The sequence below is a fragment of the Lagenorhynchus albirostris genome, chromosome 17, assembly GCF_949774975.1.
Source record: "Lagenorhynchus albirostris chromosome 17, mLagAlb1.1, whole genome shotgun sequence".
In the NCBI taxonomy this organism is placed as follows: Eukaryota; Metazoa; Chordata; class Mammalia; order Artiodactyla; family Delphinidae; genus Lagenorhynchus; species Lagenorhynchus albirostris.
In genome coordinates, this window is record NC_083111.1 from 2,348,019 (window position 1) to 2,492,197 (window position 144,179).

The window sequence follows — 144,179 nt, forward strand, 5'->3', positions numbered from 1 at the left end:
CAGACTTCAAAATGCAATTAAAAGATAAAAAAACTCTTTGATTAGAAATAAATAAAATATAAAAATGTCACGTTTATTTTACATATACTGTACAAAAAGAACCCAAAAGAGTGCAATGAAGAAATAAAAGGAAAGCATATGAAAATAAATAAGATCTAATATTTGACTGCATTGCTTTTCATCCAAAGAGTCTATCATAGTTTTTCTTTCCTTTTCACGTTAGCTGGGGGGGGGGAAAATTAGTGCAATGTTGCAATTGTAGATGCAGTACGGCGCCTGCCTGCCTTAGCGGCCGGGGGCCCTCCAGATCCGTACACGCGGCTGCCGGTGGAGAGTCCGCGGCCCGTGGCGCTGTGCTCCTACACGTGGATGCCCTTCACCGCCTGCTTGATGCTCTCCAGCAGAGCCTTGCATTCTGGGGAATAGTCCCGCTCCAGATTGCTGTACATGTCTGTGAGCGTGTTGACGTACGCTTCAAAATTCTGCTCACTGATGGGCCCCTGAAGGAGGACAAAACACATGGCATCAGTCACGTGACCCAGGCTGCTGGGAAAAGGGGAGCAAGTCCACGGGGGGTACCGTGACTCTGGCATCAGGGAGGGACGCGGGAAGGCAGGCGGCTGCGCGCTCTTCACTCGGTTAATGGGGTGAGCGCGACTGCCCGTGTTTTGGGGTCAGTTTGGAGCCACACCAGGTGGAGGTCTCGCTGCTGGGCTGGGCCCTTCCCAGCTGCACCCTCCTCCCGAGAGGGGCTCTCGGCCTCCCTCACGTGCAGGTGCTCAGCATGGAGACCTCGTCTGCAGAAGGCGGGTGTGGGCCAGGCAGGAGGAGGGCTTTGCTCGCCCAGAAGCTTCCTCTGACAGCCCTGGGCCGGGGTTTCAGGGCTGTGAGGCTGGACAAGGTGTCACCAGCTGTCTGGTGGGAATTGTCCTCTTTCATCGTCAGACTCCTTTGTCCATTTCCGCCTTGAGGGTCCGAGCTAGGCTTTCCCCCTCTCTCTGTCTTTCCAGGTGGAATACGGAATTCACATCATCAGACTCCTTTGTCCATTTCCGCCTTGAGGGTCAGAGCTAGGCTTTCCTCTCTCTGTCTTTCCAGGTGGAATACGGGATTCACAGAGTCCGGTCTGTTCACCCCCTGCTCTTTGCTTGTGCGTGGGCACCTCCTGTCCCTAACGCGGCGGCTCAAACAGAGCAGCCCCTCGCAGCGTGGAAACTGCACGAGTGGAAGGAACGAGTGGCTGGGGAACTGCCGCTCCACCACTTCTTGGGCCTGCATTTCCCAGCTTTTCGGAAACGTGCCTTACTTACTGCACAAGAGGCGTGGAAGAAGGGACTTGTACAAGGTCTCAGTGCAAAGGAATAAAGGGTATTCCTGTGATTGCTGCTGCTGAAGAGCTCGGCTTTCTCAACGTGGAGCTGATTTCACTGTGCCCAGCCGAGCACTGACTCCACCAGCTGCCTGACGCGGCTCTCCGTTCCCTTGTCATTTCTGCCTTTGCCGTGTCACGAGTTTCTAGCTGGACGAGGACCCGGATGGCAGAGTGATAAAGGCCACCTCGCTTGTGCAGGCTTTGGAACCTCCATCAAGTTACGTAAGGCTCAGAGTCTCCAATCCCTCCCCCATAAGACGGGAGACCAGTGCTCGAAATAAATTGTGAACTTTTAGTGGGACCTGCCCCCACATCACCGCGAGAGTGCCTTGTATGTAACTATACAAAGTACAACTTATCTTGCACGGTAACTGTGACTTTTATGGTGCCACTGAAGAAAAAACTATTACAGAATACAAGTCTGAAGTATGAGAGAAATGTTAAGAAATAATATAACAAAACAAGAAATAATATAACACTAATATTCAATAATTACCTTACTACCGGCCATAAAGTAATCATTTATTTTCCTTTGGGTTCTTTTTTATTACATTATTGATTTTTTAAAAAAAATATTGTTTTCTTTTCTTATTGTCAGGAGACATATTTGGAATTGGTGAAGATGAGGGTTCCATGCTGGGAAGTTGGACAAATTGAAAGATTTCTTGCTTTCAGGAAAACCAATCCTATTTCTTTATTCAATTGCTGCTTTTTCAAACTCTTCTGTATATAAAACTTGCAGCTTTAGAAACCTTGTTCTAAACATGCCCGTACTGAGGAAAGGGAAAGCATTCAACAACGCAGCCCTCTTCCAAACGTTTATTATATTTATGAAAATGTAAAGAAAATCAATCTTCTATGAATTTTAAATAGTCGCAATGCCTCAAGCGTATGGTTAGGTTTTGGAAATAGGATTCCTTGCTCACTCTTGTGCTTTTTATTCTATATGAGGAGTACTTATATATATGAAGAACATACTTAGGTAAAGACGCAGACGTAGAGAACGGACTTGAGGACACGGGAAGGGGGAAGGGTAAGCTAGGACGAAGTGAGAGAGTGGCGTGGACATACATACACTACCAAATATAAAACAGATAGCTAGTGGGAAGCAGCCGCACAGCACAGGGAGATCAGCTCGGTGCTTTGTGACCGCCTAGAAGGGTGGGATAGGGAGGGTGGGAGGGAGATGCAAGAGGGAGGAGATATGGGGACATATGTATACGTATAATTGATTCACTTTGTTATACAAAAGAAACTAACACACCATCGTAAAGCAATTATACTCCAATAAAGATGTTAAAAAAAAAGAAAGCAAGGATGGGTCTCAGACTGTGTGAGCCACGTTAGCAAGCTTCCCATGTGGAAACAAATTTTGAGAGCGGGAACTCTGGCCTCCAATTTTCATTTTACATCATAAACCTAGTTTCAGATAAACCCTCATCATCTGTGAATGGCTCCTGCGGTATCAGAAGCCCTTGGTCGTGACATAGGGTCAACGTAAATATCCATCACGTTCCCAGGGATGAAGTGTGGGTGGCCCGTCCCCTCGGAGCCGACTTTCCGCCCAGCCCTGGGTGACGGCTCGCCAGCAAGGGGAGCCCTGGGACGGAGCCGCGCGGCCTCAGACTCACCATCTGCGGGAGTTGGATGTCGGCGAGGCTGGAGATGAGGGCTTGACTCAGGCCCGCCAGGTCCTTCAGCAGACTCTCGTTGCTCTGTTCTATCAGTTTGTTTTCCTCCTCTATCGTCTTTAAGTTGCTCTCCATAGACGTGATCTGAAACGGAAAGAACTTGGGAACGTGGGAAGCGGGGTTTGGAAGGGCGGGGCTTTATGGGGGTCCGGCGCTGATCAGGCCTATGGCCACCTGTCCTCAGAAAGCGGCAGCCCTGCCCGCCCCCCGCCCCCCCACCTTCGCTCTGAGGGCCGGAATCACAGCCCCAAGTGCGGCTCTTCAGCCCAGATTCTCCCACGGCTGCAGAGCCACACCTCCACGTGGCTGTAAGGCGGACTTCAAGGGCAAACCTTCACTATTTCCCCAAACCCGCTCCCTGCACAGCCCCCTCCTTCCCAGCTGATGGCAACTTGCTCGCTGCCCAGGCCTGGGAGGCGTCCCTGACAGCGCTTTGTCTCGCACTTCGTGTCCACTGGGCTCCCCCGTCAGAGGGCCCAGGACGGAGATGGTGCCCACCTGCACTGCTGCTCCCCAGGTGCAGCCGCCGTGGTGACTGTGACCCCTTCTCAGGGGCGGCCCTGCACCCGGCTGGGCACCGCCCAATCTCTTGCTGACCTGTCTTCACCCCACCTACCCACGCGGGTCTCTTCAAATGTCAGGCAGATCGTAGGTCAAATATAATCGTGTTAACCCTTGGCTCTAAACCCCGTAATGGTTCTGCGTTCATTCAGAATAAAAACCAACGTCTTAAAAAGGGCCTGGGAAGCCCTGTGTGTCCCCAGGGCCTCACCTCCTACAACCCCCAGGTCACTGACCTGAGGCCACACTCACTCTGCTATTTCTCAAAACGCTGGGCCTTCTCAAGGGTTAGGGGCTTGGCACTGGCTGTCCTACTGTTGGAAACACTCCCCCCCCCCCTTCCTGTTTGGCTAACGGCCTCAGCTCCTCGAGTCTGGTCACGTTTCCTCCTTCCTGTGGCTGAGCCCCGCTCTCCTCTCTGTATCGAACCCTGGCTGCTTCTCCCCATGCCCTGCCCTCGTGCGATGTAGTTTATCGCTTCTGATTTTTTTTGTTATTGTTTACCTCCCCTTCTAGACTGTAAGCTCCATGAGGGCAAGGCCTTTGCTTTCTTCACTAATGTTCTCAAGACAAGTTCTCATGATTGGGAAAACCACGCATGACGCTCTCTTTGTAGCTTAGATTGCTCTTAATGGAAGATTATGACACTGGTCACGCAGAAAGCTGCTTTTCAGATGGACTAAAAGCTTCTGTTTTAGGCCCCTGTGAGTGAAGACTTCTGAGAGTCAGTAACCTCAGTGGCCCAAACCCCACGTTTCAGGAAAGGAGAAAAGGGAGAAAGACACTTCAACTTAACTTTGTCTCATTCTTTTCCTTCTGATTTATTGCAATAGAGTTATTATGAGTGTTTTTAAAAATCCTGGACTCGAGAGTTCCCTGGTGGTCCAGTGGTTAGGACTCAGTGCTCTCATTGCTGGGGCCCGAGTTCGATCTCTGGTCGGGGAGCTAAGATCCCGCAAGCCTTGGGGCATGGCCAAAAAACAGACAGACAAAAAAAGACAAAAAACAAATCCTGGACTGAACTTTTAATTTCCTCGTGGGTAAATTTAATCAGGGGCTGGGGCAGACCCAGGAGAATGCAGAATTGAGAAACTGCTTGAATTTTCAATAAAGAATGTCAGGAAAATCTGGGAAAAGATCCATTTCTATCAAAGACTGACTCATTCAGAGGTGTTCTAGAAAAATTAAATTTAAAAAGTTGCATTGCTTTACTTGAATTTCCAATAAAACTAAGGCCTCCTATATCTTCTCGTGATGGTTTTCCTAAAGCACCACATACTCCAGAGGCTCTGCAGTTATAGGAAGATCGTCTTACTTGCTGATAAAGCCTTTGGTGCACCCAGGCTCACCCAGGTGAGCAGTTTGGCTACAGCTGCCAAACCAGTGACCGTCCAGCGTGATCCATGTATTCAAGCCTTCACAAGGATTGTGTACAGGAGACACACTCTGTGTGTTCATTGCAAAAGATCCGTATGTTTTTCTTAAAATTTATTTTATTTTATTTATTTTTCGCTGCGTTGGGTCTTTGTTGCTGCGTGTGGGCTTTCTCTAGTTGCAGCGAGCGGGGGCTACTCTTTGTTGCGGTGCGCGGGCTTCTCTTGTTGTGGAGCACGGGCTCTAGGCACACGGGCTCAGTAGTTGTGGCATGTGGGCTCAGTAGTTGTGGCGCACAGGCTCAGTAGTTGTGGCACACAGGCTTAGTTGCTCCACGGCATGTGGGATCTTCCCGGACCAGGGCTCGAACCCGTGTCCCCTGCTTTGGCAGGAGGACTCTTAACCACTGCACCACCAGGGAAGTCCGATAAGTTTGTTTTTTATCATAGGGTTTAATAGTTCAATGTGTTCCCTCCATTTAGGATTATGATTACCTAAAGATAACTCATTGCTCTCCTGCCTTCTCCTTTCCTCCATCCCTTCCCCCACTGCTTTTCCCTTCCTTCTTCCTTTTTTTTTTTTACCTGCGTCTGGAGTTTCATCATATCTGCTTCAATTTTAAGGTTGGACTCATTGAGTTCCTTTATTTCTTCATCCAAATGCCTAATTTCTTCATCACTCTCTATACCTGTAAAAAGTCAGACTCTTTTAGTTCAAACAGAAAATAAGAGACTGAGACAAATCTGAGCCCTTTTACACTGAGTTTGTGGTTTGCTAAGTGAAAATGAGATTTTAATTTATAACGTTGAATTTTTACCCATATTCAAGATTCTTAAAAAGTGGGTTCAAAGAGTTGCAGGATTTTCTTCCTTAGTAAGAAATGCCCCAGCGTTTAATGTAGGTCTGCTGTGTTCCAGGTCTGCTGCTGGACCCTGTGGGGCAGGTGTCATCACCCTTCCTTCCCCCCACAAAGGCCAGAGCTTCACAGAGGTTAAAGGAGGCCACGGTGACCCCCGACGGGGTCGCATCACCTGCCCCGGGGCCAAAGGAAGGGGCAGAGCCTGCCTGAGCTCCAAAGCCCGGGCGTTCTCTCTTGTGCGATGCTGCCAGGACAGGAAGACCTGGATGGTGCTGACTAACAACCAAACGTATGGGGTCTTACGAGCCATTATTAGAGGCAGAGGGGGGTCCTGGCAGGTGGGCTCGAGCCCAGGGACACACAGCTCGGCTTCTCCCCGGACCAGAATCAGAAGCAAATGCCGCCCGGGGAGAGTGTGGCTTTGGAGTTTGAATGCTGCCTGGCTCCTGTTCCTGAACTTGCGTCCCTTACTTCACGTCCTTGTGCTTCAGTAAAACGTTGTGAGAATTAACGCAATAAAACATAAAGTGCTGAACATACAACGGGTTCTCAATGCACGGGAGTTATTTTCCCATCATTCTTTTAGAGAAGGAATATGGATACATTTTAAAGATTTTAAAAAGCCGGGAAGAGGAGCTCGTGATCAGGATGCCAGAAGCAGGATTTAAGGTCATTTCAACAGTCCAGAATGATGACTCTAGACCAAGAGATAACAATTCAGCGGGATAAACGCGAATGCCAGCATTTAGATTTAGTGAGACCGATGCGTGAGCGGAGCCAGCAACCTGTGCGAAACAGCTCTAGGCTCTGGTACCTTCCTGGGTCGCTGCTCTAGAGCACAGTTCGTCACCTACTGAAGGTGGACCTCACATGCTCCACAGCCCAGCAACGCCGTGCCTAGGCACACACCTGAGACAAACCTACAGACAAACCTACAGACAAACCTACCACGTGTAAGGTGCACGTGGTATGTTCTTCACGGAAGCACAACCTGGAAACAAGCCACCCTTTTTAAGAGTCACACATGGATTTAAAAGATGGAGTGATGCTTTCAGAGAAATAAAGTAACAACAGGTCACAGTCCCCGGCTTGGTTCTCCCCATGTGCTAAAGACGCCATCAGATAAAATCCCCAAAGTAAAGTAATTGTTTTGCCTTTGTTTCCCAGATGCGTCAGGATGGTCTTCGAAGGAAACAACACACGCCTGAGATAATGCTGGTGAGAACTCAAGAAAAGTACTCAAGAATCAGAGGGACACAGGGGGATCCAATATAGACCTCAGCTCAGCCACTGTGTACATTAACTGTGGTTGGGGGTTGACACTAGGAAGGCATGTAGAGAAATAGAGATAGAGATGCTAAATTAAACCATGTGGATTCTCCACAAAAATACCATTCTGAGGGTAGAGCAGAATGTAAGGATTCAAACATAGGTGCCCCAAACTTGAAATTTGATAGAGGGCTTATACCAGGAGCACACACACACACACACACACACACACACACACACACACACACAAACGTGCAGGCTCATACAAAAAACTATCATTTTCAGGACTGAAGCACAAAAGTTCAGCCAGTGCACCCTAATTCATCAAAAGTCTCATTGCTTGGTTTTCTCTGCTGGAGATCCTTCTTAAAAAGTAAGGTAAACCTAAGACACGGACACCACTAAATTAATTAAATCAGCTTGACTTTTAAAACAATTAGCATCTGCAACACCACATTTACACTTTTATTTTATCACAGCAATTAAAATTCCAACTGAAAAATCAGTAGAGTTGGGGTGGGTTCTGCACGACTCCAAAATCTTAGATATTTTTCTGAGAACTAGAAGACAGAATTTTCTCTGAACTCTGTTCTCCGAAGACCTGAGCATAAATGGGAGCAGAAAGGCATTTTGTCCAGTAGCAAAAGAACATTACATACCTGTTTGTCGTGCTGTGTTTATATTCCTTTTTATGTATTAAAAAAAAAATTGTCCTGCTCTAGACTGATCTTTCAACCTACAAGTTTCTGGAAAAATAACACACCAGTCAACACGCACATCTGAAGGCGGCTAATTCCGAATTTGACTCTCTTTTCTTGTGACCTAAGTCATCTTCTCATGATACCACTTGTGTTCACAAGCCTGAGTATTCCCAGGAAACTTTATTCTTCAAGCACCCTTTGTCACATGTCGCCATGCTCTGCTAACTGCCCTAATCACATCACCTGTGAATCTGACCCCCAAGGGTGACAGGTGCAGCATGTTCCCCTCTCTCATCATCCCTATGAAAAATCAAATATGGAAATTTTACCCCCATAACATAATACTGCCAAACATTTTAAATTGATAGCTGAAAAAGAAGGTTTGTACCTTCTTTTTTTTCTCAAAGATGGCTAAAGTATTCCTTATTTGTATCTTTTATTTAAGTTTTGGATTTCACTTAAATCTCCACACATTTTGAAATAGCTCACCGAGCTCCACTCTCTGTGCTGTATGTCACTAGAGGCCACTAGAGGTCACAACAAGGTCACTAGGCTGTTCTCTGAAAACATCACACAGTATACAAATATACCTATTTCAGCATTTTAACATTGTCATCAGGAACTCTAGCCCCCATGACCTAATACATTCCAGCAAACAAGCCCCCTTCCTCACCTACAGGTGACCAACGAGTTCACACCAGGACTCTGGCCTGTCCTTTGAAATAGCTCTTGGTCCCTACAATGAAAGTGATGGAACTCTGATATATCAGATCCATTTCCAAACCAACTAGTCACCCCCATGTCACTTGCAATGAAGAAAAAAAAAAAAAGTAAGGAAAACAAGCCAAGAGATTGTTCTTTAGAGAAAGTTATAGTTTAGTTCAAATTTGAGGAAAGCTTCCTTCTTGCCTAGTCAAATAGCACTTCCCGCACGGAGGATGGTTTAGACACAGGACCCGCCGGAGACCAGGGTCCAGACCTCGGGGGTGGCCGCCCCGCCCTGCCCTCTTACCTCCAGATGCTTTGACCTTGATGGTCATTAGTTCCTCAGAGACCTTGCCCTTCTTGATGGCTTGTGCGTTGAGAGGACATCCAGATAAGCTGTGAAAAGAGAAATTATACCGATATGTGAAACACATATTACTTCTTACAAAAATTGAAATTTTGTACTCACTACTTCCTCTTTAATTCTTTGCCTGCCTACTCATTACATTACAATCTGCAGTCTCTGTGCAGAAAGTTAACAATATCTATTAAAACAAAAGCAAAAGGCCCTCAAATAAAGTGTTTTGTGTTTTTTTCTCAAATCAAAATACAAATAGCTACTGTTGATAATTATCACTGAATTAATTTTGTTAAAATGTTACTACTTTGCATTCATGTAAGGGCCTTTTTTTAGTAGTGGTTATTTTATTCACTGTAAATGTAAAACTGTATGTATACATTTTGCATAAGATTTGTCCCAGATTAGTCAAAAATGCCATGAATAATAAATCTAGTTCTTCCTGTCTTTATACACACTGTCATTTGATCTTTACAGAATGACTCAAATTGATACAAGCCCAAAATAATATCCCTCCCCCCCGCTTCATGGCAAATCCAGTTTGGGTAGGGGAAAGTTTCGAATTTATTCTTTAACTTGTAAACATCATTTTTCATTAAAGAATCTCTACCTGAAAGGAACAGAAAAGGCAGGGCTGTAGGTGTATTTAAGCAGCCTCACTGCCCAGGCAGTGCGCTGTCCGGCAGGTTCTCTATACGCTTTTCCTGGAGATCCACACCCTTCACACCTGCGTCCTTCCTATAATGTCATCTGTTTTGTTTAAATTACACCAAAATGATAATGACAACATTGAACGATACTTGTTTCCTGTAGCACATGATGAGATGATTTCGTTGCTCTATGCAGCCATTAATTCTTTTGTCATTTGGTTATATTTTTGGAGATACCATTTTTAAATAGAATTAAAAATGATAATTAGCCATTGAAAATATTTTTTCCCAGAGAAATTTGTTTACAGTTCATGCATGAAACAATCATTTTCCATCCAAAGATTGGAACACTTGGCAGAGTGAAAGGAGAATATTTCTGAAACAAAGCCCTTAATAAATGTTTGCAGAATGAATATTTTTTTTAAGAATTTAAAATTGTTCTATATTAAGATTTTATGAAATAAAACAATAATAGATATGTAATACTACATATAAAAAGAAGGCTCTGTGGGTTGCCAAGATTTGATAAATTATGAAATATTTTACACAGGAAAAGAAAATAATGGAAAAGCACAAACTGAACTTTGAACCTGACTTTTCTATTTTGGAAGCTGCTCACTAAAAAGAGTGGCCTTTATAAGCTACATTATCTTTTTTTTTTCCTGGAAAGTTTCTACAAGTCTGTCTTGTCTTCTGTCACATATTGTGTTCTGACAAATGGTTACAAACAGGAGTAATGGTTGGCTGGTAAACTGGATTTTAAAAGTCACCTGTGGGAGGTTTGTAACAAGATGGATGTTAATACCTCCCAAGAACTTCTGTCTCTCCCGTCAAGGGTCTGCACTGTTTAGACAACACAGGGTGAGCGTCCAGGGGGGACAGCCGTGTGGAATGCTGGTGAAACTCCACAACCACGTCCGTTAGAACCGAGTACAGTTAAGTGATGGGAGGGAGGCTTTGGTCTAAAAAATGCCACTGGATGTTTCGTACCTCCCAATGTGGTTATATCTTCCAGGATATAAAACAAACCCTAAATTTAAGAAAACTGGGGCAAGAAAATGTTTTTAATGTCCCTTTTCCTTTTGAGGATGCCACATCCTCCACAAGGCTCAGTCTTGCCGCTCAGGAAAACAGGGAGGTTGGCTGGGCGTCGCCTTTGGGGTTCAGGCTCCGTATCCTAAGGCAGGAGAAACATGCTTTATACGGCCTGGACCAAATTCACAATTCTATGAAGGAAGGGAAAGGCAATTTTTTTTTAAAAGATTTTTTAAAAATTGTTTTTTAAAATTTATTTACTTTTAAAATTTATTCATTTATATATATATATTTTGGCTGCATTGGGTCTTTGTTGCTGCACGCAGGCTTTCTCTAGTTGCAGCGAGTGGGGGCTACTCTTCGTTGCGGTGCGCAGGCTTCTCATTATGGTGGCTTCTCTTGTTGCGGAGCACGAGCTCTAGGCACGGGGGCTTCAGTAACTGTGGCTCACGGGCTCAGTAGTTGTGGCTCGCAGGCTCTAGAGTGCAGGCTCAGTAGTTGTGGCGCACGGGCTTTGTTGCTCCACGGCATGTGGGATCTTCCCGGACCAGGGCTGGAACCCGTGTCCCCTGCATTGGCAGGTGGAGTCTTAACCACTGCGCCACCAGGGAATCCACAGGGGAAGGCAATTTAAAACTATATCTTCATCTGCCCTGTTACAGTAAAACGGCAGGTGACAAATCTGTGTGGTGGACATCATTGTTTATAATATGTTAGTAAACCTCAATAAAATTACAGTTATGGTGTGGCACTAAACGAGTTCTATTAGTCACAGGACTTCTGGTTTTAAAGCTGCAGACATCCATAATGATGTGTATTTAACATAATACCATTTGTCTTCTCAGTTGCTATTCTTTCAAAGTGGAAGTCTGTAACATGAAGTCTTAAAGAAAGGTTTTAAAGTAATCAGTATGTAAACAAAATGCTGATGTAATGCACAGGTAATTGTTCTCAGCCATCCTCTAAGGTAAGTTTTGTAATTATTCCCATTTTGCTGAACCTTAAATGGGAAAAGTTACAGAACTTGCTTTAGAGGACGGCTGAGGAAAGTCTGCACGAGTGCCTCGTGGTCGGGAGGGTCCAGGAAACACCAGGGATGGGCTGGTACCCAGCTCGGGAGAGGGGCTCTGGGGCCCCGATGCTGTGAGCTGTGCAGGAGGGGGGCAATCCCTGAACTTCCCCGTGCTCTGATTCTTCTGTCAACTGAGGGTCACCGCAGTCCCTGTAGCTTACAGGGTTTGTAAGGGTTTAAAGGGATAAGGCACGTGAGGAACTTAGAACAGGCTGTCTGCTGGGACAGAGCAGCCTGGAATAGCAGTTGGCCCTTGGCAGTGACGGGAAAGAGAACAGAACAAGTCAGGACGTCAGGGTCGAGAACAGGACAGATAAAGGTGTATCGTAGGTCAGTACGTGTGATTCCAGCGTGTCATTCCTACTTTAATGAATTATTGCATAGCTACACATATATTCATATAATTGTACAAAAGGGAAAGGAAGTAGTCTGTGCTGAACACCTCCTATGTACCAGGCAATAAGCTAGGTATTTTATTATCTTATTTGTTCAAATCCTACACATAGTAAAGAAAAGCATTCCACCCCGAAGAGAAAACCCCAGGTTACATTTGGGCTCTTAAATCCTTTGAGTAGCAAGAGTGAAAAACAGTGAAATCTGAATTATTCATTTGTCTAAATTCTTAACTGTTTTTCTTCTCCTAGAACATAGTATCTCTGCATTAATACTGCAGCCCATATTTTTGAACTCATAATTTCCTTTTCTTATTATGAAATAAATAGTATGTACACAGATACATACAACGTGTACTTGCAGTTGAAAGAATACCCTTGAGGGGCATACCTTGAATTTACCTTCAAACACAGAACGCGCTTTGAAGGTTCACCTGCCCCGTAGCAACAGCTGTCCCCTGTCCCGCAGAGACAGCCAGTAACTCCAACTGCAGATGAAAGATCACCTAGCTTTTTAAAACGTGATTTTGCTACACGTTTTTTCACTCTGTGGGACAGAATCCCACCACACGCATCCCTCAGCACTCTGTCCCACTCAACACCTGCTCCAAGCCCGCCCGCCGTGCCTTTGCATCCACACGGAGCCGAGGCCTTGCAGGCGGAGCCACTCCCCTGCCCTGCGCTGCAGGGGCCAAGGTGGCGGGCAGGCGGTCCCCAGCCTGGCGCCGGGAAGCCGACCTCCTGGCACACGTCCGTCTCCATCTCCGGGTGCAGGAGAGCCTCTGGGACTGAGCCTGGACGCCTGGCGGCTGGACAGCAGGGCACCCTCACCAGCTCCCTTACATCTGAGGCATCAGCTTCCTGACATGGTTCTACCAATTCCTCTTCCACTTACAGCTCTGAGGGTCCCTGCAGCTCTACATCCTCACCAGGCCTGGTGTCATCATGTAAAACCACTCCAGGATTTTTCAAGAGAAATCTGTGTTCTAACTGAGGGATGCACTCGCCACAATCCAGCATTAATATTTCATTATCGATGTCAACATGGATATGACAGGGTCCATGGTGAGAAAGCACAGCTGCTGTGCAGCTACGAGGCTCACTTGACGTGTGACTGTCCTTCCTGGACGGGAAACGATGGTACAGACCCAGAAGAAAATAACGTGCACTGTTGTGAACGTGATCAGGCATCTGAGAACCATCAAAAACTAAACCACCTGAAGAGATCAGGTTTCCTCCATAAGCAGGTGTAGCTCTTGGAAAACTTCATCTCCTGACACCGTCGGTGTGCACCTCGAAAACGGAACCAGCTTTGCTCTGCCGGCATCCTGCCCATAAGCGGAGCTTCAGGACTCGCGAAGCTTTGTGAGATCCTAAATCTGTATCGTGCGCCATGGCCCCACGACCAGAGATGTGTGCAGTGAACCTTCCAGCCCCGCTCCTTAGTTTGTAGTTTGGCCGTGCCGCTTGGCCCGCGGGATCTTAGTTCCCTGACCAGGGATCGAAACTGCACCCTTGGCAGTGAAAGCGTGGAGTCTTAAGCACTGGACCGCCAGGGAATTCCGCTAGCTCCTCTCCTTGATGGAGAATATGGACAAAAGCCTGGTTTAAGATCAGTGCTCCTGACAAAGAGCCTGGTTGACATACGTGCCGCTCGATGATGAAGGAGCTGAGTCCTTGTGAAGCTAGAAAGAGTTTTCTAAATCTCTCGTGTCCTCCGTGTACTTAGTAATCGCTGTGTCCTTTTCTTTCTGGCCGCTGGGGATGACTCACAGCTTCCCAGCTGCAACGTAACTACCATTTGGCCTGAAATGGAGCCAGTTGGCGAGCAGAAGGGCATGACGTAAACACGTAAAGTGAACGTTCACGATCACACGACAGAAGTGAGGAGCTATCACCACTTAGAACTGAAGTGAACCACTGACAGAACCATTAAAAAAAGCAGCACAGGGCTCCCCTGGTGGCGCAGTGGTTGAGAGTCCGCCTGCCGATGCAGGGGACACGGGTTCGTGCCCCGGTCCGGGAAGATCCCACGTGCCGTGGAGCGGCTGGGCCCGTGAGCCATGGCCGCTGAGCCTGCATGTCCGGAGCCTGTGCTCTGCAACGGGAGAGGCCACAACAGGGAGAGGCCCGCATACCGCAAAAAAAAAAAAAAAAAAAAAAAAAAAAAAGCAGCACAAGCAATATTTTAGAATAAAAAAACCACAAGCACGGTTTCACAAGTGGTGGAAAATCGTGCAGTGAATTTCAGAAATAGAGAAAATAACAGTTTCCATCCTTCAAACTGGTCGAATATCTAACTGGCAAGACTCATTACTTGGACATCTAAGATGCTATGATTAATGACCTTGAGGGGGTCGCTCCCTCCCCCGGACAATCCAGGTGACAAACAATCACAGCAACCACACATTAAGAAGCAAAGCGGGGCTTCCCTGGTGGCGCAGTGGTTGGGAGTCCGCCTGCCGATGCAGGGGACGCGGGTTCGTGCCCCGGTCCAGGAAGATCCCACATGCTGCGGAGCGGCTGGGCCCGTGAGCCGTGGCCGCTGAGCCTGCGCATCGGGAGCCTGTGCTCTGCAACGGGAGAGGCCACGGCAGTGAGAGGCCTGCGTACCGCAAAAAAAAAAAAAAAAAAGAAGCAAAGCTTACCTCCTGTGGGTGACAAACACGTTGTTCACGTGGCCCAGCCCATTGCAGCCGGGCAGCGGGCAGTGGGGAAGTTCCTGTTTGTTCAGCTTCCAGGAGAGGGGGGCCCCATTGAGAGGGTTCTCCTTCTGTCTCTTGGCGGCCAGGGGACAGCCAGAAGCCGTGCGGTGGGATGTGTATTTACCTGATATGTGACCTTGGCCGTCACACCCGATCACAGGGCATCTGGAGAGACACAGACAGTCCTTAGCAGCTGGGAGAGACGAGATAAGCCAGGTGACTTACTGAGGCGAGGCACTGAGGCGAGCGATCGAGGAAGTGGTGGTGAGAGCAGACCACACAGGGGGCAAGTGGGGAAACGACAGCGTCTACCAGATGTCTTCCAACCAGGGAGACAGCAGTGCTGGCAGCAGGGATGGCCCTCAGGCTCCCAGCTAAGCAACCGTCATGCATTATCTCACGTGAGCCTCACTGCTCACCTGGTGGGCAGAGACGCTGTTACCCCACTTTAGAGGGGTGGAGAATGACTTCTAGAGCTCAGGGGACTTGCCACCCGTTTAGAAGGAGTGGAGTCAAGTGTGTGGCCACACTTCTCAGCTCCAGAAACAGCCAGGGAAGCCCTTGGTTACGGGTTACGTTGCCTCCAAACAAAGACCAAGGGTCTAACGTGTCAACTGGCTCTCCCTCATCACAGAGTCCCTGGCTCAGAGAACGGGAGTTCTGATTTCCAAATGTCTAAATATTGCACGTTGTCGAGCAAGCCTCTGTACATTTCTGCACCTGTATCTGCATCTGTCACCCAAGACCTGAAGCATGTTTCTCAGAGGAGGGAGTTCGCTTTAGATAAAATTGCGCTTAAGTTTCAGGGGAGGCCGCAGCCATGTGTGTCACACTAGGGCATGTCCACGAGGCTGCTTTCCTTTAAAACCGCTGGGCAAGGACCAAGTCCTGCTTTCCTTTGCACCATCGGAGACCCGTGTGAGCACCACTGGGGAGGGTGAGGTGCTCTGCAGCCTCCGAGCTCCCATGCTGCTCCCAGGGCCTCGTGATGAACAAGACACGCAGTTGCCTCCCAACCGAAGTCCCCCCGTTTGTCCCACAAGTGGCCTCTGCCCTGATGCCGCCGCCTCAGTTGTCACACTTACTTGAGTTCAGGGTCTTCTTTTTCTTCCTTCGTAGGGGTCACCTTGACACCACCTTTCCTGGCACGAGGGCAGCCGGACAGGCTGAAATACGGACCCAACAAAGAACAAAACAGAAGCATGTGATCTCACGGGCGCGGCTGCCACCGCTCTGATTTCCATCTCGGGCATGGGGTCAGTCTTACCTTCGGTGGGAGGCATAGTTTCCGGTCACGTGCCCCGAACCGTCACAGCCTGGAGTGGGACACCTGGAAGACACGAGAGCGGAGCTGGGGCCGCGTAGGAGTGGTAGGGGGTCACAACAAATCACACAGAGACAAGCAGTCAAACAGAATGAGCTGATTTGTGGGACTCTTTGCTTGTACAGAACTGGTTTTTGGCTAAGAATCCTTTTTTAAAAAAATAAATTTATTTTTAATTTATTTATTTTCGACTGTGTTGGATCTTCGTTGCTGCACGTGGGCTTTCTCTAGTTGTGGCGAGCGGGGTCTACTCTTTGTTGCGGTGCGCGGGCTTCTCATTGCAGTGGCTTCTCTTGTTGCGGAGCACGGGCTCTAGGTGCATGGGCTTCAGTAGCTGCGGCACGTGGGCTCAGTAGTTGTGGCTCGCGGGCTCTAGTGGGCAGGCTCAGTAGTTGTGGCACACAGGCTTAGTTGCTCCGCGGCATGTGGGATCTTCCCGGACCAGGGCTCGAACCCGTGTCCCCTGCATTGGCAGGCGGATTCTTAACCACTGCGCCACCACAGAAGCCCTAAGAATCCATTTTTAAAGGAAATATTAAGATGTGTTAACTACTGTCCAATGCTTGGAAGACACCGTATTCATTGTTACCCTCCATTCTTTTTTTCTTTCTTTTTAAGCCTTATATTTTTAATTGAAGTGTAGTTGATTTCCAGTGTTGTGTTAGTTTCAGGTGTATAGCAGAGTGATTCAGTTATATATATATGTATATACATATATATATATATATACACACATAAAATTTTTCCGATTCTTTTCCCTTATGGGTTATTACAAGTCTCGAGTATAGTTCCCTGTGCTACACAATAGGTCCCTGTTGTTAAATCTTATTTTGGAAGGAATCTGAAATTCAACCCACAACTTACTGCTGGGCTTCTGTCTACATCATGCAAAGTTCTTATCTTTTGCTTAAGAAAAAAGAGTTTCCAAATTGTTTCTGTGTGTAATTTATTTCCTTTGATTTGCTCCAACACCATGATAATCCCTTACATTCAGATGGACAGCAGTGGTGGATGGGACAACCGACACCTGGTGGATTAATGCACCTGCCAAAGAACCTAGGACATTTGCACCTGATCTGTTCTGCCTCAGGGTCCACCTGAAGAAGTCTTGTGGAAACTCTACCAATAACTCTGGCTAACAGTCAACCGTTAAATTCAGAGTCAGGGGAGTGAAGGTGGAAGGAGATTCCAATTTTACCTAGAATGCTAATTAGGAACAGGGTTTAAAATACACTTGAATGCAAAAATATACAGAGATTCTCACTCTTTTGTTGCCTTAAAAAATGCCAGATACTAACACAAATGTAGAGGTGGGCTTCCCTGGTGGCACAGTGGTTAGGAGTCTGCCTGCCAATGCAGGGGACACGGGTTCGATCCCTGGTCTGGGAAAATCCCACATGCCGTGGGGCAACTAAGCCCGTGTGCCACAACTACTGAGCCTGCGCTCTAGAGCCCGTGAGCCACAACTACTGAGGCGGCGAGCCACAACTACTGAGGCGGCGAGCCACAACTACTGAGTCTGCACTCTAGAGCCCATAAGCCACAACTACTAAGCCCGCACGCCACAACTACTGAAGGCTGCGCGCCTAGAGCCCGTGCTCTGCAATGAGAGGCCACCGCAATGAGAAGCCCACGCACCGCAACGAAGAGTAGCCCCCCGCTCGACGCAACTAGAGAAAGCTCACACGCAGCAACAAAGACCTAACACAGCCAAAAGTAAAAAAGTATAAATAAAACAAATAAATAAATTTATTAAAAAATAAAACGCAGAGGCTGTCGTAAAATGTTTGCTTTCCCGAAAGTTCTTGTAGACAAGGTCATTGTTATTATTTCACTTGTATGCCCACCTGGGTTCAGATTTCTACTCAAACAAGAGTTTGAGAAAGATAATAATCCAAAGAAGAATGTGAACATTATTGCTTTTCTTAAACTCTAACCCACTGAACTTTCACAGAAATTCTTCTATATTCAATCTTGAGGCGGAACATAGGGAGTGAATGCTTTTCTCGAAGGAAATATGCAATCTGCATATGTCTCCTCGAGCTAACCAGAGAACCCTGCAATGATTCTCTAATCAAACATTTAGAGATTTAATACATATTCTATACTGTAAGAAAGGCTCAGATGCTATTAATATTTTTAGTAAAATAGTGGTTTACTAGCACATTGCAATTCTGGAAAAGTCTATGCCAAAAAAACCTTGTTTTGAAATTCTCCCTGAATATCCAAACAAAAGGTCAATGAAATGTCCCCTTTTCTTTCTGTACAGAAAAAAACCACAAAGATGTTACTTATTAGGTGACTGTATAAAGCAGGTAAGTACTGAACATTGCTATAGAACCACTCAATCTACATGTTTTCAATGTATTATCAACATCTTCTTCTAGAAATAATGTTTAGAGAAAATACTTAGGAGAATTGATAGCTATTCTTAAGATACGGCAATATAGAAGTTCAGAGCAACTGAGTAAGACTGAGTGAGTATGCCTAGCCCTTCTCTCCTTTCAATCTGCTAATAAGTCTCCACTTCACGTCCTGCCATTTCAATCTAGAAAAATGGTAGCCAATAAAATGATTCCTAGAACCTACACTGACACAATCAATTGTACACTCACTTTGTATATTTTAGAGTTGTCTTTACTATTCAGGGTACTAAAATTCTGAATTTTTATATCTGTTTAATATCACATCTTGTTTCATAAACTTTTTCCAGATAATTTTTAGATAAATTTTAAACAAGTTAAAAAATGGAAATACTAGCAAAATATTAAAAAGATATATTCTCTGAAATTTTACCTCTAATTTAGACACCAAGTGTTAATTCTACTATTTACACAAATATTACTTTATCACTAGACTTAGTAACACTGGTTTTTCCTAAAATATTATGTGCAAATGCATTTTTCTAATTTTGATTAATGTTATTCTTCATCTTTTCTAAATGTATGCCTTATATTTTTAAAGGGTAAATAGTGGATTATAACTTTTTATTAGTCTACAAGTATTATAACAACACATGAAAATAACAAGTGAGAAGTTTGGGATAACAGAAGATAATAGTAGGAAAAATCAAATCAATCAACGAAAGTTAATATACGTGTGACTTTGAGATCCTGTAGACAAGGTGAAAATGAGCCAGAATTGTATGTCGCCCCCAAAAGCGAAAGGCTGTCGTATGATTCAAAATGCCCACAAGGTAAAGTACTGTGCAGTTTTCCTAAAGTCAGATGATGAAAATGCTGGCCGTACCCTCCTAGGTCTGATTAGTATACACGTTCTGAAGGTAACAGAGAAAAGGTGTCGTAGGTGTTCAACATCATTGCTTTTAACATTTTTTTTTTTTTTTCTGTACGCGGGCCTCTCACTGTTGTGGCCTCTCCCGTTGCGGAGCACAGGCTCCGGACGCGCAGGCTCAGTGGCCATGGCTCACGGGCCCAGCCGCTCCGCGGCATGTGGGATCTTCCCGGACCGGGGCTCGAACCTGCATTCCCTGCATCGGCAGGCGGACTCCCAACCGCTGTGCCACCAGGGAAGGCCAACACCATTGCTTTTAAAAACATTGTAAAATACAAACCTTCCAAGTCCAGCTAATTAACTAAACTAAATTCCAGCGATTTGGTTTTAGCTGTTTGAGCTTTTGGTGAGAGAGCTCGTGGTCGTAATTTACTCAGGTGCCGTCTGCCCCTGGTTAGGGCCACCCTGGCCGGACACTTACTTGAGTTCCTGAGAGTTGGCCGCCATGAGGGATTTCAGAGTCTTATCTGCCAAAGGACATCCAGAAACACTGAAGAGGGAGGAGAAAGCAAAAACAGAGACACACGCGCTGACACACGCAGGCCCGACTTGGGGGCAGCCTGCGCTGGTGAACACATGTTCGATCCACTGACGGGGTTTGGGACAAAGTCTGAACCCGGCTTTGCTGCTCTAGTGAGTCCGGGCTTTGGGCACCTTGACTACTTGTCACAGACTCTGGTTTGCTATTTACCAAACCAGGGGCTTTAGCCCAGCGAGACCCCCGGCTCCAGTGATGACTGACCCAGAGAACCCTCCCTCTGCATCCCGAGGGATGGTGCTCAGAAGTTAAGGCCCTGCCCAGAGGGACAGCGAATCCCATGGGTGACACAGGTGGGAGGAAGGGCCGAGCACAGCCTCTGCACTACTGTCCCTCCAACCCTTTACTGAACCCTCCCACAGCGTAAAAGGTCAGTTCAGGTCACTGCTGTCCTCCCTGGGTTTCACTTGAGCCCTAAAGCTAGACAAGACCCGAGCCTGACATGAACTCTAACTTTTGGCTGTAGCCTGGATCATAGGATCAGAAAACCGTTACTGACCAGGGAAGTACACTTTCTTTACAATATCAGTAAAAAGACTGAAGACTTAGCTTTATTTCTGAAAAACGAAACGAACCAAAACCCCAACTAACTCAGTCTCCAACTCCCGATCGAGATAATATCTTTCTAGAGAGGGTGAGGGTGAGTCCTTACGGAGGACAGATGCGGAACGCCTAAGTGAGAGGGCGGGGAGCTACCTGCGATGAGATGCATAGTTGCCCGTGACGTGCCCGCTCCCGTCGCATCCTGGCGTTGGACAGCTGGGTCAATAAAAACATAGAATCAGGGTCAGGTGCCTTCACGGATGCACTTGCTCTGACTGGGTATGAGGTAGCTTCTCTTTTCAAGACCAGTTAACACATATGGGACGTGAAGAAGCTAATGAACTAAAGATGTAGATTATATAAGGACCAGCGGACGAGACAAGAGGGAACTGCCATGATCCTGGGTTATTAGTTTCCAGGATCACATCAGCTCTCTGATTCAGACGATGGAGGACAGTGATGCTAAAATACGTGTCCTGGTAATGGATGTGAGTCAATCAACAGTCAGTGGTGTTCTATTTGTTTGAAAATATGAGTTATAAAACATAAATATTAAAAACCCATGCTTCACCATGATAGCAGCTCTTAGGTACCAATTACATCACAGATTTCAGAAAGAAATTTTTGTGACTTTTTTTAAAGAAAAAGATAACATAGTAACTTCATAAGCATGTTAGAAAACACCTGAAAAAGAAGATCTTTGAAAATACTACATATGGCTAAAATGTAAACTGACATTTTAGATGGGACAGTTGCCGATAGTACAGAAAATAGTTACGAAGTTTAGTTAATAAAGCTTGTGATCAGTTTCATCCGAAGTTTTGAACCCAGCAAAGACGATGAGGAATTAACCACCTAAGCGGTAGGCTCTCCGGGCTGCCTGCCCAGGACCGGAGTCTGTCCCGGGCACTTTATTTGTCTCAGAAGCCGGTCACGTTCTGCGCATCTTACGTGTGTTTTAAAAATAATGCAAGTGGATAGTTATCCTGAGCAGTTTTGCTGCCAGAGTTAACAGGTTCCTTGGTTTCGGAGCCCTTTATTTCCCTCTGACGCTGCTTGAAAGTTGCTGGTGTGAGGTAAGCAGATTGACCCCAGCCCACTCGGTGGTCTTTGTGTCAATAATCAGGGACATCAGCTACGTCACTCGTGCTTTCTGATGTTTTCGGCACCCTGCCTAACGTGAAGGCTCACCCACGCGTGGAGCGCAGACTCTGCCTCTTTAAAGGGGCATTTGGGGATAGATTGCTGACATCCAAGATTTCTGAAACGTCACCTTCTCAGTATTTTTTTTCCCTGTGAGCTACATTCCAGTCATTCTCAGGTACTCTAAGAAACTGTAAGAGTTAGAACGTCTTCATCTCTCAGAGAGATGCTTGATTTCCGCAGCTTGATCCGAGCTGAACCAGCCATGCAACACCAGAAAGGAAAATGCGGAAGCTACAAATATACGTAAACAAGTAAAGAAAAAAAAGAACAACGACCAACATCTGAGCTGGGTTATCTTGCAAGTGCCACTCACCCGCTAAACAGAGAAAAAATCTTTTCTGATAATTACACAGCTGGAATATTCAGAGCGCGAGAGATGGGTCACAGTGCCCTGCGAATTCCTACTTTGGAAATACATCGCCACCTGGTGTGCCAAAATAGCTTTGCATTTATTTTATTTTACTTTAAATTTTATTTCTATTTTTAAATTATGCCTATTAACACTGCCAGGAGAGGCAAAATGCCAATGATTTTTTAAACCAGACAGTTATAAATTACTTAGGAAGTATAATGATAAAGTGTGCACTTAAACAGTGGCTACTTTGTTTCAGCTTTGTGGTATAAAGAGGTCAAGGAATAAAGCCAAGATTGAAGGGGGCGAGGTAGTGGGAAAAGGTCCTGTTTTGGATCCTGACGGCTGGTTTAATTTACAGATCTTCAATGAGAAATCTTGTACAATAACATGTGCAGATTCCAGTTGGGGGATATATTCTGGGAAGATTGGCAAATGAGAGTATCACAACTTAGAGAAAGGAAACTAGCTAGTTCCCTCAGTAAGTGGTGCTCAAACTCTAAGCAAATTCATGTTGATCAATGACATCAAAAAGTCCTATTTTAGCGGAACAGTTTCTGGTAAGCAATTAAGGTGCATTTATCTCTTAGAAACATAAAACAAAGCATAATAAGGACAGGATGAAACTGTAAAGCAGTGAGACATTTACAGAACCAGTGTGTGACACAGGTGTGTAGAAGTACGTGGTACCCACCCAAGCGCTCCCCTGTTCCGAAATGAGCGGAAAACCACGAGGCCCCTAGAGAGTCAATTTCCTAGGAATTCATGATTATATTCCAAAAATTGTTCACCATCTTTTTGGAGCCCTTTCTCTTTGCACCCATGAGAAGTGCCCATTACAAAATGATCCCACTTTATTTTTCTGTCTAAAATGTGATGCAGGTTAATTATCAGTTCTTTACATTTCATTTAGCTTGGAACGACTGGAAATTTCCAAAATCTACCTTCAAAGGATAAACATTAGCCCTTTTGGAAGATATCTGAGATCATACACAGACACAAAACGCATACAAAGATTTTAGAAACTCGACTCGCAGGCCCATGGCAGCCTTGACGTGGCTGCGGAGGGCACTGTGCTTGGTGACGTGCAGCTCTGGTGCGTGGGCCCTACATCATCAGGAAACGTAAACCTCCTAAGAGAACATCATGCTCGAGGCAGCAATGTCTGCCCACGAAATCCTTAAGGAATGCAGCATAACCAATTATTTAAAAATCACTTGACCATAAAAAGAAATGAAATTGAGTCATTTGTAGTGAGGTGGATGGACCTAGCGGCTGTCAGACAGAGTGAGGTAAGTCATAAAGAGAAAAACAAATACCATATGCTAACACATATATGGAATCTAAAAAAAAAAAGGTCATGAAGAACCTAGGGGCAGGACAGGAATAAAGACGCAGACATAGAGAATGCACTTGAGGACACGGAGGGGGAAGGGGAAGCTGGGACGAAGTGAGAGAGTGGCATGGACGTATATACACTACCAAATGTAAAATAGATAGATAGTGGGAAGCAGCCGCATAGCACAGGGAGATCAGCTCGGTGCTTTGTGACCACCTAGAGGGGTGGGAGGGAGACGCAAGAGGGAGGGGATATGGGGATATATGTATACATATAGCTGATCCATTTTGTTACACAGCAGAAACTAACGCACCATTGTAAAGCAATTACACTCCAGTAAAGATGTTAAAAAAAAATCACTTGAGTGTGGACAGGACAGACTGATGCTGGACTGGGGTCTTCCGATCGACATCTTGTGTGTGCAGGGCCTGTGCAGCGTCTGAGGTGTGTCCCTGTCACCGGGGAAACGAGTGGCAGTGCAGTGGTACCAGGGGCCCGCGCGGGGATGTGGAAGAAGCAACCTCAGTGGCTGGAACAGGCTGCCCTCCTGGGAAAGGGGGCGGGAGCAGTGGGGCTGGGAAGGGGGGACCACAGCAGCCGGGAAGGCCTCTCGGATGGGTGACACGTGGGGGAAGAGCTGAGGGAGGGGAGGACGGCCCCGCAGAGATCGGTGAGCAGAGCATTCTACTCAGGACAGGGTGCTTAATCTATTGTATTAGAAAAACGTAAACGTACTTTTCTGCTGAGGGATTCAGAAGAGAGGGTACAGATGCCAGTGCCTAAGTGCAAGGGTCCCTCTTTGCTAGAAACTCTCATTAGCTGGCAGCTTTAACTGTATTGGGTGAGAATATACGTGAACGTTTAATCACTTTCCTGTGGAAAAGATTTTCTTGCATGTCACTCACTCCCGGCAACCACGCCCCCGGGACTACACTATCTGCTGAGGATATAAATGTCCCAAAGCCACGGTTCCCGCCTTGCCTTTGCCTGAAAGCCCCTCCCCTCCCTGTGCCCTCTCTCCCTCCCTCAACGTCCACCCTGATGTCTCCATGTCCCCCGCACTGTGGTGACCGGAAGACGAGGAGAAGGCGGTCAGGACGGCCTGTGTCCTGGCGATGGCCCGGGCGAACTCACACCTGTAAGCGAGCCGTGTGCGCCGCACTCTGACCTCCAACGGCCCCCGGCCAGAGATCTTCGGGGTGAAAAAGGAATAAGGGTGTGCGCGCTGGGCTCAGGCCACAGTCCTGGTTAACGTCCCTGCGTCATTTGGCGGCACGTCCCTCGCACCCCAGCTCTGCCCCCGCCCCCCGCTCCTGCCGCGCGTCCCCCCACTGGCTGGACTTGCTTATTCCCAAGGCCCGCTCTCCTGGGGTTTGCCCTGCCTTCTCTGCTTTAACCTCTTTGAACTTGCTGTGGCATCTGAGACCATCCAAGGCCCAGGTGGGAGTTTTCTGAGCTCTCAGCTCCCATGACCATCACTTGCCTCCCCCTTGGCCCCAGGTCTTTGCTCTTTGTGGGCTTCTTTTTCCCTGTCAGGTCCCAGCAGGATGCGTGCCCTCGGATTCTGGGCCGGGCACTCTGTCTGCTTCCTCTTATACATCTTCCCTGGAGGCCCCATCTCCCAGGCCGCAGCTCACGATCTCACGTCTGCATCTCTAGCCAACATTTCAGGTGATCTTCCTGATGCCAGACGGTCCCCACGCGCACCCGGCCCCTGAAGAATTCTGCACACTGCTCTTCCTAAGATACCCCAGCCCTAGTGCACTTTTCTGCCCAAACACCCTGTGGCTTGTTCACGGGAAACCTGGCCATCTTCTCAGGGCCCTCGCCCTGCTCTCTCTCTCTCTCTCCAGGTCACCTGGTCCTGGGGCTCAGCTTGGGCCCTTCTGCTCCGGACAGCCGGGCCTGTCTCAGAACCCACTGCAGCTCGACTAGTACTTCCTGCCCTGTCCTTTCAACTTCTGAGTCACGGAAGCCCTTGAGAATGTGACGAAAACCATGAGCCCCCTTCCCAAATAACACTCTGCAGTTAAGCTTTATGAGTCTGCAGACTCCCTGAAGCCCTGACTTAGATCCTCTGAGGCCAGTGGGTGTTAGATTAAGATCTGCTGATCAGAACATGAACATTTCTAATTGTTTTACATGTTTTGTTTTTCAGTCGATTAGACTTTTAATTCTCTTAGCATGAGATCACGTCAGGTACATTTTTTTCATAATCCTCTTAGTTCCGAGCACAGGTCTAGGTATATACAGAACATTGAACTACCAACGGGTTGAAATTGCCCTAAAACATCTGCAAAGTCAGCTCCATACGCCAAGGCGTTGTCTGTTACTCAAGGTTTTGAACTGGAGTCTCCGCTCTAGAACCACAGAGTAAGCCACTCCCGATGACTTACGTGATTAGCTCTTTCTTGAGATCTCTTGCGTGGAGCTTGGGTTTAGGGCTTGGTATGGAGGCCTCTCCAGGGAACTTCTTTTCCTCTAAATTTTCTAGAGAGCTCACTGGGTCTTTCTGAAAACAAAAATAATACAGAAGCACACAAGGCATTAGGAAACCCTGGGAAGACAACTGTATTTGAAGTCATTGGGGTCAAATTTGAGTTTTGGCTTAAAGACTTAGATGACATCCCTCATCGGATTTGTACACAAAATAAATAAGATAATGAGTATAAGGGTAGATCTGGACCGCTATGGACATCTATGCTCGGTGAAGAATGAGAAATTGTAACTCACGGGCACACTTTAGAAAGTTTGCATTTTGGCAAATATAACTACAGAGGTATTTCTTGAGCTATGTAAATAGGTTAATATTTTAATATATTTTAAGTTTTACAGCATAGCAAACATTTCGTAGAGAACATGGGAAGAGTTCTTTATGCACACAGCAGTCATTGGTAAAAGAAACACTGCAAAAAATGAATCACACATATTTTCAAACAGAGAAGGAAGAAGTAAATTTAGGCTAGGAGAATGTCCTTTCTTCTTTTTTTTTTTTTGTGGCGATACGCGGGCCTCTCACTGTTGCGGCCTCTCCCGTTGCGGACACAGGCTCCGGACGCGCAGGCTCAGCGGCCATGGCTCACAGGCCCAGCCGCTCTGCAGCATGTGGGATCTTCCCGGACAGGGACATGAAGCCATGTCCCCTGCATCGGCAGGTGGACTCTCAACCACTGCGCCACCAGGGAGCCCAGAATGTCCTTTCTGATAAGCAGACAATTAAGATTTAAATTGTTTGTTTAAATATGTAATCACCGAGTCCACAATATCTAGGCAACATTTAGTTTGATTTTTCTGGATAATTGCTTTTCGTCTCACATCACTTCCTGTTTCCCTTAAACTACCTCTTTTGCTAAGTTGGCATTTTGTAATGTTTTACTCATTGGATGGAATCTCTTGTTGGGTTATCACTAATTTTCATGGCCTTATTTTAAGCTTGGGACTGATCCTGATTTCATAAGGAAATCTCACTGATCCTTTCAAATCATTTATTTACCATCTGATATATTATCTTACAGAAAACTAATGACGGTTTTATTCAGTCACATAATTAGCTTACTTTTATCATTAAGTTTATATCCAGTAAATAGAATACGTTCTGGATTTAATATTAAAATCAGATTAACTAATATAAAAACACTGTCTCCTAAATCTCAAAAGTACTGATCCATTTAAGGTGAGAAAACAATTTTGAGTTATTCAAGATAAATCTCATTTAAATCAAATGAATATGAAATTGCAAGGGCAAATACAATTTTAATAATCCTGAGTCTACACCCCAAATCAGTGGAAAAACAAAATCCCTGGATTTTCCCAAACAAAGAAAAACTCTTAAGCCTTCATCTCAGTCATAAAGGCAAATGCAATCTCTTTCATTAATTACTTGGATAACAGTTCAATCAATTATTTTACATAGGACCACACAGTGGTAAATACGTTTCCACGACCTCAAGTAACATTATCTTCAGACCAAATTAATAAAACCTGGTTTGGTCTAGTTTCTTCTTTCATATTATTTTTAATACTGAGTATTCCATTTTATATTATTGATTAATGTTTGAAAATAGTAGCAGATACTAATACACCCCTGAAAAATAGAAATAGGTGTTCGATGATAGTTGTCTACTAAGGTAGAAGAGAAGGGCTATTTTAATGCTGCTTCCGTGGAATCTATAGAAAAGAAGTGAATTATGCGTATCCTTTTCACGTTTCACAGCGTTAATGCCTAAAGCGAAGCATTAGCACTACCTTCCGTCTCATGTGGAGCTACCTGGATTCAGCCCGGTGGTGTTTTCCACTATAATTTACAAACGACTTGGCCTTTTGAAAGTCGATACAAATGATAAACCCAATTTTGTCTCAGTGTGGAGCAGCTTTTGTTTTTCTGTTCAGATGCTGAATTTTTCACAAAAATGGCATAAAGTGAAAAAGAGCTAGTTTATTATTTTCTTTGTGATGAACGAGAGCAAAGTATCTCTAAGGAGGCATGTACAGATGAACACATAAAGGTCATTAGCTGTTGTTTGTTGAATCTGCACATTATGGAAGACAAGGGAATAAGGGATTTTGAAAGAAATGATCAACTATGAAAGTTTAACTTATTTGACTCAAATGCATTCAAAATTAATGCTTGCAGAATATATGGTATTTAACTTAGCACAGTAGCACGTGCTGATGTTTCAGTAGGATAATTTTGTTGGATATGACCTTTTAAATATTTTGTAACTTCTTTTAAAAACTATGGACTCTTGGGTATGTGATTGCATTATGAAATAGTTGTCTTTTTCCCTTTTTTTTTTTTGCTTAGCATTCTACCTCTAGAAGCTCGCAGAGAGCATAGGTATTAAAATACAGGTGACCGTCACTATAAGAATGCTTAATTTTGTTACAGAAGCATTGTATATTGGATAAACTCCTAAAAAGCATACCATAAAAATATGCCAACATCATTTGTCAGAATTTTTTCAACATTTAAAGTATCATTTTGAAAATAATAAATTTATATTGGGGAGACATAAAGAGAAAATGTGGCATACATATATGTGTGTGTTTAGAGAGTATATGGGTGCAATGAAATTCCTTTAATGTACAGACAGAAGTTTATATAGATTTCAGTAAAGACCAGAACATAATGGGAACATGAATAACAGATAATAGCATCTGGCACTTTTAACATGTGAAGCCCTGAAATCTTTGGAGAACTGACAGTTGAATGAAACTGACAGCCTAGTTATTTCTCAGCGCTTTCCTTTTGAGATAATTTGAGGTTTTTCCAGATTCAGGATTTTGTTTTTAGAGGGCATCTGGACAGGCTATTTCACTGAGAGAGACAGACAATATTTTCTGAAAATTACCACCAAAATGAGGCAACTGTTGTGCATATGAACTAGATAACAATGAATTGGAAATAATCGCCCAGTTTCTGGTCGTGGCAACGGGTGTGAGTCTCGTGTGGGATGTGCGGGGCTGGGGAGGTGAGAACAGTCCACGTTCACAGAGCACCGCTGGGGCCCCGAGCTGCGCCTCTGCGGAGCTCACGGGAAGGACAGCCAGGACCATCCGTCCCTGGTTTGTGTGGTCACGTGGAGTCACGTCCTGTAACCGGGCTCAGGGGCTCTGGTCCTGCCATCCTAAGAAGCACCGAAACCACTGTGGTCTCCAGCACACACCTGGCCAGGTACCACTGCTTCATCATTCGCTTTCTCCTTTCCTTCCTGCTTTTTCTCAATATTTCCTAGCTGTCTCCATTTCCCTGTGTACTTTTTTCTTTCCCTTTTCTCCATTTTCTCCCTCTCCCTTTTCTTCATTTTAGGGAAGCCCAGGCCCATTGCTTATTTTCTCTATGACCAAAGAACAACAACTTTACCCCGGCAAGCCTCAATTTTCTCCTCTAGAAACTTTGATAATAATCCTGCCTTTCAGAACTGTTAGGATAATGAGCTGCTGTTTATAAAGATCTTTAATCTTTATTCTTACTCAACATGGCCTCCCTCTGCTACCTTCCCAACGACGACATTGAATACAATCTACTTTTTCAAAATAATAACTATCGCGTATCACATTTTTCATTTAGGGATTCAGAACAAAATGTGAAAAATACTCTCTATTGGTAAATTACCTTGGCACGGATGAAAGCACAAAGAACAAGGCAGAGAAGCTGCCCCAGGAGTTACAGGGGTTCAGAAGCACCTTTGTGTGTGTCCCCGCGGGGACAGCGCCCCAGCAATGAACCACCCACGTTCAGACCGTGACAATAGGCGTTAGGCTGAAACCATATTTGTCAACTCAAACCTAGTGCAGGGCTTCCCTCGTGGCGCAGTGGTTGAGGGTCCGCCTGCCGATGCAGGGGACGCGGGTTCGTGCCCCGGTCCGGGATGATCCCACGTGCCGCGGAGCGGCTGGGCTCGTGAGCCATGGCCGTTGAGCCTGCGCGTCCGGAGCCTGTGCTCCGCAACGGGAGAGGCCACAACAGTGAGAGGCCCGCGTACCGCAAAAAAACCCAAAAAACAAAAACCCTAGTGCAAGCACTTGGACTCCAAGAACTCAGTTGATGTCTCCGAAGTCCTCTTTGCTGCTCTCAGTAACACTGAATTTCCACTTAGCTTGTCAGTTCCAGACGTCAGGATACTTAGGCTGCCATTTGCAGCAGAGAGTCTACACTGTCAGACCTGAAGGGGGCGAGCCATTCCGGAAGGAGCAGAAACCTAATCTGAACAAATCCTCTCCCCCACGATTTTGCTGGCGCGTTGCACACTGTCACAGGTCCGTCAGCCTTAGATAGGAACGTGCTCCAGCTGAATCCATGAAGCCGCCTGGATGAATCCACATGTTTTGATAAAGAGAGAATATTTGTCACGAGACTGAATTTTCTGGTGATCTGAGGGGTAAGTACATACAAGGAGGGCCCTGAGGTGCTCACTAGACCCCCGAGCAGCAGGAGTGTCCCGGAATACGAGGGTTACCCTGTAGACATCGCTGCACAAGCTTAAAACCGATGTCCAATGACACAAACACCCTGAAGGGAACAAGAACCCGCTATGCTTCGTTACTGGTCGGGACTGGACTGGACGCCTGACTGTGTGTGAGCAGAAAGGAGACTGCTTGTCAACGGCGCCTTGGCCTGTGTACAGCGGGCTCGCAGGGGTGAGGACAGAACGTCTAAGCCCCCTGCACGCAGCACCGAGACTCCCCAACACGGGGGGTTCCCTTCCAGCTGGATCGCCCAGGAACAGGGACGCGTGATGCTTATCCGGAAGGGACTGTCCTCCGTGCCACGTGCCTTTGACTGGACCTCTACCTCCAGGCCTCGTAATTGCCATTAGGTCCCCCTGTGGGGAGTGGAATAGGCCCGGTTGGCAATCGGGAGTCTCGTGGACCGGGGGCATCCCCCCTTTCGGAAGCTGATGTGCACAGACTGGACCGAATCAACAAACTTGCTCTCAGCCCACCACCCCCCCGCCTCCTGACTTCCATCTCAGACCCGCGTGCCGAGCGATCGCTAATGCGAATACCGGCAGATTTCTGGATTGCGTGATGACGTAAGTTAGGTGTAACTTCTGTGATTTTGCACAGCTGAAGCAGCCGGGGACGTGGAAGAGGGCAGAGATGCACACTCACCGGTTCACAGTCACCACCTGAGGCGAAGCAGCTTCTTACACATTGCAGGGTCAGTTTTATATTTATTAGAGTCAAATGTATATGATTTAAGAAACAGTTCTTCTAAAACAGTGTTATGATAGATTAAGACCATCCCTAAATACTTGGGTGAATATTTTTTAATAAATTTATTTATTTATTTTATTTTTGGCTGCGTTGGGTCTTCGTTGCTGTGTGTGGGCTTTCTCTAGTTGCGGCGAGCGGGGGCTACTCTTCGTTGAAGTGCACGGGCTTCTCATTGCAGTGGCTTCTCTTGTTGCGGAGCACGGGCTCTAGGCGCACGGGCTTCAGTAGTTGTGGCACATGGGCTCAGTAGTTGTGGACTGCGGGCTCTAGAGCTCAGGCTCAGTAGTTGTGGCTCGTGGGCTCTAGAGCACAGGCTCAGTAGTTGCGGCACACAGGCTTAGTTGCTCTGCAGCATGTGGGATCTTCCTGGGCCAGGACTCCAACCCATGTCCCCTGCATTGGCAGGTGGATTCTTAACCGCTGCATCACCAGGGAAGTCCTTGGGTGAATTTTTAAAAGCCAAGCAGAATGACAATGACTATACCCCGTATGGCAGACTCCAACCTGAAGCTGCTGCTGTGTCAGTCCCCCCACCCTTCTCGTGATGGTGTGGCCAGTGGTGACGCAGAGCCTGCCTTGGGTCCTGGGGGCTCCTCCGGCCCTCCCGTCTACTCTGCATGCCTGCTAAGCTACTCGCTGGTCCGTGAGCTTGGTTACAGGTTGGTCCTCCTACCAGACTGAGCACGCGTGTGGAGGAAGCGTGGGCAGGAAGCGCGTGCAGGAAGCGTGGGCAGGAAGCGCGTGCAGGAAGTGTGGGCAGGAAGCGCGTGCAGGAAGCGTGGGCAGGAAGCGCGTGCAGGAAGCGTGGGCAGGAAGCGCGTGCAGGAAGCGTGGGCAGGAAGCGTGTGCCAGGTGGTGCTGCATCCTCAGGACCGATCTTACTGCCTGGACGTGGGGATCACAGTGAAAGTGTGTGGAGGGAGGATGGGAGGGAGGGAAGGAAAGAAGGGGAACAGGAAACAGCCCAGCCTTGTCATCACTGCCATTGACATTGACTCATGCCCTGAGATGTTAAAGTAGATGCTAAAATCACACAAGGAACTATACTCAATATTACGTAATAACCTATAAGGGAAAAGAGTCTGAAAAAGCATACATACACACACACACACACACACACACACACACAAACACACACACACATATGTATAACCGAATCGCTGTGCTCTACCTGAAACCTACACGATATTGTAAATCAACTACACTTCAATGAAAAAGCACCTGCTAAATGGAATGAGTCTTCCACCGAAGTCTCTGAGCTTCACACAACTGTAAAAGGTGAGGATGCGCACGTTCAAATGTCTATTTCAGTTCTTTAAGCATGTCAACTGGCAAGTACAGACCACTTCCCTGACAAACAATCACCTACGGTAAAGCTGGGGTCACATCTGCAATGTCACTGAGTCTAACCAGTGGAGGGTGTGGCCATGAACTCTTTCGAATGACACCGAGTCAAGGCTAATCAGACCCAGCCAGGTTGCTCCAACTGTGAGATGTGGGCTGAGAATTCCTGCACGGCCACAGTGTCTGGCTTCCAGGGGGGAAGCCACCTCCAAGGATAACCCAGCCCACACCTCTGGAGTTGCCATGGCTGAGACATCCCACGTCCACGATCAGTCCCCGGACCACGGCTCTGCACACAGGGACGCCAACACCATCCCTCCACGAAACCACGGAAGGGGATTTGACGAGACGCGTCCTTGCCCCCTATTCGTTCTCGTGTTCCGGCATCCGGTGCGGAGCACACGGAGGCAGGCGGCCTGGTGTTGAGTGACACCCTGCCCCTCACAGGCTGCCGTGTCCGAGGGAGAGATGACGTCACCTCTCACACAGCGCACGCTATTCAGCCGTAACGGGGGTACAACGCACTCTGATGACATATTGTTTTAGGCAAGGGATGGGAAACGTTGGATTCATTTATAAATTCCTCCTGAAATTTAAAACCAACGTTTTACCAAAATCAAAAACAAGGTACAGAATTACGTATTATCTACACAGGATTGCGAGAATTAATCCAGGAGGAAAAAGCTGACCACACCCTTCGATCTCGCTCCGTCTCAAGCTTATCGGCCACATTGAAACAATACCTCTTTCTCCTCCTCTGTCTTCCCGTGAGCTTTGCTATAGTTGATAGGCGTGTTCCAGCCCTCGTGATCACAGAGGGCCTGGTAGAAGGCGGCATTGACCAACAGGCTGCTGGTTTTGAATGGGGAAGAGGAAGCAGTTGGAACAGAAGGGTTAGTGGAAGTTAGGGGTGCAGCTTTGTCCAGGATTCGGTTTTTTTTCATGCTTAAGTCCAATGTGCCATTTTCATCCACTTCTATCTCGGCTCCCTGGTATACAACAGGAAACAGAAAAACATTTAAGCAGTTTGCAGTGGTAGCCTAGCCACGTGGGCTTTTAAGGGATCATTTTAAATGCAAGCTTTTATGGAAGTATATCTGATTTTAAATCTAGCTTTCCGATTTGCTTTGGTTAATGTTCAATTCTTAGGCAGACTTTTCAGAGCAGCCCCATTAGTGAGCTTCGTGTTTCTGGGTTTAAACAAAGTAAGCCTAATATAAGTAAGATGGTCCAAATACTAAATGTACTGGCTAAACCTGTTTTATCTTTTTTCCCCCAAGTTTAGCTTTAAACCTTCCTTTCTAGTTTGCAGAATTATCACTCCCAATTCATCCTTTGAAGCATTAACACTTGAGTTTATAAGGAGGCACAATATTAATCTAACGTGAAAAACACGCACAAATAACCAGCTGGAAGAGACTTTTTACTGGGAAATACGAGAACTATATTAGATTAGTAGGAAAGTGACATTTTACCCTGGATGCCTTGCGCCAGAAAAGCTTGGTTAACTCGTGGCGGGCGTGTTGGGGGAGGCGGGCAGTGTAAACCAAAGTTCCCCTGGGGGCCTGGAGTGGAGGTACCAGGTGTCACATGACAGGACGGGGCGGGCAGCAGGGGGTAAGTTCTACAGTGAAAACTCCAGAATAAAGGTGATTCTCCTCCAGATACTCAGTATGAGACTTGAACTCTACCTCACGGCGTTTCTCTTCGGGAGACCTTTGGATAAGCTTCGTCTTCTTTTTAAGGTTCAAGTGCCAACAAAGTCCCCAGGTGCCCTGGACCTTCCACAACTCATGTGCCCGAGGATGGCGTGCGTGGCCCTGAACCGTGAACACCACCGGGCAGTAACTCCCAGAAGGCGGGGTGAACGAGCTCGTCACCCTCGCAAGTGGGTCAAATGAATACCTGAGCGGCACTGTCACTGTCATCCATCAATTCACAATTAGCTTCTGGACAAGGTCTCTTCTCTTTTCCCTTTGGCCGGCAAAGCAGAAGTCTTCTCTGAATATCCTCCTAAGATCCCTAACGGTTACTTCCCAGGGGTTTATTTTAACTCCCCATTTACACTGCACCCATACCCCCTCCCCAGCAGTTCCCCCTGAGATGTGATCCACCGTAGCGGCCGCCTGAGTTAAAAAATAAAAGCATCTCTTCTGTTTGCTTGTTTGACCTGCAAAGTTCCTATTCTCAATCTCTCAGCCTATGAGGTAGAAATGCTCTATTATATTTGTGGGAGGTAAATACGCTTCTAATATATTTGTACTAAGATGTTTGGTCATATCTTTCTGTCCTTTTCAGTAAATAGTTTAATCTCCTGTGATAGTTTTAAGCCCTGAATTTCACAGTACAGCTTATCCGGGATAATAACTTAGTAACCACCACATCTTATGCCATCTGTATAATATCAAATACGTTTTTATACCAGCATTAATAAACCTTAGTTACAAAAATCCAAGATATTAACCATATCAGTGCTACGTGCTCTCTCCACGATACAATGTATTCTGCCAGGAGTACATCAAAGCAATTTTTGGCTTCAAAACTGATACATAACTATAGAAAAGAAACAGAGCTATAGCTATCAAGTTTAATGGCCAATGTAAAGTAAAATGCTAAATATTGTAGTTGCTGACATTTTTCATAAAAAAATAAAAAAACTTGGGTTAAGACTGCACAACCAACATTCACATAAAATTCCAGACCTCTGTGACAGATGGCTTAGGAAAAAGGAGTCACGTGACTGGGCTGCAGTGTTTTATAGTGCAAAACCCATAAATAGTGCAGATTCGAGCTTGCTGAAAAAATACCAACTATTCCAAGACAACACTAATATACATTTTAGCTTTTACAGGAAAAAGAAACTTCCCATGAGTAAATTAAAAAATCGGAGATTCTCAGAGTTGCGATGGTCCTACATCTTGAGTAATCATGGGCTGATTGAAAAAAAAAATCATTCCTAATGTTTAAAAGAGGTGCTTTTCTGCACCCCGTGCCCCAGCCGGCTGCTCTGAGCACCTGACTGGGCTGGAGGCGGCCGTGTGGGTACAGATGGGTTTTAAGTGAGCTCACAGATGCGTTCAAAATTACACACAGCACCAGGGAAGGGCCCCTTTCTGCCCATGGATGGGCGGCTCACACGTTTACTGCACGGATTTTATTCAGAGCATTATCAACAGACATCACATCTCTCTGTGCTTGAAACTCCAAATGGCAGGACAACGAGGACGGGGTGGGGGGGGCGGCAGGAGGGGGAGGGAACGGCTGCACCCTGACATGGACCCCCAGCCGGACGCCGAATACACTCGTTTCTTAAAGGGCTGTTTTATACCCTTGTTTTCAGTATTTGAATTTTAAGCTTTTTGAGGCTGGTCTAACACTACTCATACGCTTTCCAACTTAGGAGCGACATCAGTGACCATCTACTTCAGCTACTTTTGAGTTACAGATGCTACCTGTAATAAGACAGATGTATTTATTCATGAAATGACTGAGAAAGCACATAATATTTTCAAGCCACTATATTTACGGGTAAAAGAAAACTGAAACGTACAGTGTCCCTGACTTCAAGGAGCTTCTTTTGTGCATATAGGACATCTTTAGTGAAATAGACTATAAATTATTATTTTAAGTTATATAATTTATACATAAATTATACAATTATAAATTATTATTCAACTGAAAGTTGAGATAATTTTTCATTATAAGTCTTATCTGTGCTATAAAAGAAGAAGTGACTCAGATGTCTGCCAACAGAGAAACGATACTAGGCTGCATCTATTAAATGGCACGTTACAAAAGTAAAACAAAATAAAAATAAATAAATTTTATAAAAGGGCTTCCCTGGCAGCACAGGGGTTAAGAATCCGCCTGCCAATGCAGGGGACACGGGTTCGAGCCCTGGTCCGGGAAGATCCCACATGCCATGGAGCAACTAAGCCCATGCGCCACAACTACTGAGTCTGTGCTCTAGAGCCTGCGAGCCACAACTACTGAGCCCACGTGCCACAACTACTGAGCCTGCGAGCCACAACTACTGAGCCCATGCGCCACAACTACTGAAGCCCACGTGCCTAGAGCCCATGCTCCGCAACAAGGGAAGCCACCGCAATGAGAAGCCCGCACACCGCAATGAAGAGTAGCCCCCGCTCGCCGCAACTAGAGAAAGTCCGCGCGCAGCAACAAAGACCCAACGCAGCCAAAAATAAATAAAAATAAAAATAAATAAATTTAAAACAATGGCATGTTATGTACTCAGTCAAATGATAATTATGAGAAGTTTGTTGCAACAGGGAAAAGACTTATGTCACTGAAAGCAGGAGACAGCCTGGCATGCTGGCTATGTGTACAGCTAGGGAAAACGGGGAGAAATTCATTTTCTGAAGAAGAGCAAATGGGAAAACACAGAAATTCTTGCATTTGTAGTTAGAGGATAGGCCGATGGCTGTTTTCCTCCGATATTTTCCGGGAAAATGATGATATTATGTTGTTTCAACAATTAAAAACGATCTTACATTCAAAGATGGTGATGGAGTAAAAAAAAGCAAAATTGTAATTTTACCTTAAATGTTCTGATTATGAAAAGCATTAACTTTCAAGACATTGATAGGATAAGATAGCCTTGTTTTCCTTATTTGGCAGGTTTTCTGTTAATACGAGAGAGGTCACCACCACCTTGCCTTTGTGACTGGGCTAAGAGGACATGCAAAGACAGGTGGCCCGCAGCCTGGTTTCTGCTTCCAACTTGCCACTTCTGCTCTTCTGCTCGTGCCTCAAGGAGTTTGTTTGGGGGAGTATCTTTTTGGTACCGAAAGTCCTCTGAAACGTTTTCAAAGCAGGCAGCGTATTGAGTAGAGTTCTCTGTGCTATACAGAAGGTCCTTGTTGATTATCTGTTTTATATATAGTAATGTGTATACGTTAATCCCAAACTCCTAATTTATCCTGTGCTATTTATAGCACAGGGCACTCTACTCAATAATCTGTAATAACCTATAGAGGAAAAGAATCTGAAAAAGAATGGATATATGTGTATGTACAACCGAATCACTTTGCTGTACACTGTAAACTAACACAACATTGTAAATCAACTATACTCCAATATAAAATAAAAATTAAATTAAAAATTAAATTAATATTAAAAAAATCCTCTTGCCTATCCTCAAAAAAAAAAAAAGTAGGCAGGGTATTAACAGTAAACAAATGAGAGACTTCCCTGGCGGTCCAGTGGTTAAGACTCTGCGCCTCCACTTCAGGGGTGCGGGTTCAATCCCTGGTCCAGGAACTAAGATCCCGCATGCCACAAAAATATAAAATAAATAAATAAAATAAAGTAAAATAAATCAATTAACTGAAAACATCTTTTTCTTACTAAACAGCAATCGAATATTAAAACTATTAAGAGTATAGACTTGTGAAATGTACTCAATATAAATCCAGTGATGGAATTCAGAGGAGAATCAAGTGGCTGATATAAGGTATAAAATTAAAGTTGAGTTTGTAACCATTTCCCCCAAGTCTTTGGCACTTGGAATCACAGTGAAAACCCTTGGTGGGCCAGCAGTCTGTACACCAGGGAATGATAAACTCTTCAGGCAGGTCAGAAGTTAGGTGCGTGTGGATTCAAATTTTTGCTCCAATGGCTACAGCTGTGCCACTCAGAAGCAGTCGTTTAGTATCTCCACACTACTTTTCTTCACCTGCAAAATGGGATAATTGTATCTGCTTTACAGAGTTTCCTAGAAGGATTAAAAAGGATTATTATGGGCAGAGTGCTTATTTACAGTGCCTGGCACACAGTAGGTGTTCAATAAACAACAACTGATAATAAGAATAATTTGATTAGGTTTTTGGACCCGAAGAGACCTCCCTATGCTGTTCTACACTGAGGAAAAGAGGCAGTTTCCCCATACATGTCAGCTGGTTCTTTGAGATCCCAACTCAGGTCCCTCAGGACATTTCACTCACATTCTATAGCATCCTCCGACTTTATGTTAAAGTTACTGCAAAAGGCTGGATTCTAACCGCACCCAGAGCCGCCAGACTATTTCTGAGAGCAGGCAGCAGGAATGGCGATGTGATATCCTGCTGTGTCTAGGCCTTGTTCAAGCACAAAACAGACTTTGAACTTTAAACATTTCAAGCAAGTGTCAATTTTTTGTTTTCTTTCAAGGCACACTGTGCATATGCCACTTTGTCTAAACAGGTGGGGAAAACACCAAAACAAACAACAGAGCGCTTGGCAAGCGGCAGCGATCGGGATAAAGATAGACTGTGTGCCTATTCCTACCTCTGCTGAGGGGAGGAAGAGGAGGAGAAAGATGGGGAAGAAGGAGGACGGAGCTCGGGTCTTAGGGAACGTGGCGAACCCCCGCCGCTCGCTTCTCCTGCCGCTTGCTTCTACTCAGCCCTGACCTCATCTCGGGAGCACCCGTCTCCAGACTAAAGCGGGACTGATTGAAGCTGTGGTCCACGTGAGCTCTGCAAACTCACATTAACTCCAAATGGAAGTAAAGGACATGATACAAATCTCAGCACCAAGGACCGTGCTAGCATTGAGATGGGGTTCATCCTTCAGACAAAAGTACCCGTAACCATGACAATCTCCATTAGGGATTTGCTGTTACTAACTTTTCCTCCTGACTTGATTCCTCAAAGAGATACTTAAAACACGCACAAGTGATTTAGGTGGCGTAGACCTGCTGGGTACGTGCTGGCCTGGATTTTAACATATAAACAATTCCTTCTAAGATCTACTTTCAGGATGTGGTGGACTCAAGCTTGGGCAGCGATGGGCAGTGTTAGCCCTGGCATCTCAGCTCAGTGCCAGGGAGGAGGTGTTTTAGTGTTGGGTGGGCAGGTGCTCAGGCTGAGAAATTCTGGAAGGGGGAGAACACTTTGGAACGTGCCTATCGTCCTTCACTGTCTTTAGAAGATGTTCTCTTGCATCTCTGAAGTCTTCCTTCACCCCCTTATCTTCCAGAAGAGTAGGGATTTTGAAAATCACGGATGCAGGCCTCCCAGTAAACCTGGAGTCAGCTGTGAGTCTGCACACAGCATGAAAACCAATCTGTATTAGCTCCGACCAGTGGATGAACGCAATCTCACGGTTAGTGACCTTTGGCTTGATTTTGACAAGGTCATGCTCCTACTCATGACCTGTAATTTGTTCTCCTCTTGGGCTCTTTAAGCAACTTCAGAGAAGCTCATCGGGTAAAGGGAAGGACATGGAGGCAGAAGGAAAATAAATCCGTTGTCCAAATTCTGATCAAATTCCCTACAAGCCACCCATGCCTCCCCTGAGCCTCAGGAACATCACCTCTGAAGACCCAGTTCTCCACCTGGAACGACCACTTCTTTCGTCCTTCTCTTCCTGTAAGCTCCTTGAAGGCGGGGTCTCTGAGGGACTCTAACCTGTGACTTGGGCAGTCCAGCACCTACAGACCTTTCAGGTGGGACAGCTGAGTCCATCTGCCAGAGTATCTCTGGTACATCAAAAATGCTTCTATGCTCTGCTATAGAAGTCAAGAGTAGGGAAAAGCTGTGTATCCTTCTTTCTAAGCTAGGAACTCAAGACATCTATGGATTTGGGCTAGAAAAAACAAACGTACTAACAGCCTGCCATGGAGGCAACACCAAATCCTGGTGGAGAGAGAATCAGGCTAGTATTCAATGTGGAGGGGAAGATCGTTTACACTTAATCCTACATTAAGCGAAGGGCACAGAGCAGAGGGCCACACAGACAATAGAGATGGCTGTCACATGGCTTCACAGGCAAATTCTATCAAACATTTAGAGAAGAGCTAACACCAATCCTTCCCAAACTCTTGCAAAAGATTGCAGAGGGATAAACACTCCCAAATTCATCCTGCGAAGCCACCATCACCCTGATACCAAAACCAGAAAAAGATACCACAAAAAAAGAAAATTATAGGCCAATAGCACTGATGAACAGAGATGCAAAAATCCTGAACAAAATACTAGCAACCAGAATCCTACAGAACATTAAAAGGATCGTACACCATGATCAAGTGGGATTTATCCCAGGGATGCAAAGATTCTTCAATATATGCAAATCATTCAATGTGATACACCACATTAACAAATTAAGGAATAAAAACCATATGATCATCTCAACAGATGCAGAAAAAGCTTCTGACAAAATTCATATGATTTTGATTTTGATTCATATGATAAAAACTCTCCAGAAAATGGGCATAGAGGGAACCTACCTCAACATAATAAAGGCCATATATGACAAACCCACAGCAAGCATCATACTCAAAGGTGAAAAACAAAGTATTTCCACTAGGGTCAGGAACAAGACAAGGAGGTCCACTCTCACCACTCTTATTCAACATAGTTTTGGAAGTCCTAGCCACGGCAATCAGAGAAGAAAAAGAAATAAAAGGAATACAAATTGGAAAAGAAGTAAAACTGTCACTGTTTGCTGATGACATGATACTATACACAGAAAATCCTAAAGATGTCATCTGAAAACTACTAGAACTAATCAATGAATTTGGTAAGATTGCAGGATACAAAATTAATGCACAGAAATCTCTGGCATTCCTATACACCAACAATGAAAAATCAGAAAGAGAAATTAAGGAAACACTCCCATTTACCACTGCAACAAAGAGAATAATATACCTAGGAATAAACCTGCCTAAGGAGGTGAAAGACTTGTACTCAGAAAACCACAAAACACTGATGAAAGAGATCAAAGATGACATAAACAAATGGAGAAATATACCATGTTCTTGGATTGGAAGAATCAATATTGTAAAAATGACTATTCTACCCAAAGCAATCTACAGATTCAATGCAATCCCTATCAAACTACCAATGGCATTCTTCACAGAATTAGAACTAAAGATCTTACAATTCGTACGGAAACACAGAAGACCCAGAATAGCCAAAGCAATCTTGAGAAAGAAAAATGGAATTGGAGGAATCAGGCTCCCCAACTCCAAACTATACCACAAAGCTACAGTAATCAAGACAGTATGGTACTGGCACAAAAACAGAAATGTAGATCAACAGAACAAGATAGAAAGCCCAGAGATAAACCCACGCACATATGGTCAACTTATTTTTGATAAAGGAGGCAAGAATATACAATGGAGAAAAGACAGCCTCTTTAATAAGTGGTTCTGGGGAAACTGGACAGTTACATTTAAAAGAATGAAATTAGAACACTCCCTAACACCATACACAAAAGTAAACTCAAAATGGATTAAAGACTCAAATGTAAGACCAGACACTGATAAAACTTTTAGAGGAAAACATAGGAAAAACACTCTTTGACATAAACCACAGCAAGATCTTTTTGGACCCACCTCCTAGAGTAACAGAAATAAAAACAAAAATAAACAAATGGGACTTAATTAAACTTAAAAGCTTTTGCACAGCAAAGGAAACCATAAACAAGACAAAAAGACAATCCTCAGAATGGGAGAAAATATTTGCAAATGAAACAACAGACGAAGGATTAATCTCTAAAATATACAAACTGCTCATGGAGCTCAATACCAAAAAAACAAACAATCCAGTTAAAAAATGGGTGGAAGATCTAAATAGACATTTCACCAAGGAAGACATACAGATGGCCAAGAGGCACATGAAAAGATGCTCAACATCACTAATTATTAGAGAAATGCAAATCAAAACTACAATGAGGTATCACCTCACGCCGGTCTGAATGGCCATTATCAAAAAAGCTAGAAACAATATATGCTGGAAAGGGTGTGGTGAAAAGGGAACCCTCCTGCACCATTGGTGGGAATGTAAATTGATACAACCACTCTGGAAAACAGTATGGAGGTTCCTTAAAAAACTAAAAATAGAACTACCATATGACCCAGCAATCCCACTACTGGGCATATACCCTGAGAAAACCATAATTCAAAAAGAGACATGCACCACCATGTTTATTGCAGCACTATTTACAATAGCCAGGACATGGAACCAACCTAAATGTCCGTTGACAGATGAATGGATAAAGAAGATGTGGCACATATATAAAATGGAATATTACTCAGCCATAAAAAGAAACGAAACTGGGTTATTTGTAGTGAGGTGGATGGACCTAGAGTCTGTCATACAGAGTGAAGTAAGTCAGAAAGAGAAAAGCAAATACCGTATGCTAACACCTATATAGGGAATCTAAAAAAAAAAAAGGTTCTGATGAACTTAGCTGCAGGGCAGGAATAAAGAGGTAGACATAGAGAATGGACTTGAGGACATGTGATGGGAGGGCGAAGCTGGGGCGAAGTGAGAGTAGCATTGACATATACACACTACCGAATGTAAAACAGTTGGCTGGTGGGAAGCAGCAGCAAAGCACAGGGAGATCGGCTCGGAGCTTTGCAATGACCTAGAGGGGTGGGATAGGGAGGGTGGGAGGGAAGCTCGAGAGGGAGGGGACATGGGGATATATGTATGCATATAGCTGATTCGCTTTGTTGTGCAACAGAAACTAACACGGTATTATGAAGCAATTATACTCCAGTAAAGATCTATTAAAAAAAAAAAGAAATGGCTGTCACTGGGCACTGTTTGATCAGAGCCTATTTTTCAGGGTTAATTACTTTGGCTTTTTCTCTCTCTCTTTTTTTTTTTTTTTGTTACAATAATTACCTTTTGTGGTTTCAGGAATTTATGAGGTTCTCTTTTATATTCAGAAAATAGGATCCAACCAGGATAGAATTCTGCAAACTGTTACAGTTGTGTGCAAATGCAGGCCTGGAAGAAGGATTCTGTACCAGGTGACAGTGTAGGGTGCCACAGTGATCCTATTTTAACAACCACGATGTCAAACAAGACAATTTTCGTGGGAAAAAGGTTCCTAAAACCGCCAGCATCACAAACTCTTCCTAAAAGCCGACTGGTGCACTTTCTGTCTCTTCCACCCTTATCATCAGTGGTTTGGCTTTGCAGTTAGGGCTTGGTTGGCAGTTTGGAGGCTGAGACATGCAGGGGGTTCCTGTCGCCCGGGACAGGCGTATCAGCTCCACAGAGCAACCCCGGCTCACAGAATGCTCCCAGCAGGAGCATCAAATACACACGGCGAGTCCGCTGTTTGAATTTTCGAAATGTGACGATTTAACAGTCACTTTTCTGACCAGAAATGTGTTTTAAGAAGAGAAGAACATATATCGATAAGGGAAAATACCTTCAAATTTTAGTCATCCTTGTTTGATTCATTGTTTGGCTCCAGCAATTAATAGAACGTGGAGAATATAAAGGTTAAAGGCAGAATTCTGAGGAACAAAAAGTGTCTACCTTGCAGATGGAAAGCCTTCACTCTACAACCATTTACTCAAGTAATTTAAGCAGATTTAACCATTATAATATCGGCACTTTTATTCTTGTAGGACAGCCTAGACAAAGAATAAAGCACCAGGAAGGAAGATAGTTCAGTATTTCTCCAACAAGCTGTATATTAGAATATCCCTTTAAAAAGAAGAAATGTATTCAGGTTTTTAAAAATGAATTTAAAAATAACCAAAGTTCCCTTTTAAAGGACCCTACCTCATTCATTTATGTACATAATTTCTGCCTGTGATTTTGGAGAGCTTGGCATTTTCTTTATATTTTTGAGGCAACGTGTTTTTCTTTGTTTAAGAACCTCATTTGTTTAAAAATTGTTTTTGAGTGGTTTTTGGCCACCAACTCTTCCTGGGGTTTACTTGGCTGAGATCTGTCCAGAAGCTAATTCTGATTCTTCTGTCAAAGGCTCGACGCACCGTGCGCCCTGCTCTCCTGAAGGCCTGGCACACGGCACAGGTGGCAGCTGACCACGCCGGGGACGGGCTGAGCTTAAAGGGAAAAGAGAGCTAGAGCCTGTGCTCGCCGAGTTTCGGGTTAGAGTTTAACCTGGGCGATCTTCCACTGAAAGCAAGGGTAACATCTCTTCTCCCAATAAGCCTGGGCACTCTCCTCCAGCTGGCTTCAGCTGTCTAGGTAGGAAAATAACTTCTTTTAACAGCCCTTAGCTTGGACAGGAGTCACAGGTCCCTGCTGACTGCAGGAAGCTCACGCTCCCTCCGAGGGTCCCTGTTACTTTGGAGCATCACAACCCCCTCCTCAAAAGGCAAGACATGAAGGATCTTTTTGCTTTTTGTTTTCCTCAAGGCATCATAAACACAGATGTCTACTTCTCTGCGTTAGTCGGCGAGGAGAGGTTATTAGAGAAATGTGATTAATTTCGTGAGCTCCAGAAAGCTGGGGTCTCCATAAACTTCACAGAATTTGATTTTGGATTTGAATTTGGGCCCTGAGTCCTCAAGACGCCCCCGGGGCCCTGTCTTGTCAATTTAACGGATCCAGGTTTTAGGATGTGTCCTTCGTGAAAACTACAGCAACTCAGACCACCTTACGCTATACGACAGTCACATGTACAAGAGTGAAATTTCATGAATTTTGCCAGTGTTTTACGGGGGGCTGTGTAATGGAACACGTCCTACCATCTTTGATTCGAAGGCAGTGAAAAGCTTCCGTCGCTCAGCGTGATTCTAGTGGCAATCTCTTTCCTCGTGTGCTAGAGTCCCCCACACACAAAGAGGTTTGGAATCTATCGCGCTGCCCCCAACCGGCTTCATACCGCACCCCTGCCCCAGCTCTGGGGCACAACCTGCGAAAGCGCCACTGTCTCCCTCCAAGGTCCTTCCTCCCACCACACTCATCCCTGCCCAGGTTCTCTCCCCGAGACAAGGGGGGCCGTGCTGCAGGGGCGGGGGAGAGCGTGGCCGGGCTCACGCAGGCAGTGGATTCTCGCTGTGAGTCGCTGCCCCCCTCCGGGCTCTTGGCCGGCCTACCTTGGCAGGCAGACTCTGCGGTTTGTTGGAGAGGATGTCTGCAGCTTCCCTGCAGCGGGTGGAGAGGTTCAGGATGGCAGCAGCTGCCGCTACGTGGGTGTCTTCGCCGCGCTGACCGTGGCTGTGAGAGCTGGCGCGGCCGGGGCTCGGTGTGTGAGCGCCCGCACTCAGCAGCCGGTTAGGAAATTTCCCTGGACTGGAAAAATGCTTCGCTGTTGAAGAGAGATTTGATTAGCAATTGCTCGTACGTGGATTTAGTCATTAGATAGATTTGTTTTAAAGATAGAACTTCCTTGCATGAAAATACGTGAAGAATAAATTAAAACATGCTCCATTCTCCCTGCGTACGTTAAATGAAGGTTATTCAGAACGGTTTTCACAGAAGTTCACAGATCAGATGACGTGACTGCGGGGGAAGAATGCCTGTTCTCTGAATATTTTTTTGCATTTCCACGTCTTATGACAAAAACTCCAGAACTCATGTTAGCGGGCAGGTGCCATGGCAGCGTGGGTAGCTGCAAAACCCATCAGGGACTAGACAGGCATAAGGCCGGTGCAACCACAAACGGCGTACGTGTGCGGCCCAGTAACCCCAGGGGAGAGAAACGGACTTTTCGTATTTGTTTTCATAATAACAGTTTTTACTTAGCCATGGAACTGCATTGTTTTGCTATTGGATGTGGAGGTTTGTTTCGTGCTTAAAACAGCATGAGTTTTTCTTCCTCCAACTCAGGGGGACGGAGTTGGTGGCGGAGGCTTTCCTGAGCTGGCATCTTCATGCTCGGTTCGGGGCAGCGAGTGAGAGATGCACAGAGCTTCCGGGGAACGGAAAGGCACCGCGGCGGAAAGGTAGCATTCTCAGTGCTACCGAGAATGAGCACTGCTTTATGTTGTTGTGGGCACCAAGGCGTTACTGAGAGAATTAACGGGTTTCTCTCCACTCTGGGTATTTGTAAACCACTCAGGGACCAGGAAACACAGCCAGCATTTAACGTGGGCTAATATAAAGGCAGTTATAGCTGTTTCACCGTAAGTAGTGTTTACTTTAAATATTTGATCATTATTTTTCGCGAAATAATTTAAAACATTACCAAATGTTATTCCTGTAGTTATAAAAATATGAAAATGTCACTGAATGTGCTACATTTTTAAACCAAAATCCATACTACACGAGCATATAGAACACTCATTAATTAGTTTCACCTGAATTCAACATATATGTATGTGTGTATATTTTGTGTATATATCCTAGAACTATATCTATATCTAAATTTATACAGATAGATACAAAACATTGTGTGTGTATATTTGTGTGTATAACTTTCTTTCCTGAATCTAACAGGCTGTCAGTGGTTACTTATGTGAGCTGTACCCTATTTTTAGTAAGAACAGGTAAACTATCTTCTGGAGTTTAATGTACTTCTTGTTGGTGGACAAACTCCTTTCAAGTCTGTTTATACACTGTTAGGTTTTATACGACATTCACGTTCTTTACGGAAGGTGACCACGGCACAGAAGGGAGAAGCACCCTGTGCTCCTAAGAGTACTACGTCTGGGTTAACTACGCGTGAGATCAAAGGGATTCCAGGGATTTGCACAACGTTGTAAAAAATTCCCGGTCTATGGAGGACTCCAACTGGGGGATTATTTTGCTTGGCAGAAATCATTCCTGGGTTTATTCCCAACATTTACTTTCTAACCTTTTCATTAAAATATTCAAGGACTCTAAACAACTTGAAGAAACTGTTAGTAAAAACACCAAGTTTTATGTGTTACAGTGTCTCTGTGTTAGCATCAGAGAACTGACACATTTTAAATGTTTCTGCACTAATTCTTAAATCTGTGGGTGAACATCTCCAAAGCCACACGTGTTTTTTTTTTTTTTTCCTAGTAAAACCTTGATTTCTGAATTGAGTTCCTTCTTAGACTTTTCACTTTTTCTCCCACCTTCAGTGTGAACACTTTTGCTGATGTAAGTAGTATTTCCATATTTTTACCTGTATTTCTTCAGAATTACTGTATTTAGATTAAAAATGGCACCAAATTTGTAGAATAATTAATCCACTATTTACCATACTCAGTGTCACTTCATGCAAGACCAGTAGTACTGATTAACTTACTATTGTTATCCTTATTTTATTTCACCGTACAATATATTTTCTCTCCTCCCAGCAGTAAATAGTATATTACATATTTAAATACATGCCCCTCACCCAACATGCACATACACAAGATGCATTGTTTTTGGAATAAGTATTAGAATTTGAAGCTTACATTCAGGAAATGGTGGTGTTTTTCGGCCTTGACCTGTTTGTACGAGGGGATGTTTACCAAAAACCTGGGCATCGAAACTGGCATAATCGAAAGGTACTTTTCCAAATTTCTCTTGCTCTTTTGACACCGTAGCTCTGGGAGAGATGATGGCTTGGGATCGGAAATTGAACTCGATTTGCTTCACCAAGCTTGTCCTGAAGAGAGAGGGGCAGAGCTCAAAAGAAATAGGACGACACCGTTGGTGAGCATCCCAGCATCAGAAGTTAAAGCAGCTCAGGTGTGTCACACCTGGAGTTTCCCACTGAGCCCCGCACTAGGGAATAGAGCTGTGGTCACACAGGATGGGGTGGAGTGAGGGACAAGGGGGCACTTCGGGCGCTGGGTGGCCTCAGGGAGGCTGCACGTTGTGTGTCCGAGTCTCCCATCAGTAAGAGAGAAAGTGCCATGGAACTGTCATCAGGGCACTGATAAGGTGTGTACTTCCTGCTGCTCAGGACTGTTCATCAGAGTAGCAGTGAAAAGTCACGACTGGAACTAGTGAGGAAATGTCATTATATTCTGATGACAATATAATGTCATTATATTCTGTTCAGCGCAGTTGGCAGGGCCCTGACGCCTAACAGGGGCAGTGTCGGCACCGGAAACTGGATTCCTGACTGTGAATTTCTTCTTAGGCTTCTCATCTTTTTCCCCACCTTCGGACTGAATGCTTTTGCTGCTTTAAGTAATATTTTAAATAGTATTTCAAAATTTTATCTATTAAATTGCCACTGTTTCAATATGAATAAAAATTACTGTATTATAACAGCTATCACATTTTTCAATAGAATTATCTTAATCCAAGCTAAATGTGACTTAAACATTCCTTTAGAATTACTGTGTGGATTAAACAAGGGTATCATATTTGTATAGCACCAATGCCGGCCAAGGAAAACACAAATGCTGTCGTGCTGTGGTCTATTGCTAAAAGGACACAAATAAATATACTTTCAGAATTTAGCAATATCAAAAATACATACTTTTATTTTGTTTTTCACCAGAACATACCTTACTCATCAGAATGTCAACGTTTTGATGATGTTTCTTGGATTAGGTAAAAAACTTTTTAGCTGCTACATCAAAATATCTGAGTGATTAGTTGAATTTGTTATTGTCTATATAACTTGCTTTATACCCCTAATATTGCAACAGCGTTCTAGTCTAAAATAATACTTCTAAGAAATGAGCAAAATGAAACTTAATGCTGTTTCTATGTTTGATAACTAACCTACTTCGGGAGAAACTAGAGAATACGCTACTGTACTCCTAACCAAGAATCTTGTTATGAGATTTTTAACCCGTGATTCAGTAATTCATGATATTTGCCTGATTTACATTCCTCACTCATGTGATTTTGACTCTCGGCAAAGTCATGACAATTTGAGTCTTTTAATTAAACCTACAGAAGCAAATATTAAGGGACACCGTATCTTGAAAATGTTCCTAATAACTGCTTTTCATTCCAGTGTCTTGGTAACGACAATGAGGACCTGGTCATCTGCTGTAATCCCCAAATCACTTTTCTTATGTATATGAGTTTTGTATTAATAAGTGTATCACCTCATACTGTGTCCTCATCCATAGTTTATTATTTAGGTGTGAGTAAGGTCCTCCAAACTACTAGAGACTCTGAAGGACCTAGGACCGACAGGAGGTATTTCCATAGTTGTCAATTTGGAATGAATTTTTGTTTCAAAGAGACTGTGCGCATATCTGGAAGAGTGGGACGACCATATAGCATCACATATTTTGAGTGATGAGGGATTAGGAGGTGGAAAGGTTACGTCAACCATAAGGGGGCCCCTACCTGACTAGGGGGCGGGCTTGTGCTTAGCGACACAGAATTTGATTAATCTGTTATCGTAGACTTTACATTTTTTGGATTCATCCACATTATGTGACCTCTGCGTGCAGATTAATTTCAAGTTAAACTTCTGGAGGTTCTAGCAGTTCATTTCAGTGACAGCACGATTAGCCGGCCCAGCCTCTCAAGTGGACACTGGTGGCTGTGCGTTGGAACAAAGGTGGCCCACGGTGAGTTGGCACCTGGGAGGAGAGGGACCCTCTGTGTAGGCGCTCGGCACGCAGGGAGTAACGGGAACCCCAGGGGAGCATCCTACCTGTGACCCTGCTCAGGACACTGCCCGGTTTTGGCAGAATCCAGCTGACTTTTGTCCTGGGACATTGCCAGTTTTTCAGCTGCAGCAATTGGACAACCAGAAAGACTGTTTAAAAAAAAAAGTAGGCGGATCTGAGTTAAAAAGATAATGTAATTTGCCCTGGCACCTACCTCACAGCATCCTTGGCAAGCACCAAATGTTAAGTTGTATTAATAGTTCACTTAGCACCATTCTCAGCCTAAAAGATCCCAAAGGGTTTTGCAAACTACTGTGTCAACGTTTGTCCCCAAACCTCATCTCAGAGGTGATGAAAAAACAGAGTCATTTTTAAGATCAAAATATTATGTAAGGGAGGAATAACTAAATTATTGAAACCTCACGATATTTTAAGTAGAATGCGCTCATCCAACTGCAACTGTCCAACTACGGATGTCAGCACGATAATTCTATGATAGCTTAGGGTCTTTTGCAAAATGTTAGGGACTTAATTTTATATCTCAGTTTAAATGGAGAGCACAGAATGTACGTTTCCTGGCAATAGGCTTATAAGTCAACTAGTATCTCATGACCACATAATCTATACATGAAACACATAAACGATAAGCATTTTCACCAAAAGTATTTATATATATGCAATATATTTGTATATAAAGGCACATATGTGGTTTTAAGTTAGCTGCGATCTCAGTGAAATAAATCTCAGTGAAATGAAATGACGTTTACCTTCAGTAATCTGAAGCTCTTGGGTACCGTTTTAATGTGCATTGGATGGGATTCAAGATAACCCCTAAGCCACTCTTTCCAAGGTCAAACAGCTCTGGGGTGGGGGAGGTTCAGAGCAGAGACCAGGCTCTCTGTGTATCGCTATATAAGTATCTACCCCTGGTCTCCAAATATGACATTTTTTTGTTGGCATACTTGGCTGCTCAGTGAAAATTTATAGGGGAGTAAATAATGGGGTATTTTTTACTTTTTCCTCTGCACACATTGAGAATATTTGTCACCTATGTCAGGTGCTAACATATCTGATGCTGATCCAGGAATTTTGATAACACACGGCAAGTTCCTTGTTTTCTTGGTGGAAAGTTTCTCTCGAGTCTCATCCCAATTACCTCCTGTGCGTGTTGCGGTTGCTGTTCACATGCCCTCGTCCTGTGCATCCCGGGGTGGGGCACTTGAGCACATTTTCATGCATGGCAAGAACTAGGCACGAAATAGCACATAAAAGAATAGAGCAATTTATCATCAATACATCACACACCGACAAACTGTCTCAACTTTGCATTCAAAGGAATTCAGTTACATCGTCCACCACGCTCCCTAATTCTTCGAGAGAATAAACACTTTTCAAATGCAAACCAACCAATGGGAGCCCACACCGGACCTTCTCCTCTCTCTGACTCTCACACTCCAGGACACTCTCCACCTGCCCTAACCCCCAGGGCCAGGTCCCAGACAACCACAGACAGCGCCAGAGGCCCAGAGCCCACTAGAAATTCCAGCTGGCCAATCTGAGGCCAGTTCACTCCGCTCCCTCCCACGAAAGCTCAAAAAGGCTCTTGCTTACAACAACTCATCCCTCCCCGCCGCGGGTCCTGGTGCTTCCCCCGGGGGCCCTGCCTGGCCTGAGGTGCCCCCTCCTCTTGGGAGCTCTGAGTAGCAAATTAGGTTTTCAATGTCAGTATCTCCTGATCTACTGGCCTCACTGTACCCCAAGTTTTCTATTAATATGCTCTGTTTTAAACACCCAGCTAGATGGAAATTGTCTTGACACAGAGGGAGAAAACTTGGTATTTCCGTTTCTGACTCCAAACTGGAGGAGGAAGTGGGTAACTTGGTGGACTTCTTTCAGGGCCGGCGGTACTCACTCTCCAGGGGAACCCGCACTTTGTGAGGGCACCCCGAAAGGCTGCGGTGGTGAGGGTACAGCCCTGTCACGTGCCCTGTGCCGTCGCACCCGGGGATGGGGCACTTGGTCTCCCTCTTTTCAGGCCTCGGTGAATCTGCAGAGGAATTAAATTGAGAGAGACATCTGGTTATTCCTCTTCCCTCCCCTCCAGCAAAGTGGCCTTGCACACGACCTTCTCACTCTGTTCACCCTTCTGATGATAAACATTCTTCTCACATCGCCTTGAATAAGACCCTCAGCTAAGACCTGCGGAAGCAGAAAGAATGTTTTCAATTTTCCTGGTTCCTTAAGCAGAGGCTGACACAGGGCAAGGGAGTGCTGAAACACAGTGACGGTTTTAAGTTGTCATGTCACAGATCACAGTTAGAGCCTCATTATGAAATGTCAGCCCTACACCAGAGGATGAATAGGCTCTGGAAAAGGAACAGGAAAAAAAACAGAGAAGGAAAAAGGAAAGCATTTATTTAAACCCAAACTGTCTCCTATTGAAGGGATCTGTAAAAGGCCAGATTCAAAAATCACACGATGAAGAAGCCGCCGTATCTGAGGAGGGCCCGTCTGGGCGGTCCAGTGGGTCCTGGCAGCAGGTCCAGTGGCCCCGGAGTTCTGGGTTTGAGCAGCTGTTCCTAGACACGTGGGGAGGCTGCTCCAGTAAGAGTGACATCTCGCGCCACGCCCGGCCGGGGGCAGTGCTGTGAGGGCCCAAGACGCCCAGAGCCCCGCGGTTTGAAGCTCTGGATCAACGCGCAGTAGCTGCAGAGGAGAAGCTACTGGTTTCACTCCTAGTGTGGAAGTGGAAGACAGAGGCAGCAGGAAGAGGCTTGGCCGCACACAGGGTGGGGACCGCCTCGAGGCGTCTGCCAGGCGCTGCCAGGAACATGGGCTGCGGGCGGAGGACCAGGTGCTGCGGCAGGGGAAAGGGACACCTTGCAACCCATGCTGCCGGGCTGCCCAGAGGGGGCGGCTGCACACAGCTCGGCACACACACTGCTGGCTTAGAGAGGGGGTTATATAAATCCGTAAAATAAATGAGGACTAACGTGAATATTCTCATATTCGTGACCGAGAGGGTAGATAAGCTTAAAACAGAAATGCATTCTCAGAGCCGAAACTGCCCCCCTAACTCGTGCGTGGAGTGACAACGTCAGGCATCGGGGCCAGCCTGCCCCTCACATTCAGGGCATCTAGAGGAACCGGGACCAGAGCGGGCAAGGCGGCCTCAGAGAGAGGACCAGCGTGGGATGGAGGCCGGCAGCCTGCAGGCTTCTCCCCACGCGAAGTATCAGGAATCACGAACACACGACGCTGAGAGGGAAAATAAATAGTCTGTACCATCCTGCCGCAGGAAGGCTGCCGGCGATGGGTACGGGGCAGGGTCCTGGCTGCGAGGACGCCGAGGGCCCGTGTGCTCCGGCTCCAAACGTGGCACGGAGAGCAGGGCAGCGCTGCCGGAGGCGACAGACGGCCCCAGGGCGGAATTCTGCGGGGGGCAGACGTGCCCCCGTGTTGCCACGCCACCCCGGCCGTCGGACTGGGCAGGTGGGTACCGCAGGTGGTACGCGGGGCAATTATCTGGGGACGTGGTTCCCGCCAAGGGGGAAGGGCCAAGGGCCCTCCCCGTGAGCGCGCAGCCAGGGAGGGAGGCGTCGGCAGGGAGAGGACGCGTGTCTTGGGCGGGAAGGGAAGGACCCGAGTAGCGGGCGTGTGTGTTTCCTGAGACGGGATTTAACGCCACGAGGTGGAGACTACACTCTTTGCTGTACGAGACAAAGGTGCATACGAAGGGTTCTGACATGCTGTATGATTTTGCGGGGGTATTTTTTACTTAGTCCGAAAAGACGGCCAAATTTCCAGTCCGTTTGGGCACTCACGTGTGTAGAATATGCTAGTAAAAGTCCCCAGTGTTTCCCTTTGCGGCACGGCAGAAACTAACAACGTTGTGAAGCGGCCATACTCCAACACAAATTAATTTAAAAAAAAAGAACAGAGCAAGAAATACAGATCATTTGAATAGAATTTTGACCAGAATTACTTCTTATGATATATGGGAACTTGATGTGTGAAAAAATAAATTTCTATTCAATTGGGAAAAAAAAAATCCCCGATGTTTGATTCACATGGAATTGGTGGGGGCTGGGTGCTGACACCCTGTGAGAGCGACTTGGAAAGAATCGGGAAGAAGGAGAGGTGATGTGAATGTTGACGGGCTTCCTCCCTTGGGTCTGGTCCAGGTGAGGCCGCCTTGCTCAACCACACGGAGCGCTTTGGCCACACTGTCTGCGGGAAGCCAGGGAGGGTGTGGGAGATAAGGCCAGGCTGGCACCTGACCAGGTGTGGGTTGCTGACTGTCCGGCTTGCACTGTGTCCGCCAGCCCCTCCTCTGCGGGGAGCAAAGATGCCCCACGGTGCTCTCCGGGGCCGGCGCCGGTGCCTGACACGAGTTGGAGCTGCAGCTCTGGGGGGGCTCCCGGGCCTGGCTCTTCCTCTTTAATTTTCTTTGCCGGATGCTGCTTCACGAAAATGACCTTATACCCTGGTGACCTGACGTCCCGGTTTGCCTGGGACTGTCCTGTTCATACCTGATGGACTCGTGGGATTGCGCCATGGCTCCCCTTCACCCCGAAAGTGTCATAGGCTGTAGGATAAATTATATGGCGACTCTAGTTAGACTAGGGGGACCCAAAGTCTCCCTATTGCTGGGTGGCAACAGGATAGCAAAACTTGGTATCGTTAGAACTGCCGACTCATCGGAAGGCTTGGGTGAAACGGTATTTTGAAATCCTAGGGTTCTGTCCCTGAGAGCAAAGTCACATGCCCAAGGTGCACGGGGATTAGTGCTTACTTAGGAGCATGGAGTACTCACAGGAGAAAAAAGCTCCTCTTTCGCTCCCACACCAGGGACGGGAGCAGGACCGTGAACCTGGGCAGCCTCTGGACGAAGCCTGGAGGCCCCTGCAGTCGGTCACTGTTTTGCCTGTCTCTTCCTGGTCTAGTCTGGAGCTCCCTGCGTGGACTTCACATCCCAATGCAGGACCTCACCCTACACACAGGCTACACTGTGGACTCATCCAGTCCCATCAGCGATTCTCTAAGTCTCCACCGTGCACATTCTATTGCCTTGTTAATTTCTGTAAACAAAAAAACCTTTAAAAAGTTCTAAAAAATGACCAAAGTATCGTCAAGTGTTTTAAGCCATGGCACAAATAATTAGTGTCTCCAAAGACTGGATTTCATTGGCTGAAGGTACTATCAGTTGCAAGGTGAAACATCCTTTTATGTGCCCGTGAGGAAGGACAAACGACTGAAAACTGCATGACGGCACACGTTTCTAATTGCACAGAGATGCTAAGATGGGAAAACTGTGCATCGTAGAATGGATGAAATATAGTATATTGGAAATGATGGGGTTTTGGAATTTGAAGTAAATTTCATCTTTTTTTTTTTCTGATTTTTTAGTTCATTAAAAAAAAAACAAAACCAACACCCACACAGGTAATTTCCACAAGTTGGGTGTGAGTGGAGCGCTCAGACCTGCTGCCACACCCTCCTGCCCCAGACCACATACTATCCTTGATATTCCGTCTCCATCCCAGCCCTACAGTATGTTTGCACAGAACTATTATCTCACTCCTCACTAAATGACATTCTTTTATTCTTTTTTTCTCAACTCTGAGCTGCAAGACAGTATTTGACAAGACTACTTGTAGGTGAGTACTAAAATGGACTTAAAATATACAATGGATTTCTGGGTAAATCTCAGCAGTCAGGACATCTAACCACACTAGCGCATTATTCTTGTCAGCGCTTTAGGTCCACGACCTTGATTACCTCTAAGATACTCCTCTCTGAATTCTGTGGTTCTCAGATTTTAGGGTGCCCGAGAATCACCTCAGGAACTTGCTTTTAAAAACAAGCAAGCTATGCACATGAAAAGATGCTCAACATTGCTAATTATTTGAGAAATGCAAATCAAAACTACAATGAGGTATCACCTCACACCAGTCAGAGTGGCCATCATCAAAAAAATCTACAAACAATAAACACTGGAGAAGGTGTGGAGAAAAGGGAACCCTCCTACCCTGTGGGTGGTAATGTAAACAGGTGCAGTCACTATGGAGAACAGTATGCAAGTTCCTTAAAAAACTAAAAATAGGGCTACCATATGATCCAGCAATCCCACTCCTGGGCATATATCCTGAGAAAACCATGATTCGAAAAGATACATGTACCCCAATGTTCATTTCAGCACTATTCACAATAGCCAAGACATGGAAGTAACTTAAATGTTCATCGACAGAGGAATGGATAAAGAAGATGTGGTACATAGATACAACGGAATATTACTCAGCCGTAAAAAGGATGAAATAACGCCATTTGTAGCAAGATGGATGGACCTGGAGATTATCATACTAGGTAAAGTAAGTCAGACAGAGAAAGACAAATATCATATGATATCACTTATACGTGGGATCTAAAAAAATGATACAAATGAACTTATTTACAAAACAGAAACAGACTTGCAGACTTTAAAAACAAACACAGTTACCAAAGGGGAAAGGTGGGGGGGAGGGATAAATTAGGAGTTTGGGATTAACATGTACACACTACCATATATGAAATAGATAAACAACAAGGTCCTGCTGTATGGCACAGGGAACTCTACTCAATACTCTGTAATAACCTACATGGGAAAAGAATTTGGAAAAGAATGGATATGGGTATATGTATAACTGAACCACTTTGCTGTACGCCTGAAACTAACACTACATTGTAAATCAATCTACTCTAATATAAAATAAAAATTAAATTAAAATTTTTTTAAAAAAAGCAAGTTCTGAAGCAGTAAGTCTCACGGGATCCTGGAAATACTCATCTTAACAAGCCAAAGACCACGCCTTGGGAAACTCCACGTAACTGGAGGCCTCATCACCGGGCCCACCTGGTGCAAGACCCAGGGGCGGAGGGCATCTTTATGGGCACACGGAACAGAACACAGCTTTCCTAAAGTCTGAGGATCAGTTTTAAGGTCTCCTCCGAGCACACTGACTGTCTCATTCAAGTTTGGTCCAGACGTTTGTGGACCCTCCGTTAGAGAGCTTGTAAAAGCACAGGCTTATGAAGGCATCAGCATCCGGTCTTGTCCTAAGAAGGATCGAGCATCCTGCCTGGCTTCCTGGTAGCTTGACACTATTTTGAAGCTCAAAAGCAGTCAGATGGGGCTTCCCTGGTGGCGCAGTGGTTGAGAGTCCGCCTGCCGATGCAGGGGACACGGGTTCGTGCCCCGGTCCGGGAAGATCCCACATGCCGCGGAGCGGCTGGGCCCGTGTGAGCCATGGCCGCTGAGCCTGCGCGTCTGGAGCCTGTGCTCCGCAACGGGAGAGGCCACAGCAGTGAGAAGCCCGCGTACCACACAAAAAAATAAATAAATAAAAAAAATAAAAGCAGTCAGATGATCCCAGAAAGAGGGCGGGAAAGAAAAATTAAATTTCTGGAAATGATTTGATTCATAAAATGATTTAAAATCCAGTAAATACAAATGTACTTTTAACATACCCAATATAGTACTTTTTAACAAGTACGATATATTTTTTAAAAGCAGTCCTATTAGAAGAAATACAGGTCTTTATTTTGCGAGAGTTAAAACCCTGCAAACCAACCAAGTTTTAATCTGAGAACAATCTATTGAGTAGGAAAAAAAGTTGCTAATTTTAAAATATAAATTAGGTTTTTAAATTGTGCTGTCAAAAAGCTATCTGGGAGAAGCAATCAAACCTTACTCACTTACCACCCCCCCAACCTCTAAAGACATTTTAAATAAAATAGAAGCAAATCGGTGTCTTACGTTTACTGGTAAAGACTTGTCTTCCGCCCACGTCGATGACTTTGTTTTGCTTCCTCTCCCCCGAGAGATGCTCCAGAAGAAGCCTGTCCAGCTCCTTGTAGGTGCTGTGGAAAACACAGCCTCGCTCAGCCTGCAGGGCGATCGCCTGCTCCAGCACACTCAAGTTCCCCTTGGTTTTCTCCAGGGCAGCGGCTTCCTCCACCCCCGCGGCCGGACACCCGTGCCTGTGATCATCCTCCTTACTCCCAGGGAACGAGGGCTGGGCTTGGCCATCCGACGGGTCCACGGGAGCGTGCTGTGGCTCTCTCCTTCCTGTTTCCGAATCACATGTGCTTTTGCAAGAGATAAACTTGTCACCTTCAGTTTTTATTTCAGGAACTTCCAGTAGGTCTTTCCTATCATCCACGAGAACATACTTTGGGACTCTCTGAGGTTTGGTTTCTTCTGAGAAGTTGGAGTCGCTGTCCCAACCATTCTCTGCACTTTCAGAGTTACTTTCGTTGTCATCGGAGGAGCAGAACCGCAGCTGGGAATCGTCGATTTTGTCTTTTCCATCGTCGGAATGAACCATAAAGCACTCATCCACTTCATCCCCCTCTGCTTTTAGAGACTGGATGCCACTGTCATTTAAGTTCTCGCTTATGGTCTGAACAGATGCATTATTTTCAAATTTCCCCAAATGCATTAGCGATTTGACCACGAGCTCTTGATAACGGCCGTATCTGTCTTCCTTCCCATCGGAATTTTCTTGTGCAGTTGAATGAAGCTTCTCCTCCATGGGTTTTATCATGATTTCTTCTAGGGAAAAAAGAAGGCCAATATTTGAAAAATAAGAACAAAAAGTATTTTAAGGGAATTACAGTGATAGATAGATAGACATATACATATAAAATACATGCAATATGTGAATATGTGGACTCCATCAATTATATAAACATTGGGTAGAAAAATACATACCCTCTTGACAAAACAAAACAAAACTCAGACCTTAATATTCTGAGAATTGCCTTTAAAGAGATGAGCTATTCTAATTTTCAGCATGTCAGAGCTAAGCTCGTCTAGTTACTGAAATACATACTCAACCATCACAGAGTCCTGAATGTGAAATTCGTGTTACTGTGCCTCTTATATTTGCAAATCTCAGTCAACTGGAAGAAAATTAAGCATATGTCCTACTATACATTATAAAAAGGAAGTATTCATCGAATTTCTCTGCTAGCGTGGCAATATATTTTCAAAGCTTATTAGGTTGATTTTCTCTGCCTCCGTAGAGTCCCAAACATACTTTCAGATTTTATGGAACGTTAGCTGAAATACACAACACATCTACACGAGACGATAACTAAAAGAAGCCTGAGGTTCCCGAGACTCCCTCATCACTGTCATAACTGTCACATGAAAATGCCATGACGAGGGAAACACAAGTAAATGGGAGAATGAACATGATGGGCTCATATCTTGAATAGTAGCTCAGTTTCTGGCCTGGTACCTGCACGCACTTGTGTAGAAAGGAGATGAGTCAGGAGTGGGGACGGCTGGAGGATGCTGAATGTTAACCAGCTCTTCTCAGTCCTGATGGTAAAGGAGGCCTGGGACTGAGAAGAGCGCCCACCCCCCAAGTGCCAGTCTGCCCACGGGGCTCCGCCGTCCCAGAGCAGCTGTCCGTGTCACCCCCTTCCCTCTTGGCAGTGGCCCAGTCGGGGTGACAGATTGTGTGTGTGTATATATTTATATGTACAGTCACCCTCCCCAAGCCTGTCCCGGTGCAAACACACCACCTGAGGTGCAGATTCGCCAGTGCCCCAGCCCTGGCCGCGCACATGGCGGGGTCCAGGGAGCTCGGCGCCCAGAGATCGCCAGGCTGTGAAATGCACCAGATAACCAGGCAGTGGTCCCTGGCAGTCACTGAGACAAAACAAAAAGAAGCAGCAGCAAGACTATTTCTGTGTCTCTAAAGGCAGGGTGGTGGATGGGAACACAAAATAATAAGCCCCCTTAAAGACTGTTAAAGACACCAGGTGAAGTGCATTCTGCCTTAATAAACATCTTGGGAGGAAAGAAAAGCACAGCCGTCCTGTGTAAGGGCTGCGGGAGAGGGTGTCTGTGCAGAAGACAATGTGCCTTTTTTGGGTCTCGTTTAATTTTTTATAAACATTGCGTCTGACAAGGACACTCAAAAATGCATCTCCATCATCTTCCTTTCTGGTAATTATCTCCCTAAATCAACACTGGACTGCCCGGATCAAGTAAATATTGCCATAGTAACTAAAAGCATTTTTGGATGAAGGGAAGAATTCAGTCACAACACTAGCCCCTTTAAATAATGCTGATTATAGAGTGCAGTCTTTTGTTGGGATCTATTCAACATAAACTGAAAAATTTAACATTTTACTTCCTAGAAAAGAGGCTGGCGAAACCAGCACATAATATTTGAACGGATGGTGTATCCTCTCCTGAATTCATATCAGAGGAACTCCAGGTTTAAATAATATATTAAACGTAGTCTAAAATGCAAATGAAGTTTTTCTCAGTATCACAGTTGGCTGTTAAGAGAAAGTGTAAAGGGTTATGATAATTTTAGAATATTATGAACTACAGAAAACAAATAAAAAGCATTTTCAGTGAATATGCTCAATTCATTGAACTATTCTCTCAACTCCACTTAACTACCCACATGTGTACAATAATGATTTATAGACATTATACCTAATTATGCATATTTGGGCTGTGTGAGAGTGCTAACAAAAGCTCTAGAAAGCAACAATTACCTCTGTTGCTTAGCTACATAGTTTAAAATATTCCCATTAAGTGCAGATCACCAGAGAGGCGGGGGTGACAGCCATGCACGTGTGCCTGACGATGTGTGTCACCGAGCCGCTGCCAGGCGAGCGTTTTGGGTCATTTCCAGTTTACATAATTGTTTGGTTCAACTGTTGGTTATATGCTAAAAGAAAATATTTATTAATTATTCTTCAGAGAGAGAGGAGCCCTGCTGGTAGAGGTGCCTCCGTGCGTCGCCCGCGGGGTTTCCAGGGGTGCTCTGCAAACCTGCAGACCAACTTCCCACGCGCCCACCCCCCTCTGCCATCACTGTCATTGTCACAAAGAGAGAAGCTGAGTTCGCTTCTGAGCAGACGCATCTGCGACGGGGCGCCCCCCCCCCCCGCTTTGTAGCAGGCTGCCTACCGTTTCTGTGCTCGTGCTCTGTTCTCCGGGGTCGCCCGGTGTCTGTCTTGCGCTTTTGCCACTGACATAACCCAGAGAGCCCTGCGTTAGGGGCCTCGCTTGATTCTGGGCGTGTGTCTCTGTGCCAACTCCGATGGGTTCCTCCCCCTTTCTGAGCCTCGCCCTCACAGGAAAGCGGGTGCCACCCAACAGGTATGCGGTGAAGGATGGCCGCTCCTCCCTTCCCTGTTACTACGGTAGAGTCAGCAAGGGCAGAGGAGACATGGGAGCTTCCACCTAGATAAGGTGCGGCCCGTTTTTCATTCAGAGTAAGTGGTGACCACGCCCGCTGTGGAAGGTCACAGTCCAAGTGCAAAGAGGACTCAGCCCAGTTCACCATCACCCACGTCACACTTGCCATGCTCGCCAACTGCCTTGGGGATGGGAGGGTCCGTGCACGGCGTGGAGGGAGACCTCCCGGGTCTGAGGTCCAGAGACTGGGGTCGTGTGGTTGGCCCAGCACCACCTGCCTGTATGGCCTCGGGCAGGCCGACGTCTCCCGAGTCCTGGGTCCTCATCTTTAAAACGAGGGTGATCTGATGTCCCAATGACTGGATGACCCTGTGACATGCTAAGACAATGAACTGGTATGTTCCTGGCATGGTGTTCAGTTACTCATTTCATTTAATCCTCACAACAACTACAAGAAAAGTACTTTCAACTCCCTGTTGAAAACCTTGGGAAACCAGGGTTCTAAAAAGCCAAGGGCTTGCTCAAGTTCACACAACCAGCCAGTGGGGGGGCTGAGATCCGGACCCACGGCCAGGTGCCTACTATTTTCCCATATTTGGATACTTTCAAGAGCGAATTTATAGGAAAATACCAGAATACACTTGTCAGGTAACTTGTAATAAAAAGCAACAATCCTTAAAGTATAAAGAAAAACACATAAAGACAAACACAACAACAAACAAAAACTAACAAAGTGCATCTCACAACAACGTGGGGTAGAAAATTCCTCAGGTGCACTTCTGGGGCTGGAGTAGGACAATACTTTCCTCATAGAGCAAAAAAGTAAATAAATAAACTTCCTTTTGGCCTGATATGTAAAACCTCACATCTGTTGATTTGCTTTAAACCAAAGTCTCTCCTCTGAGGGGTCTGGTAATCCTGAAGTTACCTGCTAGCGGATTCTCCATAGGTATCAACTGTTCTGCATCAAAACAACTTAAACAAAAGAAGTCCTCTGAAAATCACGTTTTGAGGTTGATTCCTTTCGTACAACTGGATTTCAGATTTTACTTCTGTTTCTGTAACTATCTAAGTGACTTTTACGGGTAAATTAGTTTTCCAGGCCTCCTGAGTATGTCAACTTTGTTGGGAATAAAAGATGAATTCATCTTTCAGAGTTTTAGAATGGGAGCGGCGTATCCTTTATTTGCTGTCTGTTGAGAGATAACATGGTCAAAGTATCATCCCAGCTCCCAGAGCCTCCACAGGTGTGATGGGTTTCCTGGAATCACGATCACGTGCTCACAGCCCGGGAGGATCCCACACACTGGCTCACCCGCTTCTTTCCCTCGTCTGCACTGGGAACACACGAGTGCGTCCTGCCTCCTGAGAGAGCTCTGCAAGGTCACCTTCTGTTTGCCCCAGTGAAAACTGTGCATCTGCATGGTTTTGTCCAAATTTTCTTCTATCGTCCTTAACGCCCACCTGCAGCTCTTTGAAAGACAGCCAGGGGAGGGCATGGGGCACAATTTTGCCATTAAAGGGATTCAAGCTCATGGCCTCAGCCTTTGTGAACCTAACCCTCTCTCATCAACTGAACCGCCTGCTTAAGACAAAATTGGGCACACACCTGGTCTGGTGAAGACCTTGGGGTGCCTGGAGTGACCGAGACGGTAGGTGAAACCCCTTATGCTGGGCTTGGGCGCAAACTCAGCTCTCTTACCTTCCGGGGGCTGGGGGTCACTTGCTCAGAGGGCTGAAGGCAACTTAGACTTTTCCTCTCTCGACCAGGGAGAGAAGCATCTGTGGCCTGTCATTTCTGGAAATGTGACTTCGTAATTTGACCCCGTAGGGACTTTGCCCAACTTGCCTTCCAAAGGTGGTCAGAGCATGGGAAGGGCTGGATTATGGAGCACGGTTAGCTGGGAAATAGTTATTTTGCTTGTCCTTCAATTGTTTCCTAATTATCTTCTTTCCAAAGCCTACAAGCTGTGTTACCTTTAGCATTAAATCCCTTTGTCCTCAACGGTCTCATTTGTAAAGTTGTGGCCATAATAATACACACTCACGTCACTGTTGGGTGGATTAGGAGATATGATTTATGTGCTCGGAATATATTAAGAATTCAAAAATAATAGCCACTACGGCTGTAATTTTAGCATATTCATTATGATTAGTAGTGGCTCTAATACTAAAGAGTGAACATTTGTGAAGCTGCAGATAGAAGTCCATCAGTGCTTCTAAGTGAATATTTAACTGAGAATATTTGACAGTATACTTTCCTGGTGACTACCAAGCATCTACAACGATCATTCAGCTACAAAAGAAGGCGGGAAGCTGGTGGGCAGGTACCGTCCTGGTCCTTAGGGTGCCTGCAAAATGTGTTGGTGTAAAAGATGCCCATTTTCTTAAATACTTGGTAAATTAATGTCAGCGAGGTGAATGATATAACCATACTGACTCAAGGACTTTCCCTAGTACTAACCATCCTGACTCAAGGACTCTCCCTAGTACTAACCATACTGACTCAAGGACTTTCCCTAGTACTAACCATACTGACTCAAGGACTTTCCCTAGTACTAACCATACCGACTCAAGGACTTTCCCTAGTACTAGATTCAACCTACAATTTTCGTGAATCAACTACAACAAAAAACTGACCAGCTCAAGGAAACAAACAAAAAGGTCAAGGATGATTATAATTTACAGATGAGCCACGAGGTTTTACGCCATATGTTAAACACACAAAAGCCAGGAAGTTCAGTCAAGCACTAGCAAATCAGAATACAACTGTTTTAACTACAGAATCTCCAATTAACTGTAAGCCGGGATGACTGGAGATCTGATGATTGTGATCTGAGATCTGTGCTCACTCAGTCGATATACTTTCATATCTTTTCTATTAACGCCTACTGCAATTACTACCATTCTATATGCAATAGATATTTATGATCTAAGAAGCTCGCTGCCTTCGGTTTGTATAATTTATACTTCTTTTCAAGTAACAACTTATTTTGTATATTTTGATTCCTTAAAAACTCACATTTGGAAAAAAATGTGTATGTAATAGAACATACACCATCTAGTTTCATTTTCTAAAAGGTCAAGCTTTAGATTTCCATGTATTTTCTAAAATAAACTTTTGAGACATTTTGCATGTCCTTCGATTTTAGCCTCATGCACAAAGTGGTCTGTGATGGTCCAGGTCCTGGAGGCACTGGGACAACCAGCGTCTAGTGGGGGTGACCGTGAACTGCGGAGAAGCACATCCTAAAATTTCAAAAAAAAATGAGGGGCAGGGGATTAAGAGACACAAACTATTATGTACAAAACAGATAAGCAACAAGGATATACTGTACAGCACGGGGAATTATACCCATTATCGTGTCATAACTTTTAATGGTGTTATCTGTAAAAATACTGAATCACTATGCTGTACACCTGAAACAAATATAATATTGTAAATCAACTGAACTTCAATAAAAAATTAACAAAATAAAATTTCAAACTAGAGACTGCGTCTCATATGTCCTATCGGAAATGCCTCAAAGATTACTTTGCAGGGGTTTTATCTTTCAGGGACTAGACATCCACCCCATTAGGGAGTTAAGGTCCTCTTCAACTTGGGGGCTTAGTCGCTTTTATTTTCTTCGGAAAGAGGCACAGTCCACACCCGTGCCTGGGGCCAAGGATGCTCTGCTCTCTGTGGCATGTGCTTAGACCCCCTACTGTTAGGGAAGGAAAACCGGTCCTCACTAGTGGATGCTGAGGGAAACCAATGTCTGGTTTTGCTCTCACGTTGGGATTTGCTTTTCCCACCATACAAACGGCACGTCCCCCTGAGGTGGGCCTGGGTCTGTGCGCGGGCAGGAACTCAAGCTGGGGCCACTCCACCTCGCTACCTGCACCGGGGTGATGGTGGGTCTCCGGGGCGCCGTCCTGCCCCAACGCCTCCGCCGTCCGCTCAGCCCGTCCCTCCTCGCGGTCCACGCTGGGGCTGTAGTGTCGGGGCTTCATGAGCAGGGACTTTCTCTTGTTGACCGGCACCCCCAGAGCCTGCTCCCCGGCTCTCCTCTTCTTGGCCGTGGAGCAGTCATGCGCAGCACTGCAGTAACGGAGACGGATTAAGAACATGATGAAAGAGTTCACGGCTGTCTGCCCTTCGACCATCACCAAGCACGACCAGAGAAACCTGGGACCCAAGGTTTGGGGTTAGTTGTCGCCATTAACGAACACAGCCCATCCGTTGAATTCACTGAACTGTGCAGATTCTACTTTACTGCCGATCAGAAGAGCTAAAAAAAAAAAAATCATCCTTAATCCTGAGTAAGCATACGTTAATCTGTACTTTGCCTGGCACTACACTAAATACCCAGGGAGGGATGAAACAAGATTTGCACTGGTTTGTTAATCCCAAGAAAGAGCTAATGTGAAAAGTATACCACCAGCTACAAGAAAACGTGTCCAGTATGGATAAATCACAAGGTTTTTCGGATAGTTGTTTGCTACTGAAACTGCTTATCTCCGCCACAGTTGCATGTCAACCTTGAGATGCCATATCCCGGGCTTTGACTTGAAAGACAGGGCATTAACGGGGGGACAAGCTGTGAACATCTGATCTGCCCATCTCCAGTCCCAGAAAAAAGTGGAAAGATGCTCGTGGCACTCTGCCGTTTGGTTCTTACCCATTTGGCACACAGAACAAACAAATAAAGGGAGGAGAAATAAGATTGGATTTCCCAAAAATGGACCACAGTTTATCCTTACTCCTGTTCTCGTACAGTTTTATTTGGAAGTCCTCCTGAGGATGGCCCTTTCAAAACAGATTTCCTACATATAGCTCACTTGGCATTAACGCAGCTCACTCTATGTGCTGAAGTTAAGACAAACATTCTCTTGGCAAGACCCAGGAAGACCAGAGGGTTTAGCCAACAGTGAGTCTCTGACATATATTTATTAAACACTCTTTGAAGAAAAATGCAAACTTAAAATAAAAAGATCCAGAGCAGAGAATCTGGACTCAGAGTAACGAGATATTACTCCATCGCTAAAAGAAGACTGAATATTCAGCATTATTCCTAAGACAAGGCCTTAAATTGTTTTGAAGCGTCAGTGCAGAGAAACACCAGTGGTGGCCCATTCGTGAAAATTATTTAATTAGCATCACACATGAATTCTTGAATTTGGAGGAGTAGGTTTTAAAACTTCAGAAGAAAAAACAGCGCTCTTCCTTCTGGGAAACAAAGAGATTCTGGAAGGAGAGAGAATCCAAGAGGGTTAGAAATCTCTCACAAAAGATTAAACATTGAGAACTGAAGATTATCCCAGTAAGGAAGAGAACAGTGACTTTCCTAAATAAACTAATGTGCTTTGGCAAAATTTCTCTGATGAGCCCAAATTTAAAGTGACCACGGAGACTTCCCTGGCGAGTGGTTAAGACTTCTCCTTCCAATGCAGGGGGTGTGGGTTCGATCCCTGGTCGGGGAGCTAAGATCCCACATGCCTCGCGGCCAAAAAACCAAAACATAAAACAGAAGCAATACTGTAACAAATTCAATAAAGACTTTAAAAAATGGTCCACATCAAAAAAATCTTTAAAAAAAAATAATAAAGTGACCACGCACAGATGATGGAGCGGAAGAGCATCTCAGCAGGTGGGCAGGAGAGCACATGCCTTTGTGAGGACACTGGAAAGTGCAGGCCTGCACGGCCTGAGCCTGGCCTGTCAAAGAGAACAGTCTACAACATGCGTGTCCCGTGTCAGGGGAGCAAAGTGCAGAGAAGCAGACCCCCCGTGCAGGAGCCTACTCTGTCCGGGGGGGAAGACCTCTGAAGGGGGAGGGGCAGGAGGGCAAAGTTCCCAGGAATGTGCAGAGAGTTCAAGGCCCCTAAACCAAAGTCTTCTAAATCAAGTGCGTTTCCATCCAGGATGCTCAGAAGATACACAAGTGAGGCCACTAACCATTATCCCGAACCAAGAAGATGTATAGAAAAGGAGAGGCTCCTGGCAAATGACATTCAGCTATTAAAGCAGGGAAAGAAAGTGGATTCTAAACACTCATGTTAGCATAGCACGGGCACGGGGAAAAGGGCTGAGAAAGTTTATTCAAACAAAGCTTCGTCAGCACCAGGAAACACTGATCAAAGAGACCTGGGCTGGTGGGCTTGGTCGTTCAGACAAACGCCATTCCTTCCTTTGGTGGCTGGGGGGATGGATGAGGCTGAATGTGTACTTCCGGTAAGATCCTTGGAGATTTCGTCTTGTTAATATTATTATCAAAGTTTACACAGAAAGACAAGGAACATTCCCCAAATCACGTGACCCGTAATTGCTGGGGCTGATATTTGAGTCTGGTCTGCTGGTCCCCAAAGCTCATGCTCTCCTACGTGTTGCCAAATCAGAACAAGGAACCTGGGTAATTTCCATCTGCCTTTGACGGCCGGGTGGAGTCGGACCCGAATAAACCAGCCACCACTCCAGCTGGAGGAACCTGCCTACCACAGGGCTGCTCCCGATGGTTCGGGACACTCATTAGATCGGGAGATGGCGCTGAGCTGCAGCAAAGAAAAATGCTGCAAAACGTGGTGAAGACACCGCCCTGCCCCCCAACGTGTCCACAGTTGGGAGCGGTAGAACGAATGTGACGAGAAGACATTAATGATAATAAAAATCAAATTCTGTATTTGGGTCCAAATAATAACTTGTGGAAGGAAGGACGAAAAGGATGTTGAGGTTTTATCGAAAGTACATATATACACTAATATGTATAAAACAGATGACTAATAAGAATCTGCTGTATAAAAAAATTAAATGAAAAAAATGAAAAAAAGAAACAAACAAATTTAGCTTCAAATAAATTATTGTATTTGACACTGTGTATGAAGTTCCCTAAATAATATTGGCTGTGTCATCTGTAATGAATAATTGAATCTTTTGGAACACGAAATTCCTTAGCCAACAAAGGGAGATAACAATTCCCATGTTAGCACATGTTGTATGTAAAGAAGGTGACATCTGTGCTGCGAGCGAGAAAAATAGGTCAAGACAGGGCTGTTCGGACTCCTGGTTCTGACTCTCTGCACCTTGGACTCCACCAAAACCAGGCTGAACGTCACCTGCACAGACTCTCCAAGCTTGTGTGTCCATAAAAGCATTCTACTTTTAAACACGGTATTTGTATTCACATAAATCACATTAGATTTATACATAACATTTGCTTGAAATCTCCCTTTCTGTGCGTTTCTCCACTGCAAAGTAGCTATGGCCCAGGCAGCATTTGGAGCTAAAATGGAAGGCTTTATAATAAATATTACCCTTTGTGTGTGCATGGAAAATGGTCCCTTTCCCGCGTTTTCCCTGAGGGCACACTATTTTGGCTTTATTGTGACACTTCACTGTGACACTGCAATGAGGGAAAGCCAGGCTTTACATGTCACTGAAAGAAATGCCACAAAATGCTAACATATCTTCTCAAGGTTGCCAGAAATAATTTCCACTGGGTTGTGTTTTCCCATCTGTGGAGCTCTGAAATGTTAAGGAAATAAATGAGCTCTATTATCTATATTTTTCTAGTAGATGAGAAAGAAAGGGAAAAAGCACACTCAGCCCTGCATTTATTGTTCTATTCAATCAAACTGTTGCTTTAAACATTCAGAGTCCTCCAGGGGACATTACCAATGAGCCAAATACCTTTCAGTGCCATATTTCATATCTGCAGTTTTGATTTTATTAAAACATCTTTAAAGGATCTGTAGTTTTACCTGAAATTTTTGGTTACCTATGTGAAAAATGCTTCCATTTAGAAACTCGAATTCTAATTGGAAACGGTACTCCCTTTGATGACAACATATGGCTGAAATTTTATTCAAAAAGTGATGGAGGAAAACAACAGTCAATAACGCTAATGGGAGTCTCATTGCTGGAGGTGTTTAGAAGTCAAATTCACTGACCTTTCAGGTTTCGGGAGAGAGTACAATAAAGTGGGGAACTGTGAATCCCCCCAAATCTGTACAATGAACACTGGACCCTAGAACAATTTTCCAGCTTATTTTCCACTTTCCACAGTAATAAATCCTCAGTGCAAGTTACCAGAAGATACGTAACACAATTAAAAAGGTAGGTTCATATATGGGAACGGAATCTAAAAAGAGTGGATATATGCATATGTATAACTGAATCACTTTGCTGTACAGCAGAAACTAACACAGCATTGTAAATCAACTATACTCCAATAAAAATTAGTTTAAAAATGTAGGCTCAGCAATAGATACATTTTGGGTACATCCCCCAAAAAGAATAAAACAGAAAAACAAATGGAAGTTATAAATCCCTGAGTCCAAGGAAACTTGCTCCAACATTTCCGTGGAAAATTCATAGTGGGTATTCCTACTGATTTCTTCTAATTAGGCAGAATACCACAGATTCATGGGAAGGGACCAGGAAGTATGAATTTGAATTAAAAAGACTGGCAGGAAAAAACAAAGGTATGATGACTGAAAAAGAAAAAAAATTATACTATTATTATTTTCAGAGACATGACTGTATTTGAGGAAGACCCCAAAGAATCTACAGATAAAATATTAAAATAAGGAAGCAACTTCAGTGAAGTCACTATTAAAAATGATTTGAACTTCTATAAACCAGTGATAAGAACATTAGAAAAAATTTAAAATAAAACCATTTATGATGCATAGAAATATGAAATACTGAGGAATAAATCTAACACAAGACATGTAAAACTTATAAAAAACAAATAACATTTTGAGAAAATTAAAGACGATCTTAATAAATGAAGAAATAAAAAATGTTCATGGAATAAAAGACTCAGTACTGCAAGATTTCAATTCTCCCTAAATGTATCTGCTAGATTTAATGCAATCCCAAACAAAATCCCATGAAGAATTTTTTTTTTAGAAATTAACAAGTTAACTCTGAAGTTTGAATGCGAATGAAAAGAACCAAGAGTAGCAAAAAGCACCTTGGATGTCAAAGTTTATCATAAGCCATCACACATATATGGTCAATTTATGGCAAAGGTGTCATTGGGGAAAGGGTTCTTTCTTCAGTGACTGGCATTGGGTCAATTGGATATTTATCTGAAAAAAAAAGGCTTGATTCTACTTGATGGTATATACAACAGACAATGCCCCAAGGATTATGGATTTAAACCATGCACTAGAAAACAATAAAACTTCTAGAAAAAATGTGAGGATATACCTTCATGACCTTGGCAAAGACTTAAGCAGTTTACAAAAAGCACTAATTTAAAGGAAAAGACTGATAAATTAGAACACCTTAATCTTAAGAACCTTTATTCATCAAAAGATACCAGCCAGGAAGGAGAGCTTTCTATCAATATTCTGTTTCTTGATCTGTTTACATGAGCTTGTTCAGGTCGTGAAGATTCATTGAGCACTACTCCTATGATAAGTACGTGCTTCTATAGGTGTGTTACACTCTTCAAAACAGTTATTTAAAAGGCCAATAAGGGAAAGAATTCTTCCAAATAAATAAGAAAATGACAATCAATTTAAAAAGTGGGCAAAGACATGGCAGGCACATCGCAAAAGAACTGATACCCAAGTGAAGAGGTGCTCAGGCTCTTTCCTCTCCAGGTAAATGCAAAAACATAACTCACTTGTTGACAAATAAAGTGGAATTATAAGTGGAATCTTTAAAAACTTCTCCTTCCCATCATCAAAATAGCAAACCCAAACATCATATTCTAGAAGAAATGACAATGATTAGTGCCTCCCTTAACACTTAGAGGATGCATGGCTGGTGGTCCCTACATTTCTCCCTGAAATTCACCAGCGCAGACTCTAGTAAGACTGATCCTGGGGGTTAACAGCGGGCAACCACAAACACAGGCAAATAATACTTCTAACTGCAGTTGCTAGACCGAAATACGGCATCTTTGCTTTGCAGATTAACAGAGACTCAACTATGTGCTTTGCGGTCACCGACATGGCAATTACATCCTTTTCCATCTCCATCAGAGAGCAAAACCAGGAGTGTTAGCATACCAGTAACATAGAAAAGAGGGCAGATCCACAGTCCTGCTGAGGTGTGTGCAAATCCGGCTGCCCTCCGTCGTAATACAGTCTGAAGGGGCCTGGGTGATCCGTGTGTCCCACAGATCATCACGTGGGTAGATGAGGTTGATGACATCGTGTTGATGAGAACAGACAAGCAAGAAGTGGCAAGTATTTTAGAAGCTCTGGGAAGACATCTGTGCCCCAGAGGGTAGAAGATAAACCGACAAAGATTCAGGGGCACATCATAGTGACATTCTGAGGGCTCAGTGGCCCAGGACATTTCAGGTGTCCCCAGTGATAATAAAGGACAAAGCATTGCATCTACTCTTCCCACCACTGAGAAGGAAGCACAACGCCAGACTGCCTGATTAGGTTCTGGGGACTGCATACTCCACACCTGGGCCTACTGAGCTGATCCATGCTTGGGTGACAAGGAAGGTGGCCAGCCTGGACAGGGCTACAGAGCAGGTCCCGGCTGCACTGAGGACAGCCTCGCTGGTTGGACATAAAACCTGGTAGAGCCTATGGTATGTCTGTAGGCATCTGTGGTCAAAGGAAAAGATGCTCACAGAGTTTGTGGCAAGATCTCATGGAAGGATCACGACACAGAGACACAGGTTTCTGGAGCAAGGCCACGTCACTTGCGGCAAAGAACTACACTACTACATTCTAGAGATAGAATCCCTGACCGGGAGGCCAGAGCTGACCATTAGGAACTGGTTTCTATTGGACCTAGTAAGTCATGACGTCAAGCAGGGACAAGGACGTGAACGGTTTACCTAGAAGATCAGGGTCGAGGGGATCTAAGGAAGACGCCTGAGGGTGGACCTGTGAGAGTTAGTATGAAATGAGAAGGTCTTTCCTTGCATGATGACACCCACCAGAGAGCACATACCTGGGAAGAAGCATTCAACCACCAACCAGACAGAGTGTCCTGGTCAGGAGAAGTCAGCTAGCCTCTGCCTTCGACTTTCCTACGCTGGAGTTGATAGTGGAGGAGACATCACGGCAGGGATGGAGGGACAGTACAGGCCCCACAGCAGGGCTCCCACTAAGACCTCTTTAGCTACTCTCGCAGCCCATCGTCCAATCTGTCAGCAGAAGAGATAAATGCCAACCTCCCGACAGGACACCATCTCTTGAGAAGGCCAACCGGCCGCTGGACTTTTCACTGTGGAAGGGGCAGCAATTCAACTTGACTGGAATTAACACACATTCTGGGTATGGATTTGCCTGGCCCGTCTTCATTGCCTCAGACGGTACTGATATCTGAATGTTCTATCAACGAGAATTCTCACACGTCTCACGGACCAAGAGACCCAGTTGGGAAGACGACCATGGGAAGAGAATAAGTGGATACACCGTTGGCATCACTTATCGCACATCCTGGAAACTGCAGTCCTGATGGGGCGATAGAACAATCTCTCGAAGGCACAGCTGAGATGCTGGCTTGAAGGAGGTACCTGCCAAGAGGGCGTGCCTTCTTTGGGGCCAATACGCACGCTTGATGATCATTACGTCATGCCACGCCCTCCACAGTCTGAATATATGGGCCCAAGAGCTAACAGGAATTAGGAATGGTTTGGTTTACCATGATTCCCAATGACCAGCTTGAAGGATCTGTACATCTCTCACCCCAAATCTACCCTCCGTGGGTCTAAAGATCCTGGTCCCCTAAGGGAGTGCTTCCACCAGGGGACACATAAGAGTCCAATCAAACTTGCAGCTCTGCCTGCCTCTTGGTCACTTGGGCTTCTTGGGCTGGGAGACCAGCAGGCCAGGGAGAGAGTCACCATCCTGGCGGGAGTAACAGACCCTGGCCGTTGGGAGCTGTTACGTTAGGGGAACAGAGAACACATCTGGCCCTTGAGTGACCACTGAGGCGTCTCCTGGTTCTTCCTGGCCTAGCCTTGACAGCCAATCGGCATGCACGGCAGCCAGAGAATCTGAAGGTCATGGTGAGCAAGGCTCAGCTCCCTTAGGGACGAGGGTCTCACTTCCACTGCCAGGTAAGCCGCCTAGAGGAGCAGAGGTGCTTGGCTAGGAGGGCGGGCCTCCTTCCAAGGATGGAAGAGAGCGCCCAGGAGGAACGGCCTAGGCTTCCGCAGCAACTGCACCGCAGTCTGCTTCCCACTCTGCCCTGTCCTCTCGCGGCTACTGGACCAGCTTTTAGGAAATCATGACACCCCCTGCGGGAAAGCTAAGCCCTTGTTCATTGGATACGGGCCTCCTGATTCCCAAGAGTTACAGGCCACCGCAAGTGACATATTGACTCTTACACAGGCAAGACTCTGAGACACTGTTCTTTCTTGGAGGATGGTCCCTGAATCCACGCCCAGCTCTCTCAGCCGCATCGGAGAAACTTGTGCCTGAGCTCGTGTTTACAGAGCTGAGCGGTGCACCCGTAGTAAACCCATAATTAAGCTTCTCCTATGACTCATGTCATCCATTCAGCGTTGCTATCTATTGATGGTTGGTTTGCTGTCATGGAACACTGACTCCATTGGCAAGGTTATTTGATAATATCAGGTTTTTAAGAGGGGAGAATTTTTTTCCCATAAGGCCAGAGCTAATAGATGCTTTTTCCTCATTTAATTGGGATTAAGTTTTATGAGTGATAAATTAATTGCATGACATCCACAACAGTTTTTTCATAAAATAGTCGAGCCATTAAAAGCCACATTGCAATAATAATAATAATAATAATAAAACTTGCTCTGAATCCTGAGTAACAGTGGAAGGAGCTAAGAAGACTCCCTGAAACCTCCTGCTGCCCCACCACCTTTTCACACCCTCACTGGCCAGACACACCTCCCTCTGGGATGTCATTCTGGTAACGCTGTCAGAACACATCCTTTTTACACCCCTGTGGGTTTGGCATTTTCCATGATTATAAAACTTAGCCCTCTGAATAGTCGTTGTCTCTCCCAGGAAACTGGAACCATCTACAAGGGAACGGAGACTGCTTCTTGTTCATTTCTTATCTCCTGGGCATCTGTAAAGCTTGGTAACTGTGCCCGGAAGTTGAACGCTTGGTAACTGTGCCCGGAAGTTGAACTCCACCCAGATGCAAGTGTATAAAGATGACTTGGATGCAATTGCCTCTCCCCAGGAGAGTCATGAGAAAGCTACCCATTGACTGTTCAGACCACGTGGCTGCCCACCCCCTTGGAACAAAAGGTCACAGATCCACACCAGCTTTTGTATGCGGGGTAGGGGGAATTAAGTTAACAGGAGCAGATAACTCAGGAAATCCTACTTGGCCCACACAAGGATTGACCAAATGACCAACTGGTCATTCCCAAACTCTGCTCTCCAAGAAGGCAGAACGATCAGTCAGTTTTAAAGACAGTTCAATCCTCACATGAACCAAAATTTTAAAAGAAACAATATTTAATCATCAACTAAAACACAAATGAATACACCAAAATTTGGAATACAGTCTAACAAGATATAAATGTCCTCCAATTTATACCCAAAGGAAAAGGATGCATCTCAGTGAAATAATGTGGAATTGCCAAGTTCCTTGTAATTGCCTATAGATTGACTAATTGATTCACTAATGTATAGCCACAGCTTAGCCATGCAATACATAAATAGCTCATTGGTCTCTTCAGAAACATAACATGATAGGTCATAGGGATTTCCCCGAAAGAAGAGAAGTTGGATCTATTAAGATAAAATTAGAAAGTAAAGACAGTAAGAGGTGGTTATTATGTGGATGTTAGAATCAGGATACCCAAAGAATTCACAAAGAATTTAAACACAAAAGGAGATTCGTTGTTGTTTGCTAGCAAATTTGGCTTCATTAAAGCCACACTGTTTGTTTTTTTTAATTTATTGAGTAATACTTCAAATATATGTTCTAAAGTATATAAAACAATAAGATATATATGGTTTTATATTAACTTTGTCAAATAGCACTATAAAACTAAAAGTATTATGAAAAATTAAACAATGATCTTATTTTGATCATGAAGAAATATAAAAATGAAATTCACAGAGTTCATGAATGTTTGCCTTAACAAAAAAATCATATTTGAGGAGAAGATAACTAAAATGGACTTACTTTAAATAAAAACTCTAAACGATTATTGCATCATCTTAGTTGCTCTGATAAGTATTTTACTATAGATTGCATCTGCTAAAACAATTAAATGCGGTTGAGTAATAATAGCATCTTGACAATTTAAGTTAAATGCATTTGTAGAACTGAGTTCAAAGTTACTCTTTTCACTTTAATGAATTAGGCAATAATCTGAAATTTTTTTTTTACTTAAAGTTTGTATTCCTATCCAAAAATTAAGATAAAATAAAATAATGAGAGTGGTGAAATTCCATGATAATGAGGATAAAAATACTGTGCTTTATCTTTGTGTAACATGTTAGTATACGATAAGACCATATACATTCATTTTTGTGCGTATTCACAAATACCTAGTTTTAGAAGAAATTAAAGCAATCCCATCTAATTTCCCTGGCACAGTATTTTACATAATTTTAGGTAGCAATTGAGCTACCAGCAGAAATTCTATTAGCACAATATGCTTGCAAAAATGGTTAAATTAAAAAAAGGACCAACAAGGACCTACTGTATAGAGCAGGGAAATATACTCAATATTTTGTAATAACCTATAAGGGAAAAGAATCTGAAAAAAACCATATATGTATAACGGAATCACTTTGCTGTACACCTAAAACTCAAGTGACATTGTAAACTAACTCTACTTCGATTAAAAAAAAAAGCAAGAGGCTTGGGTGCTGTCAGCAGGGGCTGGGGGTGCCCTTGCTCCCTAGGCTGGATGGACAGGCTGCCGGCTGCCAGGTTCCCTGCCCCGCCCCTGCTTGCTGTGGAGGAACCAGCTCAGCTCGTCCCTGGGGAAAGGGTTGTAAGTCCCAAACTTGAAAGAAAGAGAAATCTTAAATGCCAGTATCTTCACGCTATTTCCACGTCCCCCCCATGAATGAGATGCTTTGCTCACCCTGCCATTTCATCAGCATCCCACCTCATCTTGTTTGGAGACGTGCAGGAGACTGATGTTCCACATGTATCCTCCCTGGCTTTATACCTTACGACACTGATTTGTACTTTATGCATGTGCGTGTGTGTAACTCAGGGCCTTCCTGGAGGTCACAGAGCATTGGTTACAATCATGTAGGCACCGTGCGAGCACTTTCTACAGTTGGACGAGGACCAGAAACCTTCCACGCACACTTCCAAGGAAAGAAGACACACTTAACTTCATCATAAAACTTGGAATTCAAAGTGAATTTGAATAATCTGATTATTTGGTAATCAGAACGAGAAGGTTAAGTTTTTACAGAGGTTGTTGACTAGAACGCTGGACCAGGATCCAGTCACAGGCAACAATTTCAGTTCAGAAAGGCCATTTCAACCCTCATCTTTTTTTTTTTTTTTTTTTGCGGTACGCGGGCCTCTCACTGTCGTGGCCTCTCCCGTTGCGGAGCACAGGCTCCGGACGCGCAGGCTCAGCGGCCATGGCTCACGGGCCCAGCCGCTCCGCGGCACGTGGGATCTTCCCGGACCGGGGCACGAACCCGCGTCCCCTGCATCGGCAGGCGGACTCCCAACCACTGCGCCACCAGGGAAGCCCTCAACCCTCATCTTTGATTGGCAACATGAGACAGAGTTCGTGACAGTGACTGTAAAAGTCACACGGAAGAAGTCTGCTCCAAAAGTTACTCTTGAACCAGAGTAATAAAGGTAATTGATATTTCATTCACGATCATGTGAATAAACTCAGGATCCTGTGAATCAGCCAGGCAACTCAGGCGGAAAAAGGTTTACGGTGGGCTACTCATAAAAGACACTACTATGCACCAGGTCCAAAGCTATCAGATACCAAGGTCCTGTTTATGTCTGTGGCACAGACACATCCTTAGGAAATGAACACGATCTCATTTATTCACAAAGTAAAAATCACGGACTAGGGATGGGGTTTGCAGCTTCTTTTTTATCGTGGGTCATTCACTCCCAGAAACACTCGCATCAGGGCCACAGAGATAAAACCGAGTACATTGGGTAGCTTTAAATGAAGACCAGGAAGCATAAAGTACCAGCTATTTAGCACCATAATGAGTAAAGTACAGGTGTCCTCTGTTCTCTACCGTGAACATGTACTTATTTTTTCTTTTTCCCAAGATGTGCAGATGTGAACTCTTTCTAAGGAGCAGGCTCTGAAGGGTTGTTGAGAAGGACACAGAGTAAGGCTTCATATGCTTAAAAATTTGATGTAAGAATAACATGGTTTCACATGCGATAGATAATTATAACCATATTTTGCATATTAGAAACCAACATAGTGCCTTCATTCTCTTTAAAATATAACGAATCCACTTCTTTACATGAAATTTATGTATAAATACTTTTGTCAGGTAGTCTTTACATTTGATTATTTCTGTAGTAAGAAGGAGAGCCACATTATTTCTGTCACCTAGAACAGAGTTCATCAATGTTGACCTTTTTCATTATTCATTAATTTCTTTCTCTTGCCATTCCTGTTGTGGTTTCTACTATAGATATTTCTCAGTGTTCAAAAGAATGGTTTTCTCAGTTTTGAGTGTGTGTGCATGGGGTCTAGTAGAAATATTTAGAGTAGAAATTTGCAGAAGAAGGAAAGATAATATGAAAAGAAGGAAAGTGAGAGAGAGGGAGAGAGTGTTAGGTGGAAGAGTCAGTGAACGGAGGCAGGGAGGCTGGGAGGAGGGGCGGAAACTAAGTGTGTGTGTGTGTGTGTGTGTGTGTGTGTGTGTGTGTGTGTGTGTGTGTCCTCGTGTGCCGTGGGCACAGTGTCAAAGAAAGACCAGCAGAAGTAGACACTGAGAGCAACCAACATGAGGGAGAGGTACACCCACCGAGGGAAAACAGAACAGACCAGGCACACACACAGACACACAGACACAGCTCCATCAACTAAGACGGCGATGTGTTGGCTTTTAACATGACGATGACAAAAGACGCTTTAAGACCATGTGGCTCTTTTATGACTACTATCATAAATGCCGATTTTATTTCTTGACATTTACATGAATGCAGATACTTGGTCCATAAATCTCAGTTCCCTGAACTAAAAAAACTAGAAACCTACAGATCTACACAAGGTCTTTGGTCTGATATTTGGACGGCTTCCATTCATCCTTCTCGACTTCACCAAGACACATTATGAATCATTTCACAGAACTTGCTGTCATGCCGGAGAAATATTTAAAAGGGGGATCAACTGTTAAAATAGTCAAGCGAGTGCTGAATTAGTAGGGATCACCTCCTTTGCTATATTATTAAAATTATGTGTATATAGATGTGTGTGTCATCTGGCTACACATGTGTATGTGTAAGTATATATATATATATATGTACACACACAAATCTGTGCGGTGTTGTGGCAGCCAAGTATCCAACTGAATCAGAAAGAACTCGCGTTTAAGGGCTATTCCTGATCTAGACGCTCTCAGGCTTCTACATTAAGCCTGCAAATCCACACGTCACTTCCCGTAAGTCACCCCTTAAGCGTATCCGTGCCATCCTTCCCATCAGAGCTCCTGAGGACGCCCCCTCCTGGCCCACCTCTATCCCCAGGCCCCACCAAGTCAGGCAGGCTCGGCCCCAACATGGTTCCGCCACCTCTGGACCCGGCAGGCGGCCGTCCTCCTGGACCGCTCACGGGATGCCCTTACTCCCATTCACTGGTGGGCGCAGGGCGGAGTGACTACTTTGCCCGTGCCTGCCTTGTAGTTTACTATTCCATCATGTAACCTTTTTTAAAAATTCATATTCTCATTCAGAATACTGTACGACTGCTTCCCTGAGAACACCGAAGCGACAGGAACCCGCTTCCGAGCCAGAGTTCACTCCTCGAGACGACGCGGACAGTGGCCCCTGAGACACAGCAGTGCTTCTGGGCCCAGAAGTGCTCGGGACCCCGTGTTACCGCTCCACACCCATGCTGGCTGGGAGCTATCCTGTAAGTCATTGTTTTCGAAATGTTTCCACGGTTAGTAGGAATCATGAAGTTAGAAACCTGTGTGCAGGCTTGGTCTACAGTGTTGTCAAGAAATTGTCCTGCATCTGTTTTAGGTGTAGAAATAAACTGGACATCAAAGCTTAATTCACTGAGCCACAAAATGGAAGACACTGGGATCTCAGAGTCCAGGCTTTCTACTGGTACATGATTTTTCATTGCTTTTAAAAAAACATGGGGCCATCTTGTTGAGGAAGTGGGTTTGAAGTCCTGGAGGGAACTGGCCTTCATCTACACTCAAGGGACCCCCTCTGTTCTCATCTGTCCCTCCCCCTTGACTCCCTGCCACCCAAACCCCCGGCTGGCCCAGAACCAGGCCGCTGGAAGAGTCTGCCTTGGTTAAATCTGGTTTAACCGAGTGCCTGTTTCCTGCCCGCAGGAGTTCCCTGGGTGGACACGTTCTCACCCTCCCAACGCAGGTCAAAACCTGGCCGGAATTCACTGCTCATGTCACTGTGCTCTTGTACAATAAGCCTCCCGCACAATAAACGCGGAGCTCCGTGATCCCAGGACAGACGGCAGGCCCTGTGTCGGCCTCCACCTCCAAGGACATGGGCCCTCAGAGGCTCTGGAGCAATTTCCACAGACCCTTCGAGGGCAGAGGGGTCTGAACTCCCTCAGCTCTCACGGGGCACCGGGAAGAGCAGAGCCTACTCTGCGGCACCCCCGGACGTGTGCCGTCATTTCCCTACAAGTTTTATTGCCCCAGCCCTGGACAACATCCTCACCTCACGAGAAGATCCCACAGGTGGGGATGCGCCCCCAACCTCAGGTAGGGACCACAGTGAGGACTTTTAAGGATCAGATGTCCTGGCCCCCAGTTTCTCCCAAGTGTTCACACGTCCAGCAGCGGCGGCTTCACCTGCTGACCTGTGGCCTCAGGGTCTCCTGTCCACAGACTCACTGGCTGATTCCTTCCTACAAGCAACTCAGAAATGGGCAGTAGGCACTTCTGTTCTAGTTGTGATTTCTTTTCTGGACTGAAAATGACCAAGTGAAACTAAGGGAGAAGTTAACAGAATTAAGAGTACCTCATTTTTATGTTGTAGAGGAAGACACGTATTGATGGTAGAAAAATAAATTAGAAATGATTATTATAGCAAGAGTAGCATGGTTTGTAGTCAAGGGCCTGGTAGAAGCTTTGTTGACTGAACAGTCTAGACTTTAAAGGGACAGACGTAGGGGAAGAATCTAAGAACTGGAAGGAAAGAGGTTACAGGCATTATGAAAAGATAAAGAGAATCAATATGTTAAATAGAAGTTCCTTGGCAGTGAGTTTCTAACTATATCATTCTCAAAACAAATATTGGTAGACAATGTAAAATAAGATATCTCAAGTAACATCACGTACTAGGGATACAACGGTGAATAAAATAGATTTCTTGTCTTTAAAAAGCTTAAGGTGTATCAGAAAGGATTCTATATGATTAATTAAAGTTTTTTAAATAGTTTATTCTTTTTTTTGATGTCTCCCCAACCAAATTCTAAAATTGAAGGCAGGGAATCTGCTTTCTTCTGGATGGGTGGACAGATGAATGGATGAGTAATAAAATAGCTACAATTCAAAGTAATAAGTGCTTTAAAACAGACAAGAAAAAAAATGCTTTGGGGACACAATGGAAAAAAGTATTAGTCAGCCTGGGAGGTCATGGGGACAGCTCATTGCAGAGATGACATTAGTCATTAGCCTTAAAAAATGAGTACAAATCACATAGGGGATTAGATGAAGGGAAGAATTTTGCCAGGAATAGACTGTAACAGAGTTGAGATGGAAAAAGCATTATATAAAATAAAATAAAAAAATAGTAAAATAATAAAATAAAATAAGAAGTAGCTTTAGGCTTGGGAATTCCTGCAGAAAACAGTCTGGTGATGAGATTGGAAGAACATTTGGAAGTGGAGGTGATTCGAAAAAAGGACTTTCTCCTTCAAGGAGGATAAAATAAATAAGGAGAAGGATCACACAAGGGGAAAAGAAACAAGTGAAAATGTAGCAAAGGAGAGCTTCAGTGGCAAAGACGAATCAGAAGACACGTCTGAATAAAGCCAGAGGTCAATTTAGCTCTGCTTGGAGATGGGGGGAGCAGTTAGGTGAACCCAGAGGCCAAGACTGAAAGCGCCGTACGGAACAGTTTCCTTAGTCCAGAAGGCGGCAAAGACGTGACATCTGAACATGTCTCCAAGGTCCCACAGCTGGTCTGACCGGACCCCCAGAACCCAGGGCTGCTGTTCACCCATGTTCTCGCCACCACACGCACCCGTCAAAGTCCAAGTTTGTGTTAGAGTTACGAGAAGTCACCCATGGAGAGGAAACACTGAAAACTAAAGCACACACACGCTTTGGTTGTAGGAAGTTGATGTATCAACATTGTGGGACACATTTATCTCAGTTCACACTTCAAGCAGGAAAAACACGACAGTTGTCAGAAATCTTATGTTTGCAGACATACACGGCAATTGAAACGGGACTTCAAGTGGGTGTAGCTTACCTAAGAGATAAGAGCAGAAATGAAGAGCCCTGCCTGGCGATTCAACTTAATCGTTCCTTCATGGAAGATGAAGGAGTAACAAGAGATGGAATTCAATACTTTCACGTTGCGCTAGAGATGCTCCCGGGCACGTTAGGGCGAGAAGATCATGACCACATCCTAACCTGTGACGTGCCTGGGTGGGCTGAAAGGAACCTCAGCACGTTGGTTATCCACACATCAAGGTGACAAGGCAGTCACGTGACCTGTGGAAGCCGATGGAGAGTCTGGACTTTGTTTGAAACATAATAATGACATCGCCTGAGAACACACTCTAGATGACTGTAGAGGCATATAAAGTGGGGTTTCAACGCATCCTTACACGAATTCTCTTTCTAATGATCTGTGGAAAATATTTAAGGAAGATTTGGTTGATTTCAAACACGTCCAAGAGGTTAAAACAAAGACTCTCAAAAGACCAAGGCTTGTGCTTTTTGCTACACTACTGTCAACATTTTGTTTGTTCAGTGTTCTGCTTCTCTCCATCAAGTAGAAATGCAAACAGTCATTAACGTTAACCCAAGAATTCACAGACCAAGAAAATTCCAAAGAAACCCAGACACTTGTCTTTCCCTGCCAACCCACGCCATGAAAATTAACAATGGAGAGAAGAGCTTTTCCAAGTACGGAGTGAAGTCTAAGATTGTGGGTGCCTCTGGAACTTTAATATGCAGGATAACAGCTCAGAGATCTCGCTAGAACGCAGGTTCACTCCGTCTGGGGTGGGCCTGGGAGCCTGCGTTTCTAATAAGCGCCCAGGGGATGCTTGGAGCAGCCGGGGTGGCTCCCGGTGACACGTGATCTCCGAGTGGGAGGGGACCTCTCCCGCTGCAGTGTCACCCACAGGGTTGTTACCACATACTTCCCTGGTTTATTACATCCATGCGCTAATTTTGTCTCCACTGCAGTACGTGGTCCTACACTGGGGCAGAAGAAGTGCTGAAGCAACAAATATAGATGGAGATATTCTTCCTCCTCATTTGTGTTACAAGAAAAGAAGAGCTAAATGGATAAAAATATTATCTCTGTGGGCGAGCTCTGCAAATCTGAAAACCATGGTGAAGTGAATCTTCATGTGTGGCCTGCAGGGGTGCCATGTGTCACGGTTTTAGAAAAGGTCTAATTTCTGGAGATGTTTGCGCCTTAGATTCCTAGAACCGTTGGCTGACACAGGCCACCGATATCCTTGTGATAACGTTGGAACATGGAAAGAAAAGGTAAAGAAAAGAAAGCGCATTTCCTTGTTCTTATTTTTTTCTGAGAAACTTCACTGAATATTTACGTATAAGCCCCATGGTGTTTCACGTCATAATGCGGGCATTATGATGTAAAATAAAACATATACAGTTAAGATGGGGCGCAGTCTGCCCCATGCAATCATCATTTTATATATGCAAACTGGAAAACACATAGCTATTCAGTCTCTAAGCTCACCTGTGAAGCGACAGGAGCCCACTGCTGGCCCAGTTCTAAATGCCTGTCCCTGACCTCACGTGGACGGCAGAAAGGACACACACCTCACACTCTGTAAAATCAGTCTCCGAAGGGTAAGGCCCATGATAGCTCATCACCTGGGAGGTAGCACTTTGAAAGGAAAAACAACTAGAACGAACAGAGATTTGTATCAAATCCAGGTATTTTAACAGACTTAAAATCACATAATTAATTCATGGAATAAAAAGTCCAGAAGGAAAGGACAGCGGCCTCTTTATAATCGGCAGTGCCGTGAATCAAGAAAAGGTGCTGGCAGGGAGATCAGCTCGGTGCCCTGTGACCACCTAGAGGGGTGGGATAGGGAGGGTGGGAGGGAGACGCAAGAGGGAGGGGATGTGGGGACATATGTATGCGTATAGCTGATTCACTTTGTTATACAGCAGAAACGAACACACCATTGTAGAGCAATTATACTCCAATGAGGACGTTAAAAAAAAAAAGAAAGAAAGAAAATGTGCTGGGGTTAGTTTGTAGGTCTGATCTATTCCACCTTGATTTATTAATTTATTGATGAAGTTTAAGTAAATATTTCCCCCAGAACTCGGATGATAAGATAGGATCCCAGTGTGTCAGTGCAGGTTCATCAGTTGTAACGAACATACCACCGAGTGGGGACACTGATGGTGGGGGAGCCCGGGCGTCTGTGGGAAGTTCTGTCTGTTCTGCTCAGTTTTGCTGTGAACCAAAAACCACTCTAAAAAGTAAAGTCTATCGGGGAAAGAAAGGAATGCTAGGGTCTGCAGTAACAGAGGACAATACAGTGGCTGCAGTGGGTCTGGGGAGGCGTGGGGTGCACCCTGGACCACAGATGGGCCCTAAGTTCTGCCTCTGGTCCAGTCTCTTATTAGTCAAAGACCTTGCGCGTATAAAGCACGTAACTTCCCTGAACCCGGCTTGTGAGTTAACTGTGGACAGTGTCACTTGTCCCAGTGACCCTAAGGGCTGGTTGTAGGGATCGAATCAGAACCTGCGCGCTATTTGCGCACCTCCCTCAACAGACGCCTGCTGAGGGCCACTCATGGCAGGCTCGGTGCTCAATGCAGGCCCGCAAGCACTGCTGGTACACAGTTAGGGGGACTTCCTTGTTAAACAACGCACTCTTTTCAGATTTTTATTCTTGTTGAAAGCCTCCCTAAGATATCTTAAGACACTTTCTTACCCCGGTAAGTACAGTAATTTCTGGAAGGATTACTCATGCCCCCGAGTTGCAGGTTGGACCCCAGCCCCCTGCCCTTTACACGGAGGCGGATGACGGGGGGGGTGACGGACTGTGATGCCTCAGGCACCCCCTCGCTGGAGACTTCTCTTCCAAGTTAAGTCCTTATCTTCACCTTCTTTGGTTATCAGTCTCACTTCCCCTCAAAGGGGTTTTAGGAAAATGGGTTTTCTTTAAGGTGTCAGTTCCTTGGATTCTAAGTTATAGGTTTGGCCACGTTTAGAGAGACACATGGCTAACGGGAACATAATAGAGATGATATGTTATTAAATATCCCAAACATGCACTGCGCCGTGCATTTGGAAATCACGGCAATAAAGGAAAGAAGAGGGTTTCTTCCTTCTTTTCTCCAACCTTGTGATTAAAACAATGTATTTCCTTTAACCTGGATAATAGATTTATGACATTTAACTTTAGAAATCAGTTTCTGTTCATTGTATTTCCTTCCGTTGAACGTCCTCTCCAGAAGTTCTGTGCAACAAGTAGTTCCAAGAAAATCATGACCATTAAAGGGAACTTTAGTCTCAAGAAAAAAAGAAAAATTGGAAAGAAAACTACTAAGTATTAAATATTTAACTGACATAAAGACTTTAGTGCATGAAATAACATAGAAGAAAGAAGAGAAAGCCATCTAAATCTGTAAGTCGCAAAATATTCTCACGTCAATTAAATATTGTTATTAAATCTATAGCTTACCGATTATAGAACTCATAAAATGTTTAGTATTTTAAAACTTACAAGAAAATACCAAATGCTAAGGTTTTGAATGAAGGAACAAATTACGTAAAACAAAATAAAAAGAGAAAACTAAATTAAAATTTTATTACAAAACTTAAGCCAACTGGGAGGCAGCAAGAAGACCATGAAAGGACAGTGGGATGTGTCTCTAATATAATTGAGAGCCTTGAATTCACTTGTGCCTCTAAGGAGTCACACAGGAAAGCCATTTCAGAGGCTGGAATATATTTTCCTCATTAGAGGAGAGGGGCCAGGACTGGCGTAAAACACTTTGCCAACGCAGGACACAATTACCAATATTAGCAGATGCAACTGCAGGCAGATCAGATTAAAGATAATAGTAATAAAAGAAAAGAGCAGAGAAAATCCAATGGTCATGATTTAGACGGGCTCACGAGAGCCTTCTCAGCACCACCTGTAACCTGAATTGTGCTGGAGAAAAGGCTGGAAATGCTAATACGGCACGTGATTAACGGTGGGTCTGGGGTTATAAATTGCTTTTTTAATGGTGAAGACAGAGTATCGTAAGAAGATGAGAATGTCAGTATCAATTTTTATTAGTGTCAGGAACAATACGCAGTATATTTAAATCAGCTTCATTTGTATTAGTATTTTTATAGGTAGTAGCTCTGGAAGCAATAACATGGCCAATGCATTCCAAAAAGAAGAACTAAATAAAGTTGCCAATGTTCTCCACAAAAGACCCATAACTTTTACACTGAGGAAAATATGCCACATTTCCTGAGATACTCAGAATTCAGGTGCACAAAAATGCTGGGTTCTGGACCACAACAAAGCTGCAGAATCAACTGGAGGAACAGTTGTAGCAAATGGATGAAGTTGGACAGAATTAAAAACACGCTAAAAATAAACCTTCCAGATGAATCAGAATTTTTCCCCAAGATTTATGTAGAATGGCATTTAGGGTCCATATCTGGGTCAACTTAAACCATTTAAGAAACAACTCGAGACCTGTTTAGCCTAAGCATGATCCGGCTGTTGAAAATAAGTAATTATCAAATTAGCAATAATCAGTAATTTTTATAAACTCGCTGTTAGTAAAGAAAAATAGGTGAGTTCATTTTGTTTATGATTTTCCAGCAATTATCACCAGCTTTCTGAATTGGTCTAATGACAAATTAGGTAAAGTTAAATATCTGACAAAAAGTTCTTTTAGAGAATTAGGAGACTAGGAAATGCTATTTTTAATTAAAATGTATTTTTTTTTTTGAATTTCAGAAAACTAGGCTTTGAAAAATAAACCATAAGGGTTAAATTGCAGACTTTTAAGAATCCAGGTTCTGAGGACATCAACAATGGACCGTGGTTTTGATTTATATTCTAGACAATTAGTATTAACTGCATGACAGAAAGCTCAGCCCGGTGAGTGAGAAGCTGGCTCGAGTCAGAAGTCTGGATTCCTTACTAGTTGTTTAATCTTAGGCTATTTATGTAAGCTGTTTATTTTCACTTTCTTCATCTGAGAATTGGAAGTATCATAGTTTCTACCTTCTAAGGTTCTTGGAGGATTGATGAGACAGATTGCTCCAGGACCCTCAGGACTTCTGGCTCTCAATAAATATTAGTTTTATTGTAATTACTGATGCTAATAAAGTGCTTAAACAGTAACTTCTATTTCTCCAGGAGGGTCATATTAAACATTTTTCCTCTCAAAGTTGCTTCTCTCTGCTAATGTCTTCTCTTTCTCTATGAATTATATATTTCTCCTTAATCCAAAGCACACAAAGTATTCATTCCTTCAAATTTCTCTTTTTCTTTTCAAGTTATTCTTCAAGACACATTACTCTAAAGGACTCTTCCCGCCTCTGAATAGTTTGATTCCCTAAAAAGACTCCAACTGGAAACACAATTCTTCAGCTGTGGGATGCCCGAGGAACCCACTCTGGGAGGCACACATGGCAGGCTCCTGGAGCCTTGAGCATTTTCAACTTCTCTCCGTCATTCTACAAGGACATCAAGTCTCCAAACAAATAGGAATTGTTAACGAGGGCAGATGTAAAAAGCAAGAATGTAAGGCAGCCAGACACTCCGGCCATTTAATCCTGTCCCGATGTGTGGGTGTATCTGTGTTCTGCTCTCATAAAAGTAGTTTAAAATGTAATATTTTCAACGATACAATCGACAACATATGCAGGGCCATGGATTTCCTACAAACACATCTCCACAGAGAAGAGCACAAGCCTGAAAGCTTGCACCCAATTCTGACAGATCCAGTTCCACTAAGCTGATGAACCGAAACTTGCAGAATGAAGGTACTAAGCTAAAGGAAATCACAGAGCACAGTGGCCTGGAAAACAACCGTGGAAATCATAAATGCATACACCGCAAATGTCAAGGTGCGCCAGACACTGTTACACATCCAGACACTGTTACACACGCTCCAGTTTTCACACATTTCCCAGAGGAACACACAGACCATCGCTGTTTCCAGAAAGGTGGATTAGACCCTGAGTCTGGGACTTTCTGGGCTTGCAAACCTAGAGAGGAGACAAGGGTTTCCTCTTTCTCCTGCAGCATTTCACTACAAAACAGCATCAGGACAGAAAATGTATTGGCAGCATGCGTTTCTTTAAATATGCACTTAAAAAAACCCAACAGCTATACCTTGCAAAGACTCTGTGAAAGAAAACCCACTTGGAGTTTATTCTGCAAAACCTAGTCAGGTGGAATTTCCAGAGCATTGCCTGAGGCGCACAGCACAGTATCTAAGGCGGAAGTGCTCAGATCCCCCCCAAACACCACCATCTCATTATCCTCAAATGTCTACTGTCAAAAATTCACGTGATTATCTGATAGGATTATCTAAATTTTTTCAAAAATTGAAGTATAGTTGATTCACAATGCTGTGTTAGTTTCAGGTATACAGCACAATAATTCAGATATATATACACACACACACACACACACACACACACACACACACACACCCCATATACATACTTTTCTTATTCTTTTCCATTATAGAGTTATTACAAAATATTGAGTACAGTTCCCTGTGCTAAACAGTAGGTCCTTGTTGATGATCTATTTTATACATAGTAGTGTGTATTTGTTCATCCCAAACTCCTAATTTATCCCTCCTCCCCCTTCCCTTTTGGTAACCATGAGTTTTCTATGTCTGTGGTTCTATTTCTGTTTTGTAAATAAGTTTGTTTGTATCAGTCAAGACATGGAAGCAACCTAAGTGTCCATCAACAGAGGAATGGATAAAGAAGATGTGGTACATAGATACAATGGAATATTACTCAGCCGTAAAAAGGAATGGAATGATGCCATTTGTAGCCACATGGATGGACCTAGAGATGATCACACTGAGTCAAGTAAGCCCGGCAGAGAAAGACATATCATATGATATCACTTATATGTGGAATCTAAAAAAGAATTATCTAATTATTAAAAAGAAACATGGAGCATTCTGGACTTGGGTTATTCCTCACTCATGTTCTCGGACGAGCTCAGTTCCTTACTTCCATCAGCACGAAAACAAACCACACACGGGTGTGTGCACAGAGGCAGCGCACCCTCCAAGGAGGAAGTGGAGATTTTCCCACATTACAGAACAGCGTTTTTGTGTTTTGTTATCAAAATATTAGCTTGAATTGTTTCGGATCGACAATCAGTAGTTTTTCCCTTTCTCGGTTTCTTTGGTATAGAGACAGAGGCCAAGTGAAATAGGCCTGTTGGCTTATTCCTCACAGTAAAATGAGGATCCAGGCTTGAAAAGTACAAAACATTCTAATAATTAAAGTTGATCAATCTTAGAAAAAAGTAAAGTAGGGCAACCCTTACCTGAGCTCCTGGATTAGAGAATCCATTGGTGCTACTGACAAAAAGAAAGAAAGAAAAGGAAAATCAGTTTATAATTTTGAAAACTGTATGACAGAAACCTTTTACCATCTAGAGATGACGACCAATGTATGATTAGTGCAGACCCCACTCAGTTTCCCTCTGGGCCGATTCATCTTTTCTGGTTCTGGTTCTTTGGAAACAAGAGGACAGGTGACCATGGCCCAGAACAGTGCCTCAGGTGACCCTGGGACTTCACAGTCATGGATTGGACTTCCAAATACCTGTCTTTAGAGATTCATTGAAGAAGTACAGGACTTGAACTATTTTTTAAATCAATTTTACTGTCTCTAGGAAAAATTTCAAAAGAATCCTGTTTACATTTTTATTGACATTAAACAAGCATTTAAATAAAACTGGCAAAGTTTTATTAATAAATATCTTAAGATTCTGTTCCATAAATTTCATTCCTGTAGAAGGAGAAGTTTTAGTCACGTTAATTTCAACATCCTATTAAAAGTAAGATATTTAGAGAAAAAAAGAGCTTTGATTTTTCTGAGATGATGGGAACGAAAGAAGTTCATGTTTATGAATACCTGCCTACACCAGGATACGCAGCATACTGAGAGAGGCAACAGGTGGTTTTAAAGATGACTCATGCTGCACGAGAAAAAGTTGTCTCAGTTCTCAAAGAACATTTTGGCTCTATTTAAGGGTGTATATGTATGCGCCAAAAGGATTCAAAGTCCAAAAAGAATGGCAACTTAAAATACTCACACTTTAGAAGTATGATAGAGTTCTGTGCTTTCAGAAGTCAGAATAAGAGATTCCAATAATCCAAATACAGTTCCTAGAATGCTGACGTTTGTGGCAGACGTGAGCCTATGCTAAATAATGATAAAACTGTCCTTGTTTTAAAAACATGTATCCCATGGAGAAGTCTGCTGCACAAAAATGTGATATTTCCAAAACTGCATTCCAAATACTAGGATAGATGATGTAATTACTTCTAAAGTAACTTAAACTAAACCTGGAAAACAGAACACTGTAAAACTTCAGTTGGGGTAGAGAAAAGTCCCATATCTTGTACAGCGTGATTCTGCATTTTGGTTATCATGGCTGATGATAATGAGGGTTGTATTTTAACTGAAAAAAAAATCATCCTGGAATTAAAAAAAATGGGGGATTCTGGACTTTACTGAAACAGGAATTATAAACAAAGCTAATGAAAGCGCTGAATTTGGTTAGACATCTTCATCTGTACATCTCTGAACGCTTACAAACGACTGCCGGATCACTGTCGAACCCAACCTTTCCTCAGCAAGACCAACGCGAGAGGGTCAGGTGGGGAACAGCTACCCGGCTTCCTTCCAGAGGCCAGGCTAAACCTTCCATTTAGAATGAAGGGTCACACAAATATAGCTAATTATAATAAAAGTTATTTTCCTTCAGGGGTATTATTGCCAGTCAATCCTGTTTTCCAGATGTTTGGATCATCAAGGGCCTGTCTATATTTCAATATTACATTACCATCTGTTGGTTACAGAAAGAGAGGGATAACTGACAAGTTAAACCTTTCAGACGTTACTTCGCAGAGCTGCTGGAAATTCCCAGCAGGGACAGTCCAAAAGCAAACGTCGTCATTTTACTTGAACTAAGTTTAGACTGGAAGCCACTAAACCGGACAACATAAAAATCAAAACCTGCTTTGGCAATAAACGAACAATTCGGTCTTTTCCCTTGGACGTTAAAGTCACGTCAATGATTTGAGGTCTCTGTGAAGTGTTCTTCCCTTGCTGACCATTATGCTACTTCGCACGAGGTTTAAATCTACTCATGATTGCATTTTGTAAAAATTAGCATCCTACATCGTTTGGACTATTCTGAGTCTTCTACTCCTGGTTCATAGTATTTAGTCTCTCAATGCCATGATCCAATGTCCTGGCTTGGTTTAAAAATGGAAGCCCTGAGGAAGTTGTAATTCTTCTGACCACACGTCAGGGACTGAGCATGGAACGCCCACATTTCATGGTGTGGTGAGCACGGTGTCGTGGAATCTGCTTGCTAACTCACCCTTGGTTCCTTTCGCACGGGTACGCAGCGTTTTATCTTCAGCCTCTGCGTCCATCTGTAACATGAGCACAGAGTCCTGAGGTCACCGCTTTGACATTGGTCAAAATACGAACACATGTCACTAGAAGTTCTGAAGGTCGTTATGAAAAGCAGAGTAGCCTTTCATGCTCTTGAACAGCATCTGACTCTGAAGAGAGAGAGCTGTGACTGCCTCACACCCCATGAGTTCTGGAAACACTTCTATAGATGCTGGAACCAGACGGAAGGGACAAGGGGGCAGATGTCCTTGCCCACAAGTGTTTGCTAGTGATTCAAACACTTCCGGCATGACAAAGATAGAAAGAGGGATGGTCTGATTAACAGTGATTGTGAAAGAGACAAAACCTCAAATGCCAAACCAAAAGGTTTCAGATTAATTTACTAAACCAGATTCCTTTGCATTTCTAGAAACTTTCTGCTACATGCCTCTTTCTAAGTTAGGAAAAATAATTCCCACTGTAAAAATCCAACGTGAACACAAAACCCTGAAATGCCCTCATTGTAAAATACCCCTGGAAATGTTTACGATCAACAATGGCATGCATTTACTCCCATAATTCCAGAATAAATGTGGGTTATAATCGTCCAAATCCATAAGGAAAGTAAAATTTGAGTGTTGTGTCTGTCAAATTCCCTAAAACAGCATTACTGATGATTTTAAATATAATGAAGCTAATTATCAAAGGGATGCCAAGACATAAAGAACTTGTTTTTGTCCACACGGAGATAGAGTCTGACCTGACTACACCCAACCATTCCACTAGGAACCTCTAAGCATCTCGTAGTTTAATTCACTTTTGCACTTTATCAGAAGGAATTCTTAAGTAGAAAGAAGTTGTTCTGCTTGTTGAAAATCAGAAGCAGGCCGAAGGCGCTCTCCGCAGCTCATCCTTAAATCCCGACGCCGGCGGGGGTGCGGTGTGACTGCAATGAGAATGGGAGACGCATCTCTGCTCTCCGAGGCTGAGTTGTGATGGAAAGCACTGACCTGCCATAGACTTATAATAGGGGAGCAGGTGTGGCAATGACGGACTTTAATTTCCTTTAATAAACCTTTTATGTGCCACACTTTTACTGCCATTCGACGCTCTCCAAGGTCCTGCACATAATAGGTTCATTACTTTTGATTACTATAGTCTATTGAGACAAACAACTCCAGAACACACTATATATTATGTTCAGTTAAACCAATATAGACTATTTATCCATCGTGCATTTTTTCACCTGCAACACTACAGACAAAATTAATGACAGCTCTTGTAAGCTAAAACTATTAAAACCACCAGCACCCTTTTGTCATCATTTCATAATAAACACCACACCAATCGCTGAACTGTTTTTCAAATTAGCCAACAAAAGTGTCCACTGCTTTTTTGAGCAGCCATTGCTTTAGTCTAAGTAAAACGGTCCATTGTTAACGAATATTTTCAAACTACATGATAAGAGAAAACAACAGGAAAACAGAGGAGATTTTTTTTCCTCCTGTAGATTTCCCTTCTTTTAAAACCACACAGACTTATGATAGATGTGACACTGCCTGGGATTAACGTGGCTTGGTTTACACAGGACGGTGGGCATTGCGCTGTGAACGCCTCCTCCGCGAGGGTCTCTGCTGCGTATCCAGTGGCTCAGTTCACGCAAACTCCCTTCTGTGTGCTAAGCGAGTCACTCGCTTAGGAGAAACCAGTAGCTTGAGGGTTAAAATGGGCAAACCATCACCTATTTCTGGGGGAGCTCCTCCCGTGGCAGAGCATCATCTCAACTCGGGTCTGCGGTTACACTGCGTGCAGGTGCTCTGAGAGCTCCCCCCGCCACTCTGGACGTCCCCATACTCCCCCGCCCCAAAACACGGGTGAAGGTTGAACTCCACGCGTTTCTTTACAGAAACACGGTGTGCAGAGTGCCAGCAGGTATACAGAGATGTCAGAAAACTGCTTAAACGCACCCTTCTTCATAACGGCTCCAAGACCCGTGCCATCTCACAATTCAGCTGTCCGAGGACCCGAGCGGCCGCCGCCGCCCCGCGCAGCCACCTCCCCGTTAAAGTCACCGGAAGGGAGACATAAATATTCGTGGGCCTCTGCCTGAAGGGGCCTGGAGTGCCGGCCTCACGCTTGCATTTCGTGGCGCTATCGGCCTCTTGCTGGTGGAGCACATACATCCCACACAAGCCTTGTAAGAACTGGCAACTCATCCATGAAGCTCAGCGCTCATTTTAACTTGCGGGCCAGGCTGCAGGTGTGGGATGGATCAGGCCCCAACATACAATCCATCCCTTTCACCTCCTCTCTCCTGTTCACACCTGAAGGACCGTGGCTGTTACTAAGTTCAGGGTCTAGTCCTGTCTTGCAGCTCTTTGGAAATGAGAACATCAGACACCTGGAGCATACGTGCTTTTCTTTGGGGGGCAACAATCATGAGAAAGCTCGCTCTCTGGTAGATCTCAGCTTCAAAATAAGCCTTTGTTCTCAAACACCTGACACACGGAAGCAGGAATCTCTCAATATTCTTTGTATGGATTTTCTCATGGACTTTAATAAATTGCCAATGGGAAGACTTAATTTTTGTAAAATCGAACCTCAGATGCAGTGGGTACCACGTTCCGGTGATGGTTCATTCAAGGGGAAAGAAGTTCTACCTCACTGCTTGTGCTGAGACCCAGGGCGCGTGCGGTGGGGCAGGGGGACGGCCACCCCTTCAAGCCCTCCACGTTACAGAAGAGGCCACGAGCACGTACGATTCAGGACATTGATCTAACGAACATGGCCTGTATCTTGAAAACTCTACTTCCTGTTGGGAACATGGGGGTTTTTTTCTATTGGAAAAGGACACTCGACCATCTTTACTACCAAAGTCCCAAATTTTATCGACAGGCCTGCAACTGATTTTGTGAAACTTAATGAATCATTTCTTTTCCCAAAACAGAGCTTTGATTTTCTAAAAAGCTGTCCTTCTCCTCACTTCTTAGGACCTTTCTCTCCATCCCACTGTTTATGGATGGGAACAAGACATTTTCTCACATTCCTATCACGGGTTCCTCCCGGCTTTGACAATCTACTCAATCGAGATAAAACAGTAAAGGCAAGTTTTGCCACTCTTACTTTTCCTGAAACTAAGAAAAGTTCTTTTAACCTATAATTATGGATATGTTATGTATAATATTTATGTAGAAAGGGAAAAAAAGTGTTCCTGCTTGCTATCTATTTCATAATAAAGCCGTGAAAAAAAAATTTTAAGACTTTCTTCCCCAGTTCTCTGGGGAGAGGAGTTAATACAAGAAGAGGCAAGAGGGAAAGAAACTTATAAAATAAAGAAGGCAAAGAAACAAAACTTGGGGGAAGGATACGCCAGCACCAACAACGGAGATAAGCAGATAGGCGACAAAGAAGAAAAATGACCATAAAATAAATGTTCATTACTTAGTTGCATTTGGAAAGCCTTCATTTACTATCGTCACATATTTACAGACCTACATACAGGTGTGCACAGTAATTCCCTAGTGACATGGACTTGACCACCTTTTCCTCCTGGAGCTTAGTTAGTTACATCAGGGGCGATCAGGAGATCTTCCTTCTGCATTGCTCCAGTGCACAGATCTGGTGCCTTTTTTTGGGCTGAAGAGGGACCCCTGGAACTGCTGATTTGTGGAAGGGAGAGATTCAAGGAGCAGGACACCAAATTGATAAACTCAATTTTGCTTTCATTCATACAAGCAAATTATGGGTACGTGAGGAGATTTAGTTCCCTTTGATTTTATTTTTCACTCAAAAATCCTATTTTAACCTAATGGTTAAACAAACAAAATGATTTGTCAACAAAAACAACCTCCAAGTAAATATTTAATCACTTCCTAAGATTTGGGGAAAACAAATCTCTCGGTAATGCTTACATTTTATTTCTCCTTTCAACAGAACCCTGGACAGTGACGTCCTCAATATATATTTATAAGCAGTCTTGAGTTTCTTAATATTAGTAGAAAGGCCATGGTGATCATAATGTTTTGAGGACAGTTTCTCAAAATCCTTATACAATTAATTGTCATACTGTTTAGTGACATATAATTTCATGCGGGTAGCTACTTTCAATTTGAGAAGTCCTTCACATACATTCAACTTGCAATAAGTCCCACTTTTAACAAGATTTCATTGTGTTCCTCTCCTGAGAGCTGGGGACTGACAAAGCAGTTTTGTCTGTTGTGCCTCATGACTTGTGAGCTGTCCCTTCAATCTCAGGAAACTCACGGCAACGGTGAGAGGAAGTTAGTTCTGTGCCTGCCCAGAGGAGGTCCAGGGGTCCTCCCCACGAGGAGCACCTTATCCTCAGCGGATGCTTTCTTTACAAAATCATCTTTTAAAAAACGACAAAGAGAAACTCAGGAAGTTGGAAAAGGCTAAACCCAGAAAATGGAGCAGCTAAATGATGCCAGTACCTTGGGATGAAACTTGGCCAGATTGAAGAACAAAGAACCCTACACCGCGTGCCCTTTCTTTTGATGTTTCTGGCATTATTTTGTTTTAAACATAGCTTTGGATCAGCCCAAAATGGCAGCAAAAGATGTTTCCCTGTTATACAAGAAAAAGATGGGGGAAATGTGTGGTGAGCCTAAAAGAATACTTGACTCATTGATAAGAATACCAAGATTGAATGGTCAAGTATTTTTTTCTCTGTTCTTACCCTTCTATTGTTTTCCTGGCTCTCCTTTCACACATTTATTGATTCCTCAGGAAGAGTAACTCAGAAAGTAAAACTTAAAAACATTTAAATGAATAAATCCAGGAGCTTTGACATCACCCTTGATGCCCCGTTAATAATTTTCTGAACTTTTCTGAATGCTTTATCCTAAATGCAATGAAAATTTTCTGAATCCTCTATTTAGGGCACAGCATCCCTGATGTCAGCTCTCTGTTCCTGGCCGTCTCTATTTGTACTGCCGTTGATTCTGCATAAAAGGCTGAAGAATTGAAGGATGGTACCGTTTACACCGGTAACCCGTCTCATGTCCCCTGATCCCTCCCAGCCTGGCAAACACCACACCTCATGGAAAAGCAGGTTCAGCGCTCTCTCAGACGAAGCACAGCTGTCTGGAAAGAGCTCTCCCCGAAGGCCAAGGGCATGCACGTCCGCAACAGAGGAGATGCTTTTCAAGGGGAATTTCTAGAGTCAAGTGGAAATGCCCAGCAATGAAGGAAACCTTGGGCCTGGGAGAGCTTGGGTGGCTTTAGGAGGAGGCTGAGGTGTGTTGATTCCTGCTTCTGATTTCTGAGTTTCTGCGGCTCCTGTGTGTAGACTAACCCTCTAACTTTGCACAGCTGGCCACGTGACCATGAACCAACGCCATACGTCTGTGTCCTTTTGCCTAACGACTCCAGCAAATAGTTCTATTATTCCCTTAGGTGGACAGCGTGTGCCAACGATTTCTATTAGTCGCCGAACCACGGCCTCTGAGTCACAGCTTTGTGATCTAAGGGGGCAGCCGCCAGCTTTGTGTTTTCGGAGACTTAAATTTTTTTTATATTCCCTGTTTTTTAATATTCCCTGTTTAAAGATAGCTCAGTGTAAGGAACACCCTAAATGGGCCTTAAATTGTTTTTTTTCTTGCTGATATTTTGAGAGGCATGTGTTGAAAAATGTTAGAAAACAAGCTCCTTCCTACAGGGATAGGTTATTCTAAATAGAATTTCTCCCAAGGACAACCCAATTCCTTACTTTTTAGTGTCCGTAGGAGTGAACTCTAGATGTCAGCTACAGTGCTTTTAAAAACATGCTTTAAAAATATCTCATTTATTTACTCTTAATCCTCAAGTAAACTGATTTCAAATACAAATGAATTAAAATTGGAATTTTACAACTATTTTAATGCTGAATCCTTCTCTAAGGGCAAACACGTTTAAACAAGTAACACATACCAATCCACATGCTAAAGGGTTTGTAGGTATGGAGAACGTCACCTGTTTAATATTTTAAAGGATTAAAGTGACCGTACTTCTGACAAAAATCATAATTCTAAATTGGGCGTTAAGAGTAAATTTCTGTCAAAGCAAATGGGCAGAGATAAAGTGCTGTTGTAGAGGCGAGCCTTATATAAATGCTTTGGTCGGACTCATTTTATTTCAATATATTCTACTCTTTAATAAAAACGTTGCCTTACCTCTCTCTTTCTCCAGGTAACTTGTACGCTAACTTGGTTTTCCTTCCTCTCTCAGAGTGACTGAATACCTTTGTCTGCTTTAGTGAGAAATCCTGCAATTCATTCTATTAAGATAAAAAGTAAGAGAAGGCATATAAGGTAGAAGAAATAAATAGAAGAGCAATAATAAACAGTGAAGTGCACAATCAACAATCAGCTATAACTCCGGTGGACTACGCTACAAACAGAATGGAAATCTCACACTAACATATCAATGGGAAAACGATGTTTAGCTTTTTTACGGTAAGCCAAATTAATTTTTGTTTTTCTTACCGAACAAAAATTGGTAAGAAAATTTTCTTACCAAACAAAAACTGGTAATTCTCTCTCTCTCTCTCTCTCTCTCTCTCTCTCTATATATATATATATATATAATTTATGTTATGCCTTCAATTTACTAGGAAAATTGGATAATAGGGACTCTCAGTATCCTTATTGTCATTTTTACTTTTAACCACCAGAAGAAAAAGTTCAGACACGGTCCGGCACGTGCTATACTCAAGAAGCCACAAAAGACAAGATTCCAAAGGCATCTGTATTTAGGGCGCTGTTGAATGAGGCTGTCTTAAAAGGCTACTAACGCTTTTTGCCAATGTTTTAACCTGCTTTCTGTGGAAACAATTTGCACGTGGCTTCCTCGCTTTCACAGGCCTGTGTCACCTCTATTTGGTCCCAGGGATGGAACAGAATCTGTCTTCGGTCCATTTGGCCCTTGAGAGAATACTCTGGAACTCTGTAATACACTCAGCCTGATAAGAGAGTGGCTATCGATACCAACACTATACGTATACTATCTATATTAACGCACATTTACAATGGTTCACCGTCAGTTCTGACATACTAGAACCCAAGTCACCAACCTTCCTGGCAGAAGATTTCTCTCGTCCGTGTTTTACCCTTTGCAGTAGGTTGGTGTGCCCAGCTTTTGAACCATGGATTTCTGTGTTACTTGAAAGCTTTGACCGGACATTAAGCAGATGCTTCTTCAACTCACCTCAGCAACTCGAGTTCCTGGGGAGTAATGGGGATAAAACCCTCAAGAGACAGAGCAGATTATCGCACAGGATGTAAGGACTGAAAAGTAGCACAGGACTCGGGAGTTCTTAGTTTGTTTGATTGCAACTAAAAAAAAAAAAAAAAAAAGAGCTTTCTCTACAAACGTGTTTGGCTTCTTCTCCTTCACCCTCGGTCCACCTGCCTGTCCCCTTTGTTTGCCACACTCTAACCTAAGACAAAAGATTCCGGAAAACACTGGTGGGCAGAGCTCTTTCTAAATCCTGAAAGTAATGGCTTTTTGTCTACACCCTATCGTGTTGTGTGTTTATTAGCAATACATTTTCCATTTATTTTCTCAAAGATTGCCAATAAACAACTGAATCACATAAGGGAGTAGCTGTAAACCCTCTGAGTTCCCTAATGTCAAACTCATTAGCATCCGAATAAGCACACAGCAGCACATCATCTGCACGATTGCAATTTTTTACTACTTTTAATAGCGCTTCTCAAAGGGCTCATTTTCAACTTTCTTCAGTGGTTAGTTGGTTCTCAGGGGAAAAGTAGCTTCCTGACGCTCGCGGCTTCCACTCAACAACCCGGCCGTTTGCTGTCAGATGCATCAGCCCTCTGCCCTAACCCCATCTGCTGTCTCTCCCCTCCCCGGGGATGAGAGTTAAGGCAGCACAGCTGAGATCCACGTGGAGCCGTGCACAGAGGGCGCCGACAACGTATAAGTTTAGAAATATGATTTGACACGAACGGGCTGGGAAGTCCAAGTGCACCAAAATACGGATGGGAAAGAGGGGCCCGCGGACGCTCGCCGTTCCAGGCGTCCATCATTCGTGACTCCACCCACCGCCTTTCGGAAACACACCCTTGGCGGATACCAAAAGGAATCTTCCACTGCAATCGGTTCCCTCCATTCCCTGCTTGTGTCCTGTTATTATATCAAAGAGATACCTTAAAAAAACCATTTTTATTCATTGCCATCTTTAATCTCTTTGATGACCTTAAACCATGTTGTAAAACTTAAGGACTTCCTAAAATTTTCATAGGAGATACACATTTTGGAATACAGTTAACCTAAGGCTTGGAATCTTGACCAAGCTCCCCCAACTTGTAACTGAGTTAGTTCTATCCCCCGCCTACCAGGATGGACACTTTTCCATTGAAGCCCATCTCTTCATGAAACAGCAATCTTAAAAGGTAAAACAATATGACACCCAAGGTGTTGGGAACGGGCTACACAGTCCTTCAGTGTGTGCTCTAAGTAAGACATGGCTTCCCTCATTAAATGGAGTCATCACAGAGTTCTCCATTTGTCTGCTCTGCCACATGCCAATAATAGTGGATGGAGTCCTAAATTTACAGCTGCTTCAGGGGTAAGTACTTGCTTCGGAAAAAGACGGTTCTTTAAACCTATAATATAATGTAATGAATCTGCAGTGTTGTTTTTTAAAAAGGGTATATCAGATTATATTTTATTGGTGGTGGTGGTGGTGGTGGTGGTGGGGTGACCTAAAGTGATAGGATGCAACCGTCAATTGTGTCCTTAAAGCAGAGAACCATAGATCTACTACGATTCAAAGAAAACTCTATATTTAAAAAAAATCCTCCAAACTAAACTCAAAGTGAGAAGTCTGGTGAAAAGGCAAGTCAGTTGAATATGAAATGTCGTAGCACTGGTAGCCCTGTGATATAACTACTATTTTGGGAATTTGCTTACCAATAGAACCAGTTGGGATGCAAAATGCATGGCAGGCTCCTCTCAGAAGTTTGGGATGCTAATTCAAGCTCCAAACACCACTCTCAGATTTAGTTTCCTGCCAAGTAAAACGAAAACAGGAGAATGCCAGCATGTTAACCTCAGCACTGCTGACCCTTGAGGTCCTGTCTCCTAACCTCTAACACTTTTAACCTCTCAGTCACTAACTTCGGGATCTTCACCAATTGTTCATTAGTTGAGATGCTGAAAGAGGGGGATTATTCTTGCTTGTTTTTTTCTTTTAATGGGAAGGCAAGTCCTTTATAGTTCTAAGTTTCCAGCATTATTTTTGTATTACTCACCATGATAATTTTAGTGAGAGTCAAATTTCGTATAAATCTGCCTGGACAGACAATCGAATTCTTTGTCTTTCCATTTCCCATGTTGTGCCATTAAATTTCTAATGAAAATTTAAGCCCCTTATTTTGATGTTTCTAGTCAATGAGCTATAGAATTGCCTCTCCTATCATAGCAAGAGATTATATATTGAGAAACGGATGCACACAATTTACGTTAGCCTACTGCCACTTCATATTTATGCCGTCAAAGATGACTCTCTTCTTAGCTTTCCAGGTTGATATTAGGGGGTTAGGCTTCATTGGCTGGGGGCAAATGAAGAGAAGTGGTGAGTTTCTTTTACGTCGTTTCAGGCAAAGAAATATACTGTTGACTGGCCACAAGCTCTACTTTGACCATCAGCCCAGAATGAGGCTCCTGGTCAATGTAGGAGTAGAAGGAAGAACTTCACCAAAACTGGAACAGCTCCGCAGGAAAAACAGCTCCCACTGCAAAGTGGGGTGGTGGTATCCCTTACTTTTAGGGGGTATGTTTTGGATTTTAAGTCGCTGCATTTTCAACAAGACTAATTCTTTGATATCAGCAACCAGATTGCTTTTCACGATCCATTCTGAACGTTTTTTGCTTCCCCAAGTGATCACTGAAGTTCAAATACAAACAAAACTTCTTGCTATGCAGTAGAGTTTGTTATTTTACAAGAAGAGGAGAAATAAGATTTGTCAATGTACAAAGTTTCCATGGACGGATTTAATTGATTTCTACTGGTTTGCCTGGCGTTTTGAAATCTCTGCCCTATGGAGTCTTTCAAGGAATTGAAGTACAAGGAATGCTATGGCAACCCTGATCTTCTCTAGAAAATGTAAGTTTTTGCTTTGCAAATTGCTGCAGTCATACAGAGCATCAAAATAACTTCTGGTTTCCACTGAGATGGATAAGAAGTCATCTGATCCTTGTACTAGCAGGCATTATATTATTTGTGTTTGTCCTTCCATCACCTGTAAAAATAAAACACAGGCCTCTTCTCCTTAACCAACTCGGAAGCAAAGCCAATAACTTGTGCAAGACCCCTATTTTTTTCCCTGCGAGAGGATTTAACTTTCACCTGATTTAAGTCACAAAATAGCCCTCAAAGCTACTTAAAGCCTTGCTGCAATTAACATAGCTGAATTCAGATGCCATTCATGACCGATAATTCCAACACCTTGTGGGGAGAAAAAGTTGCATGCTGTAAACATTATAAACATATTCAAATAAGCTTAACACAATCTGCCATGCTTATTTCTGCCTAGATCATGGACCAGCGAAATGGTTAATGCAAATGGATTTATAATTTGCTTTGGGGGGCCAGTTTCTTCTCCTTATTTATTAGCCCAGCTGATGGGGCAGATTTGATGAGGCACTTCTGGAATAATTGAGTCATCACACAAAGAAGGCTGCTAGCATTCAGAGTGGTTTTATCAGCAGCGAGCAGCCCTGATTACTGACAATTACACTCTGATCCAGTGATGGAGGAGAAGCGCCAACGAGCGGGAAATGTCCGTGTTTCTATCCAGGAATAATTTCTACATTCATTTTACATGCTAAGTGTTTCCTATCTCTGCATAATAAACTGTAAACAGGAATCGATGGCACAATGTCCCTTAATATTTCCTGGTAATGAAGACACAAATGTACAGTGAGTGCTGATAAATATAGATGAAACATAAGCTATTCTCCTAGTCTGTATTGTTACCTTTAAAACAAATGCATCTTTCTGGTAAAAACATAATCAGAGCTGATGCAAAAAAATGACAGAAGATTGAAACTGTCCTTGTAACTACACAGAAACTTTGGAAAAGTCCTCTTAATCACGGCTGCGTTAAAGGCTCCCGGGCTGAAGGTGAGACGCTAGATGTCATTCTGCTTCTCCACAGTCAACGGTGAAGAACTCCTTGGGTTGCACGCATCAGAGGACACGGCCACAGTGACTGTCTTTAGCACGCAGAGCCCATCTCAGTGAAGCTGGCATGAGGGGGGCTTCACCAGCGCGGCTTCCCGTTTCCCCTTCATCAGGCCTCTCGACAGAATGGTGATCGTGAATGACCAAGTTAGACCTGAGATGGCAGGATCTGCCCTGGAGGGCAAGGCAGTGCCCTCTCCTGCGTGGCTTTTAAACCACTTGTTTACGGCATGGTTCTTAACAAACACTGTGAGCAAAAATGCATCTCACGGAGATCATCTCATGAAACCAGCTTCCCCTCTGACTCAGAACCTAGCTGGGAACGCCCAGGGAAAGGGAATGTGCGGACTTCTTACCGTGCTGCTATAGATTTTAGCGGGAAAACTTTATTTCCTGTAATAGCAACTTTATTTCCTGTAATTTCCGCTTTTAAAAAGCCAATCAGGTCTAAAGCCCTGCGTAATGAACCTGCTTGGGTCTGTTTGCTTAATCTTTTCTCTAAAGCCCCTTCCTGGCTTCCAAAGAAATAAAAGTTATCCTCTGTTCTCCTGTGTAACTATGGAAACTCTGTTTTATCAAACTCACCACTTAACTTCAAGGCTTGTGCTGCAAGTAAATGTGCTATTTTGAGTAAATCTATACTAAACAACCCTATAATGTCAAAACATTTTTAATAAAGTTCGAAGAGCACTTGTTGATTCAAAAATGAGGTTTTTTATTATGTAAAGGGAGTTTTCTCTATTTAAGCTGTTTTATTATATAGATTGTTATACAATATGCTTGATATCCTAAGACATTTTCTATTTTCTTTGCCCGTTTTTAAGAGGTTTTTTAGAATTTTTTTTCAACAAGTGTGCTGCTTTTCCCAACAGGAACTGTTTGTTTTGCATTAAAATCTTCACCATATTCTGTAAAATTGAATTAAGATAAAAGAATAGAGTCATTTATCTTTATTGTCTGACTAGGAAATATGGGATGGGAGAATCTAACGAAATTTACAAAGAAATGACCTGATTCTCAAACGCTGAAGTCAATGGGCACTGGATTTTTGCAGAATGATTTTTGGATTTTGTTCTCATTACAGTGTTTAATTTAATATGGATTCTGTTAATATCAATCTCTTTGTCCTAAACACTTTACTTATAATTGGGTCAATACACATTTATTGAGAACTGATCTAGGGAACTCCATGTTAGTCTCGGGCATCAAAAGATATAGAAAGCACAGCTCCTGTCCTCATGGTACAAATCAGAAAACTGAGGATTCCAGTAGGATGTGGAAAGTATGAAAACAGTTGCTTCCATGTCCTGGCTATTGTAAACAGTGCTGCAGTGAACACTGGGGTGCATGTATCCTTTCGGGACATGTTTTTCTCCAGATACATGCCCAGGAGTGGGATTTCAGGGTCATACGGTAGCTCTATTTTTAGTTTTTAAAGGAACTTCCATGCTCTTCTCCATAGTGGCTGCACCAGTTGACATTCCCACCAACAGCGTAGGAGGGTTCCCTTTTCTCCACACCCTCTCCAGGATTTATTGTTTGTAGACTTTTGGATGATGGCCATTCTGACTGGTGCGAGCTGATACCTCATTGTAGTTTTGATTTGCATTTCTCTAATAATAAGGATCTACTGTATAGCACCGGGAACTCTGCTCAATGTTATGTGGCAGCCTTGGGAGAGAATGGGTACATGTATATGCAGCTGAGTCCTTTGCTGTGCACCTGAAACTACCAAACATTGTTAATTGGCTAGACTCCAATATAAAATAAGAAGTTTTTTTTAAAGAAAACCCTAAATTCTCAAGTAAAAAAAAAAAAAAGAAAGTATGATAATGGAAGAGGCAGAAGCAGCGATGGGAGTGCAGCCTGGAAACGCTTCCCGAAATGATGAATCCTGAAGAATGCATCCTGAGAGATTCAGAGACTTTGGCTAAAATAAATAAACGTCCCCAAAGACCAGTTGAAAAAAAATACAAACAGTCGAAATCATACTTGGCTTGGTGAAACAATGTATTAAAGCCATACTTTTGTATAGTTACACGAGGGTCCAAGGAGACCAGCTGGTCAAATGACAGAGCTCAAATTCAATGTTTAGAATATGTTGATGTCATTTGTAACTTCCAAAGGAACTTTTCCCTTCGGTATCAGAGCTGAAGAATCTGTCTGTTGAAACGCAATTTGTCATCCATGCTGTGCTGCAAGCGGCCGCGCCTCACAGAATTGTGTGTCCCGGTCCTGTTCTGACGGCACCTCCACCTGGATTCATAGGTGCTGCCTGACGCCACGCTGACTCAAGGTCGCTTTATCGTCCCAGCGCCAGTAAAGCTCACGGACCTGAGGGGCTGTGTAGTGTTGACCTTTCATTGCAACATGATGTTGTGGCCAAAGGAGGTGCTCAATATGTTATTACTGAATTCAATGAAAATAAGCCAAAGGTAATACTCTTCAGATGCTTGAGATATTATCCTATTCATTGTATTCAAAACAGAACTTCCCAGCACAACACTGGAACTTACAGATTTTGTCTGCTTGATTGCAATGCCCGGTAAGCAGAATTTACGATGTTGTCTTCCCTTGTGTTAAAAAGTCAGCTCCCAAAACACAAAGGGGAGCAAGCATGGATTGTAATAGATTTTATGGTCAGATTTCTTCCCCAATGTCTACTTTCATCTAATTTGCATGAAAAATGACAGCATGTGATTTAAATCAGTCCCTTTGTGGGGATAAAAGCCACAGGTAAAATAGAAATATTATTCTTATTTTTCCAAATTTGGCAAGAAAACCATTTAGGAAGATCTCCAACTCACTTAAACTCCATCCAGTTTCCAGTTTCTGTATCTCACTTTTCTTACTCAAAAGTTGTCAGTATGGCCAGTGTCCTAACTACTACGCACTTACATTTTATTTTAAACAGTGTATGTCCACATACTCTAAATTGATGACTTTTCTATTGGAGATAAAAATGGAACCACAAGGAAAGACAAAAGTCATCCTTTTTTTTTTTTTTTTTTTTTTTTTTTTTTTTTTTTGCGGTACGCGGGCCTCTCACTGTTGTGGCCTCTCCCGTTGCGGAGCACAGGCTCCGGACGCGCAGGCTCGGCGGCCATGACTCACGGGCCCAGCCGCTCCGCGGCATGTGGGATCTTCCCGGACTGGGGCACGAACCCGCGTCCCCTGCATCGGCAGGCGGACTCTCAACCACTGCGCCACCAGGGAAGCCCCATCCATTATTTTTTATCAAGATAGTAAAATGACATGGTATTTTCTAAATAAGTTGAGCTCACCTTGACTGAACTCTTGCCCCGTGAAAGACACTCTTATGCGCACCGTCATGCACTCTTTTCCTGTCATCATCCCGTGCCTATAGGGAGACTCTATCCATTTCACAATGAAGAAAGGGAACAAAGTCAGCGTCCCCACGCTAGCCCGGGCTCTGCGTGACAGCGCTGTGGTTCTAGGCGCCAGGCTCCGCATACACTACGACGGTCAGATCAATTTTCTCTCTGCATCAGAGAGGTCGCCTTTCCCACGGACGTTCCATTCCTCTCACCCAAGCACAGTGAAACACAGATGTACTCACCACCCCAATAAAGCAGGTACTCCTTTGTACCTTGGAGGATACAGGCATCATGTTTACAAAAATATCACATGGAGAACATTTTTGGTGTGGGCAGGGTGTTGCGATGCAGAAGACAGAAATCTCAGAGTTACTGAAATAACCATCATTACAATCTACAGATTCCAATTCCTAAAAACGACTTATCAGTCTTGGCCTCTCAAGAAATTTTTCTTCTCTTCATTCAAACACAAGAAATTCTTCATAGGATTTATACTGTCAGCTGTAAAATACGTCCCATCTATAGGTTGGCTTATCTTCTGTATTAGTTTCCTGTTGCTGCTGCAACAAAAGTCCTCAAACTGTGCGGCTTAAAACAGCACAAATAAGTCAGTATCTTACAGCTCTGGGGGTCCGGAGTCTGGGACGGTCTCCCAGCCTGAAATCAAGTCAGGCTGAGCTCTTTACGGGAGGCTGCAGGTCAGAATTCCTTACTGTCATAGGACTGAGGTCCCTGTTTTTTCAGTGGCCGTTCTCAGCATCTCGAAGCCACTGCATTCTGGGGCCCGAGATCCCTTCCTCCTTTTTCAAATGGTTGGTGGAATTGAGTCCTTCTCAGGCTGCATCTGCATCTCTCTGAAAGTCGCTGGGATTAGCTGGGCCCACCTGGATAATCTAGGAGAATCTCCTCATCTCTAGACTCGCAATTTAATCAACTCCCTTTGCATGTAATGCAACGTATTCATAGGTTTCAGGAATTAAGACACAGATGCTTTGGGGGCCGCCATTATGCTACCCACCACATTCTTCAGCCACATATGTAAATCCTGACTGTGTTAAAGTATTAATACTCCTCATATGAGACAAGTGAAGTCATAAATCAAGATGAACAGGTATACACACTTCTCAAAAAAAAATACACAATTGTAACTCAAATGACCAGGATGAGACCAACATGAACAAAATCAGGCATCTTCGGCTGTCCCCTAAAACCAAGTTCCTTAAATTCTCAAGTTTTAGAAGGCCACTGAAAAGTTAGGGATACTTCTCTTTTGGGGGGGAAAGTTTATTTCTAAATAGTCTTCACTTACCTTCCCTAGCGTCCACTGGATTTGAACTGGAGAGTTTCCATTGCTACTGACGAGAAGCATCATCAGAGGGAAAATGGAAAGAAAAAGAGAAACTTAATTAAATGGTAATTATCTACAGCTTATTAACTGTATAAAACAATCTTTTCAAGTAATTTACATACTGACTATGGGAGAACGGATCAGGGCACAAACCAATCTTCAATAGTTCAATAATATTCATTTGAAAGAACTCCCCCTCAACAAGAAAAACAGGTGTCTACTGTGATCAGAAAATGCTTTTTAGATTTGAGTCCTTTTGTCTACAAGTACATTTGAGAACCTTTTCTGGTGACACACCTGAGAGTGAAAGTGAATTATCAATGACAGTCTTTTTTTTTTTTTTCTTAAAAAAAAAAAAAAAGAATCAGTGGTTTAACACTAATTTCTAATCAGATCCTACAGAAAGGAACAGCCCGCACGGCAGCTGTACTTTTCCCAGGGTTAATTACCTTTCACTGCTCTCTGCTAATGAGTCAGCTGTCCCTGTCAGAGCACAGCCCTGCTTCATCTGGAGGCCTCGCTGTGGACAAACAGCTAGTGACAGTCCTATTTACATATGGGGGTGTTTGTTGTGCAAAAGATTTCCAAAGCCTTTTTTAAAAAAAAGATCCCTTCATTTTCATGTGTTTCCACGCTAAAAATATTCTTACAAATAAGATTTTACTTGGTCAACTATTCTTTTCTGCCCAGGCCACTGGCTTCACCACGAGAAGATGGAAAATGCCGAGTCCTGGAAAGAGGCAAACTTCACGGCCGCCACAGAAAGCTTTGTCTTACTGATTCCTCAGCATTGTAACAACCACCCTGTGGGGATGAGGCGGGACTCGAAAGTTTGCAACCTCCTTCCCTGGTAGAAAGACTTTCTAAAAAGATGCATTCCAGAAAATTAAACCCAAGGGTAGAAAATAAGATAGAGAGACACAAACACATCTTGGATTTATTTGTACATGAAAAGTGAATTAGAAAATTGAGTTTTCAAAAAAAGTTAGACTTGAAACCTATGCTTTCTCTTAAAATGTCTAGGTCATTGTGGGATATATTGATATATATGGTCTGTATATGTGTGTATGAGTATATATGTGTGTGTGTATATATGCACACATATGATTTATTATCCAGTTAATAGCTCTGCTACTCATATCATGGTTCTACTCTCCATCTCACAATGTAGACAGGGTGCCTTTACAAATTTTTGAACATTGTAGCCACGAGGTTTACCCATCTCTTCCCCCTTTTTATTCCAGAGGGAACTGAGAGGGATCCACAAAGAGCAAAGTATCCACTGATCTCGCTCAACAAAAATGTGTGTGGTTTGCCAAGCCCTCTACTAGAGATGACTGAAAGTTTTGGCAAAAAGATAGATGGTCAGAATTTCATTTATTTAACTGCAAAATGAAGACAAACAAGGATGGAGTTATAGATAGAGGAATTACTATGTAAGTGTTTTTTGTTCTGACAAGCAGAAAAACTGGAAAATGGAATGAAATCACTGGTACGAAGTGGTATAAATAATAACTGGGATTCAAAGTGTATCATTTAAAATATACAAACCAGATAGTAAAAGACTATATTTTTTTTAAAAAAGGAGAGAAATAAAGAAGAAAACGGAAGTATTGATATATTGATGTAAGGTAAACACTAGAATAAAATTAACAACTTCTACCAGAAGAAATTAAAAAATAGAAATCACAGTATAAAAAGCTAGGGAACATTTAATGGGTAATACTGCCTTGAAAATAATTAAGGTTTAAAGGTAGTATTTCATAGTGGTTTTGTATTTTGTTGGCTGAATGACCTATTAACTACTTTATAAAATAAGCAAAACACATGAACCCTTTTCTTTTTTCATGCTGTTACCTGCAAACATTTCTCTCTGTACTCTCAGGGTTATTCCCACAGTTCCCTAATATAAATAAGTTGAATTAGGGTGTTTGAATATATTTCAGGCAGTGAAAAAAAGGCATCCACTGATCCCACTTTGACAGCCTCCCAAATGCCCCTGAATGGCAGGTACCCGCCCCTGTAGGTTTCCTGCTCTAACCCTTAGGTCAGTGGCTTTCAGGTTCTAATATGCATCAGGGTCACCTGGGTGTCTTGTTAAAGTGCAGGTCCTGATTCCGACAGCCCGAGGTCCTGTAATCCTAATGAGGGTCCAGGGGCTCCCGTTGCTCCACAGGCCACACTTTGAACAGCAAAGTGTCAGAGCAGTCGTTCTCGAACATCAGCCAGCGCCAGAGTCACCTGCAGGGTCGTCTGGAGAGGGCCTGAGACAGCACCTCTGCAGCATGTTCCCAGCTGATGCAGGTGCTGATGGCCCGGGGACCACACTTCGAGAACCGTTGCCTTAGAGAGTCACTAATACAGGCTTTGAAGAACTCCAATCCCAAAGGCTACATCCCCTGCATCCACATGGAACAAAGGCACTTCCCCACTCTACTCTAGAGCTATGTATCTGCTCTGTATTTAATAGTTCACGATAGAGAAGAACAGATAAAAAGTGAATGTTCTGGCCCATCCCTGGAGTACGTTCTGAGAACCACTTTATAGCTTATTGAACTTGATCTTCCCTTCAGTTGAAGCCGTTCATGTTGAGAAAGGAACAGCAATTATGTACTTCTTCATTACAGGTGCCTTTATCAAATGTGAGCTCACAAATTACAGATCTAAGACCGCACAGCATTTAAACTGGCCCAAAGCGAATAAAAGAAGAGGATGAATTAATGAAAAATGATATCATAAAAATGAATTTCCATGTCAAGCAATGATGCGTATTTCCTTGAGACGTTCAGTGTTTTACCAGCCCTAGTAAACTCGGACTTATTTCTAAACGGCACAGCGAGTTTCTCACGGACGCTATGCGAAGCATGCTGATTGCTGTTCTGAAGAACACAGTATCCCGAAAACTTCTCGAAGGATGAAAACACCTTTTAGTCTGATACTAAAAATAAGTTTGCGTCGCTGTCCTGGTAAATACCTCAGTGGCAAAGCTCTTACAAGGTCATTTGTCAACATTGTTCATTGGAATACATATTTTAGAACTAGGAGAGTACAAGCAGTTGGTAGTAAAATAAATTGTAGAAGGAAACACTGCTGAAGAGTGTTTTAGTAACGAGATGGAGGGTGATTCTCCAAACAGAGAATGACTCACAGAGCAGAAGTTAGGTGCTTTAGCAGTGATGTGCTCAGGCCAGGAAAAACTATTTAGTGTCCTGAAACATGAACTTATTAAACAACACTCCAGTAAAGCTGGGAGACTATGGCTCAATATAAGGAACAGCAGTAAGCAAATGAGAACAGTTTTTTCAAATTTTTTTCCCATTTAGGTTATTTCAGAGTATTAGGCAGAGTTTCCTGTGCGATACAGTAGGTCCTTGTTGGTTATCTGTTATAAAAATAGCAGTGTGTACGTGTCAGTCCCAAACTCCCAATCTATCCCTCCCCCTCCCCCGCCCCGTAACCAGAAGTTTGTTCACAAATGAGAACAATTTTAAAGGAATCAATGCCCCTTCTGAATTCTCACCACCTCTTATGTCTTGCTACCCCACTGATATTTATTTAACAAAGCTATTTTAAAAGTATCAACCTCATCTAAATACAAGATAATGTCCCAAATAAGTAATTTGACTAATGCCGGTATAACCAACCTTCTCTGTATAGAACAGTATTATTGAATGAACTCATTAACTTATTCGCTCAAATCTTCACTAAGCACCTATTCTTCTGGAGAAGAGGGGAAAGTGTTTATATAAACAGGTGGAGTCCTGTAGAGTGGAGAGGGGTGTAAGGTGTGTGCCCCTCTCACAGCACAGATACTTCTGTCGAACAAAGCAAAGAGGCGATAAAATGAAAATCTTTGAGAAGTGGGTGCCGCGTTTATTTCTTGGTAAGTTGGGAGAACCATCTGATGGGTTTGACGAGCTCTCTCCTGCAGAAGCACAAACATCAGGGTGTATAGTTTGAGTAGAGAAGAACTCATACTCCTACAAATTCAGGTCAGCTGTGCACGGTGCTGTCACGGCCGACTGTTGTGTCAAGATCCTAACCGATCTCTCTGCTTGGGCGGTTTTTAAGAGTTACAATGAATCAGACTAAATAAGAGCCTTCGGTCATTTGAACATCTGGTTGTACAGAGAGGTCAGGACCGTTCACGTCAGGCACTTTGTCCTGTGCTTATCCAATTCCGGTCTGTTATTTTTATTGGTTTTTGTTCGTTTTTGCTGGTTTCTCTCTAGATTCCGGTGTTTTATTATCTGTGGCAGGTTACTGAGGGAATCTGATCTTAGTTTTCCATCAGAGGTAACAGACTACGTATTTTGGGGGTACTTTAAATTTTTCGAAAAGTGTACAAGGAGAAAATTCCTTGGAAGAACTACAGAATTCCTGCTTTTCAAGACTTAATTTATACAGTGTGTTTTCAAAGTGAGTAATGAGAATGCTCATGAAATGAAGACTTGGCCTCCAAGTAACCTGGATGGGTTTCCTCTCACCTTTTAACTCCTCCTCCCAAGTGTGGTTCCGTGTTCCCAAAGGAAGCCCCCCTAACCTCATAATGTATCACCCTCGACATGCTCTCCCCCTCTGCTCACTGAAGCCTCCTGCAGGGCCGGGACAATCTCCTCCCTTCTTTCTCCATAGTCCAGAAGCTCAGTGAGAGTGCTGACTATTTGAGGACCACTGCCCAATTATTAAGAAAACAGGGAACTGTGACCAAGGCCCTGCCTCTGGGATATGAATTTTAGGAAAACAATGGATCAAATATCTAGAGATAAAGCATGAAAGTATCCAGAGCAGGTAGCAAAAAGTTATGCTGGTGAAAACATACAGGGTAGATTAACTTGTAAGACTAATAAATGCAATGCTTAAAGTAGATTATTAATATCTGAAAACTAGTGAGGTAGAGAATAACAATCTTATGAACAGTTTACTTGTGAACTGAGATTAACTTCACAAATTAAAAATAACTTTGCAAATTAAAAATGGACAGAAAACGTATGTAACTATTAATAACTATTAATAACCTTCATAACCATTGATGTTAACTCAAAGTGGGGGGGGAATTAAAGCTTAAGGACTGTCACTGCCAGTTCAGTCATATGTTAACAATAGAAGAGTGACTGGCGTGTTACAAATGCCTAAAGAAACTTAATTGGGCAGTTCTTAAAATATCATGAAATAAAATTAAAAGGTAATAGAAGAAACATAGTATTATTTATCATGAATGTGCTAAGCAACATGCTGATCTCAAATTAGAATGAGGAGGTGGTGGGGAGTAGAAAGTGGTGGACGATGCTTGAAGTGATCTGCACGAGGCAAGACGTAAACACAAAATCAGACGAGGCTCTCAGCTATCACCGCCATCAGTCGTGCCTGGCACCAGACTAGGCATCTCACAGTCTTATTATCTTATTTAAGCCTCACAACAGCCTAAGGAGGGTGACATTATTATTCCTAATTTAAGTTGAGCTGCTGCTCAAGACCATGTGCGATGCCAGGGTTTCTCCTGCCGTGTAGTACTGGCTAAAATGGCAGGTGGAGCCTGTATGTCTTTCTTTGAGCAAACCCTGGAAAGACCCATGAACTCAAGGAATGAGAACTTCTGTGCTGCATTTAGACTGAAAATAATGGGATAGAATGTTTAGACAATCAGTAATGCGTGTTAAGATTATGGAGACTCTGAAATACGGTAAAAACCATAAAACCATATGTGGGGAAATACAGTGATAATGACCTGGGAAATGCTTGTTGATGACAGGAGACCCTGAGCCCTGGCCCAAGGCAGCAGGTGTAGAGGGGTGACGCCAAGCTGAATTTAAATCCTAACTCTAACATTTGCTAGTTCTGTGATCTCAGGTCTGTATTTAACCTCCCTGATCTTCAGGTTCTTCATCTGTTAAAAAGATACCATAACAGATCCTCCCTCTAGAGCTGTGAGGACTCATGAGATGTCACTCATAAAAGGCATGGCACACAGTACAAATTCTATAAAACTCCATGATCCCCAAAGAGATCAGTTTTCATGCAAAGCCCACAGGTAGGTGGTACCCAATTAATAACCCTGCCTGGTCATGGTGAGGACATGTGTTGGTGAGGCTGATTAAGTCTGGAAATTTAACAGACCACTTTCTTTGTTAGTGGGAAAATTCATGAAGTTTTCATTCAAACATCTCTGTTGACTTTTTCATTCTATTATTTCTTTGTGCTAGATGCTGTTGTAAATGCTTTATATTTTTATATAGTAACTCATTTTGCACAACAATTAAGTGAATCAGGGATTATTAATCTTTCCCATCTTTCAAATGAGGAGATTAAAACACAGAGAAGTCAAGTGCTTTCCCAGAGTCACCCAGCTCTCGATGAGCAGCCCTGGGAACTGGACTCTCGCTACAAGGTCCATGTGTTTAATCACAGCAACCTTTCATCAACATGAGAGAGGAGATGGAGAAGCAAGGATGCACAAGACAGAAATGATATTCTTGGGATTATATTCTCGGAAGCCAAACCAAGAACCAAGGAAACAACACGTGTACAGCGCAATCTGAAGCAGTGATGAGCGCTACGGGAAAATAAAAGACGGGGGGTATTTTAAATTGAAGTAATAATAATCTTCGTTCATTTAAGAAAGAGTACAAGAACTGTGCCTAGGTTGAAAAGAGTTAGAGCCCTCTATCCAGAATGTATAAAAAAGATCACAACTCAATAATAGAAGGACAAATTACTCAGTTAAAATTGGGCCAAGGACTTGAACAGACATTTCTCCAAAGAAGACATACAAATGGCCAATAAGCACATGATAAGATGCTCAACATCATTAGTCGCTAGGGAACTGCAAGTCAAAACCACAGTGAGAAACCACTTTACACCCACTAGGATGGCTATAATAGAAAGACACATAATAACAAGTGTTGGTGAGGATGTGAAGAAATTGGACCTTCCTGCACTGTTGGAGGGAATGTGAAATGGTGCAGCTGTGTTGGAGGAACGTCTGGCAGTTCCTCAAATGGTTAAACATAGGGTTATGATATAATAGAGCAATTCAACCCCTAGGTACATACCCAAGAGAAATAAAAACATACGTCCACACAAAAAATTGTACATGAATGTTCACAGCAGCATTGCTCATAATAGTGGAAAAGTGGAGACAACCCAAATTTTCATAAACTAATGAATGGATAAATAAAATGTGGTCTATCCAATGCATGGAATATTGTTCGGCAATCAGAACGAGTGAAGCACTGATAGATGATACAACAGAGACGAGCCCTGAAAACATGCTGAGTGAAAGAAAAGTCACAAAAGACCACACATGATGCTCTTACGTTCCTATGAAATTTCCAGAACAGGCCTATCTACGAAAACATGAAGTCGGTAAGTGGTTGCCTAGAACTTGGGGCAGAGGGAACATTGGAGGGTGATGGCTAAGGGGTGCAGAGTTTCTTTTGGGGGGAAGGAAAATGTTCTAAAACTGCTGCATAACTCTGAATATACTAAAGACTTTTACTGAACTGTAACATTAAATGGGTAAATTGTATGGTATGTGAACTATATCTCAATAAAGCTGTTTTAAAAAACAGATGGAGGGCTTCCCTGGTGGCGCAGTGGTCGAGAGTCCACCTGCCGATGCAGGGGACGTGGGTTCGTGCCCCGGTCTGGGAAGATCCCACATGCCGCGGAGCGGCTGGGCCCGTGAGCCGTAGCGAGGAGTCTGTATTTTGATTTAAGTGGGATAGGATGCCCTCGGACAGCTGTGAGCAGAGGTGAGAAAGCAGGGAAGTGAGTGTCCAGGTCATGGCGTCATCTGGGCGTGGGCAGGTGGACCTCCCTGGGGTGGAGGTGGTAAAGCAACAGGCAGCCTTGAAGTTCCGTCTTCAGCGTAAATCAAGGAAAAGTACAAAAAGGAGAGCGATAAAGAACAGAAATGGATCTGCTGCCTGCTATGAGACGAACGCATCACTCCCAACGTCCTCACGAATCCTGGGTGGAGAGAAGCCAACCCCTCCCCTCCCCCTCCCCCTGCTCACCTCTTCCACATCAGCCCCAGACCGAGAACACTCTCCTCTTCCCCTCCCCCTTCCTAATCGTCTGCATCTTCTAAGACAGCTCGAAGCCCTAGCTCCTCTGGTTGTCTTCAGTCTTCTGAGTTTCCATGCCAATATCCATTATGCATAACATTTAGGAGTGAAGTAGAACCTGTTGTTTTTAATATGATGTAAATGTAATAATTAATAAAAACTAACATGTTAAAGGCACTTACAGTTTAAAACCATTCCACACAGAGTTGAAATAGGACTTTGCTGCCTAACTTGACAGAAAATTTTGGGGGCTACCTACTCTGAATGGTCCTAATGTCTCATCCTTCCATGCACAGACCTACTTCTATCTGCATCAACTCCTACCTACTCTGAATGGTCCCCATATCTCATCTTATACATGCAGGACAGCCTTTTATTTGCAGCCTCTCCTCTCTCCCTTGCTCCGGTTTTAGGGTGAGAGTTCCCTGCTGCTTTCTGACGGTAGGCTCTCCACTGGGCTCTATGACATTTGCTTCCTACTCGATCTAGTTTGTTTTTCATCCATATCTTCAAACTTTCCAGCCTTCTTATGTCTTCTGGTTCCTTCTCTGCAGTATATAAACACATTTCTCCCTATATCTTGTTAACTCTGTTCTTCAGAGTCAAACTTCTTAAAATCCCCAGAGGCTTTCTGTTCTCAGCACACCGTTCCTGCACAGCCCAGGGCCACCTGGCTCCCAGCCCAAGTCAGCTCGAGCGTCTTTGGAAAGACCACCAGTGACCTCCTAGCCAACGTGTCTCACGCTGCATCGTCAGTCTATTTCCTGAGCGAGCCGGTTACGTCCTTGTCTTCCCTGAATCCCGGCTTTCTCCAGCCTTCTCTACATTCCTCCTCTGTTGGCTCCCCCTTTTCCATCGTCCCACCAAACACTGAGATTTCCCGGAGTTGCTAATTCTGATCCTTTTCTTACTCCGTGCATTCTCCTTGGAAACCACGTCCAAACGTCCATCTCTCTGCCTCAGATCTTGCCCTTGAATCTCAGATCCACAGATCAGCTGGATACTCAGCATCGCCACCTGGCTGTCTTGCATTCAAGATGTACATCAGCTTCTCCTCTAAATAACCTCTTCCTTCTGAGTCTCTTCACCTGGTTACCCAGCCACCTGTAATCCCAGCCACATGGCTGTCATTCACGACTCCTGACTGGTTTTCAAATGGCTGCCCTGGGGCTGCCTCTTGCATAACATGGGCCCCTTGGGACTGTGAACATCAGTTTGCCCGTGTCACCTGCTATGGTATGAGCTCTTACAATACTTGTGTCTGTACCCTCCATGCGTGACAGAGATGCTGGGACATAGTAGATTCTCAAGAAGTTGGTTGAATGGATGGATTCAAGACCCTTTAAATGCCTCTTCTATGAACTCTTCCCTGAGGCTACTGCTAGGCAAAGGTGGTCATTCTATTCTCTAGGCCATAACCTTACCTTTTAGGGGAAAATAAAACTGACTGTGCCTGGCGAGGTGCTCTGGCCCACATACAGTAGGGCTGAGTGGCAGAGTGAGGTGACGCGTGGCCGTGGCCTGTTTCATCTTTGCACCGGCCATGGGGAAGCCCCCCATCCTGTGAACAATGACGCAGCCGAGGCTGGAGGCGTCACCTGCACCACCGTGCTTTGCTCCGGCTCATAAAGTCCCTCAGGGCAGGTGCCACGTCTTACATCCACTGTCTATACTTCTGGAACCTTCTAGACAATGCTTCTTAGTCAACTGAGAGCCTAAATAACCTGTTCACGATATTTACATTTCTTCCTTCACTCTCTTGGAAACTATAAATACAAACAATATCTTAAATCATATCCAGCTGGAATAAAATATTTTAATCTCCTGTGAACGTCACGTGGTATCTACAATACCTAGGAAGAGTTCCATTGTGATTGAAACTCTTCATCCTTAGATTCTTTATTTCAACAAACACTTTTGCATTGGAACTCACAACGTTCAAAGTTCCTATGCTAGATACTGAGAAGAATAAAATTGTTTTAAATACAGTTTCTCTTCTAAAGGATTTTTGTCAAATCTCATTAACTTGACTCTTTTTACTCGGTATTATATTTTCAACATGGTATTTGCAAAAGATTAAACAGTGTTTTTGGGTTAATCTTCTATAATAATTTAAGGAAACTATATGAGTATTATAATAGTAACTGCCTAATTAAGATCTAAAATGCAAAAATAAATACTACAATGAGTCTAAACATATCTGTAATCCGTAATTTATGTTTCCAAACCTTTTTTTAAGCAAAGCGAAATCTTCACAAGTCCACAGAGAGAGGGGAGCACAGAGGCTGGCTGTGTAACCCACGCTGCCTGAGGCCACAGTGCCGGGCGGGGTCAGTCGGGCTCTCACCTGCAGCCCTGGGTCCCGGGCAGGCTGCTCCGTATCCCAGGGGGGGTCTCCTCATCTAGGAAAGGGGATGATGCCAGACCTCACTTATTGGCTTTTGCTCTGGTTGTGACTGTGGTTAAAATGAAAAGAATTCCTCTCTGGACTCAAAATACTGGCTGACACCAGGTCAGTGTTGTATCGTTATCATAGCAGAAAAAAATAACGTCTTCCGCTCGACACCAAAATTCTCAGAAGAAGAATGCAATGATCAGGTGTTTCCACGTATCTGTACTTACGCTCACAGACCTAAGATTTCTGGCTGTTTGGCAAATGTCTAACTTCGATGTGATGTTTAGTCTCAGAGCTAAAGCGCATACAGTTCTTAGAACAGGCTACTTCCGATACCAAGGTTACTGGCCTGCTAAACATCTACGTCTTAGGTATACCGAAGACAAGCTGTCCGTGAACTGTTTTTCAAATCTTGGGATGTTTCATTATAAAAGTTCATGGAGTTACAGAATTTGAGGAACGAAAAGGACCCCAGTGGACACCAAGCTCAGCCCGGAATGTGACAGATGTTCTCAAAATAAAGCAACTGGTCGAGTCAAGATCATTCAACCCTTAACCACACTTGGCTGTGAGTAGAGCCCAGAGTCCACGGGACCCAGTGTCACTGGACACTATGTCGCTGACAATGTTTGTTTTTCCCTAACCTCTGTGCCCAGAGACCGCATAGCAGAGAAAGAGATTAAGAGCATGGATTTGGGGAACAGTTAGATTTGGGCTCAAGCCTCAAGCCTGCTGGTGACCTCAGGGAAGGCACCTGAATGTGCCTCAGCTTCAATTGCTTTATCCGCTAAAAAGGGGTACGAAGGGAAATCTTACAAGTATTACATCACGTAACGCGTGCAGGGGTCTAACACAGCGCCGGCACAGCGCGTGCGCTGGTGAAGGACAAAGATTGCTGTTTTATTACTGTCGTCACATACGTCATCCTTGTTACGAAGAGATTCATGCACACAATGTTTGCGTCAGAAGTTCTTTTTCTTATTGGCCAAACCTAAGAAATAGTTCTTGGGTTGCCGACTTAACAGGTGTGCGTTGATTGTGAGTGCGTGCATGTGTTAGGGAGAGGGAAGGAGGGAGGTGTGTGTTTCCATCATTTGACAAAGCCAAGTCCTGGGATCCCACGGCTTCTGTCCGTCCCCCTCAGCTCACTTGCAGTCTGCTGTGATACGGCCTATATACCATCTCCAACCACAAAATCTGATTGTTGGAATCTCCGGGATTGACCAGGTTCGATTATGTAGGAACAGTCCCAAGGAAGTCAGTGAAGCAGGCATGGGATGTCACCAAACTTCAACTGTTTATGGGAGCAAAGAAGGGCTACCAGAAGATTCCTGCCACGGGAAATCTAATCAGCTTGTGATTTCCTACGAAAACGCTGGGAAATTTGACCTTCAAACCAAAGATCCACATCAAAATGTACAAACTGTTCTACAATCTGAAATCTATGGCTGGAAGGTAATTCAGCCGAATGCATTTCAGATAAATAAAACCAGTGGAATATTTTATTAGCTCAAAAGGTCTCAGTGAAATAGATTCCATTTACCTGTGAAAACCAACGTAAGCAATATTCGGAAAGGTCTTTTATTCGTTTGTTTTGTTTAGACTTAGAAACTGCCTTTAAGGAGTGAAAAGGTAGAGCTTTAATCCCTAGGAAAAAAATTCCTAAATACCTCATAGAATTAGGACAATCCTTCATGGAGTCAGAAGCAAAAAAAAAGAAAAAAGAAAAGGAAAAAATAACTTCCTCTACCATGAAACGTACCCACCACGGTACCCCGATCTCCATTCTTTCCCTTCCTCAGGCCTGACATTCTGTAGATGACCACCCTTATTTGTCCCTACATGTTTTCCAAAATATAAAAGTGAAATAGAGTCCCAAGGGCACAGTACTTGAAAGGTTATGAGAGTTGGAGAATTTTAACCGTGCATGCCAAATCAGCAGATGGCTTGTTATTATAATTATATGCATCAATAAAACGAATAATCTTTACAAAATTTGAATTTCTACTAAAGTAAGGGATTTAGTAAGCAGATGCAACAGAATGCATTTTGTTTAACCCTTTTGGTAGACGCTGGTCTATTTCACACACAAAAAGGTCAAGGGCTCTGTACATAATAGGTTTGCCCCTTTTCTGGAGTAGTCATTTTGTCAGCTTCAATCTTTTCTTGATTTCATTTTCTCCATGAGCATATTTCACCCTCACCCCTTTTTCACCCTTCAGCATAGAAATGTTAAGACTCATTCCTGACCAGTGTTTGTTATTTGAAAGAAGAAAATTTAAAAGAGGTAAATACCTTCATTCTAATTCATACCAAATATGCCACAGACACCAAAGAGCAAACGGTAGATGCATCTTCCTAGCTGACGGTATTCCTTTACAAATTAGCTTTTCAATAACAAAATTTTTCATTTTTTGTTTTCTTATTCTCTGTAATCTACTTGCCAGGAATGAAAATACTGTTTATTCTATTTAAATAATTAACCATTTCATTTCCGGCTGCTTCTGCCTAACATCGCAAGTCCGGATAACTAAGTTTTGTCCCGTGCCAAGCATGAATTCCCTCATATAGAAATTGGACACATATATGACACATCTGAAAAAAAAAGGGTGAGGCAAGGTTTACACACTGGCCTTGGGCCATGTTTCCTTCATGAGGAAAAACTCAAAATTTAGGAAATTAAATTAAACTACCTATGTTACTTGTAAATTTCGGAAAAGGTGGAGAAAATGTACCATCCATATTGGTATACTTATTTGGCAATGAAATCATGATGTAAATATTTTCTCATGGAAATACCAAGTGTAACTCTTTGTCCTAATAGCATATCAATTAATAGGTATTTTACTCTGATAAACCAACAAATATAATATTTAGGAATATTTGGAGAACATATATTGTGCAAGTACCTCTATACCTTCGTATTTACACTAAGTCAAATAAATTAAAATGCTCTGATTTCAAAAGCTATTATACTTTTGTAGTTAATCCTACTTTGTAGTATAAATAAGTCACTAGTAAGACTTTGAACGCATTCACATTTCTGAGGTTGACGCAATTTACCTGTGGATATGAGATACATGAGATCAGAAATTCTTCTCAGCAACAAAATTCTCACAGAGTTGCAACTTAAATGTACAGGTCAAACCCTATCAGAATAAACATTCCTACAATCAGAATCTGAAGAGTTAAACCAAAAAAGTAACAAATTCGTACCTGGAAGTTTATAAATTTGATGCTACATTTGACAAAATACTGTTCAAATACCTGTAAAGACACTTGGGTGTCTCTTAGAGTTCACTGGAATGAAATTTTAAAATATTTAGCCGTCAACTAGTTTCAAGTTTCTTTAAATAGTTCATAGAATAAAATATTTTCCAATCATAGTGTCATTGAAAAAGAAAATTTTTTTTTACCAAATCAAAGTATCAATTAAAAGAAACAATCTAAGTCAAAACCTTATGAAATAAATCTCAAAGGGACAAAAAATAAAGATACTAATTTTAAAAAATGAGGAGTAAACCTAACAGTAGTAGATAGAGACCTTTGCTTTAACTAAATATTTAAACTATGGATATTCCGTTCTGAAATGAAATGAATTTCAATTTCACTGCAATGAAATTTAGTGTTTCTGCTTATAGACAGTTGAAATGTAATGAAATTTCAGCATACACCTGACTGCTGTTAATAAAGCTATGCATAATCAGTCTAATGACATATCAATATACATTTGGTATTTTTAACTTGTTACCTTAGACTCGATATGAGCATGCAGCCATGTAAAATGGTTTTCACAGTCTTTCAAGGAATCTCACAAAACTGAGGGCTCTGAAAGTAAACACACGAGAAAGAGCTCTGTAAGGGTGAGGCAAACGTGGAAGCATCTTCACCTGATACTGGCAGGGTCACTCACTGGTTCGAGCTCCAAGGGAAAGTTAAAGCAGCAAAAGCTTTTCAAATACTTACATTATCTTATTTAGTTTTCACAGAAGTTGTAAGGCAAGATTTATCCACCCTGTGCCCCATCTAACAGACCAGAAAACTGAGGCCCAGAAAAGTTCAATAACTATCCAGGACCACAGATTTGGTCAATGGAAGAGCCAGGTTTCAAACATATGAACTCGGGAAGGGAGTGGGGTAGATTCTCTGGTCACTTGGTGTCACTCACATGACACTTATAACGACGGCCTTATCTCTAGGAAACATGTCATAGTTCTGCTTAGATGGTGGGTAGTTAGGGCTGGAAATGAGCTCCCTGTACTACCCACAGCAAGTCACACAATCCTTTGAACTCATAATACTTATTTCTCAAATAAACCAATCTGAATAAAAGTAACAAAGTTTCCTTCTGTCAACAGAAATGAAGTTCCTCACATTTCTTTGAAGAAGCAATTTATACGGCAGATAAAACCATTTTCTTCAGGTATTTTCAGTTAAATTTTTAAAAACATTTTTCCAATTCAAGACCAATACTGGTGAAAACAAGTTCACGTAAAGCAAAAGTAAGGATCTGTGCCCTGGGATCTTAATTACAACATAGCCCCATTTTATTTTGAAGGGTGACAGTCATATCCCTGTGAAAGTAATCCCACTCAGTTTTATCCACAGCGATGCAGCTAACAGACTTGGGCCAAGATTGCCCACCGTTCGCTGGACTGGAGGGCAGCAGTCAAATACGTATAGCCATCCGAAAGGATCGTGCGTTTTCTGAACATTTCACTCCTGTAGTAACATGATGAACATGAGCACCCGTAGAAAAAATAAATTATACGTCACAAGATTCAGATTTAAATCGTTCAGCACAGAGAGAGGACCTCATGCACCTAGAACGCCCAGAAGGATGACCTAGTTGCATAACTCTGCCTTAAACCAAAATCGTTAGGTTGCACGAGTAGCCACTTTCAGACAGCTTGCTTTTTCCACGAGTTCTGTCCCATTAAAGGCCTGGTGATGAGATGACATATTAGAAAAATCTGAATTGAGTAAAATCAAAGTATCTCTCCCCTACATATAGTTTACTTGAAAGAACGAGACGCAATTATACCACTTTCTTCACAAAATCTATTTCCCTCTAAATTCTGGTTGCTATAAAAATAATACTTAGAGTTTGTAATACATAATATGGTTATATACTCTACACATACAGCCTTAAATGACTCATGTAAAGAAAATGAATGTTGGGAAAGGAGAAAAGTACTTCAAGACAAAAAAATTTAAAAAGTATGTGACCTCTGGTCACCCAGACCATATCATGAACTATTATGAATCTCCCATAAATACCAGTAGGAAGCAATTTATTCCACATCATAATATTTCCATATTCTCACATAAATAAAAATGTTTCCGGGCAAGTAATGCAAGTTTGCAAACTGGTTTCTATGTAATATGGAGAGTTTTAATTCATGAACAGATGACATGCCATTATGATATTAAATGACAGTGTCTTCAAAAATTGAATCCTGACACAGATATTATGAATCCATCTATTTTAAAACAGCACACTTAACAACACTTTAAAAAATGTTTTCAATGAGAGTGTCAGAGTTTATTAAACCGTTGACAATCCACTGAGCTGACAGTTCTTAGAATAAAATATGGAATTTACCTGAACGTCGTGGAACAATATCATTCTCTCTTGAACTAAACAGCCTCTGAGTACACACGTCTAAGGCAGACAGACATTTCAGCAAGGCAAATAAGACTTTCTGGCAACTTCCTGTTGCCATATTTCTCTAAAAGGATCCTGCGACGTTATAGTTCAATACTAAAAGCATTTTTCAAGGGACACAGTACCCCCGTGCTACTCAGTGTCAAATAGCTTTGATTTTTTTCCCCCAAGTACAGCAAGCAAATAACCACTAATCCTACTCAACATTACAGATTCACAGCAATGATTTTATTTGCAGCTTCAAGAGAACTGGAACGCACAGAAAAAGAGGAGCTATTATCTCCTTGTTTTGTTGTGTCTGATTGATTGATTTTTAAGATACTGATCGAGGAAACGGTTGTCCCACATCTGTTAAATACATACTAGTGGAGGGAACAATTTTATATTAACGAGAAAGAACTTCACTGCACCCATTCATACCCCAGTTTCTGTTGTGTCTTAAAAGCAGTAGGACTAACTAAAATCAGAGTTACCTCATGCATTTGAAAGTTTCTCAAAGCTGCACACACACCTGAACGGTCGTCACTTGCAGAAGCCCCCTTTCTCCAGCCAATAGCCCACCTCTCCAATTCAAGTTCCCTTGCATTTTGGAGTACACTCGACTTTGAAATGTAAAAACTTTTATGAAATGGCAAAATGAAACAACCATAACAGCAACATAAGAGCTTTGATCACTGAAGCAGTATTTCCAGAAGTGATAGCAAAATCCCTCCATTCTGACCTACTTGTCGAGAATCGGACTTGCAACGCCACGGTTAGGCTAAGATTTGTTCTACTTTCTCCCTGGGGCTTAATTGCCAGACTGACTTACCCGCACCTCCTAGCCTTTGTTCTGCCTCTCGCGATGACCTCAGGGAAGCAGTGATGCAGAATAACGCAGGGGTGGGCTAGGGTAGTCCAGTGTTTGTGTCGTTGTGTGGTGTGCAGGGACACTCTGTGATACTCTAGTGAGCTGCTAAGCTTTTTTTGTAGGCTTTGTGTCATTTACTTAACGACCAATCTCATTAGCTGCCAGGGTACAATGGGCTGATGCATTTTCTATGTACATACTCTACACAGTGACCCTCAAGGTTGCCGAAGGTCTATTTAATCAGTCAAATGCTGAATATATTTGCAGTAAATCACTAAAAAAAGAGAGAGAGAGAAAAATATGAGACTCCCGAGGTATCTTGCAGGCTTCCTGTTGAAGGGTGGTTCCTCGCAGGTAATAAAATGCATGCATCTCTAGCCAAAACAAGGGCAGAGCAGGCGGAGAGGAATTCTCTGGTTGGCATGGGTGACCTTAATTTTTTTAAAACAGAACTTTCAGCATCAAAGATATTTTCTCCGAGCAAGGAACCCGGATTTGAAATTTAATTTCTGTCTCAGTTTAATCTTATGAGCAAACCCAAAAAGCGCTGCATCCTTTAGCAGTTTCTCCTGACTCCGAAGTTGCCCCTGCCCCAGTCCTACCCACTGCCCGAGCAGCCTTGGAACTGGCAAAGTTACGTTCCTGCCCTCTTTCCGTGACAAGGTAAAAACCCTTTTAACTCTTATGAAAAATGAAATGCTGACAGCACGGTGAATGACGACAGCTGTCCATAAGTATCAGGGAGAGCTCTATTGTCCAGCCAGTCCCTGGATAAAATGAACCCTTTACAGCAGAGGCTGTTCAGCTTGGCTAAAGAGTGTGGGGAGAAGCGGAGGAGGTCACTGGAGATTTCGCACACTAATTTAATCTGGGAAAAGGACAGGCTCTGCATCTCCCCTGAACAGACTGGCAGCAATCTGGGCCCCGCAGAACTATCTCCTTTTGCCTGTGCTCTATTTATTCCTTATCTCTGTTTACCAACCGCTAGGTCCCTTTCATTCACACCACGAGGCCGTTTTTCCTACTATCAGTCAGCAGCTGACACTGTGGAAGAGCCTCAAAGGCAAAAAAAAAAAAAAAAAAGAAAAAAGAAAAAAGATCAAAACTAAACCAAAGCTGTATAAACAATGCAACAGCACAAGTAAATGCATAAACCCTGATTCTTAACCCAACCCACAGGGTGCAAACAAACCCACCACAGTGAGCTATGACCACAGAGAAAGAAAAGACCAAAACCATTCATGAAATCACCATCCGAAAAGAAGGGTTTGAATGGCTGCTGGCTGCTGAATCAGGTCAGGGGCGTTCTTACCTCTATCATAATCAATTAAGGAGCAACCAGGACACATTTACCTTGCCGGGGAAGGTGAGCTATACATGTCTAAGGGCAAACTCGCTCTTATTAAGATGCCAGCAGATTAAAAAAAAAAATCCACCAATACGATTATAAGTTAAAGGGAATCCAACAACGTTAACTTTTTCAATACCTCATCGTGTTGGTTACATGTAAACAATTCAAGAAGCTGGGCGTGAAACCTCTATCATTTTTATATGAAGATACTAAAAAGTCCCGTGCAATCCAGCCAACCAGATCTTTTTCCGTGTCCTATGTCAACGTGATTAACGTAGAAAAGGAGTTGGGAAAAGACAACTTCAAGTACAACTTTTTTATCTTTTGAAGACCTCTACAGCGTGTGGGTAAAAACAGGCTGGAGTAACTAGTTTGAAGTGTAGAAAGAGGAGAAAACAAAACAAGTGTTATTTTGAACCTTGCAACTTTTGAGTAAATATGAATTCTGAATCTGAAGTAGGCTTTACCTGCATTCAACTCGAGTACTAAGTAAGTCTGAATATTTCGACAAAGGGGAGGATGCCACTTAATATTAGTAGTTCATTGAAGTGATTCGGGATATATATGATTCAGAGTAGGGATACGTATATAGTGTAAGCATAGACACACACACTGCTACCCACATACACATACACAAAATGAGAACGTGTATAATTTGTAATGCTACAGTTCCCTCGATTAAAAATCGTGACTCACTTTAAATTTCCCTGATTTTTTTATCATTGAAATGATTGGAAATGATTGGTTATTGTCATAAAAATCAACACCGTATTGACTCAGTCACTAAGACCTTTAGTAAAAAAGGGAAGACAAAATGTAGCTCATTATCTAGGATGATCAATTGGACCAGATTTCAGTTTGTGTTTTCACCTATATGCATTATGAGCAATGAAGTCTTTACTACTTTGGATCCTTTTTTCCAAATGAATTAATGAATTAAATTTATCCTTTCACCAGCTGCTAGGCAGCAGATGGAACCATTTCTGAAGCCTTGTTGAATTCAATCCATAAAACTCATTTCCTAGGATTAGCAGTCCAAAGTTTCTTTTAATGTTTATATACCGCTTGGGATTTTGCATTTCATGATGTTAAACTTTCAATTTAACTATTCTTTTTGCACTTCATATCAAACAATTATGATCTTTTGGATTTCTATAGCAGACATGGCAGGTCACATAAGGACAAGAATTAATTTCAAGAGCAATAAAGTCATACAAGTTACATTTTTTGATGTTCGTTCGCATTGCCCTACTACCATGGAAACTATTTGCACTGTGGTTTTCTTTTAATGTCAACCTAAATAATTACATATCTAGTAGCCTGTGATTTTTGTTTATTTACTCATAAATACATTAAAGCTGCAACCAGAAACATTCATTAACATTATGGAAGCTTAAAGTTTTGCAATTGAATTGTAAGCATAAGATTGTTACATTACCGGCAAATAACTACCGTATATGCCGGGTTAATTTATCTAATAAGAATTTAATCCTGACCTTTTAAAATGGTAATAAAGCCAATTACACAGAGTATGCAGATATGCATTTTATAAATCTAACTTTTTAAAAAGCATGCTACCATGGACAGCTCCTAGCGTTTTCTATTCTTTTCTAGTTAATTTGCACTTAAAATGTCTAAGTTAAGAAGAACCAGGAAACTTTAAATCTTACTAGCTGATGTTATAGCAGAATACTAATGGCCACTCTTAAAAAAAAAAAAAGACTCCTTTAAACGTAACTAAATTAGAATTTCCATAAAAGTTCCAGTGTACTTTGAAAGGTTTTAAATACAACTACCTTATTTATGCTCTCCAAGGTACAGTATATCCAAATTTAAAATATAAAAGCTCTTAAGCTTAAAATGATGCTGCTTCGATAACATAAATACAACTAAAAAAGAGTGAATCACTCTTATGTGCAACAGTGATTTCCGCTAATTTGGCACAAGAAATCTATAGTAATCTAATATTGGGGTAAGCCAAGAAGGCCACATAATCACCACTGAGTAACTGAATATTTAGAATAAGGAGAAAAGAGATCACTGGCAATCTTAGGTTACACACATAAGAGTAGGATAATATGCAGATGATATTTGCAAGGGGAACAAAAGTTAGGGAAAGTCTAATTTCAGTTTTATTTTAGACTCTGAATCTGATTATTCCCTGGACCTTATTTATTTTTTCCCTAACATAAAGACAGTGTACACAATTATATTGAAGGTTTCTTCGTCAATTTTTTTCCCTTGAGTTTATGGGATTTTGCAGTGCTCGTTATGGCATAAGATAAGAGTTGGTGTAACTTTTCTGACAATAAGCCACTTCCTCTTAGAAAAAAATACTGAAGAAGTTATTTTACACACTTTGCCTATTAGCTGCTTTGTTCTTTGAAATTGAAAGAAAAGCTCAGTATACCCCTTTAGGAGACTTCTATGATTTCCACATGTATCAAACCAAAGCATGTTTAATAAATGCCTTGTGAGGATGAAAGGAACATGAGGCCAAGTACTGTTTATCAAGGTATTTGAAATTTTTCTCTATCCTTTAGTAATATTTCACTGAACTCATCCTTCAGCAAAATTTTGTTCAAGGTTCATTTTAAGTCTTTCTCCTTCTTCAGCCTTTTCTAATATCACTCTTTAACTTTCTGAAGAGTCTCCTGACATCTGAATTTATCAAAAAATGAACTGTATCATTTTTTAAGACTCCAATTCTCTAAATATTTAAAGACAAGATTATAAATACCGTACTTATCATTTTAAATATCTTTGGGACTTCCCACAAACTCTTTCCCTTATGTGTAGCCATGACCAGCATTTCGACTTTCCAAAAAGAATATATGAAGCATCTTTTTGATATGGTTTTTGTTTATAAAAATAACCCATATTGTTGTGTTGATAACCCTCTTCCCCCCCGGAAAAGATTTCCTCTACCCTAGTGAGCTGTCAGATTTGGGATCTCAATGGTAGTTTTTGCGATCTCAGAAATTATTTCCACTTTACTTTGTTTCAGAGAAAAAAGTGTACTAAGTATAATTTTGTATCAAATATTCTCTGTTGTAAATTTGCACATTTCAAAAGTGTATATGAACAAAGGCATTATTGATGCAGTATCAATGCAAGTGCACCAAGACATTTTATTCTGAAATCCTTCTCAATGAAGATACAACAATCCTTTCTGCAAAAATTTAAGAAAGAGAGACAGAAAGAGCATTTAAAATAATGACCAAGTATATACCACAGGAGAAACCAGAAACAGAAGTTCAAAACAAACATCAGAAAAACCCGTCTACATACTTCTAAAGTTCAACCTTTAGTGCTCTCATTATTTTTTTCCCCCAGAAACAAAACTCAACATGACGACCTAAGACACAAAAACTTACTACAAGGATGAGGGACTTAAACCTCCGTGCGAGCAGTACGCAGTTCCAAAGTTTTCAACTTACTTTTTTGTTCGTTTCCAAAACTTATATTTCTCTCCTCCCTTGTGTGCTGAACGGAAGCACTAAAGCTGTTTCTTTGAAAGGTAGTTCCCATGATATGACATCCAGTGCCTCTGACTGCTCAGAGATAAGCACCTGCCTTGTGTCCTCTCTTTACGTCACACCTCCCTATTCAGACCTTCTCAATATGATTCCCATTTGCACATCAACAGCCTCACGCGCATACACAGATTTTTTTTCGGCTCTGGGCCCAAAACTTTCACTTTAATTTTCATCACATGATTGCCGTGGCATATGTCCTTCCAAACCTCCCATATATCAGTCATCATGCAAATGAGACGGAGTATCACTCCTCGGCAGCAGATGGCCAGGGATGATAACAATGGCTCAACAGAGGAGATGCAATGTCCCTGACTTTATCGCCACGGCAACAACAACCTAAAATATATGTAATGGAAGTGGCGCTTATTAATTTTGCAGGCTCGAGTGTTCTGATTTTGTGAGTGAATGGGCTGAGTTAAAAAGGGGGCTGTGTCCTCCTGCCTTTAGAAGACTATCTATAAAAGCCAGGGACCTGGAAATTATTTTCAGTGACTAAGAAGGCAACAGCCTAGCAATTATTTGAGTAATTAGGTGTAATTCCTCCCTGTAGGCCTTGTACCCTCCTGTGCTTGCTTCACAGAAGCTCACGCATTAGACAGGCACAGATACTGAAAAGAAAAGTGCCTCAAGATACAGCGGGGGAGCTTGCAGGAGCCCTGTCACTTGGCCTCCACCAGGCTTGGTAAACACAAGCCCCAAGCTATAAGTAAATAGAGGCCCCACTTCACAAACACAGACCAATTAAAATGACAAAGGCGACCACACTTCTGGGTGGAGCTTAGGGAAGCTCGATGCTGCATGGGGCTCCCACACAGAATGGTCTCCAGCTCCGAGCCCCCCCGGCGCCCCATCCCTGCATCCCCATCCCTGCCCCTCACACTGGACCCTGGCTTCACTTCCCTCTGCAGGTCGTGCCCAGCTCGCCAGGGAATTTTTTCATGTGGCTCTTTTCATCCCTGACTCCTAGCGGATCCTCGATCTGCTACTCACTCCTAACCGTATGAAAGAAATGAAATCATGGGAAGAAAACAAACCCAATCAATCCTTCAAAAATGTGCAGCAAGCCCTTTTACATTGGAAAGGGCAGACCCCCAAACGGCCAAGACAAGTGGGAGCTTTTAGGAAATGGGACAAAAAATCGAGAGGAAAAATCTGGCTTCCAGGTATTTTCTTGGAAACTATTTTTTGAAACACCCTTGGCAGTATTTTCCGACTAACCGATAACATAATGACGATTTCACTTCTTGTTTGTTTGTTCGTAGGGTTGAACCACATAGCAACATTTTGAAAAGTTTGAGTCGATTTATTTTTCAAAGAAAAACCACCATGGCAGTAGCATCTTATGACAGCAAACTAGGTTCTGTGTCCATAATGGGAAAAAAAAGATATTAATAAGAATTTATTGCCTTAGAAGAGGAAAACTATAAAAAATTTTTTAAAAGAATTAAAACCTTCTCACATCCTTTCAACCTTGAACAAACCTCAAAGACACCGTGCTAGGCTCTCTGAACAGATGAGGGATGTGAGATAAAGGATCTTAGTGTTCTCCTCCAGCAGGACCTTAATGAATTGTTTGAGACCCTCTCCCCGCACTGTTCTGTGTCGCGGTTTCCCGAGAGGTACCAGAATCCTGCCCCCTTCCCCGACCCCAGACCTGGAGCCCAGGCCCAGGATAGGACTCCTCCAGCCTCCAACTGTCTGTTCACCGAAACAAAGCAGTCTACCACTTGCTTGGATCGGGTGCAATATTAAATGCGTTACAACCTGAGTGTGTGGGGTTGCCGTTCATGCTTAGATCACTGGCCTTGCGAGCGTGTGGGCTACCAATTCACCCATGTTTCACAACACTTTGTTGTTGTAAATAATCTGATTGCCTAGTGCAAAATTTCATTGTGCTATTTAATCCTCCAATGCAAGGACAAATGAGGAGCAGAGGATGTTCACTCTGAAAATCTCCACCCTGGGAGTGTAGGGTACTCAAATCCCGCTCTTTGAAATGAGTTGCTTTCCTGAGCTGTCACCCATACCATTAGTGAACCTGCACAAGATGCAAATGTTTGCAGTGTAGTAATGACATGGATTTCTAGCAGACAGACCAGGCACTTGACCAATTTCAGTGACTTTACTGACCCTATTGACACTGAAATAAACAATCACCTACTATTGAAAAAATGTTTCAAGAACGGCTTTATTGCAATATAAATGACACACTGAATTAGTTACCCATGGAAAGTATACAATTTAATGGTGTTCATCTTGTTCATAGTTGTGCAACCATTATCACAATTTTAGAGCACTTTCATCACCCGCAAAAGAAATGCCATAACCGTTAGCAGTCCCTCGCCATTCACCCCTCTCCCCCCATCAGCCACTCTAACTCCCTCCTTCAGGCCCAGATAACCACTAATCTATTTCCTGTCACGATGAACTTGCCTATTTCGGACATTTCATGCTAATAGTACAGTATCTTGTCCTTTGTTACTGGCTCTTTCATGTGGCGTATTTTCAAGGTTCATCCATGTCATGGCACGTATAAGGACATTTTTCTTTATTACTGAGTGTGCTGGTTCACTGTTTGGATATACCACATTTTATTTATCCCGTCACCAGCTGATGGACGGCTATGAATAGTGTTGCTATAAACATTCATATACAAGTTTTTGCGTGGAGGTATATTTTCATTTCTCCTGGGTGTATTCCTCGGAGTGGAATTACTAGGTCATTTGGTAGCCCTACCTTCTGAATTGTTTTCCACACCACTTTACACTCCCATTGGCAGTACACAAGGGTTCTAATTTCTCCACATCTTCACCAACACTCGTTATTATCTATCTATCTTTTTTTCTCACGGCCATCCTGGGGCATGTGAATGCTATCTAATGGTTTTGCATTTCCTTAATGACTAATGGTATTAAGAATCTTTTCATGTGCTTATTGGTTATTTGAAATCTTTTATGGAGTACTGTTTATTCAGATCTTTTGCCCATTTTTACACTGGGTCGCTTGTATTTTTATTATTGAGTTTTAAGAATTCTTTATACGTGTATCCTAGATACAAGTCCCTTATCTGATATATAATTGGCAAAACTTTTCTCCTGTTGTATGGGCTGTTTTTTTACTTTCTTGATTTTGTCCTTCAAAACACAAAGGTTTTTGTTTGTTTGTTTGTGGTACGCGGGCCTCTCACTGTCGTGGCCTCTCCCGTTGCGGAGCACAGGCTCCGGACGCGCAGGCTCAGCGGCCATGGCTCACGGGCCCAGCCGCTCCGCGGCATGTGGGATCTTCCCGGACCGGGGCACGAACCCGCGTCCCCTACATCGGCAGGCGGACTCCCAACCACTGCGCCACCAGGGAAGCCCAACACAAGGGTTTTTAATTTTGATGAAGTCCAGTTTATCTATGTGTTTCTTTGGTTACTTCTGCTTTGGTGTCGTATCTAAGAAACTATTGCCAAATTCAAGGTCACAAAGATTACATCTATGTTTTCTCCTGAGAGTTTTATAGTGTGAGCCCTTACACGTAGGTTTTTGATTCACTTTGAGTTCATTTTTGTATATGGCACGAAGAAGGGGTCTAACTGCATTCTTTTGCGTGTGAATATCCAGCTTTCCAAGCACCTTTGTTGACAAGAATACGTTTTCCCTGTTGAATTGTCTTGGCACCCTTGTTGAAATCAATTTACCATAGAGGTGGGGATTTATTTCTAGACTCTCTATTCTATTCTGTTGATCTATATGTCTCTATTTACACCAATGCCACACTTGCTTGATCACTGTAGCTTTGGAGCAAGTTTTGAAATTGGGATTTGTGAACCCCCCAACTTTGTTCTTATCCAAGACTGCTTAGCTCTTATGGATCCCCTGAATTTCCATATGAAACTTAGGATCAACTTGTCAATTTCTGCAAAGAAACCAGCTGGGATTTTTATAGGGAATGTGTTGGATCTGCAGATCACTTTGGTTAGTACTGCCACCTTAATGTTGAAACTTCTAATCCATGAACATGCCTTTTCATTTATTTAGGTTTTCTTTAATTTCTTTCAACAATGTTTTATAGTGTTCAAAGTTTTACACTTGTCTTGCTAATTTTATTCCTAAGTATTTTATCCTTTTTGATACTATTGAAGTAAAATTATTTTCTTACTTTCTTGTTTTGTTTACTGCTACTGTGTAGAAATACAATTGATTTTTATATGTTTATGTTGTAACTTGAAACCTTACCGAGCTTGCTTGTTAGCTCTAATAGTTTTTTTAGTGGATTCCTTAGTATTTTCTGTATACAAATCTATATACTGCATCACGTCATCTGCAAATGGAAATAGTTTTACTACTTCCTTTAAACCTCCAGTACAGAACAGAAGTGCAAGGAACAGACACCATTGTTCTGTTCCCGATCTTAGAAGGTAAGAATTCAATCTTTCACACTATGCATGATGTGAGCTAATTCTGGAATTTGGAAAGCTCAGTTTAAACACATTTTAAATATAAAAGCTAATGTCTACCTGGGACAGTAAACTGCCCTATATTGGTGTAACTCCTGGGGAGACCAGAAAGAAATCCCCCAGCTCTACAGTTTTACAAGTAGCTGGTATGCCATTTGTCACGGTGCTTACTGCCTCCTAAACTGGAGTGTGGTCTGACACAGGGGATTCATTCCTTCCAGTTTGGTCTGCCTTGGTGGCTCAGAGCATCCCCAAGGAAGTCAGCAACAGCCTGCCGGAGCTAAGTTCCAGAGTGTCCTTTGAAGTCTCTCAGGTTCTGGTAGTAATGGTCACCTGGATCCCAAGTTCACTGATGTTGTAGAGGCCAAACTATAGGTTCAACTTCTAGGTCTTCACCTTTCATGTCAACATTTGTGAACACGCTGTCAAGGTCAGGTGTAGGTGGCACACCTAGATTCCACCTGCTGCCTGGGATTAAACCAAACCGCCTCAGTCATAAGGATACGGCCCATCCAGTTCACATTTTCCATTTTCAACCCCTACAGATGGATTCTGAGTATTTCCTATACCTATTTGCAAAAGTAGACCTATTTGTAGCCAGTAAAACGTAGCAAATTGAATCAGATATTGGAAAACTATAGAATCAAATGACATTTTGATAATAAATGAAAGATAAGACACCCCCAATAATTAGCTCGAATTATAATGAGGGTGATATTATCCACAGTAATAGTAGCTATCATTCGACTTAGCGCTTATCTTCTGGCAGGCACTGCTCTAAGTGCTTTTCACAGGCTAATTTGGAAGCTGAACCCTAAAATCTCATAAATTTCCCAAATACGTGCTGCTAGTAAAGCTACTGACCCAGGCCTCGAGCTCAGGTGGTCTGCGGCCAGGCCCCTTTTCTCAACCACCAGGCACTTCTGCCAGCTTCCCTCTTGTCCACACATCAGATCCGATCAGAGAAAACCACCATGAATCTGATGGGGAAACTCTCCGGTGAATTTGTTTTCCCTTCACCTTTTGGCATGTTTTTAAGAAATGGATCCCAGTGTAAAAGGTTTCCAGTGCTCCATCTTCTCATCTTTTACAAAACTGTTATCATTCAGGAAAATGAAGATTTTTCAAGCAAAATCGATGGGGTCAATAAGAAATTTCAAAGATCTTTCTTTTGTCAGGTGACGCTTTTCATCAGGAACCACATGAACACTGATATACAGTTAAGATACAGCGAGGAGTAAAATCTTTGCTGAGAAAGAGTTTTGGTACATGTACCTTTACTTCTGTACTTGTATGTGTACCTTTGCCTATATCTACGCCCACACCTATGTCTATATTTGTCTCTATCCATTATGTCTGTATCTATATATTTGCAATACGGCCTTGACATCAGATAGATATAGTTTTGCTTCATCCCCAGGCAGCTGAATTGCATTTGGTCCGTGGTAGGCAGCTCACTCACTCACTCTGCCTTGTGACAGGCTGCATCACTCAGCTGCATGAAATCCGTGTTAAGATCCTTGTACCTACTTCACACGTGGTGACATTGTGGCCTTGGATCATGGACTTGAGGGATCTGAACAGGGTCGCCATGGTGATGTGCTCGTCCCAGTCATCCCTCCACACCCTGCTGATTCTGGATCACATTCCTGCAGCCGGAGGTCCAGCTCTGTACATGCACTGAGCACACACAACTCATTCTAGGTGTGTGGGCCCTTATTCTCATTTCGCTGCACAACCCCTTCTCCTCCTACACACAGACACACACACACACTCACACACAGCAGTTATTCTATTTAGATAGATTTGGGCTTAAACAAGTGTCTTAGCTCAGGGTGCTATAACCAAATACCACAGACTAGGCAGTGTCAACAGCAGACATTTACTTCCCACAGTCCTGGAGGCTGGTAAGTCCAAGATCAAGGTGATTCCATTCCTGTTAATAACTCTCTTCTTGGCTTGCAGATGGCTGTTTTCTCACTGTGTCTTCACATGGTGGAGAGAGAGAGCTCCGGTCTCTTCTTCTCCTTAAAAGGGCGCTAATCCCCCCATGGGGGCCCCACCCTCAAGATCTCACCTAAATTTAATTACCTCCCAAAGGCCCACCTCCAAATACCATCACAATAGGGGTAGAGGCTTCAATATATTAATTTAGGGAAGACATAAACATTCAGTCCATAATAACTAGCTTGTCCCTCTCTTCTCAGAAAGGCAATCAGGCCTATTATGATTCCACTCAGGAAAAACCCTGCATTTTCTAGACTCCCTAGTTTCCGTCTCACTGTGATTTGATGTACTAGACCACAAGGTCTCCAACAAAGGATTCTCTGTGGTTTCTACAATTCATTTTGTAAATGTGTTTGGAATAAGTGTCTTCATGACTGAACAGTTAGCATTTAAAACAACAAAAAGAAGAGAGCAGAAGAGGAAGGATGATTTCAGGATGGCCCAAGCACACAAACAAGCCTGCTGGCTAACACTCTGAATGTCCTGAATGGCGGAGGAGGCCAGCATGGTGCTCTGGAGGCCCAGCTGCTGCCACTGACTTTTAAAGAGGTGAGAAGAGAAAACACATCTAAATAAATCAGTTGCAAAGACTTTAAGAATGTTGAACGTGTTTCCAGAGATCACACAATATTTTTCTTACCCTTTTTTGAACAGACAAAGATATGGCCAGAGATTATTCTGAACCCCATCCTAGGAACAAGGCAAGGATGACAAATGACAAGACTTGGGGCCGTCTCGATCCAGGCGGGCCTCCTGCAGTCCAGTGTTCACCCCAGTCCACAGCACAGCTACATCCTCAGCAACCTGCAAACACCGTTTCACTGGCCTCGGATTCTAGGCGCCTGTCATTCTCACTGTTCCATGTTGGGTTAAACCCCAAACATCAACTTCTCAATCTGAATGGGAAGCTCAGATGTTAGAGTTCGAGTACTACTGAGTCACTGGGTGGACCCCTTGCCGACCGGTCTCCACGCTCCATACGACACCCACACTGCATGCAGGACCCCAGACTCCAAGGCCCCTACCACCCCCGTAGCTACAGCCCTTTACAAACTCTTGTGATGATCCCTTTCCAACCCTATTTCCAGGGCCTGTTCCAAGTTCCCATCATCCATCATCTGAGCTCCTAACATCACGGTAGCCAAGCTCTTCCACAGTCCCAGCAATGTGCCTCTTTCCAGGACATCCTTTCCCGTGCCGCCAGCATCATGTTTTCTAGAAGGCGAATCTAGTTGTGTCCATTCTATGGCTTTTCCTTTTCTTCCTGGACAACAACCGGGCTAAGCCTCCCACCCCCCTCTTTGAGGTTAGGTGTGGCCACATGCAGAGACAGGGCCGCAGCCTCATGCGTTCATCACTTCCCGTCTAGCCCACAAAGCCTCCCCACTGTCCTCAAGCTTCATTCTCTTCTGCCAAATGCACAGAGATGACCTTGAAAGCCATATGTTGAAGCCGGCAGATCCCCAGTCAGTCTGAGTCCTGAATGACCACGTGGACCAAAGCCCCCAGCTTCCCTTACAAAACACGAAGTTTTGAGACTATTTACATGATCAAAATTAAACTACTCTTGTGTTTGTGTTATTGTACATTTTTGTGTGGATTTCTTAGACAGCTAGTGTTAGCTTCATAAACACATCCTCTGCTTAGAAATCTCTTTTATCTGTAGGACTAAGTCCAGATGTCTTAGTACTACATGGAGTTTCTCAATTTTATCCCACTTTGCCTCTTCAGCTACTTTCCCTGCTTCTCCTTACACACAGACTATACAGTTAGCTCCTCACTATTTACTGGAAATGTCATGCTCATCCTTGCCCAGGGACAACTTAATTTAATCTCCAGACATCATGTATAAGAGGCGATGGCAATCACATTACAGTGATATAAATGTACCAAATTTATAATGTAAATGTATAAATGCATCAAATTAACATGTTGTATACTTTAAATTTACACAACGTTATATGTCAAATATATTTCAGTTTCAACAAAGAGGCCTTAAATGTGATTCCATCTCCCCGAAGACTCCTCTCAAAAGGGGCCCGAACTTCTCACTGCTGTCCTCAGGCTATTATACTGCTTGTGTTTCTTCCCCAGAAACCCAAATATCTGGAGCGAAACTGAGGTCACAGTGCTTGTGTGAAGGGCTTCTTCTGCCTTTGCTGTCATTCTTCACTTTGGTGAGGAACTAACAGTTTCCTTAGAGAGCATCCGTGTCGGTTTCCATTTTCCGCACATGTCCCTACTGGGGAATTGACAGGTGTGGAGCTCACTGAGATTTGGGTGCCTGGATTCTTCTATCCTGTATGGAGAGGAAGTGTCATTGCTGCCTCTTCTCCAAATAAATCACCTCCCAGGTAGACATACAGATGGCTCAAAAATACTTCGTGCTTGGCAGAGAAAAAAAGCTAAATAAATAATCCCAAAGTGTTAAGACAGATTCGTAAACCACTGATGTTAGAAGATACTGCAGTTATTTAAGGCAAGTACTTACCCAGACCTGAGTTTCACAGAACACCCTTGACAAGGATGAACTCGAGGGACCACAGAGGGAATCGGTTCTATCTTTGCAGACACCTCAGTGCCAAACGCTCTTCCTCATATGTAACTATTATTATGAGTAAACTTGTGTTAACATTTTTCTGTGTATATTTAATCCTTCGAATTTCTGATAATACCATATAGATTTTATAAGTGAAATCTATCAGAGTTCCCTTCAGTTATTTTACACTCTTTAAAATAGTGACTTTGGGGCTTCCCTGGTGGCGCAGTGGTTAAGAACCTGCCTGCCAGTACAGGGGATACGGGTGCGAGCCCTGGTCCGGGAAGATCCCACATGCCGCAGAGCAACTAAGCCCGCGAGCCACAACTACTGAGCCCTTGCGCCACAACTACTGAAGCCCACGCGCCTAGAACCTGTGCTCCGCAACAAGAGAAGCCACCGCAATGAGAAGCCCACGCACCGCAATGAAGAGTAGACCCCGCTCGCCGCAACTAGAGAACGCCCGCGCGCAGCAACGAAGACCCAACGCAGCCAAAAATAAATAAATAAATAAATTTATTTTCAAAATAAATAAATAAAATAGCGACTTTTTCCTATTTAATTTATATCCAAGTATTGTGGGACGGGGATGTCCTATTTCCTAAGCATTAAGACATATGATATTAAGAAAACTGATAACCAAGTGGAGTTTGTACCCTCATAAATTAAGGAGGAAATATTCCTCAAGGTGAGGGCTCCAGTCAGACCGATAGTGTTAAAAATTCAAAATTTCAAAAGTCACTGATCCAAAATGAACAAATGAAATAATACCTGAACTTCCAATGGGAAATGATTTTTAAATTAAAAAATTGTGTTCGACTTTATTTTTTAGAGCAGTTTTAGGTTTACAGTGAAATTGCGAGGAAGGAGCAGAGGTTTCCCCAGTGACCCTCCACCACATGTGGAGTCTCCCCTGTTATCCACACCCCCACCAGATGCTTCATTTGTTACAACTGATGAACCTACACTGACACCTCATCATCACCCAAAGTCCACAGTTTACTTTAGGGTTCTCTCCGCGTTGTACGTTCTGTGGTTTGGCCAGATGTATCCACCTCTGTAATATCACACAGAGTGTTTCCACTGCCCTAAAATCCTCTGTGCTCTGCCCACTCACCCCTCCCTCCCCACCAACCCCTGATCTTTTCACTGTCTCCATAGTTTTATCTTTTCCATAAGGTCATAGAGCTGGAATCATGAAGTACGTAGCCTTTCCACATTGGTCTCTTTCACTTAGTAAAATATCCATTTAAGTTTCTTCTGTGTCTTTTCATGGCTTGATGGCTTATATTTCTTTCTTTCATCACTGAGTAAAATTCCATTGTCTGGATGTACCACAGTTCGTTTATCATTCACCTTCTGAAGGACATCTTGATTGTTTTCAGGCTTTGGTAATTACGAATAAAGCTGTTATAAACATCCATGTGCAGATTTTTGTCTTGTTTTGTTTTTGCGGTATGCGGGCCTCTCACTGTTGTGGTCCCTCCCGTTGTGGAGCACAGGCTCCAGACATGCAGGCTCAGCGGCCATGGCTCACGGGCCCAGCCGCTCCGCGGCATGTGGGATCTTCCCAGACTGGGGCACGAACCCGTGTCCCCTGCATCAGCAGGCGGACTCTCAACCACTGCGCCACCAGGGAAGCCCGATACTCTTGATTTTTAATTGCTAAATATCTAAGTTACAGTAACTCCCATGCCTTTAAGTCGAGACTTAAATATGTGAATGTATATATCTAGTCAAGTTTGTTATTGAAAAGAAATTTTCATGCTCTACCAGGTTGTCACCAAAATAATAGCATGGAGCTATTGTCACTATATAATACCCCGATAAGTTGTATCATAAGACAGCATTGTGAACTTTTCCTGGGCTGCTAACCCATATTACTACTAATAATAGCTAATATCTATTAAACACTTAGTGACCCAGGCACGGTGCTAATCACTTTATTTTCCTAATGTCACTTGACTCTCACAAAAACACGGAGAAGTATGTGCTATAATCGCCATCATACAGACAAAGAAACTGAGGCTTAGATTGCATAAGAAAGCATTGGCCAAACAGGGTAATCTCTTCACCACTAGGTTGAGTCAAAAAGAATTGGAGGCCCAGCTGTGGCAGTAAATCAATATATGAAATTAGACCAGGTTTTGTGCCTTAGTTTTTTGATTCTATAAGTGAGAAGAGTAGAAGCAAACAGATGGAAACTGTAAGATTTTTTTTTTCGCAATAAACTTTTAGTTCTTATTATTTTTAAAAACAAACCAGTGAAGGAAAGGACAAAAACCTTTGGTTCACGTATGTATTTATGAATGGAAAACATTTATAATGCAAATTCACTCATTAAAAAACTTAGGTACAAGTGACAACATTACAGGTAGGCCTCTTTTTGTTTTCGTTTCACATGAAGAACTTAGAGACTCAATACTTTTCAAGAGACTAAGTACAAGTACTCCAAGTAAATATTACACAGATTGGAAGCATCTTGGATTCTTTTTTTTTTTTTAATATAAATTTATTTATTTATTTTTGGCTGTGTTGGGTCTTCGTTTCTGTGCGAGGGCTTTCTCCAGTTGCGGTGAGCGGGGGCCACTCTTCATCACGGTACGCAGGCCTCTCACTGTTGCGGCCTCTCCCATTGCGGAGCACAGGCTCCGGACGCGCAGGCTCAGAGGCCATGGCTCACGGACCTAGCCGCTCCGCAGCATGTGGGATCTTTCCGGACCGGGGCACGAACCCGTGTCCCCTGCATCGGCAGGCGGACTCTCAACCACTGCACCACCAGGGAAGCCCTGGATTCTTTAAGTATATTTCAATATATAAATTTGTATGCATGCTTTAAACAAACACTATATTTCAAGAGGTATGTATGAGACAAAGCGAACAAGGTGTCCTTGAGGTTTGTTAAAGGAATTTTTAGACTCTGAGACCAAAAAAAGTTAGATTCAGCCTAATTTTCTCACCGTCTTTCCACACATGTATTATTGAGGAGTAGTAGAATGAGATGTGAATGGCTGAAAGCACAGGACGTGTCTGCTGGGGGGTCAGCAGCTGGGGCATCTCCCACAGAGGATTAGCACCTGAAGGCCAGCACCCGGGAGCTGGGGCAGCACCCCCCCCCCCACCAGGAGCGGCTGAAGTCTCAGCACTGCTGTGCACATCAAAACACATACTACGATGAACACTCTCCCGGGGAATTTTCCTCTGAAACCAGAGAGATGCTTTCTCCTTATCGATGGATCTGCGGGTGGGGATTGTTGTATCATAATATGGTTCATATTTGGGGTTTAGAAAATTCACCATATTTGGCCGATGAGAGCATTTCTCTAAGATCTTTGGACTTCAGCTCAGAGCAACCAAGGCTTCGTGGTTCTTGGTTGGCTGAGATATAAATCTGAAGCTACAGACATCATGTCTCCAGGGGTACGGAGGAGAGAAGGAAGCTCATAAAAAAGGAGATGCAGACACAACAGGCTAAGGGATAACGTTCCTGGTTTCTATTGTTCCTGAAACCCAGCTACATTCCTGCCCTCCCCACAAGATACGTCTGCGCTTGTGGTCTGGGTTACAATTCTGCCCCTGGTCAACAGGAGTCCTGATGAGTACACAGCATGGACTCCAAATACAAGACATGGAGAAATGAGTTCAAGAATAGGGTTTGACAACGAGAAAACAGAAGTTTGTGAGGATAAATCCTGACTATCCAGGGCACTGATTCTAAAGATGCTCTGGGGGAGGGACCCTGACTCAAGGGAAATTCGGAAAGGTGGCTTGTGTGCGAATTATCTTCCGTAGCCATCGTTTGCTTCCACAGTCCTAAGTACTCCTCTCTAATCCCCTGGGATTAGTCATGACATTGTAAATGCACAGAGTTTGCTAAAAAAAAAATGCAGGAAAAAAATGTTAACAAAATACAAATCTTAATAATTTTTTAATTGCCCAGATGAGCACTTGTTGGGAAATAAAAAGCAAACTTTTTGCATGAGCTCTCTACCTAATTCATTTTAATTTTATGTAGACAATTCTACTTGACAGTATTATTCTAGAGGGAAAGGTACACTGAATTTTAAAAAGCTCTTTGGGTTAAAAATTGACTATGTACATTATCTAAATATCACTGACATCTCATTATAAATATACAATGCTGTAACATACCAATATTAAAATAGTACTTTGTGTTATATTCTCCAGGGCTCATTCTTTTAAAGAACCAATAAATAGATGGATACAACAGTGTGAGTCAAGACAATGAAAATAATTCAGTGTTGGAGCTTTAGGAGAAGAAAATGTCTACGATAAGGGGCTAAGAAAGTATTACTTATAAAAAGATTACTTATCCATCTTATAGATATTTTCATCAGGCGTTATAGAATAAAAACTGTCAATTCTTAGTCACCAAATAGTTAAACTGACCTCAACGGTCAATTCTACAAGTATCTGGTTTATGGAGGTTATACTGAAATGCCTGTTTTTAAACGCCATGGACGCAAACACTTAACAAGTATTTATGAAGTCCCTGCCACGCGTCTGACACCACTCATGCCCAGTGGAGAATGAGACAAGGTACCTGCCACCAGCATGCTCGAATTCCAGAATAAACAGAAAAACAAAAGAGTACAAGATGGGAGCCGTGTGTGCAAACTGAAGGTGTGAGTGGAAAAGCAGGGCGACCGGCTAGAGCCCCCTGTGCGTGTGTGGAGGGTGGGATTTGTGACAGAAGGCATCATAGAAAACATCACGTGGAGTTTAGATCTGAATGACTCCAGAGACTTGGCTGGTGGAGGGTCTGAGGGCAGAGTCCTAAGCAGAGGAAAAGGCAGATGCAAAAGGAGGAAGACAGTGAGGCTGGTCTGATTGAGAGAATAGGAGGTCTGCTGGTGGAGCAGAGTGACCAGGGGAGAACAGGAATTGGGTCAGGTGTTGGGGGTCACACAGTGGCCACGTGTGTACATTTACTGTAGCTCAAGGGGACCTTGCTGGAGGACCCCAGCCAGCAGAGAGATGCAAACTGGCTTAGATCACACTCTAGATACTAGGTGGAACAGGTAGAAGGGAGACCGAGGGCGAGCAAGGAGTCAAATCAAATGCCACTGAAATACGCCAGGCAGCACTAAAGGAGCTATGTTCTAGAAGGTGAACAATGGAGATGGGGAAATATGGCCGGATTCGAGAGAGATGTCGGAGCTAGAACCCATAGAACTTGTTGGAAGTGTGATAAGAATTACTTATTTGGGGCTTGAGCAACTGCACGGAAGGTGGTTCATTTAGTGACAGAGAGAAACCAGAAGGAACAAGTTCGGGTAGGGGTAGGGGAGTAAAGAGTGGTCTTTTGCCCACGTTACAATTAAGACACCTATGGCATAATCCTGCATTTCAGTGGAAAGTCCGGTTCAGAAGATACACATTTGAGTGTCAGAGCCATGAAGATAGTATCTAAAGCCAAAGGGACTGGACAAGATTACATGGGGAGAGAACAGCTACAGGGAAGGGTAAAAATCCAGGGACCACACAAAGGAACGAGATGAGACTTAGCCACCAGCACAAGAGGAGAAGCCAGGAGGGGAGACTGAGTAGGTGACAGCACAGACGTCAAGAGAAAAGAGTTCATCAAGAAGTGTGTGGTCGGGCCTCCCTGGTGGCGCAGTGGTTGAGAGTCCGCCTGTTGATGCGGGGGATGCGGGTTCGTGCCCCGGTCCCGGAAGATCCCACATGCCGCGGAGCGGCTGGGCCCGTGAGCCATGGCCGCTGAGCCTGCGCGTCCGGAGCCTGTGCTCCACAACGGGGGAGGCCACGACAGTGAGAGGCCCGCGTACCGCAAAAAAACAAAACAAACAAACAAACAAAAAACAAAACAAAAACAAGAAGTGTGTGGTCAACGGTATGAAACACTGGTAAGCAGTCAGATAAGTTGAAGACAGAAAAGTGACCACTGAATTGGCCATTTGGAGTCAACAGCAATTTGAGGCAACGGCTATTCCAGGAATGGTAAGGAAAATGGGTTGGAGTGAGGGCAGAACAGGAGGTACAGAAGTGGAGACTCGGGTGACACATGGCTCTCTGAAGACGTTTCTGTGGCAATGAGCAAAGTGATAGGCATGTAAGTGTGGTTGTCAAGAAAAGTCTGTTCAAAAAACGATACCTCGTTTTGTTCTCCTGGGAATTATACAGCAGAGAAGGACAAACTGACCATGAAATGGAGAGAAGGTTGTAACAGGAGCGGACTCTTAAGGGAGAGGAAGGCTGTGGAATCCAGCCTTCAGATTCAGAAGGGCAGCGTGTTCTCAGGAGAAGAACCAGGAGTTTCCATCTGAGCCTGTAATTTAGGAAAGTAAGGGAATGCTGGGGGCCCGGTTCTCCAGCCCTGCATGGCTGCCTGGGCCCAGGCACAGAGCTGGGGAGACGCTAGCCGTAAAGAGGATGGTTGTAGGCAGGTGAGTGCAGGTGGGGCAGGAGGGCAGCAGTGGTTCCCATGGTGTGTAATGATGGCCCGTAGCACCTACACTTGTAAAAGAGGGAAAGCAATCAGGAGACAGGACGCTTACGCCACCCGCTGTGCCACGTTGCAGCTATTGATGACGACAAGGTCACGAGTATCATATGAGGATGAACCCTGAGGGGGTTAGAAGAAAAGATCACTGGAGGCGGGGAGGTCAAGGAACCGAGGGGCCGGTACACGAGATG

General features: G+C 43.5%; 1 protein-coding gene across 1 annotated transcript; it reads right to left on the reverse strand.

Moving 5' to 3' along the window:
• Positions 1-359: 359 nt before the first annotated feature.
• ST18 (ST18 C2H2C-type zinc finger transcription factor) lies at positions 360-64,970 on the reverse strand. Its single transcript, XM_060128570.1, has 19 exons — positions 64,703-64,970; positions 57,821-58,202; positions 57,405-57,736; positions 51,522-51,656; positions 50,766-50,856; positions 49,654-49,758; positions 47,495-47,688; positions 45,221-45,432; positions 33,147-33,392; positions 25,737-25,852; positions 20,597-20,659; positions 19,784-19,852; positions 16,012-16,074; positions 15,830-15,910; positions 14,688-14,909; positions 8,840-8,928; positions 5,583-5,686; positions 3,004-3,147; positions 360-500 (listed from the first exon to the last, which is right to left on the reverse strand). Exons 1-19 carry the CDS (start codon positions 64,968-64,970, stop codon positions 360-362), a joined length of 3,057 nt encoding a protein of 1,018 aa, XP_059984553.1.
• Between the last annotated feature and the right edge of the window lie 79,209 nt (positions 64,971-144,179).

Coding starts and splice junctions, on each gene's coding strand:
- ST18 (XM_060128570.1), bottom strand. CDS start 64,970: ATGGTCGAAGGGCAGACAGCCGTGAACTCTTTCATCATGTTCTTAATC. Junction 47,689..49,653: donor TGTCCTGAGCAGGGTCACAG/GTAGGATGCTCC, acceptor CTCTCTCTTCAG/GACAAGCTTGGTGAAGCAAA. Junction 14,910..15,829: donor AAAGAAGACCCTGAACTCAA/GTAAGTGTGACA, acceptor GTGTCTCTCCAG/ATGCCCTGTGATCGGGTGTG.